This window comes from Cinclus cinclus, chromosome 7 (genome assembly GCF_963662255.1).
Source record: "Cinclus cinclus chromosome 7, bCinCin1.1, whole genome shotgun sequence".
NCBI lineage: Eukaryota > Metazoa > Chordata > Aves > Passeriformes > Cinclidae > Cinclus > Cinclus cinclus.
In genome coordinates, this window is record NC_085052.1 from 16,948,182 (window position 1) to 17,090,619 (window position 142,438).

Genomic DNA, 142,438 nt, shown 5'->3' on the forward strand with positions numbered 1-142,438 from the left:
AACAGCTATCCATGTGTGGGGATTTTGTCAGGGTGATCAAATAGCAGAAGTTGTGCTGAATTCAACGCAAATGAATCTTTGCTTTTGCAGCTGTCCGTCCAGTGTTCTCTTTTATCTCCCTCCTCCAGCCGATTTCTGAGACCAAATTTAGATAAACATTTGCTGCTCCCTGATCTCTCTGCCTGTGCCTCAGGGCTGGAAGTCTCCTCTGGAAATCCCTGTATAATCTCTAGTGCACGCAGCCCTTTGGCAGATATGGTTGAAACCTCTCACGCTTTCAGAAGGAAGCCTCTTCCCTCCCATAGCCTCGCAGCCCTTGTGGCTCCCATACCCCTCCTTACAGTTCTCATTGCTTTCGTAGAGCCCGCGTGGCTCTGCTAGCCGAGTGTGATTTTTGGTTTTGATGTAAGTCTCCCCTGCTGTTTTCATAGGACTGTCTTCTGTCTGGAAGGCCAGCAGACACTGCAGTAGAAGATGTGTGAGGAAGAGGACAGCACTGCCCTCGTTTGTGACAATGGGTCGGGGCTCTGCAAAGCCGGCTTCGCTGGAGACGATGCTCCAAGAGCAGTTTTCCCATCCATTGTGGGTCGTCCCAGGCACCAGGTGATGAACTGCCTTGGTTGTTCCCTACTGGGCTTGTAGAAGGCTTTGCTGCCCTATCCCCAGCTTTCAGCCAGGGCCATCTGTGTCTGGGGCTAGTCCAGCCTAGGGTGATCTGTATAACACAGTATTTCCAGGCAAAATGAGTCCAGCATTGCACTCACCTGAATCAAAGCAAGTCTCTTGCCTTGAGAAAGGAATAATTTTAAAAATTTTCACTCCCTTCTATGCCATCTTTTCCCTGTCCTTTAATTTTGAATCACCCGGAGAACTAGGTGAGTAAAACTAATTTTAAGAAACCCAATCCAAAGTCCAAATAAGCCCAACACAGGAACATTTGGAAATTCTGACTGCTCTTTAAGCTGATAATGAGCAGTGTGTGGAAGACTAAATGATGAAGCAGAAGTTTTCAGTTAGCTTCCTCCTAACTTTTCTGACCTTATTAATTTAGCTGTGTCAGAAATGGGCACCTGTCTATGGTTGAGTTTCTTTAGCTTCAAGGTTTACATTTGCATATATGGTGCATTCCACTACATTTGAATAGTTTACAAAATGCATTTATTGTGTGAGCTGTTAATTATAGAGAGTTTATGAGACAGATCACCATTAGCTTAGAGCAGCTTGTCTAGATCCCAACAAACTAATCCAAATAATTAACAGATCCACCTAATTGCTTCTATGTCACCCAAGGCTCTGGTGGAAAGAGGCAAGCCCTTTGTAAGAGGTAGCACTTTATATACTCAGATAATTATATTTTAAATTCTTCAGAACTGGAGAAATACCTGCCTTTCAATAAAGAAACTAGGACTGGAGGGCTAATTGAAGCCCCTGGGAATTACCATAATTTGAAAAGTGTACTCAAATGCCATCATCTGTAGCTAGTGTAAATGATATTAATTGTTCAAAACCAAGCCATATAGTTACAGTGGAAACAAATACAGATTTCTAGAACCTTTCTTTCCTGATCATTAGGATGGATCATCCCATCAAAAACTGCAAATCTGGGATGCCTAAGACATAGATTTAGAGATGCCAAGCGTTGGAATCTGTAATGACCAAGTTCTCATAGTAGTATTATGCACTTAAAGGATCCTACTAGATTTTATTTTTTTCTTTATTTCTGACTTTAATACAGTGACCAGTGTATGTCCCAAGCAGTTTCCAGCTTCTGGTCCTTTTAATAGTTTATACAGGATCCATAAAAATACCTGTAAAGAAGTCCACACAGTAGATTTAAATTGTCCACCCCTAATTACAGTATTATGGCACTCAATTAGAGGATTTAAAAATGTTGAAACTTAAGCTTTGGGAAATGTAAAGTGTGCATCACTCCATCTTGGCCCTTAGATGGCACAATATCACTTTTTGCTTTTACTCCACTTTATTACCATTTAGCATACTGTTCATCCCTAAATAACAACAAACATTGCAACAACTCAATTTTTCCACTTTATCTTGATGAATTTAATATTGTACTTGTTCTGTTTACTTAACTGTAACGGAAATATGAACTCCAGAGAGTTAATAACCAAACATTTAATACTGGCAATTTAAGAGCAACACATAATTCTCCATTTGTTAGTATTAGTAAACTATGTTGTAACTAGTATAACTGGCTACTGTATCCATTTACCAGCTAATGTTCTGTCTACTTTATGACATGCCCTGAGAGACTAACACAATTTTTATTATTTTATAGGGTGTGATGGTTGGTATGGGTCAAAAAGACAGCTATGTGGGTGATGAGGCTCAAAGCAAGAGAGGAATCCTGACCCTGAAGTACCCCATAGAGCACGGCATCATTACAAACTGGGATGACATGGAGAAGGTACTTCAGCTTTGAAGTTGATGTGTACTACTCAACAGAACTACATGAACCAAATATTTACAGAATATCCACTAAATTTTAGATGAAAGTGTTATGCTATCCAGTATGGTTCAAGGAGAAGCTTGTTAATAGCCAAGGTTAACGTGCTTCTAAAGCTGGAATATCAATAGGAGTACATCAAAAATTGTAATTAGGAGTTCTTTTACTCCAGCCTGATCTTTGCTAGTTACTGAGAAGGGAGCAGAGGGAGAGAGAAGGGAAGGAAGAAAGAAAAGGAATAGATCATTTTGCTAGTAAAAAAAAATGGAATTTAAGAAGGTATCTCATTTTGCAAAAATGCAAAGCATGTATGTGATACAGATGTGAAGGGCAATGTTTATACACATACTTTTAATGACTGGAAGATTAGCAATATTGCAATGCATCCATTTCAGAGCCAGTATTTGACCAAAAGGCTTCCAGAACCTTGTCTATATTCATAGTCTGTACAGATAATATAATTTCTAAGATTCTGAAGTGGCATCTCCATTTACTATTGTTCTGTGAAAATAGGGCTATTTGGAACAGTCTGGACATCCCAACACACTGTGTGTGAAGTCACCCAGCACATAATGAATCTCAGTATTGTAGAATTTGCTTAAAAGCAAAATCTTTTAGATGCCAAACCTATCAACCAGTCCCTAACCACCACCGCTTGAAAACAAGCTTAGCAAAAACTTCTTGGCCTTCAGACTAAGATCTCTGGTTGTTTTACTTCTTATCAGTGTATTAACCTCCTCACTGCAGTCCACTTGGCCTCAGATTTTTACAGCTTGTAGGAAGAAGTTGTGTGGAGGTGATAAACACAAGCTGACTTTCAACCTCACAAACCATTTATCTTAATTTCTTTTAATGAATCCTTGGGCTGGCCTGTACAAACCAAAAGATGAAACTGTCAAGAGACCCATTACCTACTGAACTCTGTATATGTTCTTGGAGTTCCAGAACTGTTTCCCTATCAGTCATTATTGAAATAGCATTGCTGGAACCAAGTGTGTCCTGTTCTGTCTTTTCTACTCTAAGAGCACCATATTAATTTTCCTTAGCTTATGTGTCCTTCAAGTAAGTTATATATTATTGGTAGTAAAGCCTGAGGGTAGTGCTTTTCTTTCTACAGTTATTCTGCTAGTCTCTATGGAGGCAGTAAGAACACTGCATGAGAAACATCATCAGCCTACATCTAGAGCTCTAAGCAGAGTGCTGGAGCTCAGTGCCTGTCTGGAAGTGATGGTGAGCTGCTGACTGATGACGTTTCTTTGTTTCTCTCTTTATCCTCAGATCTGGCATCACTCTTTCTATAACGAGCTCCGGGTTGCACCTGAAGAGCACCCGACTCTGCTGACTGAAGCACCGCTGAATCCCAAAGCCAACCGCGAGAAAATGACTCAGGTTCGCTCCCACTAAAGCTGTGGAATAATCCAAACTTTTCATTCAACAGGATGTGAATATCATCATTCCAGTTAGTCATGCTGTCCAGCAGTCTGTCCTCTCAGTTATGGAAGATGGAAAGTACATAGTGACCACCCGTCTTATTTATATATTATTACATATAGTTTAGAAAATCATTGTATCCACTTTGAATGTGAGCACTCCAGTCTGTCCAAACTTTATGTCATCTTAATCTGGTTTTATGCCCAGGCTTATTACAAAATTATCTTTAATATCTTTAGCATGTGGCTCTATTAATATGATAAAGATATAGGCCAAATACAGGGGGATATTTTACAGGACAAATATTTTTGGATTTAGATTTTTTTATTTTTTCTTTTTCTGTTTTTACCAACCATAGAGAAATATGAAAATCTTGTATTCTACCTCTTTTCCAGTAAATTGCTTCAACTAAGCTAAGCCCTCTAGTGTTAAAACAATTATTTTAATTGCATTTCAGATTATGTTTGAGACATTCAATGTGCCAGCCATGTATGTAGCTATTCAAGCCGTTCTGTCCCTCTATGCCTCTGGGCGTACCACAGGTAAGCCTCGGGGGAACATGGCATACGTGTCTGAAGTACTTGCATGGGTATGATGGGAATGAACCGTGTGTTACCTTCTCAAAGGGATCGTGCTCGACTCTGGGGATGGTGTCACCCACAACGTGCCAATCTATGAAGGCTACGCCCTGCCACATGCCATCATGCGTCTGGACCTGGCTGGCCGGGACCTGACAGACTACCTCATGAAAATCCTCACGGAGCGTGGGTACTCCTTCGTGACCACTGGTAAGGACACACTGCTGGCTGGAAAGGAGCGTTGTTCATGCGCAGTGCTTCTACTGGCCTCAGAAGAACTATCAGTGCTTCTGCAGTTAAATAGGCACGAGAAGGTCTCCAATGTGAAAGTCCCTTGAAAGACTAGCAGAGGATTTGTTTAAAATGTGGGGAGGGTGTTGGAAGATGAAAGGGAACAGCCAGTCAAGCATTCAGGTCCTTCCTGAATGCCATTTTAAAGATTGAATCCTCTTTACAGCGGAGCGTGAAATTGTCCGTGACATCAAGGAAAAGCTCTGTTATGTGGCCCTGGACTTTGAAAATGAGATGGCCACTGCTGCATCTTCCTCCTCTCTGGAAAAAAGCTATGAGCTTCCTGATGGTCAGGTGATCACCATTGGAAATGAACGCTTCCGGTGCCCAGAGACCCTCTTCCAGCCATCTTTCATTGGTAGGTTCAGTGACTGCTCTGTCTTGGTAAACTGCACAGAAATAACAAGTCCCCATTTCCTTTTGCTTGTGCTCCATTACTAACTCGCCCAGACCTATGCACGAGTGTGTCCTAGCACCCATTATAAAACAATCTTTTAGAACAGGACTATTAATGTGGTAGGAAGAACTTCACGTTAAGCAATTAGCCAAAACGCTTTCCCAAAATAAACCCACAATGTTTATTCCTGCCTTCTGGCATCGGGCCTGTGCCATTTTGTATGTTTGAATGTGCTTGCCAGGAGAGGGAAGAGGTGGGAGAGGCAGGCAGCAAGACCTACTTTTATTTTTCCAAAAGACTGCTCCAAATCCTGAATCCACGGTTCATTGCCTTTTTAAAGCAAAGCCAAGATGATGGCATGCTAATCAACATCCATGAAGGCAGATTTGCAACTAGGTCACACAGAAATCCAGTGTCAGTTCTGCCAATAGGCAGAATTTCAACTCTGAGATAAAGTAGTTACATACCTAGAGGTATTAGGACATATTTTGACTTTTCTGAGATGATTTATTTTAAAAGGGAAAAAAAAAAAGAAAAGAAAACAAATTATTCCAAGACCATATAAGGAATTCTTAGGACAATTGAGATTGCCTGCAAAAGCCTAGTGGAAACTACTATTCCACACCCCCAACTTTCTTTTTAAGGAGGAGTTGTGTGTAAGGGGCAGAGGAGGGCTGTACACCAAGGAACTCTTAAGCAAATAATTTAGGCAACTTCAGAATGACTTTCCAGATTTCCAAATCTCTGAGACTGATGTCTTCCAAAGAGTAACTAAACAGCATGTCAATTCTGTATTAACAATTTTAAGTCTCTGAATGGAGTTGCTTCCTCAGTGTTCTGTACCTTCCCCAGGCATGGAGTCTGCTGGCATTCATGAAACCACTTACAACAGCATCATGAAATGTGACATAGACATCAGAAAGGATCTTTATGCCAATAATGTGCTGTCTGGAGGCACCACAATGTACCCGGGTATTGCAGACAGGATGCAGAAGGAAATAACTGCTCTGGCTCCTAGCACCATGAAGATCAAGGTATGTATGGTGCAATCATCTGTAGACTACGTGAGCTGGCATTTACAAAGTCCTCAGAGATCTAGTGAAACATGCAACACTTTGTGAAGTAACTGTTTTAATGTATTTTGAATCACATCTGGATTATCTAGCAAATAATCATCAACTGGTAACTCTGGTACTGGAAGAAGAGAGCCTTCTCTCATCTCCTTGTTCATGTTGGTTTCTGTCAAGTTTCCTAACGTGGCCAAAGAACAGCATGAACGCAGAAGCATAAATTTTTCTCTGAGGCTGTGTGTGAGCTTCTTCATCCCTTCTAGTCTGATGGACATGGGAGAGAGGAAGTGCTGTTCTTGTCTTTGTCTTACAAGTTTGAAAGAGACCCAGACAAGCTAATCTTCGTTCTGTTGCTTTAAATGTTCCGTTCTTTGCCTTACAAACACTTTATCAGCATACCAAAAAGAGTACTCCATAGGCAATTGATTTTTTTCAAGCCCAACTGGACTGTCATCATGTGTTTCCAGAGCAATTATCTCCCCTGAATACATGAATGGTACATGAATGCACCAGGGATAGGGGTCACTGAGAAGGCTGAGTCAGGCAGGGAATTTGAGGGTATAGATTTATACAACAAATTTTAAACTTTCCTGCTTGCAGCAATGGATAGCACTAGCACATAGATGTAGTAGTTTTGTTAATATCTCTGCTTTACTATTTTTCTAGAAAAATGTATTTTATTCACCTCAGTGGTACCTAATGCTTTTATTTCTTAAACAGATCATTGCCCCTCCTGAACGCAAGTACTCGGTCTGGATTGGAGGTTCTATTCTTGCTTCCCTCTCTACTTTCCAGCAGATGTGGATCAGCAAACAGGAATATGATGAAGCTGGCCCATCCATTGTTCACCGCAAATGCTTTTAAATTGCTTTTTCTTTACATGTCTCCTTAGTGTGAATGTATTCAGGGAAATACATTCTTATAATTTCATTCCATAAATCCTTCATCGTAATTAATCTAATTAATTGGATACTGTGTATTTCTTAAAATAAATTTTAAATATGCTATGAAATTGCTGCTCCTATTTAAAACAAAAACCAAGTCGTGTGTGTGTGTGGAGATGCCATTACAGTTGGCTTGAAGCTCCATCTTGTGACATGAATTTATTATTACACTCTACTGGGATTAACAGAAATAGTGGTACCTTTAGCTCAGTGATACCAGTGCCAGAAGATGCTCACCTGTCAGGCTGCATGTTCTCAAAGTTTAGCCTCAGAAAACATTTTAACCTGCAGACAGAACCAGTTGTGGTTCTTACAAAGTTTTAGGCAGTACAGCATCTGTTCAATATCAGGATGAGAATGGGCACGCTGCCTCGCATCTGCTCTATCCAGAAATATTATCTATCCACATCACTTCTTACTTCACAGCCGTCATGCTGGAAAAGCTGATTTCTTACAGTGCATGGCCCAGGGGTGGATGATGTGTACCACAACATTCTGTTTTCTTTAAAGAAATAAAACCTGTTCCTTTGGGAGCATAGTTGAACACTAATAGTAGGTCAAACATATGATTTTCCTATTTTATGCCCTCAGGATGAGTGCAGCCTATAATTTTATCTTGTGATTTCTAGCAAGAGCTAAAGGGTAATTAAGCTGTCTTAATATACTTTCTCTTCATAACTTTTTTTTTTAAGGGGAGGGGAAAGTAATGTGTTCAAAATAGCTAAAATAATTTAGACAATTTTCTTTTTCTATGATTTTTCTGATTCCATTTATAATCTTAAATACATCAGCTAGAAGTATAGGCATAGAAACTGAAGCCAGTAATACTTTCTTAGAAGTATATATATATATATGTATATATATATATATATATATATATATGAATAAAGAATTCACTGAGACAGACCTGGAAAAGGTCACTTCGAAGGAACTTGCTGCAATCTGTATGCATTAGAGTTCAGGATAAAGGATGCTATTTATTTTTGTTAACCTGTTTTCCTCTCTCAACTCAATAGTTTACCTCACTTGCCTGTTACTTGTTATCTTTCAAACCGTAAGCTCTTTGCAACAGCACCTGTTATTTACCATGTCTTCATAACCCTGGGGTTCCAGATCTTGTCCAGCTTCTGACTGTTAGCACATGTTGCAACCCTCTTTGTACTAACCTTATTCTTTAAAGTATAGGTCATCTAGATTCTTGGAACAGTTACTAAATAAACTTTTGTAAAAGCAAATAACTTTGTATGGTTCTTCCTTCTATCTCTGTCTAGACCTTTTAATCTAACTCTAGATAACTAGAGTTATCTAACTAGATAATCTAACTCCAGGGTATCCTTTTCAGGATAAGCAGTGTCTTTCAATTTAAAGTCTCTACTGGCAGGTTGCTGGAGAAGACACATTTTGCCAAGAGACTCGGATGCATCCTTGGTATCCCAAAATGGTGAGGACCAGCTCTCAGGTAAAGGATTTTGGTATTTCTAAGTATTTTCGGCTTAACAGTGGAAACTTGAGCTATAGAAGTTGGACTGGAGAAAAGGATGGAGGGAAAAAATCATATAAACTGATGGATTTGCCTCTAGTACATGTAACTTAAATTTGCTGAAGCTGTAAGAGATGTATGTAGCTGGAAGTCACAAAAAGCCAACCACTGTTAAAAATATCTAATTTTCAGAAGGCAATTAATGTGAACAAGTGACAAAACAAACATTACCTATTTCAACACAGTTAATGCAGTTTGAAGTTCATTTTATTGTTGTGTTTTATGGATGAGGTTTACAGATTCAGGGTTAATGCCACTGAACTCCATCTTGACAGAGCAACAAAATAACTCCAAAACAGGCTAGAGCAATAAATATCAAACCATTCAATCTAAAATGTATAAATATAAAAGTAATTTCTGAAAATGTAGGAAAAGACAGGAATCCATTTTTCTGTTTTGGCCTTTTGTAGAGTAACATTGATGTGGTTCATCCATATCACCTCAGATCCAGCACAATTATCTTTATGTCTTTCCCAACCACATGAGTACATGGCTGCAGAAGAAGTCAACCCATTACTCTCGGAAATCTCAGTAAAATATTCAGTAACTTCATCCATTAACTACTCCTGTAAAAGACCACTGAAAAGAGCCCACCTGGAACAAAAAGCCTTAACTTTTTTCAGAGCTGGACTACCTTCTCATTATCACTAGACTCAATGATGAAAGAACAGAACAAAATAAAGAACTCTGTCTGTCCTCTCCTTCTTTTGAGGACTAATGCTGACACTCTGAGAGCCTGACAACACAGTAATTTCCAATGTCTCTCAGCATGGCTTCTCTTAATTGGATCATTTTATTTTAAGCTATAAGAGATGCTTCTGTATTTGAAGTGAACCTCATTGAAAAAACCCAAACCCTCAGTTATTCAAAGGTAAAGACTCATCAGAAATGTCAGTGTTAGCAGGAAGACAGTTCTGACTGTACTGCTCAGCCATATATACACCATTTTGCTATTAAAACATCAAAAGATACAGCAGTTACAGAGAAATGCTTAGAGAAGTCAGGGCAAACTTTTGGCAATGAAGGAAATAGGGTTTAACCTACTTATAGCTGCATTTTTAAGCAGCTGGGATGTTTTGTTGGGATACTAAAACTGGAGAGATGGACTAATTTCTTTGCTTAAAGACTGAAGAGCTCAAAAGTAACTCCCATTTGAAAATGTGGGTTTTGCTCTTTCTGAAAGCAGGTAAAATTAGTGATGGTGACTGATAGTAACTACCTCTGGTTAGCCACCATTTGAATGGCAGCTTGTAACACTCACCTCATGACTTAAGTAATGACTACTCAAGTAGTCTCCTGATGTCTACCTTAGTCAGTGAATTAAGGGTAATGAATTTGTAAAACAGAGGCAAATTTATTAAGAATTCTAATCTCAAGTTTCTGTTTGCAGCAAAACCATGGTCAAGAGTTTGAATAGTAAAAAATGTGTTGAATTATATACTTACATTAAATAACCTAGGGTCCTTTGTATGTGGATGGAATCCCTTCTTTTTACAAGCAGAAACTTCTAGCATGCCAGCATTAGTAAGTCTGAAGATGCCAGTGCTGAAAAGCAGAACATGAAACTCCTGTTACACACTGTTCCATGGTACACATCCAAGGTTTCACATACAAATTGCTTAGCTTAAAAGAGCAACAGAAAGGTGTTTGGTGACCTTCAACACACAGGAGTCGCAGATGAGTTGGATTTTTAAAGGTATTTTAAATCAAGGGGAGTTGTATTCCTGTAAAGGAAGAGTCGATGAGGGGGAAAAAAAGGATCACACTACTGGTACTGTTCCTGTTTGGCAGGTTAGGCCTCTGAGGGGTAAGGCTGGTTGACACAGGAACAGATGCAAACCAGAAACTTATATGTTCTGGATTGCATTTCACCCAGGGCAACTAAAGAGAACAGCCTTTAAACCAGCTGTGTAAATGACTACTGGAATACATCCTCCCCACTCTTGTAGGGTAATCAGGTAATTGTGTAACACAAAATATTAGAAAATGCACTGCTGCAACTCTTTAGGTATTGAATAAAATTTTACAAAGCCATCCTTCTGTAAAGAAGACTGATACCTATTAACTACAGGGCATCACCTGACAACACAAATGTTACAGGGTATCAGCATGAACTGAGAGAGAGGTTTGTGAGAGCAGAAATTTGAAAGGTAGGCAGATGTGCTCAGGGTTAGAAAGCCTAGTGCTTGTGCCCTTGCCTCTCAGCCTGTGTTCACAGCTCTGCCACCTGAAGGACCCATTTAGGAAGTTAGGCAACCAGGGCAGGATTCACATCCACTGAGGCAGATATGCACACTCTAAACAATAGAGTTAGCCCTGGAACCCTGAAAAGAACCCTGAATGGCACACTGAGGACAGTCACAAATTCCTTGAGGTTGGAAGGAACTTCTGAAGACTGCCTGGTCCAGTCCCCCTGCTCTGGCAGAATCACCTTGAGCAGGTTGCCAGGACCACGTCCAGTCAGGTTTTGTATATCTCCAAGGAAGCAGACTTCATGACATCTCTGGGAAACCTTTTCCATTAAAGAACCTTCACATTAATATTTGCACTATTCTAGTTTTTTTCCAGATACATAGCTTGTAATTTATGAAATATAAAAACAAATCTTTATTATCAAAAAAAGTGATGTTTACACTTCTGCTTTGCAAATTGCAATTTTCATATCACTCTAGGTAAATAAGCCTAACCTCCCTCCACAGCCTTAAGTAGACAGAATGATGACAGATCTGTGGTAGAGCATTGGCAATGAGTACTCCAGAAGAATAGCTCCTGTAATTATTACTTTGTTGAGCTGAATATATTAAAAAAACTAAAATTTGAAATCTGTGTCTGTGGAGGGAGGAGAGAAGCCAGAAACAATACTGTACATAAAGGCTGACTGAAATGCAAGTCTAGGCAACCTACAGAAAACAAAGTCACAATGTTCACAATGTTCATGCCCTTCATCTGAGTTGACATGTACCCTTTACATTTGATCCAATTTTATGATGAGAAGCAGGGAAAAATACTGAAATATTACTTACAAAATCAGAACTTACTCATTATGCTTTGGTGAACAAACAATTGCAATGGCCTCAGGCAACATTAGCTGATAAGAACAATGAGTATGAAGATCAACACTGGATAAGAACGCAGTTTGTGTTGGATGTGTCTACAAAAAGAAAGGGAAAACTCAACATCATGAAGTATTTCATACAGATCAAAGTCAACATACATTCAAGAAGGAAAAATAATTTTGTACAAGTGAAAGCATCAGTACTTCCCCGGGCTGGTTTCTAAAGTTCTTCTTAGCCCAGATTCTGTATTGTTCTATATTGTTCAGCCTGGAGAAAAGAAGGCTTTTCAGGATGAGATTTATGGAGGCATGTTCACAATCAGATATACAAGCAATTTTCTGATCTTGGGGGGGTGGGGGGAGGGGGCAAAAGAAGCACAAGACAAACTGAAATTACTTAATTGTCCAAAATTCCTAAGAGAAAAATTAATATAAAGTTTAAACAACACAGTACTCCCCTCCCTGACTTTTGAATATGGCATTAGAAAGTAATACAATACCCCTAAATCAACGTAAAAAAATGTTGCACCAGCACAAGCAGTCCCATTGTGCCAACAATATGCCCCAGTTGCATTAAGGAGTTCTCTGTGGAGGATGTGAGTGTATATTTACATCACTACAGTTTGAATTAAGTAATCAAATTTGTAATACTCCAGTTGTTTCTTTCATTTATTTCTTTTTTTTCCACATAGTATGTAGAGCCAATATAGGAAAACCAGAATATTTGAGTTATACATACATGGATCCAACCCAAAGTGAGGAGATCATACTGATCCTGAATACCAAATAATTCTTCCACGTTCTCCATGTCACAGTAGTCTGGTCCTGCAGTTTGCTTTGGCACTATTACATGCGTAATAGTAAATTCATTATGAGTCTGCAAAACAAACCTTGACTTAGGGTGGAACAGATTAACTAAGGAATAAATACCAAATCAAAACCTGAAAGATGTCAGCCTGTCAGCTAAAACAAAACAGTACAGCTCCACTGATTCCAGCTCCACTGACTCCAGTGAAGCCCTAACAACATACTGTACTTAAAAATATGCCGTAGCATTTTATCATGAAAACATATGGGGTAGTATTAGCCAAACACAAGATTATTGTACTGAAATGCTCTCAGAGATCAGTGTGAAAAGACTGTCCTTTAAAGTAATTAAAAACACATAAAAGACCTTTGAGAAAACTGTCATGATTTTCTGTAAAACTTGGAACAAGACTAATACTGCTATTCTTTCTCTTCACGTAATTCAAAGACACACGGGATCATCTTTTAAATTCTTTCTGTCAGCATCAGCCATGACATCTTTCCCTGTTCTCAAAGGACATTAAGTGTTATCTAGGTCAAAGGAAAAAAAAAAAAAAACCAGCCTGAAAATCAGATGTTCTACAGCTTGATGGCGGGATTTCTGTTTTGTTGTGCCATTATTAATTTGATGACTCCAGTGGATTCTGGTAGTCTTTATATTTCATTGTCCTGTAACTAAACCTGACTTACCTTAGATGAATGCCAGAGAAAGTAATCGAAAAAGCCTGTATTGTCCAGCATGCTGAAAAACTTGCTAGGCTTTACAACAATAGCAGTGTACTTAGATCAGATGTTTCCCCAATAAAGCAAGCCAACAGTGCTGAAGTGCCCACTCAGGTTATATAATATGAAGTTAATTACATGGAAACCTAACCATTTGTATCTGCTTTTGTTCTCAAATCAACATCACAGGATAATACAGCACTATCAAGTATGTCTTCCCCATACAAATGTGAGGGTTAAACTGTACCAGTTTTCCACAGAGAATTCCACATGTCTCTATTCCTCTTACTGTATTTGCCTCTGCCAGCAGCAGAAATTTGTGACAGAGATCCCTGGGCAAAATGACACCTCTGAGTGCTTCGGCCAATTGAGCTAACCAAGAAAAAAAAAAAGAAAGGGGGAGAGAGAGAAAAAGGTGTTTACAGCTAACACAACTAATGCAATGAAGATTCCAAAAATAAGGAAATATATACAGCATCTTATACTATATTACTACAAGTGGAAGAATTATATGTACCACATCACAGACTTCTAATGAGAATAAATCAACAGCACAAGCACTTTATCTAAATTGAAGTTACCAGCCCACAAGATACACTCACTAGCCTGTCCCTGAGGTGACAGTGAGCTGGGACCATCTCCCAGGTTAGGGCTTTCCAGAGGGAACCAGTGCAGGTTGTTTCTGTTCCCTTGAAGTCCATGTCTAGATTCAGACTTCATTTCCAAGAACACTGAATCTCAATCCCTATATCCACCCATTGGTACTCAACCGAAAAACGTGAAACTGTGCAACTCTCCCTCTTAAAATGAAGAAACTACAAGGAACTGCTGTGTTTGCACAAACCTTTTCATGGTTATTTCAGTATGGACATCCTCACAGCAAATAAAGACGTATGCAGGTAGATAAAATAAAATAGGGGAAAAAACATAAATGTCTGCACTTACTCTGAACAGCACTTAGAGTAGCCGCTGGCTTTAAGACCCGTTCTACTGGCGGCGAATGTCCAGCACAGCCAGAGGTGCCGCTTCTCTCTTTTTTCTCCAGCAGCGCCGCAGATAAGGAGCTGTTCTCTGGCACAGAAACACAAGACAGCATACTTCCATCTATCTGTTCAGACATAACCACACTCTCTTTGATTCTCTGATCTCGAGCTAGTTCTTGCTTCTTAAGCTGATCCTCAAAGAATTGAAACTGCTCCGATTCGAGCTGCTGCTGCCGCATGTGTGCGATTCGTCTCTTCTCTGCCTCTATTAGTTTTTGGTGCTCTAATTTCTTCAGAAATTCAGTTTTACATTTGTTCTGAAACATACACAACATAGCGACATTCTCAGAACACCAAAAATACTACCAAAAAAATAAAAAGGAAGGAAAGGAGCAATCTAGCAGTTCAATAAAACCATGAAATCCTGTCATTAAAAATGAACTCTTTTGGAACCTGGTTACTGAACTGGGAAATACAACTATATCCCCAAAGGTAGGATGGAAACCATAGCATTGATGGAGGGAACAGAAAAAGATGTTTCTCTGATGATTTTTCCAAAACACGTTTTTAAGCTATAGATCCTGTGTTCAGTAACTTCAATCTCAATTCAAATTGGAGCACATTTGTAGCCAAGGAATCTTTTCCACATACTGACATAAGTATCAATTTCATTTTCTTTATAAGGTGGAATCAGAACGTACCAAAAGCCTATTTGGATCTTTGTAGACAGTTATTAAGTAAATATGGCAGCACATGTATTTCCTAGCACACATTTGCATTACTTATTTTTAAATGGCCAGCTGATTCTAAAGAATAAATGAAAAGTCATTCATAAGCAGCTCAAGAAATTATTAGATTCCTGTAAAACTGGCATTTTACTGCTTAATTTTTTTAAGTTTTATACGGCAGAAAAATATTCATGTCAACATTTAATAATCATATAAAACTTACTTTGTGTTGCATGTATTCTTGATATTCTAAGTTATATTTTTTTAAAAGATCTCTTTTCAGTTCATCTGTCCGTGGAAATGCAACCTCCTTCAATTTCTTGAGGTGGGATGGGAGAAAAAGATAGGTAAGTTTACTTTTCACTTTTTAAAAGAACCACCTGGAAAACAAACTCATCTGTAACACAGATTTTTAACAAATACAAAACAGAACAACAACCTGCTCTTTTCACAGGAAAAAAAAAAAAGAGGAAATACACACTAAATCATCAGTTTATGAAACTTCTATAGTACATTGGTTTAAATAAAGACATATTGATTTAAATTATTGAAAGGTGTGACATGGCTACTTCTTATCTCAAGGAAAGATTAGTCCTTTTACTAGGAGTCTATTATCTCTGTCTTATTTAATAGGTGTGTAATGACTAATGTTTTAGTTGTAGGTGTACTTTTTAAAAAAATGCTAAGGCCAACTTAGACAGTTTCACGTAGGATCATTACATTTTTCTCTGGAACTTCCCAGTCAGAAATATGTCTGAATATGCCCATTTCCAAGTGGGGGAAAAAAAAAAACATAAAAAGGTTATTTTAAGAGATAGTTATACATGTAACTTTCTGTCACAGACCTGGCAAAACAACATTTCTTATAAAACAAAACCAATATCCAATGTTTTCTGCTCATATGAAGGCTACTGCAATATAATTCAGAGGCTGTAGGCAAGGGAGGGAAAGAGACTGTGTGCTTAAACCTACTGAGTGCCACAGGTGAAAGCAATGCTAGATGCCCTTTCTCAGTAGGGAGGTGGACCTACTATTGTGGACACAGTCAGAACTTTGGCATGATGTTCACAATGTTAAACATTCAGTTTAACAGTAGAGAAAGCAAACAAATAATGGGGGCATGAAGCAAGAGACACTCATGGTCCTACTAGCAATTCTCACTGGGCAATTCCAGCTGTTTCAAATTCAGTATAAGGCTATACTTAAAACTTAAAATTTATTTAGGATTTATTTCCTAGAGGGGGGAAGAAACAAGTAAAACTATTTTGTATAGAAGAGGAGGGAAAAATATGGTAAAAAATAAGTAAATACATATTTGGTAATAAAGAAAAAAATATACTTTACTTATTTAGCAGAGTAAGCAAATACTGCACAGGCATCAGTAATGCCACACATTTCTCCTTCTGTTTGCAATAGTTGGTTTGGACCATTGTCCATTCACATAATTGGGACCAGAATCAAACTAAGTGCTGTTAACATGAGCATTTTTAATATGTAAACTTTCAGAAATAGATGTACACCTGAGCTCTCAACAACCTACCAACTTACTCAGAGACCATTCTCATTCACATCTCAGATTAATAATTTGTTTTCCAAAATAAAACATGTAATGGAGAAAAGTATCAGAAACTGAAGTTGTGGTGGCTGCTATGGGTGCTCTGGGGAAAAATAAGTTATGGTCTATGTGTGCTGGGAAAACAAAGAGGTTCTGAGTAAAGTATTTCATAAGACCAGGAAACCATAACCCTACCTTAATAATATCTTGTTTTTCTGGTACTGCACATTGGTGATAGTCTCGGTGACTGGGCAGCTTTTCTACAAACAACCTAGAAAATTAAACATGTTTGTGTTTGCCTTAGTAGTCAGAGGAATATCCATAATAGCTTTCATGTTGGCAGAAAAATCAGTTTCATATAACTGTTAAACACTGAATTCCAGATTACTTGGACCCAGGTTCTACACACATGCTTAAACTAATACATTATGGTATGGACCTGTACAGGACACACAGAATAAGGACAGGAGATTATTTTCCACATCTGATATATTTTGGTTTCCATTAGTACTGGGTTAGGTTAAAAAAAGGGCTAACTAGCAGCCAGCATCTAAAAATATCCCTCAAAAACACCCTCCACTCTAGTCAGTGTTAATAAAACCTACTTCTACTGTCTTTATCTGTTCTTAGCCAAAATGCTGACTCTTCAATGGAAGACAAGAATGAAGCACTATCATTAAAGCAGGTATTTTCACCAGACCATGCTGCACAGCTAACTGCAGAATTATTAACCTACACAACAGATAAATTATGGCTGCACCCAGCTGCAAAGAGTTTGCAATGCACAGCTGCTGTCATTCTTTCAGCAGTTTGCACAATATTCACCTCCAGACCCTTGTTTTATAGAGATAGACACATTTTAAAAACAGGTGGGCTAAGAAAGGTTTGGTCTAGTTTTCAGGGTATGAGAAAGATAAGGAGGGAGGAAGGATGTCTCCTTTATAAAAATTTTAAAATATGCACATTAAAAAAAAACCCTTTCAAATTGATAAAACAAATCAATCAATCCTACAGCAAAACTAGCTAGGTTAAAAGTTTAAATCTACCAGTGATATATTTTTCAGCTGTCTATTTTGAGAGCTGTAATGAAAACTAGCCAGATTTGGTTTTTTGTGGTGGGGAGAATAATCATACATTGTAGATTTTGCATTTATTCCTGTAAGAAAGAATAAATTATACTTAATCCTTTTGGGGGAAAAAAAAGTAAAAAGGAAGCAAGGAAACCTTTTTCTCATGCTTTTAAAGTGCTGTGCAATACTACCATCCTTAATACCAGCAGATTCTCATAGGATGTAACTTCTAAAGACTCAGAAATCTTATTTAAACATTGCTTTTAAAATCAAAATTTGTATTTAACCAACATGATGACATATAAAGAATAATCTGGGGCATCAGTGCCCATGGTATGTCTTGGCAGAGTAAACTCAAACCTCTGTATGTTAGGTTAGTTCATGCCTGGCAATTCACACATGGATAGGACAACCATATGAAAAGGTAAGAGGAAGTTTTAACAAAGCCCATGTTCAGTGAAAAATATCTCCAGAGAACAAAGCTGTTCTTCAAGGACATATTAAACAAATTTCTCCTTCTCTAAAGGGGTTCTCAGTGCAGCTCTCCATTTCAATTTACTCAGAATTATAAGCTGTAATGGCTACAAGTGTTTTTCTTACGTTATGAATTTATTATAAAACACAAAGGCGTTCTCCAGGTTTCCCTCCTCCATGTACACCGACGCCATTCGCTCCATCTCTACTCCAGATCTGAAGTATCTCCGTGGAGTGATGTCCTCATTGATTGTGATATTGCTGCCAAGCTTGCTTAAAGCACGTACTCTCTCCTCTGGGCTCACAGAGATGTCTGTGTGGTCAGGAATGGCTACGAGCTTTCTCTGAAAAAAAACAGTCTGATTAGCAAAGAGAATATTCCCTTTCACTCTCAGTAAGCAGTCTCAGTCAAGAAGCTCAAGGGAAATCTTCAGCTAGTTTTTTTTCTGAAAATAGGCATTGGTTTCCCCACCTCTAGCCACAGTTGAAACATTCTAACATATTTCTCAATTGCAAGTAAATTGTGATCAAAAAGAAAGTGATCTTATTCCCTCTGAAAACAACAACAACAAAAGATAAAATTAGGAAAATAACTGCAGAGGAAACAAAAAAGTAAATTGCTGCAGAAATTAGCAAAGGCAATATACAGTGTGTCCTCTTTAAAAGCCCCCACCCATGAATTCTACAAGGTTCTTTCTTAAGTTACTGAAATAATTTGATGGATGTCCTGACTACTCAAGACTCCTACTACATGATGTATAGCATTTGACTGCTAGAAATAGTTCAGGAAACGAAGAGCAATAAGCTCCTCTGGTCAGTCAACAGTTCATTTCAAGTCTTTATTTCCAGTTTTAAATGAGGCAGTTAAAGACTAAGAAATTAGAACTAATTACTGAAGAAGAACCATAGCTGCTTATTGTGGTCATTACCTTCCTGTTAATAAATAAATAAATGGCTACTGCAAGTTACTTCCTCTCACTTTGATGGAATTTTTTTACTCTTTCTATTCAAAATGCTCATTACAACTTCTTAAAAACCTGGTTGCTGTGACCCCATAAATCACACATACAGAAATATAATAAATTCCAACACAACTGTCAGGAAGAACATGGGGGGAATGTGGCAGCATGCAGGAAGAGACCCATGGAGCTGAGAGCCACCATTGCTAAACATCTCTCTTGAAAATTTTCCTAGTGGAAAGAGAAGTTGCTCAGCCACTGAAGCATTTCTTTGTAATACATACCAATGAGCTGACAGTGAATGGTTGCTCCATGTTGTTGTCAGCCTGCAAACCAAGGAGATTGCTCTTGTCCTCCAAAGTCTCCATCAGACTGAAAAGGGCAGTATCAATCCTGAGCTCAGTATTTGCCACCAGATGTCTCAGGGTTTAATAGCCCAAGGGAAACTGGAATATAGATATGTTGATTGTGGTCATGTGCTGGAAAAAATAAGTCATTCACTTTAGAAATATATTCAAATGTCACATAACTTTGCATGCCAGCACTCACTCATTACTTAGGTGGTACAGTACTTACCCATTTCATAATAATTTAAAACTTAGCAGGTGTCTACAATTTAAAGTGGGAATGCATAAGGGCTTACAGCACAGTTGTGGACTAGTTGACCTGTACTAAGGTTATTTCTGCAGATTTGAACACAAATTATTTTTACAATTTTTATAACAACTTAACCCCCCTCAGCTCTCAAGTATTAGGTGAAAAACACAAGTTTGAGGATTAATCACAGAACCTGTGCTTCCTCGAGCATATGTTTTGACACACATATTTAAAAAAAGTATGAATCTAGTATCTATTTCCTGCTAAACCTATAATGAGAAATAGAATTTTACTCACAAATTTGTATCAGTAATATAAAGCAGAAAAAGAACTTCAAACACCATGTGTTCCACCTGCACAACTTGCTGATTTCAAGCCTCTAAATACAATGAACTCTGATGAGTCAACTGAAAAAAATTCCTCCTTGCACAGCTTTGAACAAGTAAAGAGAAAAATGTAGATATTGTGGTCATAAAAAACCCCAAAAAACCAGGAAACAACCAAAACCAGAAAACCCAGCTCTGAAAGAGGAATGAAATACTCAAATTACACAGGAAATGTGAAAATTAAGTTTCTAATGTATTTTTTTCACTTTGCTGTGCTCAATCTAAACAGATTAGATCCTACATGTTGAAGGCTCTTTTTATGTTGCAATATAAACATGCTTATGCTTTTGTAAAAGCATAGCCTAGGTTCAGCAAAGATATTTTATCAGCACACCTCTCTCTGGAGGCCAGAGGACTCCGGGTTAAAGAAAATAACACTAATGTGTTTTTAGATGGCTGTATTTCTCAAGTATTGATTTTTGTGTCTGTATCTTCCTCATTTTTCTTCCAAAAAGCAATACTATCTATTAGATTAGTCCTTAATTTTAAATATTAGTGCAATTAAATTTCAAGAATTTTTGCTAATTAAGGTATTCAAACTGCTTGCATAATTTGTAAACAAAAAAATGAGCAAGGCTTATACATCTGAGAAAACAACCTTAGTTGTGGTTGCAGTGCTAATAAAAACAGTTCTCTAAACAATTTATTTTATGTATACATGGAGCTCTGGTGTAAATGATCAGCTTGGCAGGAGAGCCTATTCATTGCCTATTCACAAACTGCAGAAAGGCCCCATGGGACAATGATAATGAAATATTTTTGCTTTAGCCTACTCCAAGAAACATTCTTCTTTAGGGTTTGTTCCACCTGAAACCCTTCTTCACTGAAGCACTGTAGATGTGGAAGGCTGTGAAAGGAGAGAGCTAAAAGCTTGGCCAGTGCAGAGTCTGCCAGACTTCTGGCCCTGCTGCCCAGATTCCAAGCAGGAATAAAATCTTCAGTGAGAGACTCTGCCTACATATGCTTTGTGAAACTCGGGAACAAAAACCGAAAACCAAACCAACCATACACACAAGGACCTAAAAAGCATGCACTTTACAAATATTTATCCATTCACTTATCCATCACTTGTGAATTTTTTAGTTTATTTCCACTGGAAGCATCTGGGATAGGTAAAATACTTGAATGGAAGCATGGATTTGGTCTAAAGTATGCATCCAAGTATAACAAACCGTAAAATGTTCTAGTCACTCGTATATAAAAAACTGTTCAAAAGTAAAGGTGCAGAAATGTATTTCTCTCCAATTTCTTATTTAATTTAGTAGCTTCTGGCAAGAAAGCTTTTCTGTAGCAGTTTTTCATTCTGCTTTTCAAGGCTTTCTCTATTAACATCCTTCTGCAATGCCTAGAGAGGAAATGGACATTTAGGACAAAGCTTGTGAGATGTTTCCCACTGAAGACATGGAGTATGGATCAAACGCTTCTTTCAATTGTTGCCACTCCTTGGAGACCTTTCCATCTGCCTGGTAGGCAGGTGCAAAAACGTTAGTGCAGCAAGTGGCAGACACAAGAGCCACTAGTTAGGGGTTTGCTTTGGTGTCTTGGGCCAAAGAGGTCTTTATTAAAGAGGCCTATGGCATTCCCAAGTCAAAATCTCTTTGGAAATGCCACAGAAAGACATCATGGAACCCTTTACTTTCAAATATTTCTCAACCTGACTTTGATTTGCTCTAAGAACATTAAAGTTATAAACGTAATTCATTGAACTTTTAACCTAAAGAAGCATTAGTTATAATATTTTTTTTTAAGTGTAATACCAAGTATTTTAAAGAGGAGACATTTGGTGATAGCAGGAACTCACACTTCCTCAAAATTGTGTCATAGCCTGGAAAGGATGAAGAAGGTTTGCAAAAAACATAAGATATGTCACAGTGAAAGAGCTTAGCAGAAGAATGCCTGCAAATAAAAGAAGAAACTGGCTTTTTAAATTTAGTTTCAGGAACACACTGAAAATGAGACACTGTAAATAAAGAAGAAATACTAAGATGAGTTTTTATCCCTTTTATAAAAATGTAATATAAGACTCAAATATATTCACTATTACAGGTGGCAGTGCAACTTAAGGGAAAAGAAATCCTATAAAGAATGTGGGCTGACTTATGACTGCACTCCCATATTTAACCTTAACACGTGGACATGCTGACAGAACTATGAATAATTAAAATGCAGAGAGTTAAGCTTTACTAAAAACACCACCAGAGGCAGGTCTGCCAGCTGCCTGGAATGTCTCTGTGCATAATGTTCCTTGGGGCACAGCTTCGCAGTCACCTTGAGCTGGTCGTAGGGCACGACACTGCCAAGGGGCTCCCCTCACCCTCACCATCCTTCCTTGTACTCTCGCTTTGTTGCCTCCACTGACTTCAAGGCAAGTTGTAGCTGATCCAAATTAAAATTTAATGGGCTTTTACTTCCTTCTCAAAATCAGAATGCGAAGGAGCAGGCAGAACCATGAAGCCAGCACAGCAGACAGGTTTGTTACGTTCTGAGGCAGTCCTGTCCTAGATTGATAGGAGCTGGCTTTGAAGGGGCACCCGAAGAGCTTGTATAGTGCCTACAGAAATTGCCCAGTTCTGGCAAGTGACTCTGTTTTCTAGGAATAAACTTATATTTCACTTTACAAGGTAAAGATAAATTCAAATACCAAATCTCTCTGTATAGACGAAACTAATTACACTCCAATATACAAAATACTTATGCTAATACGCTGAACTATACTCCAACCTCACCCACAGGGGATAAATACCAATGCTAGCTTAGAGCTGTCTTAGTCTATTAGACTCCAAAGTGCTCAAAATTCTAAGAGTAAAGATGCATTTTTTTAGTTTACTATTTCAGGCATTCCAGTTAACTTAGATGGACGTAGGTAATGTTTGTTTGAGGAGAAACGTTAGGACATTTAACATTCATATTAAGTTTTTTTCTAATTATGAGGTTTTTCTGATAGTCATTACCAGAACATAATAATCTAACATCTATTCAGCGGTAAAGAAACTTTTGCTTTCATTGGAAATAGCACTTCTCACCAAATCCCATTTCCTCCTCAACAAGCATTTGTTTTCCTGTGTGTCCCATCTTATTATTGTATGTATTAATCCTTGAAAAATCCAGATTTATTAAACCAAAGCCTTTCAGCCAAAGGAAATAGGGCAAACTGAGAAAATCAGCATTTTAATGGCATTGAAAGTTATTCTTTCTGTTCAGGCTAACAAGCATGGTATCAGGTACCAGGGAAATGAAAAGCAGAGAGAGAAATTTTAATTGGAAGTACGTGCCAAGAGTAGTACATGAAGATAGAGTAAGTATATCAAATACCTCAGGCACATGAGATAGAGGTGGTGGGAGAAGATCTGGGGAATACAAACAAACCCTTCTGAGAGCTGCAATATCGCAATTCACCACAAATTCTCCAATGCCCTTACAGTTTGCTGCATGCTGGCATTTCAAAGAGCTGCCAGGGACAAACAGGGCACCTTGGCCGTGCTCAGAGCCTGACAGGCATGGCCCTGCTGACTTTCTGTGTTTCGGAAGTGTGGTGTGCTGGTGAGAGGTGACACACACGGCTGCACAGCGAGGCTGTGTGGCTTCAGCGCTGCTGGAGTTCCTCAGCTGGTGTTTGCAATGCCTGCAGTGCAGCCAGGGCACTGTCTCTGTGTCTTGCTGGGACAGACTCTGAAATGTTCTTCCCTGCTATAACCTGCCTCTGGGTTATAAACCTGCCCCAGCAAGCCAGGGAGGCCAAGCAGGACCATGCTCTGCCCAAGGATGCACACAGGGACTCCCAGTGGGAGCTGTGCTGCTCCAGCTCTCCAGAGAGGACACAAAGAGAAGAAGCTCAGGGTGTCAGGACCTCCCAGAAACCGACTGCAGAGCACAGGCACTGAATTTCAGTGCCTTGTCATCATCTGGAGGTCGCTTTTTCCTCTTCAGGTTTTCAGAAGAGGTTTTAAAATGTTGAAGGAGCTTTTTGGATTTTTAGACAAGTAGCAGATTAACTTCAATAAATATTCGTTAAATATATAGTTTTCACTTTATAATGTTAGTTACTTTGAAACATTAGTTTCCTCCTGGTAACACGTTTTTAAATTTCAAGGGAATTAATCATAACACCGCCTTCACTGCTGTCAGCAACATTTATCAATATTTTGACTATTGGTCTTATGAAAAAAATCTTCATTAAAGAGATCACTGGCAAATTTTTCCAAAGCACTTTCTTCATTCAAAGATTATGTTAAAAATAATCGATGCAATGATTTATTCTCTGAATATTTTTAACTGCAAATTATTCCAGAAATACTCATCCTTTTGTTTGCTATTTTTGTGGAATGTAAAGCCTCGATGAGGTTTCCACCAAAATTATTCACTTCACTCCATTTGGATCAGGATTCTTAAAGTATATCTAGAAATACTTGCTAATATAGAAGCTAAAATGTGCTATAATTCTACTTTTTGAAATTACTCTTGAGAGAACCGTTCTGCAGCCATCCCATGACAAGATGTGGTGGTTTGTATAAATTTCGTGAAGTAGTTCCCTGTCAGCCTCCTTTAGACTCGAGAAGGAACAATTGGCGTCGGATTTTTAATCTGACCCAGCGAGAAAGTTCAGGCACCTTAGTGAAACACACGTGTAAAGATGAAAAACCCCAGGGAGGTCTCTTTTCCTTCAGGCCTCTCAGAGGGTAAGGGAGTCTGGCTGGGGCCAGGCTGGGCCAGGGAGCCGAGGGGAGGCCCTTGGCTCTGAGATCCTGGCTGCCTCCTGCTCCCTGCACTGTGGCACAGCACTGCCCTAACACCGTCCCTGCACTGTGGCACAGCACCGCCCTAACACCGTCCCTGCACTGTGACACAGCACTGCCCTAACACCGTCCCTGCACTGTGGCACACCGCTGCCCTAACACCGTCCCTGCACTGTGGCACACCGCTGCCCTAACACCGTCCCTGCACTGTGGCACACCGCTGCCCTAACACCGTCCCTGCACTGTGGCACACCGCCGCCCTAACACCGTCCCTGCACTGTGGCACACCGCCCTAACACCGTCCCTGCACTGTGGCACAGCACTGCCCTAACACCGTCCCTGCACTGTGGCACAGCACTGCCCTAACACCGTCCCTGCACTGTGGCACAGCACTGCCCTAACACCGTCCCTGCACTGTGACACAGCACTGCCCTAACACCGTCCCTGCACTGTGACACACCGCCGCCCTAACACCGTCCCTGCACTGTGACACAGCACTGCCCTAACACCGTCCCTGCACTGTGACACAGCACTGCCCTAACACCGTCCCTGCACTGTGGCACAGCACTGCCCTAACACCGTCCCTGCACTGTGGCACACTGCTGCCCTAACACCGTCCCTGCACTGTGGCACAGCACTGCCCTAACACCGTCCCTGCACTGTGGCACACCGCCCTAACACCGTCCCTGCACTGTGACACAGCACTGCCCTAACACCGTCCCTGCACTGTGGCACACCGCCCTAACACCGTCCCTGCACTGTGGCACAGCACTGCCCTAACACCGTCCCTGCACTGTGGCACAGCACTGCCCTAACACCGTCCCTGCACTGTGGCACAGCACTGCCCTAACACCGTCCCTGCACTGTGGCACAGCACCGCCCTAACACCGTCCCTGCACTGTGGCACAGCACTGCCCTAACACCGTCCCTGCACTGTGACACACCGCTGCCCTAACACCGTCCCTGCACTGTGGCACACCGCTGCCCTAACACCGTCCCTGCACTGTGGCACAGCACTGCCCTAACACCGTCCCTGCACTGTGGCACAGCACTGCCCTAACACCGTCCCTGCACTGTGGCACACCGCTGCCCTAACACCTCGCTAGGGCAGAGACAGCCAGGCCCTGTGTGTCAAGGATGCGCCCCTGCTATCCTGGCCTAGCCCCCAACATGGCCTCAAGTGCTCCATCCCAACTGCTCCAGCCACCCCTGGCCAAGGTGCTAACTCTTTCACTGCCCAGAATGAGACTTGCAGATACTTTGTTCTCTCTCCTGAGTGAAAGAAAAGGACAGAGATGAGGATACGCACACAAAAAGCATAAAAACACCGATATCAAACAAAGAAAAGAGTCAGGTCCCAGGTGGAAGGGACTGATGGAGATGCCTCACTCTTGGACTGAAATTTCATTTTTTTAAGCTGTAGAGAAGAGACTCTTGTTTCCCCATAGAAATGCCCATTGTGGGGTGGATGAAATGTTCTAACTGTAGATATGAACAGAGGCATTTCTGCTAAAGTAAGGAGATGTTGTAATGGCTGTGATCCTATGAGATGTTAGAATAAAGAGGAGATGAAGATACCTGCTGCCCCCCAGGGAAGAGAAGAAGAAAGATCTCCCTGAAGAGAGCTTTTGTTTGAATTGTTACAATCCTTAAAGTGTGCCCCATAAGTTGACCTGGTCCTCGATAACGATTGTGAGAAGACTGTCAGTGCAGGAAGGGATTTTTACACAGTGATCAGATTTCCATTCTCCCAGGCAGCTGATTTACTGTGACATCGAGGCCATAAGAAAATTGTTTCTTGGGGAGAAAATCTCCATAGACTGAAGAGAAGTCTCCTCTCCCAAGGAAATTGGTGAAAGACTATTTTTAGAGATGGTAAACTGATTGATTTGTTGTTTCTGTACATTGTCAGTGTGAAAGAAAAGAAGTTGTGGGCACAGGAGAAGAGTTCTGAAAGTTTTATTCTAATTCTTCTTTTTTTTTCTTATAGTTTCTAGTAATAAAGTTTTTCTTTGTACCCTTTAAAGTTTGAGCCTGCTTTGCCTTCCTGCTAATCCTATCTCACAGCAGGAAATTAGTAAATAATTCTAGTGGGTGCAGTGACGATTTAGTCAGCACTAGACCCATGACAGTAATTGGTGTGCTGGCCAGGAAATTTCAAATCGGTGAACTGAAACCACTACACAAGAAAAAGCTTACTTTAGTATTGTCATGAGAGGTTAACACTGCCATACCTCATGTTACTATACTAGGAAGTGTGATGATTACAGAATTCTAGAATAAAGATGCATCTCAAACCATAAGGAGGTCAGTCCTCATTAAAATAGCCAAATTAGCAAGTGCAAATAACACCTTTCAATTACCCATAATAGAACTAAGTTGTCTCAGCAAACTTTAAATAGGTCATACCAGTGATTGCCAGATGAAGGTAAAGGACCATTTCATGCCAATAAGTCACCCATGAAGCAGATACTTAAAATTCTGTACTTGGAAGTGGATATTCAAGTGAATTTGGTGAAAACCAGATTAGAAATATAGATACCTGCCTCATCCAGCTCTTTTTGAAATGCCAGGCCATGTACTGGCACAGCACATAATCGTTTATACACACACACTTAGGTTTGATATGTGCTAAATACCAGCCTAAATAGCAGACTGCTTTCTGTTGATTCTCTCCAAAAAGAAACAGCATGTTCATCTGTCAGTGTGCTTTTTGTAACAAGCATTCATCATCACAGCAAGTGATTCAGCTGGTATAGTAAGTAGTCTCTTCTGGAAAAAAACAAAACCAACAAAGCACTGAATGACATGGCAAGATCATTCTCTCGTGCAGAGGAAATACCCAGCCAACAAAACTCAGCTGAATGGCCTTTCAAAAAAAGGAATCACTGTGAGGAGCCAGCTCCTGAAAACCACATGCCTTTCAATGGAGAAGTTGCTCTTTACAGCTACTACTAAGCTCAGCTCTAAAAAAGCCCATTGCAGTAACAGTTCATACTTTGACACTGCTCCTTAGCTCCACAGTTCCATTTAAACAGCTATTCCAAGGCCTCCTCCCAAGCTCCACTAGCTCCCAGAAACAGCTGCTGAGCTATACAACCATCTTCTCCTAGAAGCAGGTCAGGAACATTTCACCTTTCTCACTGGTGAAGGACCAGCGCCTCCCATGTCCCAGCATACTGCCTAGAGGCCCCTCTGCAAACTGTGTCAGTGGCAGAAAGACAGCAGCACCATCACCTGCTTGGGTGCTGAGAGGGACAAACCATGGGCAGGGCAGATCCTCCAGGCACAGGTCTGCCAAACCCAAGCCTTGCTTATATGCTTAGGCCACTCAGTGCTGTACCTTGCATCACAAAGATGACCTTTATCTTAATCTAAAAAAAAAAAAAAAAAAAAAAAAAAAAAGGGTAAGTTTTCTCACTTCAAAACAATTTGAATTAATTATCTGAAGAATGTTATAGTTGTTCTGCAAATATTTCGACTACTGCAATTAATCAGCATAGTTACTTGAATATCATTGACTACCTATTTTCCAAGGACAGCATTCCTCTTGGCACAGATACAAACATTACTGCATCAAGAAGCTACATTAATAAAATTAGATTGCTACTGGGTCTGCTAAGACTCTGATAAAGCACTACAATATGCAGATAATGTCCAACATGGCACATGCAAGAATCTGACTGTTGCTCCCTACAGAGTATGTGAATGCAGAACCTACAGGCTTCTCTCTCTTACTGCTTCAAAGCACAGAGGAGAGCTCTGACTGTCAACTATTTTTTCATTCATTTTTATGCAGGCTGTTTTGAAATCAACATCTAGTATGGTTGTGCTACTATAACATAACCCTATGCATTTCAACTGTACACATAGATGATGGCTCGCTACCAGATTCATTATTATGCTCTGTCTACAAAGATATTAGTGGCTTTTAACAGAATGTCCTATAAAATGGACTGGAAATATTGAACATTTAGTATTAATTTGTTTGCATTTGTGAACTGACAGTTCCTTCTCTTGTGGATTCTTGTGTTAAAACAAAACAGAGTCCCTCCTCCCCCCTCTTTTCTTTAGTGACACCATTCAGTTTTAGCTAAAAAGCATTTTTAACATAATGGATAAATAACAACCACGGTAAAATGTCTTGGATTACAAGCAAAACCTTTCTTAGGCAGTCAGTGAAATACACTTATGCAACACTGAACAGCATCTTTCCAGCGACCCATTAAAAGGATGTTCTAGACATGGTGTAGAAAAACAGTGCCATTTCCTTCCTTTGGGAAATCCACAACAATCCCCCAAGAAAACTGCACCAGGGCACAGTAACCCAGAGCAGGATAGAAGTACAAGAAAGAGCTGTTTTTATACAATTTGTTCTTTGATGAGTCAGCTGAAATACTGAAAAAAAGAGATACTTTCAATCCATTGCATCAGTGATAAAACTAACTTCCACCATGAAGACAAGAAGCTGTGTTGCTAAGGGAAACAAATGAGAGGTTAAAATCAGCACAAAGGCCTGCAACTTCACAGACTTCTGAGAAACAAAGCAAGCATGATTCCTTGCAAAGCCTTAGATTTCATAGATTTTTTCTGTCTGTGTCCCTGTTTCTCTCAGGACCAAGGTTCCTCTAGGCTAGAGGGGTTAAGAATCTTCTGAGTCTTCCTATAAAATGCAATGATTTTTTTCTGCAAAATATATCCTATCTAATTTTAGAACGCTTTCAGACTCCATAGCATGAGGACACTTGTTAATTGACTAACTGCTTGCAACAATCAATTTCTGTTTCTATTTGATGACAAATTCTTATGCTGTCTTACTTTCCATAGCTCAAAATATGGGGGACAAAATAAAGAAGAGCCAAATTTATTTCACATTGCTGACATAGAAATTCATAGTCTATTTGAAGACTATTAAAGTGTCTAAAAAGAATGAAGCTTGTTTTTTGGCTTCGAATCTAGAGAAAATAATTTGAGGCCTTAGTTCAAAGGATTCTAACTGTTTTGTACACAAATGTTTAAATGAGGGAAGGTCAGGTAAGAAATGGATAGTGGGATTACCTACAGGAAGAAGTGTAATCAATCAGTACCAATAACTACCATTTAATCTAGCATGTTTCTGTAGTGCAATGCTTATATTAAAATAACACTGTTAGTTGATTTCATAAGGAAATGTTTGACCTCCTCCCCAATTCTAGATGATTCAGGATGTAATATACGATGAGCAAAAAAACCCCAGGAAAAACAGAAGGAATGTCTGACTCTATGAGAAGAATTCTGTGAGCTTTAGACTGCTTGTTCCACTTGGATGGTTACAATATTTAATTTCTCTTATTTAAGTTTCTAAGAGTGACAGTGGTAAGCAAGCACATGTTTTATAGCAGCACTGGCTGTAACACAGTCAGCTCACAGGGCTGCTTGACAGTCAGCTGAATTATCCAGAATATTAGAGCAGAACACGATGATTCCTGGCTAACATTTTGTACCTTTGCAGCCAACAGGCTATTCATCCCAGTGAAGCTATGCTACCTTTGAGCCTTCAAATTATTTGCTTTTCCCCTCAGGATGAGCCCACTGATCTTTGCAGCCTATACCTTCTCCTTTATAGAGCTTGTATAGATGTCTCTGAAGGCTTTTTGACAGGGGTTCAGAGATGCTAAAAGAGGAAGATACTTCCTACGTTGATTATGTGGAGAGCCCACAGCTTCCATAACGCAATTCCACAATTCCGTATGTTGTGTGCTGAGTGTGACTCATCCAGAGCTGCCAGTAGGAAGTGGTAGGCAACGGGTTGTGTCTGAGGAGCTGCCTGACTCACAGCATTACTGAGAGGCATTAGCAGCCAAACAAGACTGAAAAGGTTGGATTTTTATAATAGGAATTTCTTTGAAACAACAGTACTAACTTCACAAGAAAGTGAAGAAAGTACTGAACTGCACCAGGAAGATAATTTTCTTTCATGGACTAATATTTCTATTTATAATGGAAAACATGACTGGAAAATATGTTTCCTTGCATGACAATCTAAATGTTCTAATTTTATTAAAATTATATAGACAAAGACTTCCTTTACATGGCAGCAAACTAATTTGCAGAACACAAATTGAAAGTGTAACCTTTGGTGCAGAAATAAAATTTCAGGAATCTGACAAAACCAGAAAAAGACATTATTCATACGTGTCTAGCAAACAGAGACCAAATAGTTTTATACAGAATTTGTTTTGTGCCTTCATGCACAAGTCACCCTGCCATTCCCTCAGCAGCTGAAGATTTTACAACAACCCTCACCTTGAGCTATACTCTTCCTGATCTTGGTGATTAACTTCCAGGAAAAGCCTTAAGGCCTAACCTTGAGCATGCTTCACGCACACAAAGAAAACCACATAAGAAATGCATTCACAGTGTCTGCAGAGCAATATCAAGTAATACAAATGACTGCAGGATTGATCAAGACAATTTTTAAACATAATGTTTAAAATACCCCCCTGCATTTACAGCCATTTAAAATACTATACACACATGCACAAATACTCCCAACTATGAAATTGGTACCTAAAAATTATTGGGATGAATACTTCCTGCATTCCTATAGTATCCTGTGAACTATGAAAATCTAGACTTGTCAACCCTGGCCTTTGGTTTAGTTATCCAAACACTCAGCACTCAGACATGCAATATACCAGCTCTAATGCATTTACTACATGAGAAAACTCATCTGTTTCAGAGTATATTACCTGAGCAGCACCCACAACAACAAACCTAGGCTCCCTTCTCCTGGGAATGTTCAGTGAAGTTCTGGGTCTGTGTCCTATTTTCTAGGACTTGGCTGTCTAAGGCAAGTCATCAACATATGCTAACTACAGTTAGATAGTGGATAGATACAGTGGACAGTAATCCACTTTAGCCTGCAACGAGGAGAAAATCCATGAAGATAGAATTTTCTCAAAGCTGGTCTTCACCTGGGGAATTAACATCCTGGAAAGTACATTGTCCCCAAGACCTTATAATCTCACTACTTCTCATTCTCAGAAGAAGGTGCGGGTTTTCCTGCCCATGACTTCTCAGAGCGTTCAGAACCACGTGCATATTAAATAGAAATAATTCCAGAACAAGAGGAATTCCCCTAGAAGAGACTTTTGGGCATCGTTCTGAAACGGGGCAACACGTGCAAGAGTGAGTTACATTCCTCAGTGCCCTCCAGAAGGACACCTGAGATCCTACAGAGGTCGAAAGGAGGCATGCACAAAACCAAGTACACGAACAGATAAAGCTCATCAGAGAATTACAGCTCAGCGAACGCAATTTCTACTGCTTTAAGGTTCTTTCACTTTCTGTTCCGATGATCGTCTTTCACATACATATGGAAGTCATTTGCAAACAGAATTTGCTATCAGTTTGATTTGCCTCTGTCACACGGTGCCATTCCGGACTCCCCACCAGACTGCCACCACCTCTTTGCGTAGACGCAGAGGAGTCAGCAGGTTCAGCTGGCCGGGCTCGCTGCCCGCCGCCTCCCGCACAGCCCCGAGTCCCCGCTGCCACCGCACTGCCCACGCTGCTCCCACGCCCCGCGAGCCGCTCCCGCCCGGAGTTCCGCCCTGCCCGGAGGAGGGCTGTTTCCGAGAGGCCTCCGCGGGTCGCCGCACCTGACGCCGGGGCGAGGACGGGACGCCGGCCGGGCCGAGGGGCGGATGGAGCCGGTAGCGGCCCCCGCTGCCGGCCCCGGAAGGGGTACCAGCCCCTCTCGCTCTGCCCGCAGGGGCCGCTGGCGCAGAGCGGCGGGATGGAGGCGAGAGGCGGCGCCTCGCCGGCTCCGCGCCCCGCACTCCCCGCAGCGGGAAGGGCGATGCTGCTTACCGGGTCCCGCATCCGTGCGAGCGGCGGCTGACCGTGGACAAAGCGCGGGGCGGGGGGAGGCAGCAGCGCCGGGGCGGCCTGGGCCTCCTCCTGCTTCTCTTTCTCTTCTTCTTCCTCCTCCCGTCTCGCCTCGCCTCGCCCCGCCGGGACGCGGAGCCCCGGGCGCCCTGCGCGGGAGCGGCCCCGGGCGGGCAGGTGGCGGCGGGCACCGAGCGCCCTGCGCCGCCGCAGCGGGGCCGTGTCACGGTGCGGGGCGAAGGGAGGAGCCTGCGCCGCGCCGGGCGAGCGCCGCGGCCGCGTCCCGCTCTGCGCTGCGGGCTCCGGCCGCCGCTGCGGCCCCGCAGCTGCCGGGGGGCGAGCGGCAGAGCGTGCGGGGGCGCAGCATGCTCCGTGCGCACCTGAGACGTGTTCCCTCCGCGTTTCCCACGGTCCCGGTGTCAGCCCGGCCGTCGCTAAGTCAGCCCTTATCTCCTTGGGTACCCGAGGTTATGCGCGCCTCACCTGGGCTCTGCTGAACTTTGGGAAGGGCTAACTGAGGAGCTGGGGTAAGGGGGAAAAGGATGAAAATTAAACTGAAGGTATCGTTGTCAGTGTGGGGCTGTGGTACGTGGCAAGAGGCGTGCTGGACAGGAGGGCCTTCCTCCTCTAAAGCAGAGGAGAAGGTAGCCTGGGTTTCTGAGGAGGCAGAGCTGTGCTCTGGGCTGACCTAGATCTCTGCTGGGAATGTTCAGCCAACACAGCCGTTACTCACTCCGTGATAAGTTTGGATGATCTTTCTGTTGTCTTCCTGCTGAACTTGCTCAGAAGACCTGGATCGTATTGACGCCTTTCCTGGACCCCAAACCTGGACATGGAAGTCTAGACGTGGTCTAAGATACTTGTATTTAGCTCATTCTGCACCCCCAAACACAGTAATGTAATTTTCCTTCCCTCCTTTCATTGTGTGTGAGGCTGTTCATGTTGCTTGGCATCTCAGCCTGGAAGTACTGCTCTTGGTGCCAGTGACTGTGGAGTGAGACAACAGGTCTTGGTTCTGGCTTTAAGAACAGAAGGGATTGATTTGGGCAAGCAACAAAAATCCAGTATGTTCAAACACTTGGTATCTTTGATTTGGCTGAGAGAGTTATGAAATAGATGTTCCAGTCTATGCCATGGAGGGTTTTCAGTGGAACTGTTGAGTAAATCCTGTCCTGAAGCAGACACAGAAGGGACGCTTTCAGTGCTGCAAGGACTTTATCTGCGTAGCTAACAGTTCTCCAATGGAAATCGTAAAGAATGGTTACTACTGTTGCCCAGACCCTGTGAATTCCAGGACTGCATTTGTGATGGATGACAATAAGAAGATAAAATTTGGTTGCAGAAAACTTTGGTAAATGACAATCCTATCAGATGTGTATTTGGAAATTGTCGTTCATTAGGAAAAAAGGCAATCCCATACTCAGTAATGTCAGAGGTGAAGTTAGGCTGAACATTAGGCTGATTTATGTGTTGGTATTCAAGGCACTGTACATGGAGTGCTTTCCCAAGAACTGGTCACTGACCGGAATGTTTCCCTGTAACTCTTGCAAGGTGTGTCTGTGGCTGGTTCTTCTTGTACAGTATGAGAAGATGCTCTAGAAAGGTTTGAACTTGATGTCCTGGGGCAGCCCTTAGTGGCTCCTTCCAGAATGAGTAAACTTAATTTCAGACCTGTGTCCGCACAACCAGATTTTGAGGAACTGCTAGATCCACCTTTCTTCACCTCCCTGAAAGGGCAGTCTCCAGTGTGTGCCCACTGCTTTCTTCAGTTGGGCAGAGTCTTGTGCTGTAGTTCATGGAGAATCAGTTCTAATTCATGTAAGCCCTGATTCTGCAGCAGGGAAAATACACCACTGGTGAGTGTGGAAGGAGTTTAGTGCTGTGATTCTCTTTTCTTCCCTCCCTTCCACTGTACATTCTGTGCAAAGTCACACTGTCAGGTTCATCCTGTGCACCTTGTCTGAATGCTGCCTGGTGCTGCAGAAGTGTGAATGAGAGCAGAGGTGAAGGGCTTTGCTGGCAGGTACTTGAGAGAAGCTCTCTCTTCCTGTTCACCTAAGCTGCAATTGTGGGTGCTGCTCCCCCTCCCTTCAGACCTGAGCCCGTGTCTGTATTGGGTGCAGTGTTTGTTGTGCCAGTGCCGGGTCTGCCCTGCTGCTTTGTGGAGGTGGGCCAGGCCTGTTGTGAGTTCCCTGGGGCGGTGAGGACACTGGGATTTATAAATGATGTGGTGTGGGCAAGAGTAGCCCTCTCTGCCTTGGACTGCAGACATCTCCAGAAGTTGAGAACTTGGTCCCCAGTGGTACCACAGGTTGCTAGAGGAGGTGTGTCATTTGCATATGCTTGCATGAAGGTGTCCTTTGCATGTGTTTTCTGTACTACCAGAGACAAACATGTTTTGTTTATATTGCTCTTTATCTCCCAGATTATTATCAAATGGGTTTCACTTTCTACAAGTCTTGACTGAGGAATCTGGGCTTGTGCCCCCACCCAGAAACACCCACAGAGCCTGAGCTCTCCTGACTTGCCCCGTGGTATGAACCCTTTGGTGTGATCTTTAACCCCCGGAACAGTCTTGTAGGCAAGCACTGACATGATGAGCTGAGGACCTAGAAGAGCTTCACCTTCTTTACTGGTAGTGGCAGGAATATTTATTGAGATGGATGCAGTTGTCTTTTCTGTGCAGTTTACTGCTGTGCCTGCATCTCCTCAATCCCCAGTTGCTGGGTTATGAGCATAAGGACAGTTGTGCTCTTTGTAGTAAGAGGAATAACAGTGTGAGGGTAAGAGAGTATCTGTATCTGTCCAACACTCAAGTGTTTTTTCTCTGACATATATGTTTTGGTGCTGGATTTCTTTGCATTTGGGCCTGTATAATCAGCTCCTGTCTGCTTAGATGCCAGAGTAATTTTACAAGTGAAATCTTTTGGGTCTTCCTTCTGCTGTTGGTAATGTGAGGAGAGGAAATCGGGTGAAACACTTTCAGGATGACAGATGATCCAACTTCAGCAAAGTTCAGTAAACAGAGAAATTATCTCCCATTCTGGGTTTTCAGGGGAAATCACCTTTGTCTCAAGTGAAATATGTAGTACAGATCAACAAGGAAACAGAAAATGAAATCTTAGCAAAATCAGTCTCATAAAAACTGAAATCTTCCAAAGTAAGGGATGTCTGAAGTCTTCTACCTAAAATATTTGTATTTTCAGTGGTCATTTGCATGTACCTCAACTTCTTCAGAAAGACCGCAGTCACCAAAATAGTGTAACACCATAGGAAGCAATGTAAAAAAATTGCAAGCCACTGTAATCTCTATACCTATCGCTATTCTAATAATCAACTATTAAATGGAAATCTCCGGGGTTTATAGTGAATGAATTAAATCCTTCTGTGGCATTTTAAGCATATTTTTTTAGTAGTTCAATGATTCTCAGATACATTTTCTCAGTTGCATCAAGGCCCCAGAGGAAATCAAGATGTCCCCATGTAGGAAAATTCTCATGGTAAATGAGATTAGTAATCCGAGGAAGTAGCCTTGCCATGTCTTTTGGGTCTGCAAATTTGTCCTGTCCACCACTCCAAACAGCAGTTGGTATCTTTATCTCCTCTATCTTGTACACAGGAGGAGCAGTCTGTAAGACAGGGAGGAGACCTGAGTGAGTGCTGCTGTATCAAAGTTGTGTTTAGAGAAAGGTTTCTGTGCAAGCACCTCTCTTTGTCTTTTGCTTCTGCACAGTAAAACCTTCTACAGTAAAAGCATAGGGATGAAGGCCATCCTCTTATTGTTCCTTGCCCTAACCCCTTTCCCTGCCTTGCTTGTCATCGCAGAAGTTGAAGAAACACAGAAGATAAAAATGGAGATTATCTGAGATCTGAACCAAATTACTTAATGCAGGAAGGTTTTTTGTCAGTGTGGTAAGGGACCATGCACAAGATGTTTTTAAACTGAGCCCTAGTATCAAAGGGTGGTTCAGTTATCTTTTTTCTTGACTGCTTTCTGGGCAGTTTCCTAACCTTCCACAATATTGGGAATAAAACATTGCCCATTTCAAAATTTAAACTTCAGGTATTTAAAGACCACCGCATGTGTGTGTGAAAGGTGTCTGAGAGGGAATATGTCTTTGGAATATTGATCCACCTGTAAAATAATGTGCCACCCATAAAATAACCTGCCCTGACTCACGAAGTTCACTACAAGTCAACTGATCTGATCAAACTCCCCAAAATATCAGGTAAGTTATAAGTGTTGCAAGAGGAGCAGAGCATTTTCAAAGCTCTACAAAGCTCTACAAAGAGTCTTTCAAAGACTACAAAGCTCCTACAGACCAAATTTTCCGTTTCCTTTTTTCCATACAGAATACTTTAGATCTCCCCAGCAATCTCCACTTTGCCATACTGAACCATTCCTTAAGTTTTATTTTTACAGCAAGTAGCCTTTGAAAACCAAGATATTAATTTCCACTTTTTTTTTTCACCTCCCCCGTTTTAGTGTTTAACTGAAAGGCAGACCTTGAGAATTTTTGGGGAAGAGCTCTGCACTCATTCAGCCCTAGAACCTGGGTGTGGATCTTGGTCTTTTGGGAATGGCAAGTGAGCTGACAGGTTGTTGGACACATCCCTGTATCAGCAGGGGAGGCTGCAGGAATCTGTATATTCAGTGTTTGTGAATACCCTAATGATTATGAGTATTAGATTCAGCTGAAACTTTACCTATGACCACCCTCCCCGTTTTTGTAGCACTCCAGGTGCTAATATATGAATTTTTCTATTCTTAGTTTTGCCAGGACCCAAGGATCAGTCCTCAGAAAAATGAATTGCCTTACCTGGTTGTATTTCTTCATGTTTTCCTTACAGCCATAGTCATAAGCTTGAAGTTGGTCTGCACGTAAGATCTATTAATATTGTAATGAGGACAGATAAAATGAAAGTGTTAAAAGACAGAGCTCAGGAGTTGTTTTCTTGCATATGATTGAAGTAAAATCTCAGGCAGTAGGCAGGATTCCAGGGATACTGGGGAGGGATCATGGGATAAGTGGTTTCACCACCTTTTCCCTTGCTTACATTCTCTCCCGATCTTCAGCCACCACCCTTGTTGTGTTCAGTTACTAAAACCTTGTTGCCCTATCTTAATTGGCTCTTTAGTTGGCTAATACAGCTCTTTGTGATGCAGGGCATGTCAGGACTCTCACTGGCCTGGGATATCTCCTCACAATCCTTGACTTTGTGTGCCTGCTTGGTCTGGTCTGATCTGCTCACAGTAGTGGCAACAATATCAGAGGCTCCGTACTGCATACAAGAGTATTGGGAGCAGGGTGTGATTACCTTAACACTAAACTATTGTCTTCTGTGATTTGTCTAAAAGGCAAATCAAAATCATAAAGGATTAACCTGTCTTACTGATAATGTGTGTGCATTTATTTTTAACCAAACCTCTACGTAACTGAGGATATGACAGAAATCTGCTAGCTCATTTCTGTTTTCTGGCTCCAGGTGCTGGATTTCTGGTCTGGATACCAGGAGTTTTAGGCAGGGGGTTGCACAGCAGGACGCATGTATTTAAGGGCTGGTTTAAGTGGCACAGTTCACTTAGAATTCACTTAAGTTTGCAGTTCACGTACAGTGATGTGTTTCTGAGCCAGTGCCATCTTGCCCTGCTCTGTTTTGGAGCCTAGGCAGAACAAGATTAGGTCTGAAAGTGGCATGAGGTACCAGCAGAAGAGGCAGTTCCTCATTTTGCCATTGTGCCAGCAAAAGCATTTGTGCAGTAAACTGGCTTTCGGAAGTAATCAAGAGTGCAATTAACCTTCTGAGAGGCAAGCTTTAACCTAGATCACTTCTTTGTCTGGTTCATCCCTGACTGTATGTCCGGTAGATCCCACCTGCCAAGTGCCTATGCCATGCTTGTGTTCACTTCTGCAGCTTTCAAGGCACACATCTCCATAAATAAGGATAAAGGCTGGCAGCCATTAGAGCCTAACATGTAGAGGTGTGATGTGCCCTGGGGAAATCTCAGAGCCTGGTGCCAAAGGGGAAATTTGGGGAATGATCTGGTGAGCCATGGGAAACAGGGCTCCCTCTGTGACAGGTGAGATGTGATGGGCAGATTTCCAGATCTCTCACCTCTGGGCTTCCCTGTTGGCTGTCGGTTGCATAAAAAGCCATATTATGAGTGTTTATATGTCAGCACAGTTATACCTGATGCCAATGAATAACATCCTGTACTGATGTTCCAGCTGGGTAATGTCCTGAGTATGAATCTGTTCGACTCTGGAAACAAAGCAAAAGTGTTATGAAGGCAGAGATCCAGAGCTGTGACAGAATAAAGCTGTAAAGGCCCTGAGCAACATACTGCTGCTGATAGAAACCCATTTTTATAGCTTATTCTTCAGATATAAAAAAGGAACTTGAGGAAAGATTCACAAATACACTAGTTTACAGTAGGAAAGATTACATAGGATTTTATAGCTTTGGGATAATATTTTCAACATTAGTCCTTAGCCATAGAGAAAACATCATTTGAGAATTGTGTATAGCCTTTGTTTTCCCAGTTTCTATGTATCATGTTGTTAAATTGTGCTGTGCATAATCAGTGGAGAAAGATCGTTAATATACTGTTCTCTTGAGCATAATGAAGCTGCATATGTGAGAGCATTTTGTGGGCACACTTGTTAAATAGTCTGAGAAATGAAAGGTGATGGGAGAGCAGACATGTGAGAGGTCTGTAAGAAAAACAGGTAGCAGCCAGAGTAAAGGAATGCAATCTTTCTGCTGGGAGAAGTGTGAAGAAACAGCTTTTAGTTTTGGCTGGAAATGTTTCAATCTGTAGCAAGCAAAAAGAAACCATCTCTTCCATTCAGAGGAGTCAGATGTCTTGTTTAGGAAGGAAAATATATTAATTGTGCAAAAGAGAAAAAGATCTTTCTCTGTGCAGTTGCCCTTCAAAGCTACTTCAGATTTACTTGTATTAAGCTTTTCTTGGATGTGCTTACCGTGTTCATGTTTTGTATCCTGCCCCCGACTAGGCAGCAGAAGATACTGCCACAAACCTTTCCCAGACATGCACAGAACTGTGTTACAGGGCCTTTCAGCAGCTCATTGTAGTGAAGAATTCCTTTGCAACCAAGTAGTAACTGAGGGGAGGAAGAGCAAAACTTTTCTTAGCTGTTGCAAGATTATTTCTTGAAGAAAATTTCCTCTTCTTTCAGTCACTCTCTCTTCTTTAATGAGAAGCAAGAGGCAAGCTTGCTGAAACTGCTTGCCATCCCACTATCCTTTATAGTGTGTTCTTCCCAAGGGCAGACTACATGTTCCTCCTTCTCCTGGAGACGAGTGCTGGAGTGTGTTTAGTGTACTGATCTCAGTGAGAAAGAAAGTTGGCTGCACTGATGGCTGCAGAATTCAGGAACTCCCTCTTTGCCCTAATATTTTTTCCTGGCAGGTGCAAACTGTACTGTGAGTACTACTACTAAGTAAAGAGGGATCAGACAAATGAGAAAGGTGTAGAGCTGAATGCTCTATAGTCACATCGTGGGTGCAGCTTGGACAGAAAGAGGATGTGCCAGAATGTGCTTCTGTGGTTTGACATAAAGTGCAGCATGGATGATTTACACATTCCCAGCAAATTATATTAAGTTGACACCTTCTGGTGTATAAGTTTCATTTATCACTTTACAAGTAAATATTTTACAAGCATAACTGATCTGCATGTCTGATAAAATTAAGATGTGAAATATCTTACTTGTGGTTTTTATTAGTGCTTAAAGCTAGATTTAGTAGACTGACTACATTAGATTTCTTTTGTTCTGGTATTTGAAAGTTCTTCAGAAATGTTTTACTTAAATAAATAATGGTGGGAGTATGCCTGCTACCTTAAAGAAATTGCAAAAGAGATACCATATGGAACCTTGCAGTTTAGCTCTCTGGAAGGTCTGAAGTCTGCAGGCACTGCCAGCAGTCTGATACACTGAATTCAGTTCTAACTGATCACCCCTTAAAAGTTCAGGTTGAGTGAGTCGAGTAGAGACAAAGCAGACAATTATGCCTTTCTCTTTAGAAGGAGAAATGACTTACCCTGATCAGTGACTGGGGAAGCTGTATAAATGTTACCAGAGGACTGGTAGCGTGTGTGATGGTGGCCACTGGTGCCAAAGCAATGAATGCTTTAATCTTCTGAGACAAATCAGGATAAGTAGAAAATGCTATGAAGCCTGCAAGCTCAGAAAAAGAAGTCAACTAGATGAAGAGATCTCCACAGAACAAATGGAAAAAAGAAAAGGCAGTAGGCAGCAAAGGAGTGAGACTAGATTGGCATCGTACTGGCTGTATTCCATTTCTGTGCTGCAAATGTAAAGAGAATGTTTGATTCTTGCTTCAAACTTTTATTTGGAAGATAAAGTTCATTCAAAGGATACAAGCACATTAGAGCAAGTCCTGATACTGCTTTTATCAGAACTGAGAATTTTGTGTTAAGGCCGGTTTTGGTTGAAAAGGTCTATTAATCAGATTTTTGAAATCCAAATTCTTTCTACAGTTCCCTAAACTCAAAATAAAGAGTTGCTCAAAGACTGTACATGTGTATGCTGGCATTCAGCAATACAATAATTATCTGAAGAGTAAGAATAGAATTTTTCTTTTAAAAAGCACATACTTGCATGAAAATGAATTCGCACAGGGAAGAGTATAAGGAAGGCATTAAAGCTAAAAAGGTTTTGTCCCATCCTGTTTTCTGAATGTGTTTAAATTTCTCCACGTATGGATTTGACTGGCTGATATAATTATCTAAAGACAAAGAAGGTACTGACTTTATCTGGACTATACATTCTGCAAATTGACTCTTGGAATACGAGTATGGGAAGGAAAATAATTTTCCAATAATGCTACTTCCCTCCATTTTCCCCTCTGTTTCTGAGTTTTGTTTTGATGAAGGACAATGGTACACTTAGACATAAACCCCAGAGTCTGCTCACAGATGTTATATATAAATCATAAACACTAACACTGACTGTTTGGTACCCAGACAGTTCTAGCATTACCTGCAGTTGACCCTTCAGAGTGACCAATATAGTAAATATCCTTCTGTCCAGTTTTATTCATGATGAAGTTCAACTCTGCTGGAATATCATATTTACCCATTTCATCAAAGCTGCGGGGAGAAACACAAAGAGCTGGCAGACAATTTGTCTATCACAGTGTGAGTTACTGACTGTCAGATTTGTTGATTGCACCAAGCAGGACCCATTGAAGGAGGAGGTTGCAGATTGTGTCTGCATCCCTGCTTGAGCTGGAGAAGTGGGCAGAGGGCTGCAGCTGTGCAGCCTGGCTGCCTGATGCCTGGGCTCTGTGTGGATGAAGTGCCAGTTTCACATGACAGCTGCAGCCCTTGGGAAACTGAATTTACTCAGTGCTTTCACCTGCATGGGCTACAAGAAATATTTTTCTCTCAGATAAGTGGTAGATCTGATTTCTACTCTGAGCGGAACAGTCTTCTGTCCTTTCAGCACTTGGGACATGGTGTCTGGTGAGACACTTCAAGGTTACAGATGCCTCCCAGTTTTGGAAGCCTTTTCCCAGAGAAACCAGCCATAAATAGTGGATGGACAAAGGTGACCTGTGTACTTCAAACTTTGATTCTGTGTGTGCTGATTCCTGAAGAGCCTGTCCAGATCATGCAGCCAATTCCTTCTTGTAACCTCCCTAATATGCCCAGGAGTGGCTGCATCTGTGGAAAAGAGTGCGTCTAGTCTCCTTAAATATTGCATGTCCCACATGAAGTCAGATTATATGAAAACATGTATTGTTTTCATGTAATTTAGAAGGGATTTTTTTTTCCATATTGCCAGAAGGGGAAGGTTCTGCATTCTAGTAGCATCTGCCTAATCTTGCTAGTTGCCTGAAAGTTGCTTTTTTCAGAAATTATTTCTCCACAGAGTACCTGAACTGCCAGAACTCATTTTGGCAGGGCTTAAGGATCTTGTGTTTTAAAGACCAGGTGTCTCCTCTGCTGTTTCCCAACCAGACATCGTAGCCGGCATCTGCAAGGATGAAGCCCAAGCTGTTGTTGGGCAGGTTGGAAATCCAGTGAATAGAATCTGATAAAATACCATGATGTAGCAAGACTGCAGGCTTCTTTCCTAAAACAGAAGACATTTTCTTAGGCTGTAATAGTAATAGGTAACGTGTAGTTAAAACTGGGGTGCAGAGTTTGGTTTTGCAGGAGTGTTTTAACCAACACACAGAATTCAGGCCACATTCTGGGCTGAATGACTGCATGCCCTTGCTGAGATGGAAAGGTATGGAACTTGCCATTGAATATGCAAAGGGGAAAGATGGGGAATCCATGTAACACCTGACTCTCAGACCTTCCTTATATGTCACACCTGTATTTTGGCTGTTCCTTCCAGCAGGAATTCTGAAAACAGTAAGGATGTATCCATCCTCTGTTGTAACTTCATATTCCTCACTGGGGAATCCATGATATCGGATAATTTCACTCTGTGGAAAGCCAAAGGAGAGTTTGTTATCAGGTATTTACAGTGTAGATGCTGGTGTAGGAACTGTTTGGAGGCTGCTTCTGCCCAGGAATGTGAAGCTAACCAAGAACATGCCAGGAAGATAAATGTGATAGCATATTGCTGGCCTTTCTCTACTGTTCTGTGTTGTACTGGTAGGGAGGGACACCAAAAGGGATTCCTGCTGCAAAACAAACCCCAAGTCTCTCTTTTTTGTGGATGATCCTATAGCTGCCATGCTGTAGCCGTGGAGGCTGGAGGATGCAAACAGCAGTGAGAGGAGTTGGGATGTGTTTCTGTGAAGTGGTTTGTGTACTCAATGCTGTGTCACTCAAATTGTAGTAACTGCTGTAGCTGTGGCACTCAGGCACTACACAGACTTATAAGAGTAGCAGGATGCACTAAAGTCTTCTTCAGACCTGCTTAGATGATAGCTGTCAGGTATTTGATTCCCTTTTATGGGACAAAGTGAGTGACTAACCATTTGGGAGATAGTTTATCCTGATTTGAAAGGCTGACACAGGTCTGTAGTATGATATTCTGCCTTGGAATGTGGTCAAACCACTCAAATAATGTCCTATATTGCAAGCTATTGGTGGTGGGCTGAGAAGGAGCATCATGTTGGTGTTGAATTATGCTAAAACAGATTTAACACATCAACCCCAAATCAGCATCCTGATAATGAGGCAACGACCAGGTGGAGATAAACTGCTAAACCAGCTTGGAGACATAAGATTGGTAGTCAATCACTCTATAGTCTCAAAGTCCACTTCCATATGGTTAAGTTCTCCTAACATATCCTTTCTTGGAGTGTGTATGAAGTTTGTCCTTTGGATTGGGACACCCCTCAAAGTTACTCCTTGAATCTGGGCAAAAGAGATTTTGCCCATGGTTATTGGCATGGGTGAAGGTGAGTTGCACCAATCTCTACTTTAATAATTGTTTCTTTTTGTTAGCTTTAATACAATTGTTTTTATAAGATTGCTTTGATATAATGCACTGTCCTGTATTATCCTATACCTGTAGTTTTAGCAACTGTTCTATATAGTAAAAATTTCTGATTAGGATATTTTTGTTTAATCATTAATTATAATAAATCATTCTCTTTTTTAATATAAATAGATCTGGTTTTCCATGGTTATTCCTGCAGGACAAAGTTGTAGAATGGTTCAATTACACCTTTATAATTCCTTAGCCTTCAGCAGTGGGAGTTGGAGGCTAAAACTGCATTCAGCTGCACCCAAGCTCCTTTTTGAGAAGGAGTTCAGAAATCAAGGGGTCCTTTCAGCACCTCACGACTCGACAGAAGGGCTTCTCTCATGAACTTTGTCTGAAGCTCCCACTCTTCCCCACAAGAAGGTTGTACCTTTCTAGAGAATAAACATGCAGCAGTATCTCTGTCTGGTCCACAGTGAGCCCTTTCTTTTCAAAGTGTGGTTAAGCAAGTCATAGAGGGTGGAGCTCCTATTTCAGAGTCACTCACAGCACCACCTGCTACACTGCTGCCATGGTGAGGAAAGCTTTGGTGACTCAGAGCAAGGGGTTTTTGTGGGGATAATCTGCTGTTTGAAGAAGGGGTTCAAGCGCCCTTACCACTGTACTAGGCAAACAGGTTGTTACAGAAGGGCAGGCCTTGTGACAAAAAGCCAGCCTTTGTTTCTACTGCAAAGGAATTCTCTCCAGCTCAGACTGTTTGGATAGGAGCATCAACATTTCTTCATGATGCTGGAGGGTCCCCTTTGAAGGGAACTTGCTTTAGCCTCCTGATAGGCACTGTTAGTCAATGGTAGTGGTAGTGGGAGAGAAAAAAGGGAAAGAAGGTGACCCAACTTACAACATTCATGAAGCATTCAGGGTTGCGACTCTTCTTGCAGCGGCTCGTGTCCACAGCTGGAGCGGAGGCTGCTGTGAATCCTGCTGAAAAGGCAATTCCTTGGGAGCAGAGCAGCACGAGGAGGCACCACATCTTGGGGCTGTGTGGAAGAGCACATGCAGGGTTGTTTGTGTTAGGAAGAGAGTGGTGTGGGATTCCACAGGAAGACCCAAGAGGAGTCTCCTGAAGGTTGCCCAAGAACTGTTCCCCAAGGGCTGCCACCATAAGAACGTAGTGTAAAGGAAGGATTGTCTACAGCTTTTCCTGTTTAGTAGGGACCATGAATGAGTCAACAGTTCCAGGATGAGAAGGAACCAACCAGGTCCTGTGTTTATATGATATTGATGCCAGTTTGTGATGAGTACCTTCCTTTCTCTCTACATAAGGTCTTTTCTATTGTAAATCTGTCTTTCTTGGAGGAAAGGCTGAATCTTCCTGTGTTTCAGGCATTGTCTGGTGGTCACAGTAAAGCCTGTCTGAACAGAAATTGTAGTGCTCTCTGTGTAGTTAATGCCCTGCTTTTTGGCTGTAGCAAAATAATTAGCATGGATGTAATAATTGTAATTAGCATGGTTGAAACAGGTCATAAACCCAGAGTGTCTTATCTGAAACACCAGGGGGAAGATCATTAAGATTTCAAGAGTGTAGAAGGGATAGGTAAAATATTTGTTTATTTGTTTCCTCTGAATTTCTTCAGGAGGGAGGGAGTGAGTGAGCTGTTAATTGTTTTCATTTTGCATTAAATCTATCGTATTCCTTGAGTCACTACAGCATTTCGATTAAGCCACAACTGGAATATTATAGATAAATATAATATAAAATTATATATTATTATAGATTGTTATAATATATCCACTAAATAAGTATTATTATAATTTTATATTTTTGTTTATACTTTTTATATTTATATATTTATATCTTATAATACTTTTTTATACTTATATATTATTATACCTTAAATATTGAAATCCAAACTCACTGTAGTCTATCTACTTTGTAGGAGAGCACTCTTAAAAATTCTTCTGTCACTACAACAGAAATCCTTCTACTTGTGTGCTCTGGAAGCACAGTTTCAGAGTAAATATTCCACTGCTTTCTGCTATTTCATTTAGTTCCAACAAAAGTAAAAAACCACATTCCTCTTTTTCTGCATGTGGAGCATTGTTTGGGAAAAAACCTGAAAAGTTCAGCATAAGTCACAGTTTGCACTAAAGATGAAGCTATGGGGTAGCTAAATTATTACTTTTTTATGGTGTGCAATTTTTTTATATACTATACTGAATATGAAAGTTTGTAAATCAGACATAATGCACCAATTAACTCCAAGGCTTGGCACACAACTGTCTCATTAATTTCAGTGGCCAAGTCATGACTGTAGGAGACTTGAACATTAATCTGGTCTTTTTATGCAGTGAAGCAATGCCAAAGAGTGGCATTTACTGTAGCAAACTGGAAATATCTAAAATATTTTAAAAAGAAAAAAATGGCAGAGGAAGGTCCCTGGAAGATACATTCAAAAATGCTACTTCTGGAGGGTTTTTTTTTGATATTAATTAAAGCAAACCTTAAACGTTATAGAAATTCATCAGTGTACTCTTGAGAGAGTCATAATGGCTTTCACATACACTATAAATGGGACAGAAAGATACCAGGCCAGCAGATGTCAGAATCTCTGGGTTAACTTACAGGGAAAATTCAAATGCTTTTGGAACTATAAGAACAAGATTTATTTAATTTATGTGCATATTTTAAATGCTGTGATCTCTATGCTTCTACAGCGACATCCCTAGGGTGGGAAAAAAAAAAAAAAAAAAACAAGGACAAAATGAAACGACCAGTTACTCCTTTTTCCCATTTGCATTTTCCTCTCCACCCCTGGCAAACCTACCCTTCGATGCACAGCAGTCAGGATGGCAGGCTGGCTGCTCTGAGAACCAGCTGCACAGATCCAGGACAGCACATCTGTATAGAGACAGGCAAAGACAGGAAAACCATGGATGCACATGAACAAGCACCTTACCTCTGTTTTCACTGCCTTGCTTGCACCTCCTGCTGCAGCTCCTGATCTGCCTCCTGTGGATTCACTGCCAGAAGCTTGTGCTAATAAAAGGAGCAGCAGTAGAGTTCTGTGTGAGATGTGTGTGTATAGGAGAGCATGTTAAAGTGCTGCTTGTTTGGCAGTATTTAAGGAGTGGAGTTATTCTATGATAAATAGTGCCATTGCATGACATTCTGAAAGACCAAATTGCACCATGGATCTGGTGAAGTAAAGAGGCATCTAACCTGTCATTAGAATACTTTGGAGGAACTTCGTTATTCTTGTTCCCTGAGGCTGTGACAGATCTTTATCTGTACTGCTACCTGTCTTAATAAGTGCTGTAAGTACTATATTTTGGCATAAAAAGGAGGAAGAATCCAGCTTTTATCAAAACTTTGTAGCTGTGAATGTGATCTCTGCTGCTGTAGGTAGTACAAAAGCTGTTTTGGTCTCTGGTTCCACACCAGCTGCTTGTTTTCTGAATTGCTGATTGCTTAGGGACAATCCTTCTTTGTTACATAACCTTAGAATAAAATCAAAAGTGATATGAAAGGTGTGAGCACCACAACATACAAAAAAGGGTTTGCTCTGAATTACCCTGCTTCTGTAGGGATTCTCAGAAACTGAATTAAGTTTGAAAACATTGTTTAAACTTGGAGTCAAGAGAGGGTGCTAACACTAATTCTTATTATTTCCAAGCCCATGAACTCTGTGAACACAATATACTGGAGACCCCTGTCTAAGCAGTGAATTAATTGTAGTCAGGCTGGGCAGATCCTCACTTAAACTGGCCTGGTTTCTTGATGCAGCAAATTCTTTGAAACAGAACAGTGCTAATGATATGCTGTCTTGCCTGGGAAAATGGTTGGAGTAAGTACTTGTTAGTAAACAAAACCTGAGAGTCACCACAGAAAAAATTCTGCTTTATGAAGTAGGGCACAGTCTGTGGAAAAGCCAAAAAAAGGTGATTTCTCAATGAAAAGTATCACAGCTCAGGAGGTCTGATACCCCTGCTTAGTGAGAAATATTGAAGACTTTGCTCTATTCCCAGCTAACACCATCCTACATTTTTTGTTTTATAGAATTGCCAGCTGGCAACAGTCTGCAACATTTTACTTATATCACCTTGTGGTGGCATATGGGACTTATGATCTATTACCTGATGTTGTTGATGGGAACCAAGTGAAGAGCAAAAGATATGTTAGCCCACCTGAAAAGGGAATGAAAATAATGCACGTAAAAAGAGAACAGAAAACACAAAACCTAGAAACAGAAACTTCCCAGTATGGGCTGTCTTCACTTAGAGAACCAGGACAGCTGAGCCAGTAAGCATTCTGGTTTAAAATGCTGAAGCCCAGGTGGTCTGGCCTGGAGCTGGAACTAGCATGAACTCAGTTTAGTGTTATAAAATACAGGCTCTGGTCCATGCCATGGAGGAGCTTCTTTGTGCTTGTTGGGTCTGTTGAGTTAATGCTGTCCTGCAGCAGAGGTGCAAGGGACCCTTGAGTTGCTACAAAGATGTTGTACAAGCAGTTAAAAGTCTTCTGAAGGAAGGTGTGAGGTGTTAGTGTCCCTCTTGTCCAGACACTGGCCATTCCAGGACTGCATTTCTTGGCAACATACATTTCAGAGGACTGTTCTGCATACACGACTCCAACAAGTCACATATTGCTTTCCTGAGAATAGTGTAACTCGTGATTTGCTGCACTACAAAAACTCCAGTGCTTGGAATTTAAAGAGACAAATTATCTTCTGTGACTGTATTGAATATGCTGTTCTGCAGCTATTGATATTTACTTTAAAAAATTAGTTTACCTTACTACTGCTCTGGTGAAGGCCCTTCTGAAAAATATTAGTTCCCATCTGGCTCACATCAAACTTTTGAAGTGTTGTTGAATTTTGTCAGGAAACAAGAATCATGCTTTCTACACAGACTGGGTAGGTGACAGTTTGTCCATGCACTGAGTCTTGACACCCTTTGGAGAAAATAACCCTTATTCATTAAAAAAAAAAAAAAAAAAAAAAAAAGTTCAGGATTCTAATCTTAATTTACAAGCATGGCAAAGAGCACTGAAGCAATAGGTTAAGCAGAAGTGAACCTGTGAGTTTATACATTTGCATGAGTCTCATATCTCATCATGGCTGGGCTGCTTAACTGTTCTTCAGTTGAAGCTCTGACCAAAGTTGTCACCTCAGTGCTTTCCAAGAGGACCTGAGATGTGATGCTGGATTAAATGGTAATTTGGTAATTTACACTTTTCTTGGGAAAAGTGTTGCCTGAAGCTGTTGCTCTGCTTTGGAGAGGACGGGCTTTTTTCTTTGTTATTGTTGTTATTGTTTGTAATACTTTTTCAGATTACTATGCATTTATTTATTTTTGTTAGGAAATAATTAATTGACCTACTAAGTTGTTTTATGTAGTATCTTAATGATTCAACATTTCCTTCCACAAGCTGTAGTTTATAAATTCCAACAAGAAGGTCAGTAGGTGCAGGAGGATGGGAATACCTTAGGATGTTGATGTGAAGAAATACTGGTGAGGAAGACCTTTCCACTTTAGGGGTGTTACTCACTCTTCCATGTCCTTAGTCCACCAGTATATTCCCCACATGCTGAAAGATCAGGCTGTTGTGAGGATCCCAGTGAGTCTGTCACAGGTGGGTGTTATATCTGTGTCTGTTACATGCCAGCTTAATTTTCTTCAAATAAACAGCCACTGAAAATGTTACAACTGGTGCCAGCAAATGAACGCCACAGCCAGTGATGTTGTACTACTTTAGCTAGAGAAGGCTGGAGATAAAACAAGTAATTTCATATGGTCCTCCACCTCACTGAGAATAAATGTGAAAATTATTTGGAAATATAAGTTCTCAAATGTAAGGCAGAGGCCTTGGATTTAAGATGCATGCTTACATGCATGTGTTTTAAAACTTTTTTAAAAAAAATTTGCTTGAAATACAGGAAGCATGATTTAGCCTATAAAGGGAAAAGATATTTCTGAGGTGAATGCAGACAACTGAAATACACATGCCTTGCTCGGAAAGACTGAGTGTAGTACAGAAATGCTATCAGCATCTTGTCCTCAGGGCCATCAGCAATAATTCTCTTCCCAATTAGCATATAAAATTGTCAGGTTAGCCATGAATCATATTCATTGGTTGGGCTGGGCTAGGAAGAGAGGACTGGGCAAAAGTGATGAAAGTGGCTGGCTGTTTAATTAGAGAGTGAGAGGCTAATTATACTGGGAGCTTTCATTAAAGATGTGGGATTTAATTGCTTCCCTTCTCGTGACAGGCATTTTTGGTATTCCTGCAGAAGATTTGGAACATGTTTTAGTCAACAGTAGCTTGGGTGACAAACTAGGTACAATTCTTCATTATTTTAAATTTTAAATGTCATGCTCTTTAATCTTTTCACTCCTCCATTTCTTTACTTGTGAAACTTTCTTCCCTTCTCTCTCCCTCCTCTTCTCAACCTGTTTTGCTACTTTCCTTTTTAGGTAAGTGGAGGATGTTATTGCAAAAATGACAAAGGAAAATGCTTCTGTGTTGTAACTTGTTCTGCTGGTCTCCCATAAGCGGCTGCTCTCAGGTTTACCTCTCTGGGTTGGGCTTCTGAAGACAATTGTTTCATGCTACTAAGTAGAAAGCACTGAGAGGAAAGGTAGCTTAAGAAAAAGTGATACTTTTGAGTTAACTATCAACCAGATTCAAACAAGCTCCAGCTCATTCGAGTGAGGGTAGCTTGGGCTGTTGAACAAGAAGGAACTCCCGAGTGAAGAATAGGCATGGGGATCCTCTATTCAGAGGTACGTGACCCTTTTCTGCAGTTACTGATGCTCTTGAAGGTATGGGTGTTCACTGGGCTTGGTCTGTCCCCTTTGCACCTGCCCATACACAGACTTACAGGGGTCTGCAAGTATTTTCCCTTTGGAATTGTTTTCCTTTGTGTATTGCAAGCCATCAGTAGTATTGTTTACGGGAGCAAAGAAAATGCAATAACCACCATAATTATTGTGGCTTCACAAAGTATGCGTTCAACATTTTCTGTTGTTCTGTGTTGAGATCAGAATGATTCTGTACGTGGTGCAAGCAACAAACGACTTGGCAAAGAGCAGACAACTCCTTGGCTTACACTGAATACAGATAATAAAGCTAAGGCCTAAGAAAACCTTCTGCTCCACCCATATTGTTTTAGGAAGTTAATTTTTTTAAATCTGATCTTTATGGGTTTGTGCCCAAACTACGGTTTATTTAACATTTTCCTGCACTTCTGCATAAATTCTACCAAAACATATTCTGTTGTAATCTGTTCCCATTTGTACATGTTGGGACAAATGAGGATTTTGGTCCTTTGTGACTGTGAAAAGAGTGTGTTGCACCGTGTGTCTTCTCCTGAAAGCAGCATTACATAGCTGTTGCTTTTAGAGGTTACATTTCTATGCTGAAAGCCACCCTTTTATTTTTAAATAGCTATTAAACAAAATCAAGTATCTTCTCCTATTTCAGTATTACAAAGGTCTTGATCTGTGCATTCATAAGGTGATTGACTGAACAGACTGAAAGGATTTCTTGCCTCTCTCCAGATCTACTACTTGAGATAATATTGCAGTGGAGACCAGTGTCCTCTAGCTTAATTTTACAGGTGTTTAAAGAATGCTGTCCACATTTTTCATGCTTATTAGTTAATATTTTCATACACATTCATTTTCTCTCTTTAAACATTTTGAGATACAGTTTTCTGGGTAAATTATGGTTCATTTATCCAGGATAGAAAGCTGGGGAACTGAAAATAAAGAATTGTAAGTTTCCTTTTTTGAGAAGTATGTATTGAATATTAGTGTATTACTCAGCATCTTAAAAATAATTTAGACTTTCCTGTTAAGTTCACAGTATGCTTTTGGTATAATTGTAATGCAAAGGAAGAGGCTATGAATTGGTGCAGAACATTTTGACATTACAAAGCATCTTCCTTTTTTGTAAACAGTTGCAAAACTTGATGTAATTTAAGCAATCCCCTGGAGTTCTAAAGGAGGAAGCAATTATAAACTGAAATTGCTCTCCAAGTTGTGAGTCAGGCTTTACCTTCACCTCCTCTCTATTGGTTGAATGCTTTGTCCTTTGTACTGTGCCTTTAACCTTTACTTCATGTATGGTAGAACTTGCTAAATAGCTGGAGATTCATCAATAGCTCAGCAAAGCTAAGCAGAGAGTGATGCAAGGAACTCTGAGAACATCAGACAGCTTCAAATGTGGTGGTTCATCTGGGTCTGAGTAAACTACTAGGACCTGACGTATTCCACAATTGATTAAAAAAAAAAAGGAAAAAAAATGGTTCTGCAACAATCCTTCCTGATAGTGAAAGTGTTAACTGCTTTTCTTGCACCCCTTATTTGGTGATCTGGTACTGAGCGCTCTCAGCCATGAAAACCCTTGCATGTCCTGTGAGTACTTCTCACCTTTCCTGAAGCTTTATGTACTGAACAATTAAATCCTGGTTTGAAAGGCTTGCAGAAGAAGAAGTATTGTACAAACAGAGATTTCAATCATTGGCATATCTAATCTTCAAACTCTACTTTCCATTCTTCAGTGTCTGCCCACTGCTTTTTTTTTTTTTTTCAGCTCGGCAGACTGTGCTCTAGTTCATGATTAGCCCTGACTCTGTGGCTGGGAAAAGGCACCTCTGGTGAGGGTTAAAGGATTCTGGTTTTATCCCTCCCTTCCACTGTACATTCTGTGCAAAGTCACACTGTCAGGTTCATCCTGTGCACCTTGTCTGAATGCTGCCTGGTGCTGCAGAAGTGTGAATGAGAGCAGAGGTGAAGGGCTTTGCTGGCAGGTACTTGAGAGAAGCTCTCTCTTCCTGTTCACCTAAGCTGCAATTGTGGGTGCTGCTCCCCCTCCCTTCAGACCTGAGCCCGTGTCTGTATTGGGTGCAGTGTTTGTTGTGCCAGTGCCGGGTCTGCCCTGCTGCTTTGTGGAGGTGGGCCAGGTCTGTTGTGAGTTCCCTGGGGCGGTGAGGACACTGGGATTTATAAATGATGTGGTGTGGGCAAGAGTAGCCACTCTGTTCCTTGGACTGCAAACCACTCCTCCACAAGCTGAGAACTTGGTTCTCACTGGTGCTTTCTTCAGAATTTGTTGTTGTGAGAGTACTTTTCTTCTCACACATCCTAAAGGAGAGTCCATAGACAAATCTATGCTCCAGTTGCCAGTACATCTTTGGGAACAAGGGAAGCTGCAGGAGCTCTCCTGGCTGTCCTCCACTGCCATCAGATTTCTGCTCATGTAGTCCTGCTCCTCACCACGGCTGGGCATGAGCCCATGAACTCTGGATTCTTTGGGTATGGACTGCACCTTGCATGTGAAGCTCAGGTATTCTGAGTACTATCCCATAGGTTTATTTCTCTCTTGTGTATGATGGGTGGATAAAAGTAACATAGCAACAGTAATAGCCATAACAAAAACATGAAAGAGATTGTTAAGATGTATCACTACTGAGGCAATCTTCTAACACTGTAGAAAACTAAGTGGGATTTTCCAGTCTCTTACCCTCCAGGCTTTTCTGTAGACTTAAAGGAAATATGTTTTCATGGGTTTTGGATGAAACCTACTGTTTGTACCTAACACTGTTCTAACTCCATACTTGGCCTCCCTGCTGATACTCCAGATAGATGCTGTCTCTCTCTTTGTAAGAAATTCTATTATTTTCTTATGAGTAAACTTTGGAGAATAGTCTGAAACAGTCTTAAGCACAGTTAGTTCTCCTTTAGATAAGGTTGCCAGAGTGACAACCCAAAAAGAGTGAGAGGTGGAAAAGAGATTTGTGGCTGAGGCTTCACAACCACAGAAATCCTGGCATGCGCTCAAGCCCCAGCCTGGGGCCAGGCAGGTTTTTGTCCAATCAGTTGCTACTGGAAGCCTGTTTTGTTACTTTACTCTGCTTATGAATACAAATCTCTTTCTAATTCGCATGCTAAATTTCTTAGTCAGATGTATCACCTTTTTTACTGTGTTCCTTGAAATTAATTGGTCTTCTTTAACACTGACCCTTTAATTTATTTTGGAACACTGACAGTGCTGTCTCTCCCTAGCCCAGCTAGGCAAATCAACTTTTCTTCAGGCTCTTCATATTCCTCAGCTGTAGAGATGTTTCATGCTCCTGCCATGGTCTGATCTCATTTTAGGACCCAAATGACAAGAACTCTATACATTATCCCAGTAAAGTGTCTTCTGTAACATCTCTTTGTGTAAGAGACACTGTCTAATACAGGATTTGCCTTTCTTGGAATAGTGGCTGATTGCCAGCTATTCATAATTTTCCTTATCTTTATACTTGCCTAAAACATATTTTTATGAATCCTTATTGTTATTGATATCAGGACCATGAACTTATAGTTGTTGGTACTATTTTTTTCCTTTCTTAAATATTCTGCTAATATGTTTTCTTTTCTAGCCATGGAGTCATGTTTGCTAATTTAGGAGGTATATTACAAGTTTGGTCTGTGGGACTTTCCACCTTTCTTTGACTAAAAGGTATTTTCATGAATGCAAACCAGCAGAGTGGGCCTCAAAAAAGATCCCATACAAATGGGAAAAAAAATTGTGTTGCTTTGTTGTTTTTTCTTTAAACATGAGTAGAACATGTTAATGCAGAGAGAATAATTTCTACAAACAACAACCACTCCAGGGGAATAATGTTTCACAAGATAATTTGAATACATCAGTTACCCAGGTATTAGTTGTTGGAATGGCTAAGAACTGCTTCCTTAAATTCTCTGTGTCCTGGATGTTTTCTGAGAAGATCTGGTTTCAGTAGGTGAAAGAGTGTGACTTGTGTGTGCTGGTCTCTGTTCATTACTTCAGCCCCAAAAAATGTGGTCTCTTAGGGAGTGGTCTGTGCCATCACTGTTCATTGCTCTAGAACTGAGTTCAGCAGCAGTGTAAGGTTTGGAAAAAGATCCCATGGATCAATGATAGTATCAGTGAGAAATGCCTTGGGTTTAACCACCTAGCAAGTGAAAGTCTTGGAGGCAGTACCTAACCTATCCTTGAGCTGCTGAGTAAGCAAAACTGGCCTAGAAAGAAGTAAATTTATATGGTAAATGACTTGTTTATTTTTTTAACAGAAATTCAAGCAAGAAAGAACAAATCTCCTGCATCTTTAAATAAGCAAAGCAACACCTAAAAACAAGAGTAGTAGGGAAATCAGAGGTGCAGACAGACTCCACATGATCTTCTCTTTCCTGGACATGAAGATACAGTACTAGACACCAACATGATAGAGAGCAAGGTTCTAGAGAAAACTGATCTTTTAGATGGCACCTGTGTGCAAATCACACCAAATGGAGTTTAAAAGTGGCTTTTCTCCTCAAAGTCATCAAAACAGTTCTGGCTCTGGTGAAATGCAAAATACTAAATTGTATATGTAGGCTTCTGTAGAAATACAGACAGATGTGCAAATTTAAAAAATGACATGAGTTCTTTGTAGATTTTTGTCTGACATAATAAAAACAAAACAAGAAGTGGTACAAGGTCTGGTGAGCATGTAAATACTTTCTTTGGAAACAAATCACTTCTCTTACACAGCTGTCCAAAAAACTAAGCAGTAATTATGCTGGAGATAAACCTGTATTGTAGATCAAAGTTTGGCTGAAAAATTGTAAACAAGATGAATATTTTTAAGGCAGAAACTGAAGGAATGAGGAAAGAGCTCAGAGTTCACGACTAGATCTTTTTCATGTAGAGTATTTAGGATGTAAATAAAAAGGAGAATGGAGAGGGAAAACTACAGGTAATATTTAAAGAAAATTTCTGTTTTGGAAAATGTTGGGTAAAATCCTCAGCATCAAAGAAAATAAAGACTTACTCTGTTTTTGACTGGAGAACTCAAATACTACCAGACTAGCCCACCTCTAAATGTTAGTTTCTGCCTTAGTTTCTGTATTAGGCTTTTAGGAACTTGTAGTACTGCTCTTCTCTGCTTCTCCTTAGTCTGACTTCTTGCCACTGGAGAGAGAAGGAATTGCAGTTTAGGTCAAGGACATGTAGAAATACTGAGTGAAAAGCTGACCAGCAAGCAGTTCTCAAAAGCCAAGCAGTGACCTGTGGGCACTTTGGCATGTATATTTTCAGGTGTTTCAGGGTCTAGAAAAGAAACATTGGTGGGGGCTTGTTTTTTTTCAACTTTCACCTGAAGTGTGGTTCTCCTCTGGGAACGGATGAGTCAGGAGTGATTCCTTCTGTTCAGCAGTGCTCAGCCAAAGCAAAAGCCTGATGTAAACTCAGGCACATGGGCTTGTCCCTGCTTGCTGCTTAGTACAGTGACCAGCTCCTGTGAGAATGGAAGTTGGTTTTGTTGGTTTTTTTTTCCCCCTAATGGCTGCACATCAGCAGGGTTTATTTCCTGGATTATAGGAACAGTATCCAAAATGAACAGAAAATCCATTCCGCTGTGTAAAGCCCGTGTCTTTGGGGCTGAGGGCTGAGAGCTGCGTAGCAGCTGCCGGAGTGTCTCCTACCACCATCTCCTGGAAGGCACCAAGAACTACAGCCTCTGACAAGTATTTTAGGGTGTGTGAGTAGTAAGCCAGAAGGGGAAGTATGGATGTCTAAGTGAAAGATGTGCTGAACAATATTATCTTCTCCCTTCAGCCCATCTGTCAGGCAGCTTATAGCAACGATTTCAATAAAGTTCATCTGCTTTTGGAGCGCAACAGCAACTATCTGAATGTCCAGGACAGCTTCAGTGGAGACACCCCCTTAATCTGTGCATGTAGACAAGGAAACAACAGGATAGTTAATTATCTTCTTAGAAAACATGCTGATGTCAACCTCAGAAACAAGGTAAGTGGTCACTGACTCTTCCTTTGTGAGACTGTCCTTTCAGATTCTTGGAGTGCCAGTGGGGACACTGGCGTGCACAGACAGACCTCAAGTTTGTTTCCTACTGAGGATATGTGGAGAAACAGGTGGAACTAAAAGGCTTCTCTTCTTATTTTGGGGCCCTGTTTCCAGTTCTATTTTGACAACCTGTAACAAGCTTAACACTGTAGCACAAAACTTTACAGACCTGCCCTTTAGTTGGCTTTGGTATATTCAGTTTCAAAAAGATTCAAAGATTTTTTAAAATTCTGTTCTCAAAAGGAGTCTGTGGTGGTAATTGCTATTTTCCCGTTTTTCTCTGATGTCCCAAAAGAGATGTCCTAAGGTCTGACATGTCCTTGCTTTAGTAGCCAGCACCTCTGTAAGAAGGAGGGCTCTGGTGGTTCCTCCTGCTGATTTGCATTGCTGTGTGGCAGCAATAATCCACATGAAATACCCACGCTCTCCTTTGAATTTCTGCAACCACGTCCAAGCTTGCCAGCATACTCATGGAATCCTTTTGGATCTCACATCCTCCTTACACATGCAGCCCAATTTCCATGACCCCCTACATGTTAAATGTGCTTCTACTTGAAGGAAGAAATATGCACGTGTCTATTTCTGCTTGAAAATCACAGGAGATTTTTCTATTAGATTTTTCTAAAAGAAAGCTTGTGGAATTTGAAATGGCCTACTCTTGTCAATATCAAACAAAGTGAGATCACTGGATCTGGTACTAATCAGAGTTACTTTGTGTTTAGAAGGACCGCACTTGCCTCCACTATGCTGTGAGAAAACGCTTTACCTTCCTTGACTATGTGCTCATCATAATCCTCATGCCAGTTATGCTTATTGGATACCTGCTCATGGTGAGTCTGGATGACCCTGTATCTTTCCCTCAAACACATTTTTCATGGCAGTGCTTCAGACCAGGAACATCTGTAGAGTATAGGTTGCTTTCTTAAAGCAAGACTGAATGTGTACAACAGGAGGAGCAGGGATTTTGCTGTGACTGTAGCTGGTGAAGGAGAAGATTTGTATTACTGCATCAGTCTGACATTTCCAGAGACCATACGTCTTTTTGGAAAAATCACGGTATTTAGCACAAATACACTTAAGATATATGCTGATGAACTGTTTTACTATGTTACTCTTTCCCTTACACCAAACAGGTGTCAAAGACAAAACAGAATGAACACCTGGTCAAGATGCTGCTTAGAGCTGGAGTCGATGTGAATGCTGCAGACTCTGTAAGTGGGTTTATACAAATGCAAATGTGGCTCACATGCAGGAAACAATACTAAAAACAGACTACAAAACCTTCTAGCAACATAGCTGGAGTAGGAACATCAGGGACTGAACTGACTGATGTACCAGAAGGATTCATTTTTTTCTGCTTGACACTTAGGCAATAGATTTATAGTGTATACAGAAATAATTCCACACTGATCAACTAATTCTCCCTTTGTGAACAGTGCCCTCGCAAAAGAATCCAGACGAGCTGGGCTGAGATATTTATGTATAAAATACCCGATTCTGTAAAGATTCTAGTGATGTAAGCATCTGAGTTTATCAGCATTTGTAAGATTTTTGAACTGGAACAGATTTGTGGGTTACAGGGCAAGACCCTGTGTCTTCTCTTGCTTTTCAGAGTGTGCTGATCTGCCAAATACAGAGTTATGTATCCACTAGCCTACCTGGGTAAGGTAAAGAGCTCCTCTCCTCTAAGGCAGAGAAGCAGAAACACCAGTTTTATCAGCAATGAAATTCCAAAACACTGAAGAGCAAGCAAATAATATTGTTTAAGATGTAGTTTCTGAGATCAAGCTCATGTGATCCTCTGAAATTATTGGCTCCTTGCTAACCTATCAAACCTGTTTTAGCAGTTTCATCCCAGGGAACTAATTATTTTTTTTGTTCCTGTTTTTCTCATGGTATGTATTTGTTTTACTGTGTAGTGTATTGTGACAAGATATGGTGTGTGTATTTTTCATCCAGCTGTTAGGGGGAAACTGATAAGGCTATAGGTAGTCCTAGTTGCCTAAGATCTACCAAAGAAGTCATAGAAGTAAAATTAATCTGCTTCTGTTTCCCTTCAGTCTGGCAGCACAGCCCTTCACTATGCTTGTGAAATGAAAAACCAGGCAGTCATTCCTCTACTGCTTGAAGCTCATGCAGACACTTCTGTAAAGAATCAGGTAAGAAGGTAAAATTGGTAAATGTATTTGTTTGTCATGGTGGTCAACCAGTAAGTACATTGCAGGCCTTAGCTGGTGCACAGCAGTTTAAAGAAAAGGGTGCACAGCTTCCTGGCAGCTAATTTGTTTCCTCTTTGGTATGAAATACTTGCTCCATTGCCCTTGTTGGCAAGAGCAACTTCAGAGTATGAATCCTTCGCTGCTGGATTTCTACCAGTAAACTCTGCCTGCATGACTGGCTTAGCACATCTCTTAGCTATCTTTATGTTTTCTCTTCTTAGCTCAGAGCTACTCTATAGTTGTTCCTAAGATGTAGGCTGCAGGGCAGGGATAAAAGTCTTCCTAGGTGGTTTTTGTGCTGTTGAGCACCCTTCTTCTGAGAGGATGAGTCAGGCTACTTCTGTCACCAGAACAGCTCAAGTGTTGCCCAAATCAATATTGAGCTGGGAGTATCTGCCCTGCTGAGTTGAGGTGAGCAGTGTATTATCTATGTTGCTCTTGAAATCAAATCTTAGCTGAGCTCCATACATTTGGATATTACTCCCAGGAAACAGTGGAAAGGTCTTCCCTGCTGCAGGGGAGGTCTCTGTTCCTTTCTTCAGCCAGAGCAGTATTAGGCTCAGCATGTCCTGAAATCCTTATTTTAGAGCAGAAGTGGCAGGGGACCTTACACAAGTGGAAAACTTAGGAAATCTCTTTGTACTTGACCCATAGCTATCATATTGCAATGTGTTTCATGTGTTTCTTTCAGGATGGGGAGACTCCCTTAGATATAGCAAGAAGATTACAGTTCCACAACATTGAAAGCATGATAAGAAAAGATTCCTAGCCATCAAGGACTCTCAAAGTTGCAGAAAATTACCTCATCTGACAATCCACCTTTCGCAACAGCAGAAGTCCTGCAGAGGATGAGGGCTGATACTTGAAAAAGACTCGGTCCACATCCACCCATTCCTTGCTGCAGACTTGGACAATTTTGTGTGAGATTTGTCAGTACCCCAAAGGCCATGAGAGGGCTGAAAGAAGTTATTTTATTTTACTAAGCCATGAACTACAATAGTGTTCAAAATATTGTCCTTCCCATCTGCTTCATCAGTTTTATTACTTGACTTCTGCAGACTGTGGCTTTTGAAAGCTAGCTATAAAATATCTGGAAACCTAAACATTGCATATGATGTTTGGCAGCCAATGCAAAAATAAAATATATTTTAGAGTGTGTGTTACTTGTTCCATAGGGGAACTAAACAGTACTCGATAGCAGTTATAAAAGGTCTGGTACCCTTCTTCTTAGTATTTCTCTTCCTACAGTGGGAGGGGCTGCGAAAACAAATCTCTCAGTTGAGCCCCTCCTCCTTCCATCCTTCCTACAATTTTCATGCACCTTAATTCTCACTGTGGTGCTACAAGGGTAGGACTATCTTTTTTTTTTTTTTTTTTTTTTAATTTAAGAAACAGCAAAAAGAGATTCAATGCCTTACTGGAGACCATAAAGAAAGTAAATTCCCAGATCACTTTAATACATTAAGAAATAGTAAAGAAAATGTGTTTGGCTCAGTAAAGAAACAGGTCTCTTGGCTACCTTTCCAATATAAACAGTGTACTAAAGAAAAAAAAAAAAGTGTCAATAAATGAAATGCTGTTGATGGAAACCAGATGTATCATTCCCATGGGACTAGACAGGATAGCATGCTGTACAGAGTGGTCCATGCAGCAGGGGATAATAACAATCATAATAATAATATATCCACGAGTCTTCTCTTGCCTAGGTGAAGGCAGAAGAAAACCTGCAGTAAATAGCAATGTATTAAAGTGGCCCAGTGCTTTGTGATTTAATAATGCAGCAATAAAAGACAAACTCCTTTCATATGCTGCTGTGTTCTGCCTCCTTGCTCTAATGGATCTTTATTTTTGTTGACAATTTTGGCTTTTCATGTAAGCTGCCAGAAGTGCAGTACAGCATTGCTGATGGGTGCTACAGTAGGTGTGTGGACAAGCCAGTGTACTTTTCCTACATTGCAAAAAGAGTTACATTTTTCACTGCAACAGTTGTATTGGGTATCAACTCCAACTAAAAAGGGTCTTGGCTGGACGAGATGATCTGGAGGCTGCAGCCAGAAACACCCCATGAAACAAAGCTCCTTGTTGGAGCCTGTAATAGTGAATCTTTTGTGTGCAATCTGGGGACACACACTCCAGATCAGCTTGTAGGTGAGAAGAGAGGAGGCAATTGCTTGGATTATGAAGATACCATCTCTTGGGGCTAATGGCCACAAAGGGAAAACATCCAACTGCTTTGCCATGTTTCAGGAACTGCCTGAATCAAAATGGCCCAGACACAGAGCTGTGTAAAAGTGAATGCTGACAGCTCAGAAAGCACAGCTGCTGACAACTCTCAAAGCAACAGCTTTGCTGCCAGTGTGAAGAATAATTCATAGGGTGGAAGCTGTATTGCCTGGGGTGCACCTTGCTGGATTGGTCTACATCTACATCTCCTTATTCCACAGTTGCTATCTGTGGTCTTTGAAACTGTGGAGGGGTTCGGGGTGTGTGAACTAACATCTGGGTGATTTTTAGACATGGAGGGAAGAGGAATACTTCTATCAGTTTCTTTGAGGTTGGATTCTTTGATGTTTTGTAGACATCTATTATCTGCTCAGTTTCTTGTGCTTGAAGATTTTTTGCTTGTGTTGCCATTAAAAGGTAATTTGAGGAGGAAAAAAAGGACATTCTCTGTCAAGGGGATCAATAATTTAATTGAAATGAAATTGTTAATTTCAACAGACCAAAGATGAAATTGCACTTTTGGGTCTCCACAAGAAGACAAAAATTGGGCATGAGAATGCCTCAATTGGGTAAATAAGTTCTGAGAACAACAGAATTTAGAGTTAGGAAAATTAGTCTTGTAGAAATAAAAACTGTTGAAGTTCAGTGATCCCTGCAGTATGTACTCAAATATATTAATGTTTTCTGCTTTCATTCTTATATACCTCAGACTTCTCAGGAAGACAGCAGTCACAGTAACACCATGGAAACACTCAAATTATGAGGAAGCAAGAAATAAATAAGAAGAAATAAATACTTTTAGAAGCATCCATTATGTGTGCCTGTGTGTTTACCTCTTCCCCAGGTACCACCCTTATTGCCAAATAGAAATTTTGGAGGTTTTTACAATTAACACTCTGCTCATGGTTTCAAAAATATTTCCTCATTAATTCAGTGATTCTCAGATACATTTTCTCAGTTGCATCAAGGCCCCAGATGAAATCAAGATGTCCCCATGTAGGAAAATTCTCATGGTAAATGAGATTAGTAATCCGAGGAAGTAGCCTTGCCATGTCTTTTGGGTCTGCAAATGTGTCCTGTCCACCACTCCAAACAGCAGTTGGTATCTTTATCTCCTCTATCTTGTACACAGGAGGAGCAGTCTGTAAGACAGGGAGGAGACCTGAGTGAGTGCTGCTGTATCAAAGTTGTGTTTAGAGAAAGGTTTCTTTTATTGTTCATTGCCCTAACCCCTTTCCCTATTTGTGGAATGACCCATCCTATTCCTGTTCTTTCTATAAAGCAGGGCTAAGTCTTGCAGTTTGGCCCTGGCTTGTGCTCTTCAGAGGTGTGGGCATGGAAAGAACAGTCAGTATTCATCAGTCAAGGACTGTGGAGATTTTTCCTGTGTGTATTCAGGGAGGGGAGATCTGTAGTTTTTTTGGGGCACACAAAGTGTAAATTTTAGTCTTAGCTTTCATGCTTGGAACTGAAGTGGAAAGGAAATAATTTGGTCATTTATAATTTCACCCTATAAAATTTCTGAGTGTGTGAGATAGAAGTGACTGACTGGACAGACTGTAGCTCTGGAGCCCTTTTGTTTGTGAAAAACAGCATCTTGGTACAGCACAGGACACTGCAAGTCACATGTGCTGGTTAAAAGTGAAATGATTGCCCGTCCACTGGAGAGGTCACTGCAGCTGTGATATGCATTTCCTCTTTTAAACAAAAGGCAGTCTTTGAGGATTTTTTTGGCAAGTGAAGAGCTCTGTACTCACCTAGTGCTAGGACTTGGGTGTGGCTCTTATTAATTTTTGGAATGACATGTAAGCTGACATGTCATTGAACACATCCTGGTATCAGTAGTGGAGGCAAAATGAACTTCTGTTAATTGTCTGTTAGAGTCTATCTCTGCCTTGTTTGTCAATAGACTTTGACACTTGTGTGTGGTTCAGCTGAAACATTATCTGGGACCACTCTCTTTCTTGTTAGTACTCACAGGTACTAAAATTTGAATTTTTTCTATTACTAGTTTTACCAAGACCCAAGGATAAATTGTGAGGGAAGCTATTTTGCCTTACCTGGTTGTATTTCTTCATGTTTTCCTTAGAGCCATAGTCATAAGCTTGAAACTGGTCTGTATGTGCTAGCTGTTAAAAGAACAGACAAAATAAAAGAGATGAGAGATGAAGGAGATATGCAAGAGGCATATTCCTGCCTGTGAGTTAAGTCAAGGCTCAGGTAGTGGATTGTAGTTACTCCCACACCTTCCTCTGGTTGCAGGCATCCAGGGTGCTGAGGATCCCAGGGTAAGTGGCATCCTTGCCTTCTCTCTTGCTAACTTTCTGTTCTGATCCTTATCTTCCACCCTCAGTACGTTTTGTTACCTACAATTTTGCTTTACTACCTTAGGTAACTAAAGTTTGGGTCATGCAGAATTGGGTTCAGTTGTCATATGGAAAGAGAACCTGAACGTCTATGATGTATCAGGGCTATTACAAGTCCTGTGTAATATGCTTTGCAGGACAGGTGGGTGAATGAATACCTGGACTTACTTGTTTGTAATTACTTGTTGGTAATTTATTTTTTTTTGCACAAACATGACAAGTAATTTCACTTACGTGTGGTGTGTAATAAAGGGTGAGAGAAGCCCAGTGTCTGTCACTTTAGAAAACCTTTGCTTCCAGGATTTAAGTACATGCTAAAAATCTGCCTGGTGCATTGCCTGAGCTGTTCTATCTGTTTGCTTTGCATCCACTTGATTTTTTAAAATGGCAAAATAGAGTGTAGAATCACTAGCTGTTCATGGTTTGTGTCCATTTCCTGGCTAGTTGTATCCTGTGGGACTGACTGTTGGGAATCTTTGTCTTCAGGAGCACATCTATATTCTGGACCATATGAAATGTGCAGGTGCTCATGGCAGCAGGTGAGAAGGTATGATGGTAAGTTTCCCGAATCCAGGGCCTCAGGATTTCCCTGTAGGCTGTCAGTTGCATAAAAAGCAGTAGTAAGAGATTGTTTACATGTCAGTGCACAGTTATACCTGTCGCCAATGAAAAATGTTCTGTACTGATGTTCCAGCTGGGGAATGTCCTACGTACATATCTACTCGACTCTGGAGAGAAAGCAGAAATTTAATAAAGACAGAGATCCAGTGCTGTGACAGAATAAAACTGTGAAGAAAGTGAGTTTCTAATATTAAAGAAGTCAGCTTACAAAACATTTTTTATAGTTCTGTTAAGGAGTGTCCCAGTTCCATCTCCCTGGATTCTTCCTCAGCTATGTTATCTTGCTCTGAGAACCACATTAGTGACTTAAGCAAAGCAGGAAATATCCTTAATGGTTTAGCTCTGCAATTCAAAAGCTGAAATTGATTTTTCATTGAACCTTTGAGTCTAGCTGCTTTCCCATATGTGCTTTTAAAAAGGATTATAGATGAGAAAAATGGACCCAGTTGTTACAGACACTGCAATAATAAACATTATACAGGCCAGCTTCTGAATACTTTGGTCACTGTAAAGGGGACTGGCACCACAGCATCCATATATTGGCAAGCAGAGGGGGAAATTGTCTCTCCTGTCCCCTCTGAGTGATGTACAAGTGTTTGTGAATCTCACTGTGTGCTGCACTCCTCAGCACAGTGGAGGGGCTTTCTGTAGCCTTGTGGATTGAGCAGTTGGGCCCAGTTCTAAGGTCAACAAAACCGGGAAATGCCCCTTACAGTAGTGCTTTGGGACCAAATTTTGGTGCAAATAGTCTGAAAATCAGGAAGAAGAGGTTTTTCTCCCATCTTTTAGCTATTTCAGTGTTCAGAGGACCCCAGTGTCTATATGATAAGGAAGGAAACTGAAAACTGTATTGCCAAGAAGTCTGGCTCCATCACTCATTGACTCTTTTTAAAGAACATCTGTGTGTGACAAAAATCTGGTTGTTTTAGCCCCAAAAGAGGGTACATTCTCACATATGCAATATAGCTCCAGTTTGAGCTCAGTTCTTCCTTTCTGGCACTGGAATGTGCCTAGCTGTTGGTCCCACCCATCACCAGCCCTAGCCATGCTGCCACTGTTGACAATACACAATGTCCTGGCATTCCCTCAGTCTGCTGAGAACTACACTGTGGTTTATGCACATTTGCATGTGTGATGGTAACTAGACAAGGATATAGTGCATGAGGGCAACTGCCAAAATCCCTTTAGTTTTGCTCTGAGTAGGTGTTCTTGCATGTACTCACCGTGTTGATATTTTTTACACTGCCTCCAGCTATGTAACAGAGAACATGGGCACAGAACTTATCCAGGCTTGTACAGAGCTGTGTCACGGGTCCTTTCAGAAATTCGATCTGGTGTGCAGCTCCTTTGCAGCCAAGTACTAGCTGAGGGAAAGGAAAAGTGCAACACCTTTTGTTCTTGTTACAGAAGAATTTTACGCAGAAAATTGTGGCTAATAGCCTAGGTTTCATAACTCAGTATTCAAGGAATGCTGGAAGAGCTTACCCTCACAGTACCCATTAGAACACCCCCTTCCCCACAGCACATCATTTGCTCTTTCTCCTTCATGTCACTATCAGCAACCCTTGAGGAAGCTATCCTTCCATTTCCAGTGTGCTGATCTTAATGCCTACTCACTTTTAAACTCCTAGAGTTTGTCATGTCTGCTATTACAGTTCTGCTTTAGCTCCTCCTGCATGAGGCCAGCAAAATTTTGGTTAAACAGCAGGAATCCTAAAAGAGGAAAGTTTCACAAGTCTCCTACTTCATTGGGAGCTATTGCTACAAGCTCTATATCCCAACCCTTTTCACCACAGGGTTTGGGAACAGATTTTTTGAGAGCATTCAATTCATCCCAAGCTCAGTGTCAGCATGTCACTTGTTTGGGGACACTTGGCCTCAGGCCAAAGGAATTTTGTGAAGATCAGTCAGGCATTGAACCTCTTAGAAGAAAAAAATACATACCCTGAGCAGTGGTCCAGGAAGGTTTGTTATCTTAACCAGAGGGCTTGTAGCATGTGGGCATGTAGTTACTGGGCCCAGAGCAAAGAACACTTTCACCCGTTTAGCCAGCTCAGGGTATGTATAGAATGCAATGAAGCCTGCAAACACAGAAGAGACAGCCTGAGTTAGTGAAGATCTCTTCCACAGATAAATTAAAAACATAAACAGCAGATAGCAAACAAGACATCACAGTAGTTTTGCAGCCCATTGTCTGTTGTTCGTGTTTGTGCTGCATATTTACTTAAGTACAGTGTTGAAGTGTAGTCCTGAAACTAATTTTATTTGGGAGGCAAAGTTCATTTTAAGGTTCAAAGCATGTCTGGGCATTGTCTTTATCAGAACCATTTTTGTAGGCAACATGTCAGTGAGGTATTGATGATAACATCAATTCACTCTGAAGTTCATGAAACTATCATAAAAACCGAGTTTTTCAAATTACAGTCTCTAAAGATCTATGCATGTTTATGCTTTCATGAAACTATAAAGTAATTAGCTGAATACTGGGAGCTTTGAGTATTTTCAACTGATTGCTTGCATCACAGGCAGATGAAGAAAGCCTAGATGCTTGGTTTGTTTTGCCAGGAGGGTCCTTAAATATTCAAATGAGAGGCAAAGAAAGAAGAAGTCAGAATTTGTGACAATATATGATTTTTCCACACTTCCTTCACTTTTTTTCTGGGTTGCTTACACTAATAACTGGCAGTGGCTCCTTTCTAATCAATGTCCAGTCATAGATCTTACACGTAAACCATAACCATCAAAATCTTTAAACTGATGCTAAAAGAAAGCTGCAATTAGAGGCCATGAAATGAGTAATGACAAAGGTTGGACATAAGAGAAAATAAACTATTAATGTCTTTGCTGTCCTGATTTTTGGTCTCTAGCACTATGCTTTTAAACAGAAATGTGGACAGTTTTAGCCACTCATGAACTACAATTTAAATTCTAAGATTGACACTAAGTCACAACTTATTAATGTTGAGACTATTTTTCCTTGCCTTCAAGTAATTTAATTTAAATAAATGCATTCATTTAAATTATGTATTACATGGGCTTCTTTATCTTTTTAGTTTTTCCATCCATTTAGGTTTCCACAAAAACAGGGTCCCCAGGACAAGGGTCACAGCACCAATTCTACCAGAATTCAAGAAGTGTTTGTACAATGCTCTCAGGTACATGGTGTAATCATCAGGGCTGGCCTGGGCAGGACCAGGAGCTGGACTTCAGTGGACCTATGTCCCTTCCAGCTCAGGATATTCTAAGATTCTATGATTCTAACTGTCTTTCTTTATACAAAAGAACTTCATGTAAATTCCTGTTGCTGAGAAAAATACCCTATAACAGTACCAGAAGTAGCCAGTAAATTACCTTTATGTCTGTAATTATTTAAAAAGTTGAACTATCACTACATCTTCTATTATGTTAATTTGCTTCTTAAAGGTAACCAAAACTGGTTTCAGAAAAGTTTTGCATATTTTCCAAATCTTAACACAGAAAAATCTCTGTTTTTCTAGCTCTCTACAAACAAGAAAAACAACAGAATCAGAGTCACCTATGGATCAAATAGCAGCTACAAATGGTTATTAATAATTCTCCTGACATTACCTGCAGTTGACCCTTCAGAGTGACCAATATAGTAAATATCCTTCTGTCCAGTTTTATTCATGATGAAGTTCAACTCTGCTGGAATATCATATTTACCCATTTCATCAAAGCTGCGGGGAGAAACACAAAGAGCTGGCAGACAATTTGTCTATCACAGTGTGAGTTACTGACTGTCAGATTTGTTGACTGCACCAAGCAGGACCCATTGAAGGAGGAGGTTGCAGATTGTGTCTGCATCCCTGCTTGAGCTGGAGAAGTGGGCAGAGGGCTGCAGCTGTGCAGCCTGGCTGCCTGATGCCTGGGGCTCTGTGTGGATGAAGTGCCAGTTTCACATGACAGCTGCAGCCCTTGGGAAACTGAATTTACTCAGTGCTTTCACCTGCACAGGTTACAAAACACATTTCTCTCTTGGTTGACTTCAACGCTGAGAGATCAGATTTCTAGACAAGGCTGCTCAGCATGTTCCAGCTGAAGCTCTTGCTCTCCCTCTCACAGTACATTCTCCCTTTTCCTCAGCATCCTGTTTCATTTCCCAGTCTCTGAAATCTTTTCCCTAGCCAATGCTCTCAACTCTGAGTAGTAGTGAGCATCCATCTTTGGTTCTTTACTCTCTTGGGTTGGTGTAGATCCTGATCTGATCTGATGCTGGTTTAGGTAAAAGCCACCAGGCTGAAGCTATCTAGTCCCCTTGGAGTTTCTGTGTTGAGTCTTTCTCTCTCCACAGAGTACCTGAACTGCCAGAACTCCTTTTGGCAGGGCTTAAGGATCTTGTGTTTTAAAGACCAGGTGTTCCCTCTGCTGTTTCCCAGCCAGACATCGTAGCCGGCATCTGCAAGGATGAAGCCCAAGCTGTTGTTGGGCAGGTTGGAAATCCAGTGAGTGGCATCTCCTAGAAAAGCATGTTGTAGGAACACTGCTGGCCTTTGCCCTGAAAAAGATTAAAATGTTCTTTTATTGGAGCAGCAATTATTGTGTATTTAATACTGGAGTGCCGAGTTAATTTTGTGAGGGGTTTCCTCCTTTGAGAAACTCCCAGGAGAACTATAAATAGATATTGGTTTGAGAAACCTGGAAGATTTTTTCTTTGCAAGCAGGAACCATTTAATGACATTTCATAACCATTTTATGACAGGTCTGACAAATAATAAATTTACTGATGATGCCAGTCCTACCTCCTCTTGCACTGGGAAGCCAGCTTACAGCCCCTATGCTGAAACCATCTACTCAAAGCTGAAAACTGCTGAAGGCATAACTGTATGGAAGAGGAAGAAAAAATAAACCAAAGTAGGAAATACACTTTGGTAACCACTGAGGAGGGCTGAGAGGCCCCTGATCTTTCTGAACTGGCCTTATTTTGAGAGTCAGGCTGGTCTAAATGATCTCCAAAGGAGATCCAGTTAGGGGAAGGCATCCAAATAAATAATTTTATAATGTTAACAAGGACTAATAATCAATGTAGCAGTACCCAGGGTACCACAAATTCCAGCTAGAAACTTACATTCAATTCAAAAAAATGTGATGAAACTGATGAAATGCATTTGCTTTTCACTGAAAACCTGATTCCTTTTCTCCTTTATAAGAATATCTCTGTCCTTCAGAAGCCTGGAAATTATTCATATGCCTAAGTCCAGAGGCTTTGTTGCCAGGCTACTATTTTATATGTAAATTATTTAGGTTGTTAAGGTAAAACCTCCCCAAATCCTGTTTACCAGCCTACCTGCCAAACCATTTGAGAAAAAAAAACCTCCAAACCTTGGGGTAAAAAAATTATTAGGGAAGTCCGAAATAAGGACAGTGACACTGCATGTGTGGACTTCAGATGGATTTAGTATTCGAGTCACACTTCTGACTAGGTGCTCTTGTGGAGATGGAAAGGTATGGAACATTTGCAGGTGAAAAGGGGATAGATGGGGAATAGTGTAAGAGCTGGCTCTCAGACCTTCCTTGTGTCCTGTAACAGTGTCACACCTGTATTTCGGTCATTCCTCCCAGCGGGAATTCTGTAAACAGCAAGAATGTATCCATCCTCTGTTGTAACTTCATATTCCTCACTGGGGAATCCATGATACCTGATAATTTCACTCTGTGGAAAGCCAAAGGAGAGTTTGTTAACATGTTAACATTGTCCTGTTCTGGAGCCTAACCAAGATGAGCAGCACAGATGTGTGATGTGCTGTGATGGTAGTGTAAGGCCCCAGCCACAGACACCATAGCTGAGAATAAAAAACATTACAGATCTTGTAAAAAGATGAATCAGAGTACTCCTCAGTCCTGTTTAGATGGTGGTTGTCTGGTATTTAGCCCCCATATTGAACTGAGCTGAGTAACCAACCCTTCTGAGAGATAGTTTGTCACGTTATGCACAGTTTATACAGATTGTACTTTTCTACAGATAAAATGTGCAGCCATATCTGTGTAAGACAATGCCAATAGCTGTGGGGATGGTCCATAATGAATCTTTTCTTGCAAAAGTGTGGTTAAGCAAGCCATGCAGGCAAAGCAAACAAGGGTGGAGAGCTTGTCAAACGAACTGATGTTACCACCTATACCTAATTTTGCATGTACTCTGAGGAAATCTTTGGTGACTCAGGGTAGGGCATTTTTGATCAGTTTGCATTGTGAGAATCTGAAGAAGGGGTTCAATCTCCCATACCACTGCTGTGAGCAAACAGTTTGTTGTGGAAATGCAGGCCTTTGCTTCACTTGAGATTAGAAACCAGCCTTTGCCTCCATTGCAAAGGAATTCTTCTCTGTGGCAGCCCAGTCTGTTTGGATAAGAGAATCAAGGTTTCTTCCAGGCTAGTGCTGGAAGGTTCTTTGTTCTCTTGCCAGGTTTGCATTCCTTCGCTTATGCAGTATCCTGAGATACCAACATGTGTTGAGAAAGCTGACTGCAAACAGGTATCATGAGCCATGACCCAGCTCCACATTTATCATATAACTGTTGGGCTTCACCCTAAATGCCAGCAGCAAAGTCTGTGTTCAGTTTCGTATGGAGCACGTAGGCTGTGCTCTGTCCACAGCCCAGGGCTGAGTCTTCCCACTGGGGTCAAAATTATATAGTCTGATCTCCAGTGCCCCTCAGGAGGCTCTGGGGAGTTGCCTGTCCTTGGAAGCAAAAGTAGCAGCCAGCAGTCCCCACTGCAGTGCTACGTATCAGTCCTCATGCAATGTGCAAGGGGCACATCTGTGCCTGGCATGTTCAGAGCCAGCCCTTATTGTGGGAATGACCCTAAGGCAGTGGTTTTGGAAACAGCAGGCTGGGAAAACAGGAGATGCAGAAGGGGCTCTTGCTAGCTTTCCTCACAAGGACTGTTAGTTATGCAACTGGAAGAGAAGCTTTAGAAAAAAAAGGAAAGAAGGTGACCCAACTTACAACATTCATGAAGCATTCAGGGTTGCGACTCTTCTTGCAGCGGCTCGTGTCCACAGCTGGAGCGGAGGCTGCTGTGAATCCTGCTGAAAAGGCAATTCCTTGGGAGCAGAGCAGCACGAGGAGGCACCACATCTTGGGGCTGTGTGGAAGAGCACATGCAGGGTTGTTTGTGTTAGGAAGAGAGTGGTGTGGGATTCCACAGGAAGACCCAAGAGGAGTCTCCTGAAGGTTGCCCAAGAACTGTTCCCCAAGGGCTGCCAGAACAAGAACCTGTGTGAGGACAGGCTGTCTACAGCTCACCCCTGTTTAACAGGTAGGATTACAGAACAGGAGAGGGAAGCATCTAGGGATACCATGCAAAAATATGCCTGAGCACTCTGCAGATTGCAAGGGAACTGGGGTTGGTAGACAGGGCCAGCTCTTGGCACGAGCCTAGCAGAAGCTTGACAAAGAAGTGTGAGCACCTGAGATGACCATCACCCAGCTTGTCTGCCTTCATCTGTCTTCTCCCTTCTGCCAGCAGCAGATGTGAAGGGAGAAGAAAGCACAGTTTGTTTCCTTCTCCTCAGGAATGGGGTGAAAGAGGTTCAGGATGGGCTCTCTTTGAACCTGGCCTCTATTCCTCTGGGGCTGAATGCTGTTCTTATGTCTGTCAGCGGTGTGCTGGTGTGAGGGACCAGATAATGAGGCTCATGAAGGTGCCAGGAGCAATTAATGCACTCTGTGAGGAGATTTAATGGATATTGGGCAACACGTTTGCATGTTCAGTGCCAGTTTGTGCTTTCCTCACAGGGAGATGTGCCCCAGGACATGATCAAGTTCTGTTTGAAATCAGTTCCTCTGAGAATACAGAGCAAACAAAGTGACCATGCACGGCTCCCCAAAATCCCCATGAGTCAGCTCCTAGTCAGCCTTACCTTCTGGCCATCAGGCGAGCAGCTTTAAGTAGTGAGCAATAGATCCTGAGACTGCCTTTGTGCTGCCAGGGGCCTGGCTCCATTGCCTCTTAGAAATGGTTGTCCATAGTGTAAATCTTGTATTGGTCAGGGGGAAGTGAGACCTTGCCCTTTCCTGTGATGACTGACGGTTCCAGATTAGCATTTCTGAATGGAAATTGCAGAGTGCAGTTGATCTAGCACCAGTTTATGCCAACTCCATGTAAAATAGATATGCTTCCAGGTTTTAGTCTTTTTTTCTAGAATCCAGGCCAATGAGTGCAGGAATACTGCTCTCTCTGAGCTTCCCAGACCTTTTTTTTTTTAACAAGATAGTTTTGACACAAACATTCCTTAGAAAAGAGAACAGATTCTGTGACCCAGATAGTTTTTGAACATGGTTATAGGTTAAAACCGTGTGGAAAGCAAGAGCTCACAAGAAGCTCCTTGCTTCTTCTTTCCAAAGAACTGCACAAAATAGATTGATCCATGAAGCTCAGTACTGCACTTACATATTCAGGAAAAGCCACATCATACATCAAACATCAAATTTTTTGTTTTATGCTGTGCTTTAATGTGTGAGGAGAGAATGATACCTGTGAAGAGAAGAGTAGCAGTCATTCTGCATGTGTATAAAGACCATAAAGATCAGGCAGGATGTTCAAGAGTAGAATCCATGGGACTTAAGGCAGTGTAAGGCCTCAGCTCATCACAGCATCTTGTAAGAATGCCTCACCAGTAATGGCTGGGGACACCACTGCTTTTTCAGGCTGGGCTTCCTCAGAACAGGAGGCCATGTTTCTATGACCATGGTGTGTTTGTGTTAGTTCACCCTCCTGTCCGTGCTGTAATTGGCTTTTGATGTAATTGTTAAGTATCTGCCAAGTCCAGCACTGACACAAACCTGCACAGTGATGGGAGGTGCAGCAGTTCCTGAGGACTGTTTGTCATGGAAGGACTACTCCAGAGGGTTCAACCTTGCTGGGGGGAAGGCAGACAAAGACAGCTGGTGTTATGTTCAGCAGCAGCCAGCAAGAGTGAGATTGTCAGCAATCCAGAGTCCATGCAGCTTCACAGCAGGCATAGCATACAGGGTTTGTGGGTGAATTTCATAGGAGACCTGCCTATCTCACAGGTTTTGTTAGGAAGTTAAGCAGGCTCAGGAGAAAAGTGTTTTGGGAACCAGGTATTAGTCATGGAGAATGCAATTTTTAATGATGAACAGAGGTTCTCATGTAGCCACATGTTTCTTGAGTCTGCTTCTAGCATAAGACATCTGCTATGATGATATAAGGCACTCTGTGAAGTTTATTTGTACTCAGGAATGTTCAGTGTGAAGATCAAGAGAAAATAAGGAAATACTCTCCATCAAGTAATGGGAAATAAGACCAGAATTTGTGGGATAAGAGAGAGGTAAACAAGGAAAATATGTTTTGACTTTGTGATCTTCAATTTAAGCTTTAAGTTTGACTGAACAAATTTGAAGAAGTCAAACCTCATGAATCATGAAACAGTTGAAATAAGGCAGCATTTGTAAACACCCAAAACTTTAAATTTGGCATCAAAACACACTTCATTATATTCCCTTTATATATCAAATCTTTCTTAATTTTTTTTTTTTTTGCAAAAGCAAGAAGCCTCACAACTATATACTCAGGCAGTGCAACACTTTGTTTTTCTTTCTGCTGTTTTACTCTGTTCTAGTGGGAGTAAAATATGCCCGTCTCTCCCTGCACTGGAAATCTCAATTTGGCAAGAAAAAGTTCTGCTAATATCTCAGCTTATTTTCAAATCACTACCAAGATTAGTTGAGGCAATGCAGAGGCTTAATTTATTCCTCTTGTTAAGGTAAACTTTCCTCAATGCACTCTGTGATCACCTGGCTTAGCTGGCATGGCTTAAGGACTTCCAGCTATTGACCTTTTACTCAGATGCAGGTGGCCAAGCAGCATCAATCTTGGCAGGCCACTGCTCCCTAAAACTCTAGGAATAAAGACAGGAGACACGAACAACTGTTTTCATCTAGTGAGATGAAGTAATAAGTAATTATTGAGCATGGTAAACTGTCGTAAAAGAATATGCTTAGATGGAAAAAAGATCAGAGAGAGAAATGCCCTTGGAACTTCCTGTGTACTTTTAAGATTTAGTGAAGCTAAGATGCAAGCCATTCTGAAATTTGTCCTTCAATCCTTGTGCCTTAAGCAGTCTAAAATTTACTTCATAGAAGCTGTAAGGCATACACACACTAACCAGAAGAGCAACTGTGACTAAACATGCATGAGAATTTGCTGCCTTACTCACTAAGAAACCATACATATACATTATACAGAAGGAACAGGAGGTCCAGATTACATATTGCTACAATACTTGCTCCTTCATTCCCTTGTTCTCAGAGGGATGAAAACAAGTAGGAAAAAATTAAACAGTTGCTCTTTTTATGCCTTTTATGCAGGTCAAACTTTATCTTCTAGCTTAAGCAGAGAAGCACTTCCGTGCATAGCAACAGTCTTACAGATGAGAGAGGAAAAAATGCTTATTTTTACAACCAACTGCACAAAAGCAGGGCAGCACATCTTTATGGAGACAGGAAACAGAAAGAGACCATGAGCATGTATGTAGAAGTACCTTACCTCTGCTTTGACAGCCTTGCTTCTGCCTTGTGCCACGGTGGCTGGTCCGTCTCCACCAGCAGACTGATTCACTGGCAGAAACCTGCGCCGATAAAAGGAAGTCAAAACAAAATGAGCTCTTCAGGGAAGCAGCTGTGAGTGTCATGAGTTGGCAGCACGAATTGCAGAGCGTGTTTGAGTGCTGATTTGGCAGTATTTCAGAAGTGGGGAAATCTTTGTGATGAAAAAGATGATCTGATTAATTCATCACCCCAAAATGCACCATGGAGCAGGAGGGTGTAGAGATTACCTATAAATCAGTGGTTAGTATGTTTAGCTGGGACCTGGGTGTTGCAGTTTACTGGGGCTGTGGCAGACCTTGATCTGCACTGCTGCCCACCTGAGGGACTGCTTCAAATGTAATCTTTTAAGATGAAAAGGAGGAAGTGTACAGCTTTTCTCAACATAGTGTCTCAAGAACACCATCTATGCTCTTGCTTTTCACTTGGTTTATATTAATTTAACATTGTAGACTGACCTAAATCTGGTTTCCAGTGAGCAGCACAACTCATGAAACCCACCTTATTCTGCAGTAAGCACACTCCAGTGCCAAAGAAGGCCTGAACACTAAATGTACGCTGAACACTTTTTCCCAGTGAGGGAAGAAACAAGGGTTCTTGTTTATCCTAAGCCATTTTCATCACCTCTGAAAACACAGTATCTGGAGATCTTTGCTTAATGGCTGAATTAGCTGAAGTCAGCCTGAGGGTTCTGTCCTCTCTGAGATTGGCTTGATGGCCACGGGCAGAAGGACTTGTTCCATGTCCTTGGGCAGCTGGGCTATAAACTAAGTGGAATCCTCCTACATGAGGATCAGCCTGTTCAGCCAATTAACTCATGAGTGCATTCAGAAGAACTTGAGTTTCATCATGGACTGATGAACATTGAAAACACCAGATAAGAGGAATGTGTTCTTGGGAGCACCATTGCAAAGTTTATGATGCCTTCAACTACTGGGAGAAGGAAAGGAATGAAACATCAGGATGTTGGTGACAGCACAGCTCTGCTTTACATACAAAGAACATTGTTTGGCATAGCAAGAAATTGATAAATTCTCAGTGTAAAGCATTATAACTTGACTTCTCTTATATTTGTAAGTGACAATAACTATCATCAAACCATAAACTGATCACTCAGAAGGACTTCTGCAACATGATGTCTCTTCTCATGTCTCAAGGTGGGATCAACAGTCCCCATGATGTGTCCAATGCTGTTTGCTCAACCTGCTTTTCCTGATTTTCCAGAAAATTAAATGCCCTGCCTCCTCTATGGTGTCCCAAGTTGCAAGATGGCTGCACAATTGCAATCTTGTTTCTAGGTGACTTTATGGAATGCTCTGCCTGCTTTCAGGTATGATGCTGTTGCATTTTGCATGGGAAGCATCAAAAACTTATACAGTAGGTCTCATGTCCTCATACATTTTCTCTAGAAGAAGTGAGTTAGTTGAAAGATTGACTCTCTGAAGGGTATTTGTCTCCAAGAATTTGTATTTGATGGAAGGAATGTCCTTGTCTGGAGGGGAACTGTTTTGTTTGGACCAAACTATAGTTACAATTGGGAAACAGAAGGAAACAGGGCAGCCTTCAGCAGTGGGCTCAGGAGATAAAAATGGCTTGCTGTTTCTCTTGGAAGGGAAAGGTGCAGAAGTAGTAATAGACACGGTTAATTTGTTTGGCTAATGGACCATTACTCAGAGTGAGACACTGGTCCTTTGGTCATACAGTGTCACCAGTGAACTGTCCCAGTGCAACCGCTGCACTGTGCTGGCTAGCATCCCACACTTGGCCCACATAACATTTCATTGAAAAGGAGAATGAGGGTGTCAGGCTGAAAGGAAACCCCTAAGTGCACGGTGTTTCTATTCACAGTGAAGCTAATGGCATTTTGTTTTGGAGGAATGGTGACCTATAATGGCTGTAAGCTAATAACCACAGAGGTTACCCTTCAACTGAGTAGTTTTGTGCAGTAACTACCTATTTGAAACAAGACTGGTAGAGTCATAATTGCCTCAGGGAATTAATAGGATGAATAATTCCTTAGCATTGTCTTGAGAACAGGTCTTTCCAGTACTGGACAAAGTGCTCTAAATTCACATGGGATGAAGATAATGGGTTCCTTCTAGCAATATTTGGGTATTTTCATTTTAGTGTTTAAACTCCAAAGAGCCTTGACAAAAGTTAGATCACCTCAGCTCTGTGATAGTCAGTAGCTTTCATGTGAAACAGTAGGATGTGTGAGGTTTCTGCTGGGTTCAGGGTGCAACTTTGAAGTAAATGGTCCTGTGGAAGTGCTGCCATTGCCAAAAGGATTAATACTGAATCAAGGATTTCTCTTTCTCAGGGTGGGTCTTGAAGCCAAGTTTCCTAGCTTCCAGGTGGGTGCTTGAACCATGGTATTGGCTACTGTTTTCTGTTGGGTTTATCCTGTGTCCCTTGCTGTTCCTCATGAAAACAGGGAGCATTCTTGTTTCAAACAAAGACAAACCATCTTCTTTACAGGAGAGAGGTGTTTTTTGTATGAACTCACTTTCTTGTTTAATATCTGTTTAATAATAAAAATATACAATACCACAACTGTTAGAATAAGAGTTTGATTACATTATGCCTTTAAATAACTGCCAGGCCAATAAAATGAGCAATAATATGAAGAATGGAAAACATCTAGAGATCACAGAATGTATTCAGAGAAAGGAAGTGCTTTCATTATTGTTATAGTCTAGAGAAGAGAGTAGTCTGGAAGCAAACTCTGTCTTCTGTTAGCAGAATATAGTTATTGCAGAATTGAAGATGTATCAACTGAAAAAGTATTACAAATCCACAAGGTTGTCAGAAAACATGAACTGCATTATCATGATGCAAAAGGCATTGGAGTGACATGTAATGTGCAGGAGGAACCTTTTCCCTGACTCCAGATGCAACAGAAAGGGATTTTTGTACCCAGTGAATCTAAGTGTTGTTGAACGAGTCAGGTAAGGCTTCTGGTTGTGGGCTAAGGATACTTCTGCATCAGGTCAATAATTTCATTGTACACATGCAAAGGTGCATCCAATCCCCAGATGAAATCCAGGTGTGCCCATTCAGGAATCTTCTTTTGATAGCTAAGCTTCTTAATTTTAGACAATAAAATGGCTGCATCCTTGGGATCTGCGAGCTGGTCTCGTCCCCCAGTCCATACTGCAGTTGGTACAGTCATCTCTTCTATGTTGTAGAGAGGAGGAGTAGTCTGGAAAACAGTACAGGGATGAATGTCAGGAGAGCACAGCAACTTTAAACATCCATCTGGGGCTTTCTTCTGTCACTGCTCCAAGCAGAGGTTTGAGCAGTGGTTTAGAGGTTCCTCTAAACCAAAGAGGAAAGAAGTTTCCTTGTTTGCCTTTTCTGTCTGTGCTCACAGGGATTACTCAACTGAAAGCACAGCCAAAAGTAAAACACCTCCTGAGCTTATAAAGAGTTATTGTTGGATCTTTGCCTTCTCAAGTGGGAATCTCAGTGTGGGAGCCTGAAACTGGACAGAGATGTCAGGATGCTTCTGGATAAACCCCCATCATGGTCCTTTTGAAGTACTGGTCGGTCCCAGGAGACATGGGCTGGAGAGAAAACACCTCATGAAACAAGGATGAAAAGGATCATGGAATGGCTTCTGCAGGAGGAGAGGGAAAGCAGCTTAGGACTCCTGTGTTTGGAAAAGAGACGTCAGAGCAAGGACAGGAGACAGGTTTATACAGCCACAGATAGTATGAAGAAAGAGCACTGTAAGCAATTATCACAAACACAAAACCTAGAAGGCATCCCACGACTTTCCAGGAGCAAGCAAATTCAAGGCAAACCAAAGGAAGCTGCATTTCATACAAATCATCATTCAAACATGTAACTTGTAATGACAGGCTGCTGTGGAGACCTAAAGGGTAGGAGGGTCAAGGACGGGTTTAGAGTCTTGAATGGAAAAGATGTTCCTCAGGGTCTGCCTGAAGACAAAGTCCTTTTGTCTCTGGCTTCCAGAATCTAGGGATGGCTGTTAATTTTCCAGTTTTCCTATTCCTAATGTTGTCATCTGTTTCGGTTACACTAGTAGGCAAGATGTTTTTGTTGTTTTCTGTATACTCTTCTTTTTCAAAATTAATTTTCTATTTTTTTCTGCCCTTACTTCCTTTTATTCCTACTGATAATTTAATTGAAAAGCTTTTCTCTTCCTCTCTTCCTTTCTTTTAAAATATATTAAAGTATTATTGCCACTAGTGCTTGCATACTTTCTCTGTTGACTTCCAAACTGAAAAGCAGTACTATTTTCATTTACTTATGTCCTGAAAATGTGTCGCCTACTACATCCTTACTCTATTCCTGTTTCTGTGCTGTCCAAGGTTGTTTCACCAAAACATACCTGTTGGTATTTTTCCATGTTCTTCTTTGAACTGCCCCAGTCATAAGCTTGGAACTTCCCTGAGCGGGCCTCCTAAGAGGATGAACAAGAGAAGGGTGGTTATAAAGCCATAATTTGGGAAGTTTCTGTGCTCTTTCCCTGATGAGCTTCTGACTCCAACCTAAAGCCCCAACAGAGTTCTTCGAAGAGCTATGAAAGAGCCAATAGTAAATTAATTAAAAGTGTCAAAAAGGGAAAAGGAGTCAAATGTTTTTATTATAATGAAAGACATTTATGTCTTCTGCATACATACCCAAGGATTTTCTCACAGGCAATTAGTTCAAGTTTGTAAAACTGCTGTTAACAACTGCTGTCAGCAAGTTCATCTCTGTGTTACTGCCTTGTCCTATTCTTACAGTTGTGTTGCCAACGCTCAGCTCTGTGAATGGCTCCATTTTACGTTTTCTCTTTGCACTCTATTTTGAACACCATTTTTAGTTCTTCCCCTTCTTGGCTTTACCTTGGCATGGGTTGTTACTACTCTGAGAGACACCCTCACCAGAATCTTAGTATTGAAATTCCGTTAGCTCCTTTAGCTGTAATAACAGTAAGGACAACAAAGACTTTGGAGTATTACTTCTGCAGTGCTTGCAGTCTGTGGTTAGATGCTGAGTTCCACCTGAGTCAATTTGCAGAACTCCCCCCACTCTGCTTTTGTAACCCTTTTACTTTACAGGTCTAGGTCATGGTTACAAAAACAATTTTTCAAACCTACTGTCTAATGCAAACTCACAGCCAAAAGTATAATTTTATTTTGAGTAAGTGCCTGTGCAGATGTCACTCAAACGTATCTGTGTGTTTGCTTTACTGAACACTCCTACAAACTCCATGTGCTCGCAGCTGCTTCCTGTGCTGCTCCAGAGCCAGTGGTGCTGCCAGGAAATCTGTCTCGCTGCAGAGGCTCCTCCAAGGGAGCCCTTTGGATCCTCAGAGTAGGAGCCCAAAGACAGAAAAGCAGCTTCCACCAGCACTGCTGCTGAAGAGGTACTATGGCAGCACCTTGTAGGTAAGGGATGTACACAGTCTACTAAATAAAGTATTTATTTTTTATGGTTCTATTGCTGTCCAGACACTGACGGCCTTGTAAGCAAGAGAAGAAACTACAAGGGTTTTAATAGTAAAATGTGACAATTTATGTTGCAGCCTAAATCCTGCTCATTTCTTGACACCACATTGGAAACATGACTAATTTCTAAAGGTAAACTCCCTATTGTGGAATTTAATTATGTCCACAACTGTGGACATAATTTTTTATTAGGGGTACTGGAGACAAAATAAGAAGAATGATGTGTACACCTGCACACACAGCTTCCAGCCTACGTATTTTTACTCAAATGCAGCACTTCATTGTTGGCTTCAAATGTACCTGTATCACATAGGGCATCTCTATCCAGCATGTAAAAGAAGGAACAATGAAAAATAGTGTTCTGAACTGAAATTTCAGCTGCAATTCACAAGTTGCATGTGTTTCCAAGAAGCTGGCAATGGCTTCACAGCTGGTTATCTCTGTACCTCTCTATGCAGCTCAAGGTGAGTATCTAGTTATCTTTCTGGGGTTTGCTCATACCTGACTCCAGTGGACTATATTCTGCACAGAAGTTCCAGCAGAGGTTTGGGCAATATACACATTGATTCGGTTCTGAAAGAGAATATTCAGTGAGCATTCTCTTCTCTTCTATGAAGATGCACATCAAAACATACACTACAGCAGTGCCACATATCAATAAAACCAACAGAAATTGGAGTGGCATGATTGGAGACTCCCTCAGATCCACTTCACATGTGTCAGTGTGTCAGATTAGGACTAGCACTGAAAGAGTGATCCCTAACTAGAACATTTTCCAAGATGATTGAGAATCTAGAAGAATCTACAGGTGAGAAGGAGTGAATAGAAAGCCAGCAATTTAGACTCCAATCTGTGTGGCGTTTTTCGGAATTCTGTATCAGATTCTGTGTCAGAGAGGATCACTGTTGGACAGAACCGCAAAGGGAAATGCAATATCCTGATGAATGCATGAATATTTGAAATAAAACACTATAGCACTGCAGGGATTTCTGAACAAGCTACTGTGTGATCCTTCATCAGTGAACACTTTCTGAGACATTTTTAGAAAAATGCTGGAGCAAAATTTTGAATTTTGACTCCCAGGTGATCTGACCTACAGCTGGACATAGCATGAGATGCCTAGGTATGTCCTAGTACTCTCCTACCCTGATGGTCCAAGGCTTGGAGAATGAGGACAAGGAAGAATATCTGTGTTCCTTTCTGTGTTGAAAATAGAAAACATGAAGCAGGTAGGCTTTTTATTTCTTCTTTTTCAGTGTGCCAGCATGTGAAATATCTCTGATGAGACCTGTAGCCACAGTATGGACCACAATATGGTGCCCTGGGTGAGGTCTGTCAGAAGGCAGACTGCAGAATTTGTGGGGGCTCTGAGCAGCTGCCAGCTGTAGAACTGGTGCAAAATGCTCTTCTGAGGAGAGAGGCAATGGTTCCCTGCTAGAAACAGGGGCAATCAGCAGATACTGCTATCCAGTAGTGGGGACTGCTCCCTGCAATGTGGTACTAATAGAAATTCAGGATTCACACCAAGGATAGAAGGTGAATTTGGGGAACAAAAGCTTAAACTCTCAGTAGAACTGGTAAAAATTATACGTACCACATCAATGTTTTTCAGGTTACAGCCACCCAGATTGAAGAAGACACTTCTACAAAGCCTGGCAAAAGCTTGGTGGCTGCAGACAGGGGCTATTATCCTTGTTAGACACTCAGTCTGGGGAAGGAATTCTCTGTTGCCAAGCATACCCTGTGAAATACAAAGGTAACAATAATTTAGGAATGTACACACTTCTGCAGCAATTTCAGTGGCTGTTACTTGCCTTTTCTCCATTTGTCAGATGATGTTCCCACAAACAAGTGAGAAATTACTTGGTTTTCCATTGCATCAGCCTGCTTGGGCATTACTCAATCTGGGTTACATCACTTATAATGAAGAGATATGTTAAATGTTATCTCCAATTCATAGTTTAAGCTTTTATATTAGTTGTGGCTTTGCCTGGAGGAATCTTTGAAACCTTTGAGGATCTGCATCTTTGTACCTCTCTGGGTGACCTGTCCCCATGTTGAGCTGTTGTCTTGGATTGAAAGCTTTTCTTATTGCCCTGTCTGAACTTTTGAAGGCCCCACCACAAGATAAACCTGCCCACATGCAAATGAGTCGACTTCACAAAGCCCTATACTTTCTGTTTATCCATTTTAAGAGCTGAACAAACAAGTATAAGGTTAAACAGTGGAAAGCAAGGTATCACACACCCTGAGCATTTTTTCAGGAAGGTAGAGGAGTTTTGTTACTGGGCTTTTAGCATACTTAATAGCAGTGACAGGTGCCAATGCAAAGAAGAGTTTGATTTTTTGAGCCAGCTCTGGCATTGTTGAAAATGCAATGAAAGCTGTGAAAAAAAAAAAAGAGAAGTTAAATAACCATCATTTTTACATTACACTGTTTTCAGTATTAATATATAATATTCTGCACTTTCAATTTATAAGCAACCTTGTTAGTTGTTCAGATACTATGGTCCAGCCCAGATTTTTATGAAATCCCTCTTTTCATTAGTTACCAGCTTGTAGTTTTTCTTCCTTATTCAGAGAAATTTATCTTACTATATTTTGCAGCTTTCTTCCAGACTTGATTAAACATAGATGTATACTTCTAAAGTACATTCATGTATTTCTTATACTATTGGGAGGAAAAGTCGGTTTTCTTCTGGTCAATCCAAATTTGTATTTTCTTTTCTCATCTGTACATCTGGTGTACATCTGGTCCTAATTTGCTAGCTTCTCTTTCTGTACTCTCATCTTCCTGTTTTGTTTATTTTGGTGAACTAACCAGCTGCTGCTGGGCACGCCCTTGCATCTTGGATAGAAACAGTTTACATGGCCAACAAACAAAAATTTCCAGTATTATTCTTAGTTGACAGATTTCCAGCAGCAGTGCATTTGATCCATTATGCTCCATTATCTTTATAATAAATTTTAAATACCTACATGTTGAAAATTGCTTATACTAACACAGTGTTTCACAACTAAAGAGTTAATGAAAACTTCAGGTACATTCGTTAACTCAGTATCATAAATCTCATTTTACCTTTCTCCCAAAGAATTCCTCCTGTGTGTGTAACTTACCAATGGTAGTACCTTGTGAATAGCCAATATAGTACAACTTTTCCTGTCCTGTTTTCTCCAAAATGAAATTTATTGCTGCTGGAAGATCAAACTTTGCCATCTCATCAAAACTGCAGGCAAGATATTGAAAGAGAGGCGTGCATAAATTAAAAAAAAGAATTTAAATTCAATTCACATTCTTACTAATAGCTTGTCAGCAAAGAAACAATCTGACTGATTTAGTGAATCATTCAGTTGTTCTTTGTTTTTCTGGCACTGGATATGGAAGATACTACTCAAGATGCTTTGGGTTATTGTATTACACAGACTAGTGTTTCTAAGTAGTTGCCAAAACTGGCTCCAGGGCTGAGGAATGGCTTGGAGATGGCCAGTGCAGGTTCCTCTGAGTTGTTCTGCTGCTATGGCTCTAGTTTGAAGAACCTGTTCAAGCAGTAATTAAAGTTGTTTCCATTACTATTACAGTTCACATGCTTTTATAAGGGCACCTCAGCAAAAGTGAATGTAAAGAATGTTTATTAAAAAGTAGCATATGTAAATCCCTGATTCAGCCAGCTGAAAGAGATATTTAAGGATGGGCAATAGACATCCCCTTCAGTGGTCCTGTCTACCTGAAAGCCCAGAATTCATCTTGATCAATGGAATACTTTTGATGTTTTCTTGACCAGCGATTCCCTCTGCTATTTCCCATCCAAACATCAAATCCAGCATCAGCTAGTAGGAAGCCCAAGCTGTTGTTGGGCTGGTTTGTGACCCAGTTACTAGCGTCACCCAATAATCCATGCTGGAGAAACACAGCAGGTCTTGAAGCTGAAAAATAAAGCAAAACCAAAATGGTTTATAATTGCTTTAATCTTTTCATTTCCTGGTAGTTCAGAGACACTATTGTCTCATATTCAATACTGGGATTTTTTCCTGAATCAACAAATTATAAGAACAAAACCCCTCTTTCTGTAAGACACAACTTCTAAACTTCTGAAAGAATCCATGGGAAGATCTGCTTGACACCAGAACGAACTAACTTGGCACCCTCTGGCCATTGTTTGTACAGCTCAGACCCATCAGCTTGAGATTCTCAACACTGATACAGAGATGAAGGTGTGGGATTGTTTTCAGAGGTTTCCTTTACCTAAAATATGAATCAGACACTGATACTAACCAGGTGTAAGCAAAAGCAAAGCAAAATTAGAAGATGGAAAAGCTTTTGAAAAACAGGCTGATTAGGCAACCTTTATCCTATTTTTATTTTTAAGTTTTACTAATCAACTCTTACAAGGAACCATATGCCCCATATTATGGTGGCTTTTTATTTTAAATAGGTATGCTTGACATTAATTCTGTAGATCTTAGAGGTTGTTCAGGTCAGCCAGAACTCTGCTACAACTTCACTCATGTATACAAGCTTTGGTGGATATTTTAAAAATACAAGCTATCTCTTTTGAGAATATGCCCTATCTAGGCTGGTATTGTGTCATATTAAACAACTGTACCTGGGCTTCCTTGATTCTGAGTACCATAAGGGATTCTGTTAATGGAAATGATATAACCATCTTGTGTCACCACTTCATATTCCTCACTGGGGTACCCTTTGTAAGTAATGAGCTCATTCTAGGAGAGAAGGTACAAATGCATTTACTTGCACAAGTCCATTTCATATATTGTAAGACAGTCACAGTGAAGAAATCTTAGAAAGCAGGTACAGCTGGGGGTTTAACCTACATGCTTTAAGCATCTGAATGTATGTAACCCAAAAGTAACAACAAATTACCTTTTATCTTTATATTATATCTAGGGGTTTACTACCCAGTTAGAATATGTTGTATAAAACCTGTATTGCACTTTTGCCATACAATCATCACTAGCCCTTGTGTTCTGGTGATATAAGAATCCCTGTAAGCTCATAGCAGGACTTTGTGAGCTGAGATGAGGTGTGCGACTGAGAAGAGCTGTCTGGGTGCAATGCTTCTGATTTACTTTGACACAGCCTGGAATCAGATAATTCAAACTACCTTCAGAGATATCCAGACAGCTGCACAACTATGGTTTGGTGAGCAGCATAGATGCAGTGAACACTGCTGAAAAGCTGACTACATTATGGGGGGAAAAAATCAGTCATTTGCATAGGGAAGGGATTTGCATAGTTGCAAGGGAATTCCCTAGCACAGCCCATTTTAAGCTCTGAAGTAAATATTACTTTTGACCTGTAACGTTCCATCTGTTTTGTTACAAAAGAGGATTGGTTTTTACAACTTGTACTCAGAGAATTACTCAACGTATTTTGACATGCAGGACCTAAGTCCCAAGATTTTATCAAACAATGAAAGACCTAAGCAAGCTTGCTTAGCAAGAGGTGTTTTTCTGAAAAGCTGGCCATTTCTGGTCTCTTCTGCTCACTACTAGCTGTTCATAGACTTCACTGCTGATGCAATGCTGACATTCCAGATTTTCTTTCTTTCAGATAGACAGGTAGTGCCAGCAATAGCAAGCTGGTAACTGATATTTAAAAGGACATTAAGTCTGGAGATTTACTGTTTGCTTTATTTTCAGTCAGAGAGAATATGGGCTGTTACACATGCGGGCAGAAGAGAATAAAAGAGAAAGCAGTAGTATATACAATGACTAGAGAAGATATGTTAATTAAAGGCAGCTTATTACTCTGCTATTTCTAACACTTAGAAACCCCTCTGCTGTAAATCATGCATAACATCCATTCTCAGGTCACTCATCAAGCAACTTACAATACTCATAAAGGCTTCAGGATCCACAGCTCTCTTCATTCTTCTCAGTTCTTCTGAATATGTAACTCCCTGAAACAAATATGTCAGAGAAACAAACAGCCATATCTTCTCCCTGCAAAATCCAATATATTCATCTGTCAGTAGTCCTCCTCTGCACTTGCAATCCAGACAGGTTCTGAACTTTTTTGATCAGGAAAGTGCTGTCTAATAATGAATGGAGCCAGTCTGGTACTCCCTACTTGTTAATTAAATGGAACAAAGCTGACTTCAAACACCTGTCTGAGGGCTTTGGGCAGCAACCCGGACTCTCTGCTAAGCTTTGGACTGGGATGTTGCTCTTGATCAAGTCAGAAGTATCAATGAATCCAAGAAAAGAAGCAAAGCTTGTGGAGAAATGAATTTCACTCATTTTTCTGAGAAGTAGGTCACTTGCATTACCATACCATGCATTTGATCTGTAGGTGATTTTGGAAACATTTCTGGCTAACTCTGTGAAACACAGAGTTATTGGGTAACTCATAAGTAAATCAATCATTGTCACAAGAAGCTTTTCCACTTTTCAGAGTGGAGATAACCAAACTGATGGATAGTTAGTAGAAAAAAGTAAAAAAAAAAAAGCAAATTAAAAAAAATGTTTATAATGTAATTAAAAACTTAGGAACCTAAATAAAGCAGTTCTTTATAGTTGCAAAATTTATACAAACCTGCTTAATAACAAAATTTATCCACTCCATGGGATAAAGGAAAAGAACACTTTGCTAAATGTAATGCTAGGTAGAGACTGAGCGCAGGGACATCCAGTTTTGTTAAGCAAAACAGGAACATAAAACCCTGGGAGATAGCTGTCCTGCTTAGATATACACACAGCAGCTCCACTGTCTGTGAAAACCTACATACTCTTGGCTCAAAGGAAATGCAGTATTTGTATTAGCATCTTCTCTACACAATTTAACCCCCAGAGGCCACACCTAAACTTCTGATGTCCCAGTGATAGATCTTTCTGTCAGACTGATTCAGCCAAAAAAACCCTATTGCATTTATTGTTTTCATAATCAAGAAGACTTTTAAACTATTTCTCCCCCAAATAATAGGAATAGCTTTTTTTTTCTTCTCACAGAACAGCAATTTGTACATTAACTTCCTAGCACTACATTTTGGTACAAGCTGTGTGTTGAAAACACTTAGCTCCTTTCATAGAAAAAAGGGGCATTTAGAAACCTTTGTTTTCCTGAGCTAGCACCCTTTGTTTTGGTTAAAAGTTGCCACTTTCTGATTCTCTCGCTTGCCATCTTCCCATACCCCTTCAGCTATCCCAGAGTTACCTACATTCAGGCTAGGTGAGCCAGGCCTGAGTCTCTTTAGTCAAAAGGAATCTTGCAAGAAATAGCGATATTTTCACCTACTTAAAAGCAAAAAAAAAAAAAAACAAAAAACCACAAAAAACCCAAAAAAAAACAAAACAAAAAAAAAAAAAACCACACAACAAAATTCATTTGTTCCCAAATAGTAAAGTAATTCCTTCACGCTCAGGTTTCATACCATCTCTTGCAGCTCCCATGAAGCCTTCACCAGTTTTGGATCATAAATTAATCAAAGCGTTACTGACCTTGTGCCCAAAGTAATGTGTTTGGCTGAGCAGCTGTGGCTGCAGAAGAATGAAAACTCCATTCCTGGCTGTTTGGAAGCAGTGCTGGCAGTGAAAGGATGGTCATGCACTGTTTTTTTCCCCCAATCATGCAGCAACTTGACAATAAGCCTCTGTTTCTTTCCCACTACTCATTCCTTCTACTGTCACTTCAGCTTCTCCCTGATGCAGCACCAGAGAGGGGTGACTCCTTTTATTCTCAAACCTCGTGCTTTTCAGCTCCTTAGCCACCACAGCTACAACAAGGTTCTTCTACTATCACAGATTGCTGGATTTTTAAGGAGAATACCAGCCTCTGTAGAGTAGCAGAGCAGGAACAGGAATTTTGAAAACAAATATATTAATAGATATACCTTATCATACCTAAGGAAATTGTCAATAGACCTGCAACAATTTTCTCTTGTACTAACAACATACCCATTCCAGCTTCTCATGTTATCTGGAAAGGAAGGAAAGAACTCTGATACCTCTACAGATGTTACTGCACATATTTTTCTTTTATTTTTAATGACTTTGTTGCTGTTCCATAATTCTATATTGTTGCCTGAGTGGTTTCAGATTTTCCTCCATTTATATTTCACCTCTTAAATGGCCATAGAAGTGAATGGATAGTCCCTAAATGAATAGTTATGAAACCAGAAGGCTTTTCTGTAACCTGTATGGACTCAGAAAACACTGCTGAGATGGGCACACATGTGTCAGTGGTCTCAAGCATACTCTGGGTGGGTCAGAATTGCTCAGAACTGGAAATTAGGTGGGCCTGAAGAGAGAGTCCAGACAGGTCATTTTTAAGGCATTCAGGACAGTGACCTTTTAAAGTCTCTTCTTTTTGTGGAGGACAAGCCCAGTGCAGCCATGTTCCACCATGAGTGGTGTCCTCACTACAACAATACAAGCTTTGCAGAAGTATGAGTGAGGATTTTTTTTACCTGTGTACTCTGGTATAAAGCTAGTGGGCATTTCATTCTACATGTTCCATGTATTTTTAACTCTTGAAGCTAATTATTCTTTCTTTTTCAGTTCCCATTTTTTTTTTCCTCCAAATATTCTTTCTGTCTCAAAAATACTGTTCATCCACATACAACAGATCAGCTTGAACACTGAGATGAACATTGACCAAAGTTTTGAGCAGGATTAGATATTTCTATTTAGGTTATAGCTTGCATGCTTTCTTCTTGCAGTGCTGCCTGTGGTTAGAATCGGAAATATTCAATATATCCTCAGAAGTTATTTTCTTTAATATTTACATATCAGAGAGAAATATGAAAGAAAGTCTCAGAAGACCCGTTCCTACAAGACTTGTTATCAGGCCTTCAAAGTGAAATAGAAACATCTGAGTTCACTTTCTGGCAGCGAATTAGGAGAGGAAATGATTTTCAACGAGCTGGTTTAGAACACAGAGTGTTTTCAAATACTGATTCTACACATGGGACAGGACATTTCTGAATCTTCTCGTTATTTCTGTTATACACTCCATGTTCTTTCATCTTTCCTGTAAGAAAAGCAGGTTTCCACTTTTTTAAAGTCTCAGTGTCTTTTGAGGCTTGACAAGAATTTCACGAGTGAAATGTTTAAAAGTGTACTTGCCTTTGAGTACCTTGTGCTATTCTAAGTCATTAAGATGTGCTATTAACTCACTGTGAACACAGCCAGCTTCATTCTTTAGTGCAAAACAAAGCTCCAATAACAAAAAACTCACTAAAACATGGTATAAACATGACATAATACCATAAATAGCAAATGACTGGATGTATTTGAAGTGTTTGAGATGGGCAAAGAAGGTGAACTAGGATGAGGGTTGGGCTGACTTTTTTTAAAAACCAGACATGCACACTCTGTTGTAAATTGTCAGGTTTCAGTGGAAGTTACTCACACTGTAATCAGGTATGGAATTTGGTAGAAATGCTTAAAGGTTGAGATGTTGCTGTCAAAGTTGTGGCTACATCTTCACGAGTGCAGTCACATGTAAATGAACTTTAAACCGGTCAGGTGCCCTTATACAAGTAAGTGCCTTTATATAAATTGTTCACTACATGCTCAGTTTATGAAGCCTCAAATCTTTCCAGTGCTTTTTATGGATAAACCCCCTATCAATACACAGAATATAATCCCTAGCATTTTCATGTTTTCTGTAAAATCTTTGCTCTCCCCATTCCCTCCTGCTGAATTGGACCTGTCTCTAGAAATGACTTAGGAATGGAAGATATTTTTATACAGCTGAATATAGCAGTTCATCATGGATCAAGTATGTCCTTTTGGCTTCTTCATGCAGCTAGTGAACGTAGTTATCAAAAATGTTTGGCTATTTTAAGTATGTTAAGGAGGCCCTCTAAGGGGAGGTATGCTTTATTGAGAGACAGACTTGTTTTTGTGGAAGTTGCCATCCAGGAGTCTCCAAGGGAACACATAGCAGCAGAAACAGAAGAATCCCCTCGTGCACTCATATGGCTTTAAAAACATTTCATGTCATAATGGTGTGAACAGTTGCTTCCTGAGAGTGAGAAAAACACTGAGAACCAAGCACAGGGTCTAATAGTGTGCTCTCCACTGAATCCCTGGGATAATACCTGGTTCCCAGCAGAATGCAACCACTGCCCTCAGCCACCCACCCCATGCTGCTGCCTTGGCTGGAGTGCTGTTGGCCTCCAGCACAGGCACATTTTGGGAGTGAAGGTAGACTCTCCCTGTTCACCAATGGACCCTACACCTCCGAACAGCAAAGGAACTGCTCTCAGTGCAGTCCATACACACAGGCAGAAGTGCAGAAACATAAAGCACCAGCAAGAACAGGCACTGCTTGGGTCAGAGATTCTTCTCAGCTCTGTCAGACCTTCAAAAATATTTCTGGTGGTCATCATCAAAGTCAATGGACTTGCATGGGGATCACCAGCAACTGGGTTGAGTGGCACAGTATTTGTAAATTATGAGTGAGGTAGCTCTGCATTAGCACTTAGATAACTATGAGTCTTCCATGTGACAAAGGTGAAGTAAGAAGTGTCAGAAGGAAGGGCTCATGAGGGACAGAGAGGGCTGCATGCCTGGCTGGGCTGCTCACACTGCTGATGCCTTGTCTGGAAATGTCCCAGGCCATATTGCCTTCCTGCTCAAGTGCCAGTCACCTGTAGAAGGGGCAGCTTGCACATGAAAAGCTCAGCACCAGCATGTCTGTTAACTTATCCAAGGCAAATATAACTTGCAAAAAGAGCAATTATTTCCACAATACTTCCTGGCTGATGCTGAAGTTTGTGAAATGTATGCAAGCCAGGATTTCTTCACCTCTGAGGGTGGATGAAGTCTGTGTTGCAATTTATGAGCGTTGTATTGTTCAGATTGTTTTGCCTCACAATCTGCAGACAATTACTGTTTTATCATTCTGCTAATTTCGTAGTAATGTATAGAGCAGTATCTTTTCACCCCACAGATATCAATTATGTCAACTATAATTACAGATGAAAGGAATTTCCACATCTGCATACACATGTGGAAAGCTGAAAGTTACATATGCTTTATTTGTCTTGCATTTGTTGCTAAATGAAAGTCTTGGGAGTATGAATTGAAATCCTCTGGCAGAGGAACTGGCACCAGTATGAGCAGGGTGCAGTCTTTGCACTCCGTGTGCAGCAGTCTCCTGGTGAGCATGGGCCATTGAGCTCTGTAAGCACAGACTGAAGAAGTCTCTGGTCAGCTTTGTGCTGCCATCAGCAGGACCTACCCAGATATTCTTAGGGGTCAAAGGGACTGTGGGAAAAGGGCTTCAGTTTTTCTTAATCCTAAGAATTAAAGTAAGGGGTTTGCTCTGAGAAAGAAGGAGGGTGCTGGGGAGGTTAGAGACAGCATCACAAACCCTCTGTCCTCCATTCAAACTGGGATTTTTGCATACCTGTAACTGGGTTGAGTGGGGGCTGAGTTAGCAGCATCCCAGACTGGGCTGGGACCGCTCTCTCTCTTCCCATGAACACTTTTCTCCTTGCCTTCTTTCTGCTGGAAAATTCTCATCAAGTATGAATTCCATTACTAATCATCTCCATCATAGTTTGTTCATTCTTTTCATGCATTAAAACCAACTTTCTGCTAACTTCTGCTATGGCAGCAGGTTAGATAGTCATAGACTTGTCTTTCCAAATTGTTAAGCACTTATTTTTTCATTTGTACCTTTATATGTAGTAGGAATGTCCTTTGAACCAGCAAAGGTGTTGCAGACTCATAGATCTGATCCTTTTTCTTTAAAAAGTGAAGATACAGTTAACAGTTCAAACTACTGGTTTGTTCTGAGCATCAACATTAATTTTCCCACATGAAATAATTACTGTAATCAATGAAAAATTAAATATACAGTAATTATAAAATTAAGATTATTACTTTGTATTTAAGATGTAGAATATTGTTTTGATCTTTTGTATGGGAAAAGGAACATGATCAAAGTATTTTAACCTTAGCTATAGAAATGCACTTTAAATAGCAAAGCTACTTATCAAATATAGTCTGTGTTTTCAATGGAAGCTTTCCCTTATAAAGACAAAATTTGTCTGCTGACCCCAAAGTGATACTTTCCAAACCAAATGAAGAACCTACATGTTCTATTTTACTTATGTCAACAAAATGTTTCATACTCTTGCTACGTGAAGGAAGTTAACTTCTAAAAAGTTAGTGCCAACACATAGTTCCACAACATTGCACAGAAGACAAATGAAATTTACGGACCTCTTTCAAGCTCTGCTCCACTGAATGTTCCACTGGACACCAAAAGTTTTCATTAAACCAGGAAGTATTCTTTCACTAAGACAAACAATATCACACAAAGGCATAATTCTTACCATCCCAAAAGAAATCCATGGTTTTTTGATGATCAGGATGACCTCTTTGCTTTGGAAGCATTTTTCTGAAGGGTCTTGAGGCAGGAAGATCCCTTTGCAGAGGGGTCTCGTGGCTGTTTCTCTCCCCTGGGGCAGATGGTAGTGGCCATCTGAAAAGTAGTCAGTTCCCAAGGTCTGTGTAAGAGTACACTGTGTCCCTCCCTGCAAGTGGGACTGTCAGTCTGCAGGAGAGGGGCTCCAATATTAGAGGAGAACAGGTCTGATAAGCTGGTAATTTGTATTTTCCTTTTGAAAAAGAACAGGACAACTAGTCAGGTCTTCACTGTCCAAAAAGTAGTGGTGTGGTGATACTCAGGCTGATTCTGCTCTGAGCTGGCAGCAGTTCTGCAGAGCAGCACACGGGGGTACCAGCTAAGACCTGGCCCTGGCAGCATCACTTTTAGGGTCTGTATCCCTTGCACTGTGCCCTGTCCCTCAGCTGGCAAGGCTGGGCTGACATCTCCCTTCTGCAGCAGTGCCCAGCCAGATCAGTCAGCACTGGTTGTACCCACAGTCCTGCTCAGGTCATCCTGACATCTCGAAATAAGTGTCTGGTGTCCATGTCTAATGACTGGCACATTGGGCCACTCATTGCTGTTATTCGATCTTCTCAAGTAATTCTGATCTCCAGGGCCTTTGTTTCCTTCCTGTGTTTCAGCTGGCACCTCCAATTAGGAAGATTTTTGTGCACAGACTGTCCTGCTACTTGTCTGAACAGCGTCTAAGATGCAATCTTGTTAATCTGAATGAATATTCAAACAAGTATATGAAAATTGTGGCTGAAATCCTTCCCTTTGTGCCCTAAGGGATGCCAGATATTTTTTTTTACATAAATCATAAATCATGTTGTAATTGCAAGTTGTACTGAATGATACTTCAGAAAATGGATTACTGAATATGAAAATGTCACTCTTTTTTGCCTTGAGAAAAGGAAAGTATTTGAAAGAAACATTTAAACAAAATTTTAACAGGCAGGTAAATTCTTGCAGTTAGCAATGCTGTAAAAATTTTGATTCAATCTTATCAGAATTCTTTTTTGTTTAGGAAATTGTTTCCTGAGCACTTGATGAAGCCACCCTGGTTTCCTGTCAGTTTGTACCTTACAGTTGATTGCAGGCTCCAGTCAAATACTTAGGGTATCTCTTTTGCTCTTCCTCTTCTAATTTCCTAATCATGCTGCAGTCTTTACTGGTCAGGACACTTGCAATCTTCCTCTTCTAGTTCATCAACTTTTTGTTATCAAACAAAACGAAACAAAACCTTAATTATTTTGTGGAGGACTATGCTGAAAACCAGGGAACAGGCTGACAAACACACAGGCAGCATAATCTCCTGAACATTGCTCCCTTAGGAAGGCAGCTGAACCATCCTCCCTTAAGCCTTTGAATAAAATATTCCATATAATATATTCTATACTATATAGACTATACTATACATACTATATATATAATATTCTATACTCCTGCTAGATTGCTTACCTTCATGTTTTGAAAATTGATTCTGCCATTGCAAAACAGAATTATTTTTTCAGATTAATATAATTTTCAAATAATGAAGATATGCAGAAGTACTTTTAATAAATGAGTTCTTCTGATATTATGGACCCTCTGCAACCAGACTCACCCGTAAACTTATGGGAAATGTACAGTGCCAAGTTTGTATGTGATGCATATACTGGATACCTGTGTTTTTAATTTCATAAGAAAGCATTTGTTTCCACAGAAGGCACTGGACTGGGAGGCACCCTGAAGTTAGTGCCACTGTTTTCTGCATGGCTGTGCATGGTTCACTTTTAACAAGTGAGAAACTGAAATTAGACCAGTCCAGAGAAAATGGAATCCACCCAAAAATGTATGGGAGTTTCCAGTCTCCAAGGATCTTGGCATGTATGTGGAAAGAATCCTTACCACTCTGTGTACTGGGAATTCTTACCTGGCATGTTCAGCACCCTGGAGCTTGTTCCAGATGGTACAGAAGTGAACCACATCTCCATACCAAGTTCTAGCAAGGACATTGAGGAGGGCCATTGGGATGACCTGTGGAAGGAGGCAGCCTTGCCTTCCCCACTGCAGGATTGCTAAAATCAGCAGATCGTCCACCTGATGTCTTCCCCACACACCATGCTGCCAGTGGCGCCGGGGAGGGGGAGCAGCACCGGGGGCAGGTCAGCCCTGACATGGCTTCTGTGACCACTGGTCTATAATTTTCACTTGGGACTGCAGAGAATTACAGCCTTGGACTTAATTTATTAGAAAATTAAATCAAAGGCAGGGCTAGATAATTGCTTACAGGAAACTGACTTCTGTACGTGGTACACCAGCTGTCAGCTACCAGTGGGTAAAATCATAAATACAGGGTGTATATGCACACAGGGTGTGCTCATGAAATCCTCTGCTCACAGTGACTACTTTTTCCCTCACATGGCAATTCACCTCAAAGGGAATTTTGGGGAAGATGTTTTCTTCAGAATCACAGAATTTCAGGTACTAATCTCTCTGCTTTTTTCCTTTATCTTTAATCCTTGGTCACTGTTACCTGCAGGGCACTGGAAAGGAGTGGAGAGTAGTAAAATAAGAGGTTACTCAACACAACAGTAATAATCAGATCCTGGATCCATCAGCAAGAAATAACCAATGAGCACTAGTGCCATTTCAGATGCCCTTGAGAACCTTGCCTGCCTCTGGGATTTGACTCAGGCTCTGTATGTAGTCAATTTGGCTGAACCAGTTTCTTTCTCGATCATGTCTGGACTGTGTTTTATCTTAATCTGATAAAGATTGCTTTATTTACAAAACTATAAATAAATAATGAAGACTGGATTTTCAGGTAAAGTTCACTTGGCTTATGCAAAGCAACAGCCAGATTTTCAGGTGAAAAATTTTTTTTTCCATTTGTGATGGCTCATGGGCACAAGGTGTTTAAAATCCTAAACAGCGGTGATCTGAAAATTTACACTAGTATGTAGCAGAACATTATAAGGGGAAAAGAGGATGAAAGAAGTGGTCATTTATGAGAGGAATTGTAAACATTTTCCCTTTCGTGGGTGATGCAGACTAGTCAGTTCTGTGCATTGAAAGCCACAAACAAACTCTCCAGGATCAGCAGGTGCTCCCAGCTTTCAGGATTTTTCTTTGTGACAGAGGCATCCCTTTGAATAGGAGCTCAGTGTCTGATATCCTCACATGACTCCAGGGGTAGCAATCTTTATAGAAACGCCAACCAACCTTTCAATAAAATCTTGTAAATTCATTAATTTCTAACATCATTATAATTTGAATTGTGGTTTTTCATAGCTGTGACAAGCCTGGGAATTATTAGCATGATCATATCTGGTTTGATATTATCCTTGGACTTTAGAATACTCGATAGATAATCTCAGGTTTTTATCCAGTTCTTTGATGTTGTGCAAGGTAAAAGGCTTTGGGTTTTTTTGTTTATTTGTTTGCTTTTCCTGTTACTGATATATTTGGTTTTGATATTTAGTCTGGTGGTGAGGCTGCTTTACACCATTATGACTTTTCTAGCCATGAAATATTTTCTTACCTGCAACAGACTTTGGATTGCAGAGATCTGTCCAACAGAGAGTGTGTGTATAACCGTGCTGCAGAGGTTAGCTCTGTTAGCATGTGAACCCCAGAGGGTTTGCTGCCTTTGAAACATCAAATGCACAATGCATCAGCTACCCAGTGTGCTCACATGCAGTTCTGTCTGAGAAAGCACAGTCACAAATAGTGTCACTGCACCTAATTGGAGACAATCACCCCGATTTTTCCCACCAAAGCAGTGTGGACTTACCAAGGTGAGACAAAATGAAATAGCAGGCTCTTACTATGCAATGCACATTGTCTTGTTTATTAGTGATAGATAGGGGTGGTCATTTAAGATGAACCTGGTTTGCTAATACAATCATAGCATGGAAGGGTGTAGTATCTCCTGGATGAGCTGAGGGAAGGATGGCTAGCACCTGTCGTGGGGCTACAAGGACGAGCCATTCCTACACACACCCTGGCGTGCCACGGCTCACTGTCCCAGGCACTGCCCTCCCTCTGCACGGGGAGGTGATGCACACTGTCCTGCTGCTCCTGCCACAAAACCACACAGCGATGTGCAACAGCCCAGGATTGCACGGGGTTCAAGCCATCTCAGAATTAAAAAGCCAATGGAAAAGTTATACAGGACAACTAATCATCATGTGTCCATGTTTGCTTATGCTTGCTATGTATTTGCATATTTTTAATCTGCCTTCTGGGCTTCAAAGGGGAAAGAGACACTCCTAACATACATGGCAATTTCAGTTCCAAATTCAACTATGTGTTGCCATACTTCTGCTCAGGTAGAAAGAAAAGAAATCTCCATTTGCCCTCTCCTGCTTTTCATACACATCCATTTATGAGTGATTCATCAAGGGCAGAGTAAGTTTATAGATTTGTGAACTCAGAGGTCTGTAAAAGTTTCTCATTACTATTTTGATTAAATCAGATTTAGAAGATGATTAAATAGATCAAACGAAATATAAACCACAGTATAGTAAAACAGAAATGGCTGTTGGCTTTGGCTCTTCCTAGCAGCTGTTCTGCGCAGGTTATTGAGCCATGCACACACCTACTCAGCTTTACAAGAAAGCTTTCCATAGATGTCAAACTTTTCCTTAAAAGGATAGAAAAAAGGCAAAATGTTATCAACAAAATTATCTTTCATCTTAGTAACTACAGCATTAAAATTGTTAATGAATGTTTTCAGAAAATATGATTGAACTTGTAATTTCTAATTGCTGTTAAATGAAAATTCTAAAACTTGATTAACAATTACCATTGATGATTTTCTACTTGGGATTAGCTTTGACTGAATTCCGTTCAACTTGTAATTTTGACTGTGCTTGCCTGAAATGTAAATTTTTTTTAATAAGGAAAAAGACCCATCTGAATGGCTGATCTGAATGCCAGTAACATGTGAGTTACAGTCCTATAAAAAAAGCTTAAGACATTGCTCAAATTAATTTTTCTTACACTTTTGTTTTTAATTGTTTTACAGACTTAGCTGTTTATAGGGCAGCAATTTAAAAAATTACTTTTTCAATAAAAGTATTGAGTAACAAAGCTCAGTTTGTGTATGGCAGTTCCGTGCAGTCCAGAGTGGCTGCATGAGCATTTCACAGGTGACACAAGAGTTTTCACAGCTATAAGCAAGTAACAAGAAAGAGGGTCTGCCCAGAATGGCACAGAGGGTATTATTTTGAGGCAGAACCAGCACAGTAACTGCAATAGCAATTCCATGGCAATATAAATTCCATGTGGCATTTTTTACTTTGCCTTGTCTGGAAGTTTGTCTCACATGATCTGTCATGGTACCCTGTCTAGATACACAGAATTGAAAGAGTAATTAACACCTGTGGCATGGTGTCAGGACAAGCAGCACTGAAATCAAGGGGTTTGGGGCATTGTTAATTGTAGCTGTGGGACATAAAGCAAAAAATATTTTGCCATTTTGTGCCAGCTCTTCCATGGCTGAAAGTGCTAAGTGGAAAACAAAATGACATGGAATTTTGATTTAGAAAGAATCAGCTTGAATAAGGAAGTGTTTGTTTCTGTGATTACTAGCTGGAAGTGAAGAAAACATAAAACAATGAGCTTGATAAAATGATTATAGCAGAAATGCAGTATTTTAGTACTGGATAAGAGCCAGGAAAAGTAATGACAAAAGCAGAGCCTTCTCTATTTCCAAAACAGTCAGCAAGAATTTGTTAGCGATTTCCCTCTTAGGGCACTTCCATGAGAGATGTTGACAGTAAGATTGTCATATTTTTTGGCCTGTCACAACATGTAGTCCCAATGTGAAACACATAACATGTCTATGCTGGAGAAGACACTGAATTTCCATTTCTACTGCTGATGATTTCTTCCAAGCTTGAAGATGCTTGCATGAGAAGCAGATGCTGAGATTGAATAAGAATTATTTAACAATTAATAAGATGGAGTTCACTTTCCTGCCTGAGCCTGGGTTTTTGAGGGAAAGGTGCTGCCAAAGGGTGCAATTTCCTTCTCAAGTCCAATCCCCCGAGAACTTCTCAGATCAAGCCTCTTTGCCATGCTGCTGGAAAGTTATATATGCAGGAAAGGGATGGGGACAGTTTCCTCAGTAGGCACAAAAGTAGAAGTAATAAAGGACCCAGAGCAAGTCTCCCCACCTTGAAAGGGAGAAATGGAGCCCTACTATATCAAATTCAAAAGTGCTATCATTATACCAAACTCCCCCAGTGATTTTTACTTGAGTGTGGCTTAGAGAGTAGCCATTGTAGAAGAGTTTCTTCCCCTCAGTTTTGTGCACAATAAAACATTTTTGTGTTCTTCTGCTTTCTCATGCTATTGAAGGAAGTAATGCAGTCTAGCAAAAAAAAACATTACGGAAAGAAAACAAATTGCATTTTTTACTCCAACACAGAAGCCCACTTGTGGCTACAGGGCCCTGGACATGAAAGGCATCCCGTTTCCATGGGAAACAAAACTCACCCCCCCAGTTTCCTGATGTCAGTTTGGAGGAGGTAGGACACAGCTACCCTTACAGAGGAGTTTTGGAGAGAGAGGGACAGGAAGGAACTGTACAGTCACGTCACAATGCATATAATTTTGTTTAGTGTGACTCAATCAAGACAATATTTCCTTTTAAATAGTGCTCTGGAGGGGAAAAGTTTTGGGTGAAGAAGTGGCTGGGCAGAAGGAAGATATGAGAGTGGGATAGGGAATAATGTTAAGATGCTGTTCACAACTTCCTCCAAAGCTGTAGGAAGTTCAGGTTGTGATGAGGAGGAGCTGCCAATAAACATTTCCCTTTTTTTCCTTTTTGTTTACTTTTTTTTTCCCCTGTCTGACATCTGGTTTCCCTCTTTAGTCTGTGATCCAAAGACCTGGGTTGGTTCCTGGTGTCTGCCTAGAGCCTCAAAACAAGACTCAATAAAGTCACATGCTGAGTGAATACCTGCCTAGAATTAGAATCCAGAAGCTACCTCAAACATTCATTAGGATATAACCTATACAGTCATTTCACTAGTGGGGTGTCAGCTGATACATGGTGCCTAGAATTCACATTCCTGCTTTTGCATCATGCCAAGCAGACACGGGAGCTAACAGCTCCAAGCAATCACAGGCAGGTTTGGGATCTAGTTTTGGTTTCTGTAACTTCCCTCACAGCACAAAATGCAGGAGACCAGCCAAAACAAAAACTGCATTTCTGTCCCAGCACATGGAAGAATCTCCTGACTGGGATAGGAGAAGGTGCAGGGCTGAAGAGTGGTAGGTTTGCAGATGTGTTAATGTGCTGCATTTGGAATCAAGTGGAGACAGGTCCTCTCCTAAGTGTGGATGACTCAATACTGAATTAGAAGCCACCAATGCCACTGATGCTGATACTGGTGTCTGCTGATGCAAGTGTTGCAGTTACAGGCTCAAGCAGGGCATTTTTTATTTTAATTGCTGACACTGCAGAAATGGAACACTTTTTTCTCCAAGTATGCCTTATTTTCCTAACACTGCTGTTGTTTGGGTACAACATTGATTTCCATGTTTCAAATATGGAGAAGTGCTCAGGGAAATGGGGTGCCAGAGTCCCTGTGAGGATTTAGGGAGTTAGGAGGGTGACCATCCAAGTCCCTGGTGTGAGGTGGGAACACTATGGTGGGGCAGATAGTGTGCCTGTCTCCAGGGCTCTGCAACGACTACTTGTGCATTGGAAGAAGAGAGGAATTGTAAGTGAAGATTGCACCAAAATACAGTTTTCCTGCATATAAAACTTAAAATGGAGTAACTGGTTGCAACATAGCAGTTCACTACGTTTTGATGGGGGATGTCAAGTATTATTGTAGAGTGTTTCCATTTCACATGTAAAGCAGGCAAATTTTTCCTATGCAGGGGGATCTTTGTTGGAAATTTTGAAGGAAACAATTTCTGCCAGGATTACCTCACAGGAGTTTTACCTTACACATGTATTTCTTTTGGATGATTCATCTCATATCCTTTCAGTATGTGAATCCACAGGAGTTTATAGCTTTTTGCACTCTAACTCAGTGGATTAATCTCAGTGGAGCAGCTGACTAATGAATTTTTGCAATGCAGGCAAAAATTACATAGCAGAGTTCATGTAGTGGTGTGTGGATTTACAGTTTAGGCAGCTCATATTCAGATAGAGTGCACTGCAAAGTTAATATCATCAGGTTCTCCCTCTTTTTCTTTCCCTGCAATTACCATGCATATATGAGAGCTTTTCTCATACAGACCCCCCACAGCCCTCTACATCATCTCTGGTGCTTTCAGTAGCCTCTCAGCTAGATGTAGGGAGTGGGGCCAACAGAGAAGTGCACACTTGAGTGAATAATCTCTGAGGCCTCTGCAAAGTCATCTGACACCCCCTGAGGCTGAACATTTCCTCTGCACTGGGTTTTAAAGAAAGCCTGAGGCTTTGTTTCTTTAAGCAGTTGAGCTGCTCTAACAGCCTGCTGACTCTGAAAGAGGTTCTTTTATCCCCCATCCCCTTCATTTGTGGCTGACCCTCTCTGAACTTATTTGGCTCATTACCCAAGAAGATAGTCACCTGTTTCTTTTTCCTAATGAATTCCTCTGGGCTAACAGGTCTGTGTGTCATGGAGCTGGAAGGTGGCACCAGGGGTGGGGTGGGTGGTGAGGAGCAGAGAGGGGGATGTACCAGTGGACTCCTTGGCACAGAGAACCTGGGAAGCAGCTCAGGTGCTGTTTGAGGTGCAGCTTGTCTGCCTCTGGAGGAGCAGCCACTTCCCCAGCATGGATGCAGGCTCTTGGCAGACTCCGGGGTGAGTCAGCCACGGACCTTAACTGAACAGGCAATTTAATACCACAGAGAAGACAAGAAGCTTTTTTTCCCAGCCTTTATCTCCTGAGCCAACTAGCTGTGGGGTTGGAGAAGAACCAGGCCAACACAAGGGAACATGCAAGAAAAGCAACCAGGTCCAATGCCGGCTCCATGAAGCCTGAAAAAACACCTCACCTGTAGCTTCCTCCAGTCTTGGTTCTGAAGGGAAGCCTACAACAGACTTAAAGGATGAGGCTAAAAATGGAAAACTAATTGCAGAGACTCTAATAAATGCAAACACATTTTAAGCACTTCGCAGAACAATGACATTTGTTTCCTACACACTTCAGAGTGGCAAAGGTGCTGTCACCATGTTGCTTCACCCCTTGCCTGCTGGCCCTGCTGCCTCACAGGTACAAATAATGGGACTGGCTGATCAAGAAAGGGCTGAAGGATGAAATTTGTGGCAGAACATCTGTTCCCACCCAGGCTGCCCAGGAACTTTGTTGAGGGCTAAACAACAGTCTACAGCAATACAGTCTTTCTCTAGTCAGCAGATTACTCGATATATTGGGAGCAGTGCCCTTTCAATGAAGTTTATCTCCCTGTGTGCAATTAATTATGCAATGTTCAAAGAAGAGCCTTGGATGGTGCAGAAAGCTGACTTTGCTAATGAAAGTTAATCTAATTGCAGAGCAGATGTGTAGCCAATCTGGGGAAGCAGATCTGCCTTTTTGGGCAGAGTAGGCTAGGGTGGGTGTCCTATTAGCATGGTTGGGTTGGGACCTTTGTTGGTGCAGCTATGTTTGTCATCAGCTTTAGAGGAAAATAGCTTTAATTTTATCTCCTAATGTGACGAATACACCAGGTTGAGGGTGAACCTGTGGTTGGATCCTAGACTTGCTGCTATCAGTTGTGCAATGTTAACTGGGTGCAATTTTCTGAAGATATTTTTACAGGTGCAAATCCACCCTAAAGGCACACATGTACGTGACTTTTCCCCATCACACCATGACAGGGTGGAAGGTTAATTTCTGCAGCCAGAAACAGGAGGTCTCTAATCCATGTACCACATTTAGAGCAGATTGATACCAGCTACTATTTTAAATGCTGGTGATGCAACAAAAAGGTTTTTTTTGTCTGTGCCTCATTATAGGACCTTCATAAACTGCTCTTGTCAACAATTTCATTATTAAACTCAGGCAGTCAAATATCGTGAGTCAGTATCTTTCCTCTTCTTCCTCATCCATATCACAAATTAGAAGTCACTTAAAATGAGTTTATTAAAAAGTAGCACTGGTTTCTTATCTCAATTGCCTTCTGATTACACTTTGACCTACACTGCTTTCCTAAATGAACGTGGTGATTGCCTCTTGGAGAGATGAGATCTTAAATAGAAGAAATAATGTACTTACAAGAAAAACAGCCAGCTAACTGGCTTCTACCATATAAATAGTCTAGCAGGTCCCAGGAACCTTCTCTAATTACCATCACTTCCCCCCAGTGCCATGTGTCTGGGCTCAGAGAAGTTATAGCTTTTCATCCCAACAGCAGTGACAGTGTGGCTTCTTGTCCCACGTCCAAGGGAACCCAGCCACCTGAGCTCTTCCCACATGTCCTCAGGTGGGAACTGAATAGGAGGAAAATGCTTGATTACAACTGAATGGTCTTCAAAAGGCAGAAGTTAAACCAGGATTAAGACAGAGTTAAGTGGTTCAGGGAAGAGCTGTCATGGAAGAAACTGGTGGGACAGTATGGTAATTTTATTATTGCCTTTGCCCTCTGGGGGCCATAATTACACACACTGGAGTTACACAGTCTGCTGTGCCAGCATGGTGCTGAACCTCAGGACCTGGGCTGCCATATCATCCCAAAGTTCTTATAATTCAAGGGGGCTGTCCAAGCAGGGGACACCCAGAAGGCCTCTGCTCCTGCTTAGGTGTCCCCAAGGCCAGGGATGATTTCCCTGCTGGGCTCAGGGAGTGCCTGGGGAGGTACTAAGCAAGTGCTAATGCCAGGGGTGTGCTTGGTCTCAGCCCACCTCCAAGATATGTTCTGCATGTCTCAGGCTGCTGCAGCGGGTGCAAGTGCTACGAGGGAACCTGCAGGCTGCAGTGCCCTGTGCTGAACGCAGCCCAGCCCTGAGCTCTGCAATGTGCAGTGAGGGCCAGAGGGACACAAGTGCCCCAGCAGAGGCTGCTCCAGGGCACAGAGGTCTCCCTTCCTCCTGCCTGCTGCTGCCAGAAGGGAGGCGCACACCGTGGCTGTAGTGCCAGGCAGGAGCACTGCAGTGTGCGCAGCGCTGAATGGGGGTGACACGGGTGAGGCCGTGGGACAGAAACGTCGCTGTGCTGGCACTACCCTGGCTGAAACACCGCCTGTCCCCTGGGCCTGCCGCAACGCGAGGGACCAGGGAGTGCAGGCAGCCCCCTGGACATGGGGTGGCACCGTTGTCACCCCAAAGGTACGGAAGGCAAAAAGAGCCATCTCCTGGGGTCCTTTGGCTGCTGGAGCACCTGTTCCAGGGTAGCAGGTCTGTCCTGTCCTCATTCCTGCTGAGGGCTCAAAAGAGGCCAGCAGAGCTGAGAGGGGCGATGATTATGGGGGCATCAGGTGGGGTGAGGATGGGTGTTGTGTCCGATGTGGTCTCCTCAGTCTCACTCTCCACATCCTCCAAGTTCTCGCTGACAGAGGGGATGATCTGCACCACCTTCTCCTGAAAGTGCACTTGCTTGCGAGGGACTGGCATGGCTGCTGGTTGGACAGGAGTTTCTGGTGCTGAGCTCCTGTCCTTGCTGCCCTTCAAGATGCTCTTCATATGGCCCAGCAGTGAGCGGTGCTGCTCCCTCTGGGCCCCGTGGAAGGTGTAGGTCTGCTCAGTGTCACCAATGATGGTTGGGGCTGCCTCAGTGGCTGAAGGGTCCACGTACTGACCTGCCTGGGGATGTGTCTCTTTGTGCCCTGGGGTCTTCCTCCTCTTGCTCAGCAGGAAGTAGGCCAGGGCAGTGAGCACCAGCATGGACCCTGGGAACAAGACTATGTTGGCTGAGGGCTCTGGCAAGTGGGAAGACCTTGCCAAGCAGCACTTGGTCTTGCTAGCCCAGTGCCAATGGCCTCCAGCCAGCTCCCTGCACATCCCCACCCCTTCACAGACCATGCTACACTTCCATCTGCACTCCTCCCCACCCAAGCTTCTCACCAGGGATGGTGACATGCCAGACGAGGACGGGATGCAGGAAGCAAGCCACTGAGAGCAGCGTGTACCCCAGGAATTTCTGGAAGCTCCCTGGGCTTCTAGCTCGCTTCCAGCAGGCCTGTGCCAGGGATTCAGGCTTGTGACTGGGAAGAGAAAGAGAGATCCTTGCGGGGTGAGGCACCAACTATATGCCAAGAAGATTTGGTCCTAACTATGACCCATCTAGATGTGCAGATCCTCACTCTGGTTTGTCAGGAGATGGGTGTGGTTTCAGGGAAGGTAAGCAAAGCCTGAACATCTACTATTGGGAGAAGAGCATTTGCCAGAGGCCAGTATCTCAGTGTCTCACTAATCAAGTGCCTATTATTTGGAGTAAGGTGTTACCTCTAAGCTGTGAGGACTTTTGAGTTTATGCTAGAAGACAGCAGCAGCACTCAGCCTCTGAGAAGTACATAAGGATTGTCTACATTTTAATTTTAACTTCCATGCTGTCTCTAGAGCGAGCTGAAGCTCACCCTGGGAATCTGGTTCTTCCTTCAACCCTGGTGCCTTGTGCTTACACACTGTGTTAAGCAGATGCTGAAGATCAGGGTTTATTGTGCAGATGCTCAGGAAATTAGGGCACAAGTCTGGGTTAAAACACAGGTTTAAATGGCTGTGAGCATGGACCCATTTACCTCCCCTTTGTCTGTCCACTTGCCTTGGCATTAGGGGCAGGACCTTTGGTCTGGCACTTGCAGCTCTCCCAGACCTGGTGTAGCCTGTAAGGGGCAAGGTCCCTTTGGGACGTCCCACCATGGCTGGAGAAGAGTGGGCAGGGTCTACTCACGTGAAGCACATCTCCAGGAGCAAACTGATAAAGAAGAAGCCTTCACAGACAGTAACTGCAGCCCCTGAAAAACTGAAAGGTGGAGCTGTCAGAGGGGCAGGGCTGTGTTTGAGCATGTTCTCCAGCTGGGCAGAAAGGGCACAGGGGGCCAGACTTTACTATCCAGCTCTCAACACAGTCTGTGTGCTGGGGTCTGAACACCCTCTGCTCATCTGGTTTGTGGAGGAAAATTCACAGCCCTTCTGCTACTGGGAAGTCAACTTGCAACCAGTGTCACCCCTGGCCTGCCTGAGTCTGCAGTAGCATCTCTTTTTCTAAGAGAAATAACTTATTTTTCTGAAACCTCCATATGGAGATCTGAAATACCCAAAACCTTGGACACTGTTTAGACTGGTGCTACATATGATGGAGGGGTTGACCTTGTCACTCCTGCCAGCTCTGGTTTCAAGGGTAAAAATACTCACAGCAGATAGAAAGCCAGGCTTTTGAACTGTCCTTGCTGCAGAGTTTCTACGCCCACACCGATCAGCACTAGAAAGAGAAGTTAGGAAAGATGCTGACTGCAGGGTTCATTCCCAGTTCCCTTGGGTTAGTTCCCAGCTCCCAGGATAGATGTCCCCATTTCCCCAGGGGCTAGCCAGGCAGCTTCTCCCATGCAAGGCAGCATGTTAGGACTGCCAGCACCAGTGATTCATGCTGACACACCAGCCCAGAAGAGTCAGAGCTGAGTGCTGCCCTTGACATACAGCCCTGAAAGCCATTGCAACTGCACCCCTATTATGGCAGCCTTGTCACTGCGTAGGCTGGGGAAAGGTGCTCTGGGAATACCAGCTGAGGGAATTGAGTAGCAGTGTCCTGGGACTGTTCCACCCTCTGCCATACTGCCACCTCTCAGCTGCCACAGGGCCCACTGCCCCTTCCTTTCCTGCCCAGGTCCTCCCAGTGCCTGCCAGCCCCATTTCCTTGCCCTCCCTGCCTCCCCAGGCCTGCTGCACCCAACATATGGCTGCAGAGCAGAGGAACTGTGCTGGCTGCCTTCACGAAGGGCTGTAGCCATAGCATCAGGAACCTTTGCTGGCCAAACAGAAGAACATATAATGGGAGCAGGCAGATTAAAAACAGGGAATGAACATTCTCTCAGTGCCTCTGCCAGTGCAGAACACCAGGGAGTCAGTTTTAGGGGGATTAGGAGTATTAGCAAGGCTAAACTATTTGATGGATTGGTCAATAGATTAGGGGACGGAAAATTTCTTTCAACATCCTTCAGTTCCCTTCAAGATTATTTCTAAAATGGAACAGATATGTAATGCCTCACACTAGCTGCAGCATGTTGGTCAGTAGATGACAGTTCACAGGGCACAAGTGTCAGCAGTGTGGAGCTGAATGAAGCCCAGTTTTCATAGCCAGAGCATCGCCTTGGGCAATCTCCTGTCTGCACCTTATGTCTCCACCCCTCAACGAGCAGTCCCACCCATCCACTGGTGCTCAGGAAGTTCACCACTGGTCCTGTTCCATGCACACCTGCCAAGGTTTGAGGTGCAGATTCGACCCGTTTCTCTGAGCTGTGCTTTGCCCCATCTGGAGAAGGGTACCAGGCTCCCAAACAAGGACACAGATCGGTGTCCATCGAGACTGCAGTGTAGGTCAGTGCCAAGGGTCAGCTTTCCCATCTGGGCTGAAAGAAATCCCTTTGTGTCTTCCCTGTGTCTCCTGCAGCTGCTGGCCCCTGTCAGCCAAGGGAACACATGGGGCCCATGTGCTACCCTTCTACACTGCCTTTCCAGCCCTGAGCAGAGCACAGGAAAATCAGTCACATCAGAGAGCTGTGAAGCTGCAGGAGCTGTGTAATCCTACATGCAAAGTACTGTCTTTTACTATCTTGTGACTGATGACCATTATTTATAATCTTCCCTTAAATGTGGAGTTCATTCATTCTCATTCATTCATTCATTCATTCATTCTCTGTGGATGAATGCAGAATTCTACAGCTTGGCTGTTAGCTCAAGCCTCTGCTCTGGATGGAGAGATTTCCTCCTTTTGTACAGCTTCTGCTTTATCCACAAAGCTGTTTGGATGAAGAACCTGCAAGAAGAAAAGAGCTGTTTCGAGGTGTTTGTTTGGACTAGTCACTGCCTTGATTTGGATCCTGTCCAAACCATGTGGCTAAAGGCACATGATTAGGAATTAAATGGTTGAAAGCACGAGAATTAAGAAATAAGCAGGAACCCTTTCCTAGATGCAAAATTCACAAGGCCTAGAATCACTGAACTAGAGATGCTGCAAACTCTGCAGCAAATCACAGGGCTATTTGACCACTCTTTGCTAACTTGCCATGAGACAAGTTAGCCATTTTCTGATACAAAAGAAGCCCTGTAGCTTCACCATTGCAGAGAGCCATTACACTCCAAGATCCTGGGGGAAGGGGAGGTTTATATTATGTTGGTAACTTGTATTTACTAGCAGCATAAGGAGCTGGCCAGGCGTTCTCAGAATCAATTAGTGAGGCTGATGCACTCTCCATTTCATAGGGTTTTTTCAAGAAAACCCATGGGAATTTCTTCTGCATGGTTTCCATTTCATTCAAAAGCCTCACACACCTCATCAGGCACTAAACACTGCATCAAGCTGATTTCTTACTCCACTGAAACACACAGAGGAATAAAACACAGGCACATCCCATTCTTCACGGGCCTTTTGGGAAGGTCAGGTGATACTGGGAATGCATCAGAGCTATGGAAAAGCACAGCGAGTTGCAGTGCAGCTCTCTATGCCCTATGACACTAAGCAGACAGATAACTTCAGTGCTCATTTAAAAAAAAATTAAAGAAAGATGTGCAGATACAGCAAAATGATGAAAAGAAAACATGCAGGAGAGAAAGATGATATTCCACTAACACATTTCTACATTGTAAACTACTTTTAATTTTGTTGTTTTAGCTGTAGTTTTCTCATGGCAACAAGCTCACATTTTCTCTCAGGAAGGTCTCTATGAGTTTCCTTGGAGTTTTAAGTGAGAATATGACCAGTGTGAGGCTCATGGAGGCCCAAAGGGATGGGGATGAAGAAATGAAGATATCTGCATTTTCTGATAAAAGCTGTGTCCCATCTCCAACTGTTGCAGTATCATCGTGACATGGACTTATCTACTGGGAGTTTGTACAAACTCAGAGACTCAGATCTCTGCCTACTATCAGTATCAGCCCTTTAAGGCACATTCCAGAGCCTCCATCACCTCAGCTGTGTCCTTGGGAACCTGCGCATACTTCAGCTGACCTGTGTGCTTTCTACTTTGTCCCTGGTTGGAGCAAAGTGTCTCTTCATGACTGTCTGCAGCTGATAAAGGAAATACAAAGGTAGGAGGGCCTGCTGTGATTTACTCTTCAGTGTCTGACTGAAATCCCAGGGGCTCTGAAGCAGGAACCACAGGTACCACCTCAAGTTACCTCTCACCAGGAACTTCTGGGTCAGCTCTCCAGCCTTTAGACAAATCAGACCCTTTGATTTCTGCTTTACTCATGGGGAAGCTGAGGCAGAGAGTGCTGCTTGTCCTGTCCCATAACAGGTAGTCAGCAGCAGTGCCAGAATCAACCCCTGAGCCCTCTGCTTTAGCTGATTCCCAAGTCCCATCTGGAGATGCTCCATGTGAGATGGTTTTCCATCTTTGTCAGTGAGACACTGTATCTGACACCTGGCTCAAAATACATTCCTTTCATCTGAAACCAAGCACTTAGGTGTGTCGCCAGAACACCCTGGTCCAAAGGATCCCCTGGCAGTGGATGAGAGGATCAACTCATCAGGGAGCAGGTGGGTGACTTTTATGGAGTTTACTGCATCTATAACCTGAATTCCTCTGAGCTGCTCCCCAACAGCCTGCTAGAGAGGCAGAGCAGTGCTTTTACAGTAACTATGCCACAATGGCTGGGACAGAAGCTCTCCACCCTGCCTGGCACAGGACATCTCACTGTGCACACTTCAAGGAGCTCCTCCTTCATCTTCACATCCCAGAGTGTAGCTCAGCAGTTTTTCACAGCCATGAGTATTTTGCTTTCCAATCTCATTCACATCTTGCCTATGCCTATGTCTGCTTTAGAAGAATACAATTTAGTTTTCTTATTTTTCCTGTTTGTTTTTTTTTGTTTGTTTGTTTGTTTGTGTGTGTGTATATGTGTGCTTATCTTGCCCTCTGAATGTTGGCTATTCCTTTCTGATGTCTCACTGTGCCTCCCACAGCATTTGGAAAGAGCGTGGCCAGGCACCCAGCACTCTCCCACCCTGGGTCCCAAAGCAAAAGTGAACAAGTTTCCTTGTCCCCCTCATGGGATGGGGCCATGCTGCAGCTTGCCAAAGGCAGGGAGACAGCCTGGAGGTCCTGGCACCCACTCCATGCCTTTTGGCCCCAAAGAAAAAGAGAATTTGCTCTTACCTGCTGCGGTGGAGATGCCCAGCAATCGGCAGGTATACTCCAGGGCGCTCCAAAATGCCTTGTGCTTCATGGCGAAGAGATGGAGACTGCGGTACGGCCAGGCAGAAACTGCTCTCCAGAGCCCCCACCTCAGGCACAGCCCAGCAGCTCCAGAAACAGGCAGAGCCTCTCGTGTCCTGGACTGAGTGACCTTCCTGAAGGAAAGGGCAGTGTGTGCAGGACTGGCCACCTCCACAGGGCCTCCCAGGGCAGGGTGGTCAGGGAGTGAGCTGCCACCCCAGGGAACCGGTCAGCGCTGCTCCCTGCTGCTCCCGTGGGGGCTGTGGAGACCCGGCCTTTTCCTGCTGGCTCCTGGCTCCTTCCCGGCCCGGGTGATTAATGATTGGTAAGGCAGGGGTGCGGCTTTGGGAGCGTTTGTACCCCAAGTGCATGGGTGCACAGCCTTCCCTGCTCCTGAGGTGGAGGCTCTGGAAGCCCAAGCTGATTAAACGAATGTGAAGTCATTAGTGCTGTGCAGCTCCCGGCAGGTTAACCATTTGTGAGGATGACGATGTTTGCTCTTCGCAAGAGAGCAGCACGTTTTTGGCAGGTCACAAGGGGCAGCCCAGGCTGACTGCCCCCTGCAGCTGAGCCCCCGGCCATGGCTGCTGCTCACCACCCCGGCTCCAACCACTATGGCCTGGGAAGTGTCTGTGCTGATGAGCAACCACAGGAACAAGATCAAACGTGTTCAGAGGCGTCCCACAGACCTGGACAGCCATAGCAAGGGAGATCTGATTTTCTTTTTATGGGAACCAGTGACATGCGGTTTTGTTTTGTAGCTACCAGAGCCATTTGAAGAGCACCAGGGTCTCACAAGTGTCATAACATATGAAATGAGCTGCACAGGTACTCTGACCTCTTTGCCTTGGATGTGGTAGACAGCCTGGGGGTCCTTGACTTGTCCCTGCAGGACACACTGCCTCAGGAGAGGGGCGGCCCTGTGTATGTCTGAAACACAAGAAAGAAAACAGTGACTGTTCTGGACCTGAGCCCCACACTCCTTTGTGCTTGAACAGGGTATTTCTCTCTGGAGGTCACTGTCGATCCCCACCTGCTGCCACTCAGGGAAGAGGTGGTGTGGACAGCAGCATGGCAGTCCTGGCATGGCAGTCCTGGCATGGCAGTCCCAGAGGGAGGGTCATGCAAGCGCAGCGCAGTCCCAGTGGGCAGCACAGACGTGTGGTGCCTGCAGGGCTGTGGGTTCACAGGTCAGTCAGCTCACCTTGTGCTGCAACTGGCATCTGGAGAGTCACTGCAGCCCCTGCCCCTTGCTGTGCTGGATGGGAAGTTGCTGTGGCAAAGGACTGGGTGAATCATGCTCAACTCACACACAGACAGCCCTACAGACAGGGAGCAACCAGCTGAACCTGTCCCTCTGTGATCCCTTCTCACCTACCTGGCACCCCAAAGCTGAGCCTGTCCAGTCAGTATGTGTTGTACAGACTTGTCCTGGGAGTAGAGATTGCTTGTGCCAAAGACACAGTGACAGTGTCCCTTCTGCGGGTTCTTGGTCTGTATTTCAAACTGGTATTTTCCCAGGGCAACCAAACACCTGAGCTTATGAAATGGGTTAATGATTGCCGTAAATAACTGCTGATACTGTGGGGTTTTTCTTTTGAAAATTCACAGGGTTGTAAGTGGCAGAGATTTTTCAGCAGGACATCCTGAAAAGGTTTAGGCACAGTGCACGTTTTCCATGTGAAAAATGAAAAGGCCCACAGGAGAAGGGTTTCCAGAGCATCCTGAGGGGTAGTGCTGAATGCTGCAAACCCAACTTGTCTTTGCTTTGTGGCACTGTCACACTTTGGGTGTTCCCATTTCCTCTTGTTCTGCAGCACCACCTTGGGTGTTTGATGGAGCTACCTGCTTTTCCACAACTGGTGACTCAGTGGTGAGCCTTCCTTTTCAAGAGAGTGGAAATCAGAGGCAGCCAGCAGGGAAGGTCACACGAAGGCTGAGGGAAAACCCAGCTGGGGTACCTGCTGCCCTGCCTGCTCTGGCTGGACATTACCTGGGTGATCCCCATGCCCTCCAATGGTGCTTTGCTGCAGGCTCCAGGAGCACCCTCTGCCTCCAGTAATCACCAAAAGGGCTTAAAGGCCGTGGAGTTTACGGAACACAGATTTACAGAATATTCTAAGTTAGAAAGGATCCACAAGGGTCATTGGGTCCAACCCATAAATAAATGGCCCATATGTGGATTTAGCCCACAGTCTTGGTGTTACTAGCACCATGCTCATCTCAGAGATTCTCAGGCTGTACAGGTTGTACAAGTTCTTTCAGGTTGTGCAGTCTGGATGAGTTTTTCCTTGCTGTCATGTTCTTTTTTTAACATTGATGTATTGAATTGAAGGTGTCTCTTTTTCACAAGTGTGAAAAGTAGAAAAGTACTTTAAAAGCAAATAGAGGAACAGAACACATAAGAGTCAGAATCACTTAGATCCATGAGCTTAGGCTTGAAGAGATGCAGAAAACAGTGCAGCCCTGAACTATTGCCACCCACCCTTCAGCAGCACCCAGTGCTGCTCAAGGCAGCAAGCTGCTGCCTTGTCCTGAGATGGGAGTCCCCTTAGCCAACATGGGCAGTGCAGCATGCTGGGCTCTTAGTCAGGCACTCTTATTAAACTTCACTGAGCTCTCACCCAGAAAGTAAACGACTTTGTCTAAGTGCCCTTGACAGGAATGTTTCCTTTCTGGAAAGCAACATGCCCCAGGGTATTAAATAAATGTTAATGTATGGGTGCCAGTGGTGGTGGTGGTGATGGAGGAATAGAATCTATTTGAAAAAGGCAGATTAATACATCAACAATTTAAACCTTCCATCTCCTCCCCATGTTCCTTTGGCTACTGCCCAGTCTCCATCCTCTGAGTGGGCCTATATTAGCTTTCCTGAGGGTCCTTGTTCCCCATGTGGGGAGACCCTTAGCCTGGGACAGCACAAGGCCCTCTCTCACTCTTCCTGGATGGCCTAGGTGTTTCTCTCACTCCAGTGCCCAGCAGGGTAGCATGGAGTGAACTGGTATCCTCAGACTTCATTTTTTGTATCAACACACATTTAGCAGCTCCTTCCTTCCCTTTAGGATTTTTTTTGGCTAGTGCTCCTACAAAGCAACCTCACATGAACTTGATTTTTCTTGGTAGAAGGCTCCCTTCTCCTTCTGCGTCTGTTCAAGTGGGGAGATGATACCCTTAATGAGGGTGTGTTTTAGTGAGGTTTTAGGAATGAGTTTATGCAGTCAGAAGAGGACTGACAACTTCTGAGCTTAGAGGGGTTTAACAGCCTGTAACCAACAGTGCAAAACCTATGCACCAGCACAGGCTGTTCTGGGACACATAACAGCAGTGGTCCCCACAGCACATTAAACCACAACTCCTGCACAGAGGGTTACCACTTGCACTTTGGCTGCTAGCCAGGATTCACATTTACAGTCTGCTTCCCATGATGTATGGGTTGATTTGAGAGGATATTATCTCAGGGCTATGGCTTCATGGCCATGTTAGTCTGTCTTCATCTTTCCCTACTCACACTTTGCTCAAGCCAGTTTTGCTGGGGCACAACCACTGTGGCCATTCTTCTGTGACCAAGGCCACAGGACAGCATTTGAATTGGCTGGCCCAGTAAGGATGCAGGGGAGCAGCACACTCACTTCATGTTTGTCTTTGCAAAATGGTGATGCTGCAAGAGTGCTGCAGATAGTGGAGATCGTATCCTGGGGCATAGGGTACCACAAACCGTGCTCTGGAAGAAACCTACAGGAACATGCTTAACCTAGCTTGCCCAAAATATAAAAACAGTTCCTAAACTGCCTTGGACAATGTTCTGGAAATCTGTTTCTGATATTTCACCTCCTCTTCTCTCCTCAGCCCACAGCTATAACCACCATGTAGTCTTGCTCAGCAGCCTTGGTCCCCTCTCGGAGAAGCAGCAGCTGAGGTGCTCCCACCAGAGTGTCCAGCTAAGACAGACTGACACCAATGCTATTCCTTGTCCCCAAGAGGACTGGGAGCCAGCAAGCAGCTGCCCTGAGCCTTTGAAATGGTGCCAGGTGCCACCTCCCTGTGCTCTCCTTCCACCAGGTCACCTGCCATGGAGAGAAAATGGACTGTCACAAGGGAAGCTGATGGCAGATGGACCCCGAAGCACCAATGAACTGCAGCTGTGGGATCAGTGGGTACGAATATCTCCTTCCAGTCAGCAAGAGTTTCACTCTGCCTTGTAGCCCCAAAAGTGCACTGCTTTCCAAAGCAGTCTGAACATAATGACAGCATCCTGAGGCGAGCTTGGCAGACCTTCCTCTGCTTCTGAGCCAGGGAAAACACGGCAGAGGACTGCCTGAAGTCACAGGGCCAAAGAGAAAATCTGAAGTGTGCCTCCTCTTCATTTGCTGTAACAGGAAATTGTGCCCTCTGCAGTCTCCAAAGCAGGGGCAGCACTGCAAGCCGTGCTGGGGATGCCCGGCAGGGGACAGCAGGACCCCACCACTGCAGCCAGCCCGGCTGCTCCCTGTGCAAGGCAGGCTGCAGCCAGCCCCCTGCCAGGTGGGCATGGAAGGACATCATTAAGATTTGCTGTTTGAACAAGAAAAGCGTGATGGCCGCAACGTGGATCTGAAGGGGACCTGGGAGAGCCCAGAGCTGCAGTGAACACAAAGCAACAATTGGCCTGTTTTGCTTTATGTTCTGCCATCAGAAGGACCAACATGCTGCCGAACACCCATCTGCTCCTCCGGGAATTTCACACCGCAGCAGAAATGCCAAGGCTAAGCAGTGCAGTGCCCCGTTTGTCCCACATCAGACCTGACAGCCCCAGAAGGTTTTGGTGTGCAGCTCCAGTGCTGCAGGCTGAACCAGCACAGAGGGTGAGCTGGAGGGGCTGCTGAAGAGCTTTTGTACCCACAGCCCCTCCTGGGGACCCTCTCACTGCCGGTACAATTGGAGAGACACTGCATTTATCCTGGGGCCAGGATGTCCTGGTGTTTGCCCAGGCTGTGCCTTGTGCCTGGCAATGGCTGGGGGCTGAGCTCTCATCCAGGAATGCAGTGTTAATAAAACTCATCACACATGGGGGTGTGGGATGATCTGGGGGTGATACCAGGAAAGGGGGCTGAGGTTGATACCTCCATGGCAAAGGCAACCTTGAACAGAAAATGGATAGATAGAAACACATCTGATGCACTTGTGGGGATCTCACAGACCTCTGCAGCACCTCTATCACTCTGACTTGCTGGTGATTTCTGCTTTCCCTGTGAAACCTGCAAGGCCTCCTCACCCTAGCCCCTTGCTCAGGAAAGCGACCTCCCAGCATGTCAGCATGAACTTCCCTTCTCTTATTTGTCACCTCTTTGACATCTACCTTAGAGGCTTTCCAAAATGTGGACTAATACCAGTTCCCTGTGGCAGCATGTGTGAGGGGTTTCTGGCTGGCCATCCCCCAGGAGTGGGGCACAGCTCTGTACAGCTGGGATCAATCCCCATCTCAGTGCTGCTCTGCTCTTCAAGGGGGGTGGGCTGAGCAATGTGTGCTAAGCTTGTGACATTTCACACAGTATTTGGCAGAGAGATGTGTGATCAGGATGCATGGATACATAGGCAAGTGTATGTATGTATTGAAAACCCATGTGTTTTTCTTAAACTAAGCTGTAATAACAAGAACTATCAAAATTACATTTATTTATTATGCATTTGATCTTCAGTTCCACAGCAGGGCTCCCGGAGATTGGTGTCCAGCTCTCAGAACCACGTGATTATGTAAGACTCTCCATGAAAACACATTTCTAGCTCAGAAAACTGCGGAGAAAAAGTGCAGAAACTGACTCCAAATCCAGAGGAAAGAAAACTCCCAAGTTAAATGTTTGTTTCCTATTACTTATAATATTATGTCTAATTGTATTATGGAAATGCATGATCTTTGGGGGTTTACAGTAAAAGCTAAACAAGGAATGTCACAGGGAACTAGGGAGAGGGGACATCAGGAGAGTTGAGATTAAGGTCAAGGCAGTAATTCCAAATCTAAGACCCAAGGCAAGAAATATCTCTCATCCCAGCACTTCTAGTTTCCTGTGAAGTTTGTTTGCTGACAGCACTGTGAGTGGTTAGGAAGACTGAGGCAGGAGTGGGGCTGGGAGATGAAAAATACCACGAAGGCAGCAGAGGCCTGACAGGGATAGGGATGTTCTCCCAAATTAACAAGGGGCAGAAGATGCCAGCCAGCGAGATGTATGAGCCTTCTGTCCAGGGAGCTGCCAGGGAGCTCCTCAGGGATGTGCCTGGTGCACAGGCGGGCTGCTCCATGTTGCAGGTACAAGCCCTCTCTGGTGGGACTGTCACTGTGAGGCAGCACAGCCACGGAGCTGGTTGTCAGCTCCTCTGACAGGGACTGGGCAAGGGGGAACATCCCCCTCAGCCTGATGGGGTTGCTGCGGTGTGCCCAGGGCAAAGGGAGCACAGCTCAATGCTGGCCTTGGCAGTGGGGGCTTGGGGACTTTGTCCCTCTTCCTTAGGAATCTCTGGTCTTTGTGAGACTGATCTTGGCTCTCAACTGGCTTGTAAAGAGGGAAGGGAAACACGAAGGGAGTTACTTATGTGATTTTAAGGCATGGCTGCACCCAGCACAAGCCCCTGCATGTCCTCTGTGCCTGCTGCCCCTCAGCTGTAGATCTTTCTTACAGGCTTTGTCAGACTCGCTTGCTGTGAACTTCTCCCATGCAATAACCGTGGGAATTCCAGACATGCTCAAAGATGACATGTCACAAAGACCATGTTGCCCACACATACAGGAACCCCCTACCATGAATCAGTCAGCTGCAGAACTTGGGAGAGACTCATCATGCTGAAATTGGCATCAGTGCCTCTCAATGGACTATCACACTAAAAATAGATCCATCTCCTTTTTCCATGTCTGGGCTGAAGTCTGAATCATTCCCAGAGTCTGAGTTTGATGGAAGTCCTTTAGCAGGTGGGTATGTTGGTTAGCATTTTCTAAGAGGCAGCTATCAGTGATCAGTAAGGCACACACAGGCAGGCAGAGCAGACGAAAAAGGCTGTGCTTAGGAGCACTTACTGCAATATGCAATATGGGCATGGCTTGGGATCTGGATGTGAGGGCCACGGATTTCACCTCACATGTATCCAGTAAGCACACATCCACTTTCCTACTGACACTGAAAAATTCCTCACCCCACAGAAAGTCCCATGGGACTGGAGTAATCAATTAGGGAGGTAATTGAAGATTGAAAGACCATCCCCACATTAATAATAACATGTTGTTTGTCACAGTGGACCATAGTAAAAGAAGTCCAGCCCCACACCACAAGTCACAAAAAAGCAGAGTATAGAGGGCATCAAAGGTACCTACACAGCAGCAGTGCAGAGGCAGAAAAATGACCCATGAGATAGTCCAGGGTAGCCTCATCCTGTTTGTATGAACGTGAAAAAGAGATGAAATCAGTCACACACCTGCTGTCTGAATTTCCAATTCAGCTGCTGCTGGGACCCCTGAATAAGGACTGTAGCTTGCTCCCAAAGCCAGACAATTCCTTCCTCAGTAGCTGTCAGTAGATATGAGCTTTGGGCTGTCACAGTAGGTGTTTGAACTGCTGGCCAAGCTGCTCTAAGGTTCCATCTGCTCTCTTCTGAGTTCTCCATCCCTTCAACTTCCACTCCACAAAAAAATTTCTGTCATCTGCCATCACCCTGGGAGACAGCAACTTGCAGCAGCAGTGCAGGACCCACATCAGTTGTGAGAGGGTGTTCACAAGGGGTTGCTTTCCCTGGAGCAGTGTGACATGTTACAGTGCTCTGTATGTGCAGGCTGACTCTCCTCACTGAGACCCAACAATGAGGCCAACAGGAGTGTTGTGTCAACATGAAGTAAATATCCTCAGTTTTTCTATTGGACGGATTAATTTTCATGCTTAATGGGGAAACTGAGGTGGGGTGATGCCTCGATCCAGATAGTATCACAGTGCATTATCAACAGCACAGCTTACTCAAGGATGATGAATCTTGCCTGCCTGTCTGTAAGTCTTCACTTCCCTTGTGAAATACAATGCTTGCCCTCAGTCGAGGAACTTACTCAGCTAAACTCTAACCTAAACTCATGATTCATCCCCTGAACTAAAAGTTGTGCTATAATGATAGGGTGAGATCCACCTCTGTGTGGCGCAGGTCTCTAACAAAACAAAAATACCACCTTAACACCAAAATAAGGCTGTTGTTATTCCTGTAGAGAGAAATTGCCACCACGGGAGGAAATGCAGTAGTGTAAAAGAAGCTCACAAAGAGATCAAATATTCATGTGTAGGCTCTTGGTCTGGAGTATATTTCATAAGGAAGGCTGGTGGAGCAGTGTTTTATTAGTAAGTGGGAGGAGGGGGTGTTAGTAACTCAGTATAAACAAGCTCTGTGCATGAGCTTTATCCCACAGACATTCATCCATCCATCCATCCATCCATCCATCCATCCATCCATCCATCCATCCATCCATCCATCAAAAACATTTTACTCTTTGCCTTCTTTTCTGGCAGAGGGGACTGGTAACTTCTCCCTGCCTGGGAGCAAACAAGGTGTGCACAGGAGTGATTGATGAACCTGGGGGTTGAGACACATCAAAGAGCCTGCTTGCTGTATTTTGAGTCCCAGTGAGCAATTTATAGAAGGATTTATGTAGATAAATAACCAGGGAGATTTATGTGAAGCAATACAAAACATATGTTTTTGGCTGCAGAGAGGTAGAAATGCTCAAGGACTTGGAAGCTGTGTAGCTGAAGTTATTTGTAAAAGTGTTCCTGTTAGTAGGATTTATTCTGGGGCTTCTTTTTACTTGGCATTGCCTCCAAAAGGCTGCAGAGCAAACAAGCATAGCAGGAACCATCACCCCTTTTACTACGTAGTCTGAAAGAGTTTCAAACATATAGATTTAAAACCAGAAGTTTGGTCACATCACCCCTAGTTGGGGCTGGGAATAGGAAAAGGCTGAGAGCAAGGAGAAAGACCTCCTGGACATGGAGGTTGGGTGAGGTCAGACAAATCCCTAGAGAGACCCCAGATGCCAACTTGGTCTCCCAGCCTAGGCACTGGCCACTGGGTGCTTACCTCTGAAAAAATGGGTGCTTACCTCTGAAAACCTTGAGATCCTGCCATGACTAGTGTGATTTGAAGGGAGAAGAGGAGACAGTCCTGGCCTTAACTGGAAAGCTGGGATGTACAATTGAATTTGCCTATCACATCAGGTGAGTCTGTGGGTAATGGGAATAAGTTTCTGCCATATATTATATTGGCCTGGCTTGGACATCCCCTGCAATCTTGTGTCCCACTGGCCGTGCAGTGTTCCCTTTGCACTGAGATCCAGTCCCTGAACCTGGCATGGCCTCATTTTTGCTTGCTGAAGGTTAGGAGCAGGCTCAGTGCTGTGTTAGTGTGACAGTGAGCCAGAGCCTAGGTGTACTCTCACTGCTGTCCCACCCTGAGAACTCATAATCTGAGGAAGTTGTGTGCCCTGGACCACCCCTCTCCTGCTCCTTTGCCCTTGTGGGATGGCACAAAGGACTGTCAGAGTGGGCATCTTGACAAAAACCTCTTAAGTTAGAACAGACTCACTGGGGACCAGACAGCAAATTCACCCACTATCTATCAGAGGGTGAGCACCAGGGAGAGCTTGTAACCCTCACACCCAGTCCTCCCTCCCTCCATGCAGACCCTGACACATCCACTCGCCTGACAGAGGGGCAGATCCCCTACCACCATGGGATATTGCACAGGAAAAGGAGGCACAGCTGTCTGGCAGGCTGAACTGTCTCAGCACTTATTTTTCAAATCTGAGTCTGAGCTGATTTTGCAGGAAGGAACAAAGGAGTCACTCAAACAAATTATACCCAACCATCCCCATACGGTGTGCACAAGAGTAAGACTGGTACTCCCTTCTGGTTGCATGCCATTTATCCATAAATTTTCTCCCTACATATCTCCCTGTCCCCTGATCCTCTCTCCCCCATGTCTCTGTCTCTGGGTGATGGAGGCAGATCTTGGTGTGCCAGTGCCTGTCATTTTCTACCTTAGCAGAAAAAACTATCAGCTGTTTCAAGAAAAGTTGTGACTGCTCCTAAATCTTAGGACTGCAGGATTACAGAGCTTGGGATTTGCTTGGCAATCAGCCCTCCCATCGATGGGAAAGGCCCCCTGCCCTCATGTGTGCTCACCACATGGGCCACTTTATTTACATAGCTGGGTCCACACATTTATATTTAGTATGTTTGAGAGGCCACCATGGAATTAGAAAGCTAAAAATGAGGATGAAATAAAATGTATGGAAGTTAAGGGGGGGATATGAGTGAAAACTGAAGAAGCTGGAGGTAACTCCAGGGCTTGCTTGGCTGTGTGACCATGAATGCTGGAGTCTCCTGCTGTGAGCAAAAGGACCAGAAGTTGAGGTCACCTTTAGATATGAACCCAGATCAGATTCAGACCCTTCTTCAAATATTTTTACTTGAATACAACTTGAAATTACGAAACAAACCCAGTCTTATGGACTATCTACCTATATCTGTCTATATTTTATCCCAGTTTTGAACTTTTTAGTCACCACATAAGTCTGACCAGAGTTAGGCCTGCAGTTTCTCAATGCAATACTTTAATTCAGGTCTCTCAAGTGAACACCCAGGAGATTATTTGCTGTAATTCCCTCCCTCTGTGAAAAGCACCCCCCATCCCCCCCCCAAAAGAAAAAAGAATAAAAGCTATTTGATGACAGTTGGGAGTCGATTATGCATTCATCTTCCTCCCACACCCTACACACATGGAGGCAATAGAGTGATCTGTGATAACAAACAGCTTTGGTTCCAGCTGAAAGGTTTTTTTTTTACCTTAGATGTACTTGGTAAGAATATTGCATTCAGTGCAACTCATTTCTTACTTTAGTAACTGTAAGCAGAGTAAATTAAAGTATCATGAGCCTGAAGTCCATAACTCTCCTTCAAGCTCCAGAGTCTGTTTCCCTGGTTATCCTGCACCAACAAGGGCTTTGCTGGTGGTGTTGGGATCCTGGGCAGAGACAGTGCTGCTCACCCGAGCTGGTGATGTAACTGGTACTAAATGATTGCTCATTGCCCTTGGTAGATTTGAGTAGCTGCTGATTGAGGCTGTGAGCTGTGGTTACTGGGAGCAGGAAGGGCAGTGGGTGCTTCCCTGCCATGGCTGGGATTTCCCTCCACACAGGCAAAAAGGGCTTGAGAATCACCCACCAGCCAGCTGATTGTGTCCAGCAGCTGAGTGCCAGCAGTCCCCTCTCCTTGAGGAGATAAATTGCCTCATGTGCTCCAATGAGATGTGCTTTAATTGTGAAGAGAATGACACAGTACTTTCCCCAGCCACCGACCCTAAAAAGAAACTTGTTGACTCCCCAGTTTGTTTTGTGTTCTGCTGGAGAAAATTAAAAAGAAAAAAAAAAAAAAGAAGCTGGGGAAAATGAGCATGGCTTGGAGGTTCAAGCAGGCTCTGCACCCAACTGCCAGATTCTCTGAGTCAACATAAGCAGCAGTTCCCAGGAAGGTAATTTCAGTGTGTCCAGGTTCCTAATAATGCAGTGCTCTGTTAAGGAAAGGTGCTCAAACCCTCCCCTGTCTGCAGCCACAGCTACGGTGAGCCCCCCAGAAACCCCAGTCACTCTCCTGGGAATGGGGTTTCCCCATCCACACTGGGGTATCCTGAATCCTGAGAGGAGCTGGGGCTTAGCTTGCCTGTTTTGATGCCAAGGCTGCCTCTCAGGAATGCAAGCAGATACAAATTTCACTTACTGTCCCTAGTTCAGTGGCTTAACATCCTTATGGAATAGCTGCAGCAGCATTTTTAATTGATGAAAATTATATATCCTATGATTGGGGAACACAGTATTGTGAATCTCCCATAGCCTATGATAAAACTTGTTTCAACTCTGGCATGAAATTCAAAGGCAATTTTAGCCTTTCTCAGAAAGGCAGAAAACAGCAGTCTTGACCAGAAACAAAATTCTCTTTTAATGACTCCAAGCTCTCTTACTCTCATATTTACACTTTTAGCTGAAGTTATTCTTGGTTTAGATTTATGTCTCCTTGCAAAACTCTCAGCTTGAATCCAGCAACATTTTCTTATGAGACAATGTTGCATCATCTAGCTTCAGTCAGAAGCCACTCAGTTTTACTCCTCAGGGTGTGAAAAGTGAACAGAGGGGAGATTATATCCTATTTTTAAAAATCTTATCTGTGCTGGTGAGGGATTTCCTGGGGGATTAGCTTTCCCCTTGGCATGAGGAGAGACAGCAGTGAAGGTAAGATTTTGCCTTGGTACTCTTTGGCCTTGATAGATCAGGCACCACAAATCACTGCTGTTAGAACTTTAAAATTTCACATCCCTTAATGGGTGGGAGGCTGAAGTGTCCTATCTTTTGAGAAGATCCTCCTGTTTCTTACTTTCATGTTAATTTAGCAGCTCCCAAAATAGCAATGTATAGTACCTAGATTAATAATTCATAATTAAAACTCTTGACAGTGTTCAGGCTCCACTGTTGGTTTGACCTCTATGCCTCTCCATGAGCATGCATCTCAAGGGATTCTTGCCGTCTTCTCAGGGAGGGCCTTGTGACTTATCCCATTAAGTTAACAGAAGGTCATATAATAGTCATAAAAATATTATGGATCCCTCCCACATTCCTCACCCATGGCAAAATACTGCAACAGGGAACAATCAGTGCTTTTTAGCTGGGCATCCAATAAATCTGGAGAGGTATTAGGCAGAACTGAAGCTCTACAGCTGCTGGGGTGGAGCATGAGCACAGATGGATGGATTGGGAAATGGGGTTCTTTTTTTGCCTCTATTACCGTTTGGAAGCAAACCTGTGTTTCAGGTTGTGCTATATCTTTAAGAGGTGTAAATGTTCTATTTGTTAAAAGATCTTGTTTTCTGTTTATTTGTCATCTGTGTAATGTAGGGAAGTAAATTCAACAGAATTGAAGTAATTTTGCAGAAATGTATTCTCAGTAGTGGTTAAGAGACTTATTTTGTATGGGACCTACCCAAAAACAATCTCTCTCCAACCTCCCCGCACTGTTCCTTGCTGAAGTCTCACTGCTGCCAGACGAGCAGCTATGAGCTTTGTCCCTTGGATCCCGGGAGCAGCATGTAATTCAGGCTTTTTGTACAGAGGAATTGCAATACTTCTACAGGCTGTCCTTGTCCTCAGCTCCAGCCCACCGAGGCCTCTCCATCTGGCTGCTTTGGCTTGGGCAGTGCTTGCAGCTGGGGATTGAGTCAGGCTGGCACTGTCAGACCAGCAAGCAGCCAGGGCATTTCTTCTCCCTGTGGTGCCTGAGCTTATATCATGGAGTCATTCCTTACTCTTTCCTAAGCCCCTGGGAAAGACCCGGGGGAATGTAGTTCTTTCTATACATTTGTTATTTGATCTGCTCTGAGTCTGAGCTGCTGTGTGCTCATAACCTCCGGGTGGGGTATTTGGGGTGAGAGTTGTGCCATGTGCAGTGGGATGTACTGGTTGCTGCTACTCAGGCCGACACAGGGTCACAAAGTTTTCATGCCACTTGGGTTCCTTCAGGGAAACTTGTCTGACATACATGTTCAAACTTTCCTCCCTCACACTCCCCAGTATTTGCTGGAATCCCTTGGTTCTCTTGTGCCTTGGCATGTACAGCAACACTGTGCCTTTGCTGAGGACTCTGCCACCATCCCAACTCTACCTGGAATTTGGGTTCCACAGTCCTGCTGAGTCCTGCATGTCATACCTCAAGCCCAGCTTTAGCAGAACCTTTATTTATGAAATGCATTCCATTTTGTTAAAATGTCACAAGGGTCAGAAATGAAAGGATGCTGCTGCCATGTGACTGAAGTCCATGTTCTGAACCCTTTGCACACTCGCATCTCATTGCTGTCGAATGTTTGTTGTGTGTGTGCAAAACAAACCTTTCCTGGCCTCTCTGGAGCCAGTTGTGTGACAGTCAAGAGACTCAGACAGTAGTCAATACAGCTGTGACTAACTCCTGCAATGACACAACCTTTCAAGATTAACATTGGCCTTTATAGGCTTAAGTGCATTTCTCCCAATGAAGTGTGGTCATGGCTATATTCCCAAATGATTTCTCTATGGGTGGCAAGTAGACGGAAGAAGTGTCTACAGACATGATTAGTAATTTGAAGGAACTGATGTATGCTCCTGCTATTGACTCTATTGAAAAGTTTCTGCAAGCATTGAATGAACAAAGGAGCAGCCTGCCAGGCTGCGTGTTGTTAAAGAAAGTCCTCCTGATGCTGGAGGTCAGAAACTATTAGAATTTTATCCAGGAGTGAATTAATGTGTTGACAATGTGCTGCAGGGGTAAGTTCACATGAAGTTACTAGATTTTTCTCAGGAACTTCTTTTGCTGCTCACACAGTTTTCAGGCTGAAATGATGTATGTGAAGAGAGCAATGTGAGAGTCAGCTCCAGCTCCTTGCCCATTAGCCTTTGGAATAAACTTCAGATTTTAGCATGGGGGTGCCAGCCACACTTTCTAGGAGAGAAGTAGTCTAATTTGCTACATCTGCACTCTAGTGAGCACCCTGTGCCACAACTTTGGGCTGTGGTGTGTTAATGGGGAGTCTCAGCCTTGCAGGGAGTCTGTGTCCAGGCTGGCACCACTGGGAAGCACATGCTCACTGCCTCACAAGAATGCTCTGGGAACATCTGTCTGGGTATTCTTCTCCATAGGGCATGTTATGAGCAGCTGTAGATCAGTTGCTGTGCAGTTGCCCTTCCTTGGAGGGTGTCTGGCAGCAGGGTGCTGCCTAACGCAGAGTAAGCTGCATAAGGTCTCTGCAGGGATCCTGGCCACCCTCAGCCTTGGACCCCTCCTGAGGATCAGGTTGGGGGCCCACTGTAACCCTTGCTCAGGCAAAGGCCAGGCAGAAGGAGAAAGTAGAACTCGAGCAAATGGTTTCCCCAGGGAAGCTCCTGCAGGAACAAAAAGCCAAAGCCTCTGTAACAGAGCCAAACATCAATGAAGGAAAAATCTAATTACCCCTTCTTGTGGGGTTTGCTTTACAGGAAATGTGGCCCTCTGGGACAGATGTAAATATAGGCATAATCTAATGCCATACTTGCCTGAACTCCCTGCATTCAGGATCTTCCTATTAAGCAGTCAGTTGGTTCTAATGGGAGTTGTTGAGCTGGAGGTGGTGTCTGCTTTTTCCACTCTCTCCCCACCAGTCTGTACACAGTGCAGTAGGTGAAGGCCAGGGGCATTGAAAAATAATTGGTATGAGTTACTTCTCTTGATTCCTTTAACTTTCCACATAATGTGCTCATGTCTGTAACCTCCTGGCTCTTTCTACAGTGATTGCTGGAAAGGAGTGTAAAAAAGGAGCCCTTCAGATATGGGAAACTGCCCTGAACAACAGCCTGTGTCTGTCCATGCTCCCTCCTGGTAGTGCTGCAGCCTATCTTCAGCAGAGATCTGCCTCAGTTTAAGTGGATTTGAGAGCTGCAAGACTTGGGTCTCTTGCCAGTCCCGATTTTTGCTTGTGATTTGTCGGTGAACTCTTGAGAGCTGACAGGTCTGGGTTTGCTTTCCAATCCTGCCTTTGTGAGCAAGTGAGGTGGTCCTGGGATGGTCAGTGCAGGTCCATGATTCAGTTTCCACAGAGGTGTAAAAGGTTTGTTGTTTCAAACTGCTGAGAGGTGGTTCGGTCTAGCCATGTGAGAAAAGATGCTGGAGTGCCTCAGACTAAGGGCCAAAGAGTCTTCAGCACCTGCGATTTTCACCACTGTTGCTAGGTGCAGAACACATGCAGTAGTTTGGAAAAGGCTTGTCGGCAATGGAACCTGCCACTGAGCAGGAACTGCTTGAAAAACCCACACTGCTGCCTTGGGCTCAGTTTGGTTATCCCAGCCAGAGGACTGTGCCTTTAGGATGTAGTGTGCTGCCTGAGATGTGCCCAGAAGAGAATAGATAAGTTTCCCTTTCGTGAAGAGAATGCAAGTGGTAGAAACCAAGACTGGTTGCAGGGATGGCATTTAGCAGGGAAAGGACTACTTCAAGTGTCTTTTGTTGTGTTAATTGACTGCTATCCAAGTGTGTTTTCTCAGTGATCTGGCCAGATGCAAAACACGAAGGAGCAGCTGCGTGTGCTAGCTGGGTTTGCTTGGCTGTCAGTTCCAGCGAAAGGGCAATCTGAGTGCTCAGCTGTTCCTAAAAAAATTGCTGGTGAGGAGAACAAACTAACAGACACAGCGGGGGTTTTGTAGCATACAACTGAGGAACTGAGATCTCTTCCCCCGGCAGAGCTCAGCCCCCGTGTGCTCCCAACCCAGCCTGCAGGCAGCGGGCTCCGTGCAGGGGCTGCGTTTGAGCCCGGTCCCAAGGAGCTGCCTTCCACCTTGGGCTGAGCCTGCAGGGCAGAGGGGCTGGCACAGCCCCTCAGCCTGGGCACGGCCTGCGCTCTATGGCCAAAGAAGGGCAGAGTCCAGCCAGGACTGGCAGAGTGTGTTACTGTGGAGGTTTGTTTTACTGACCCAAACTGAACTTGGGACCAGAAATCAAGACATTACTTTTTCTGTAAGATCTGTGCAGGTTAGACGAGAACTCGTGGCATCTTGGTCCGTCCTAGAACGCTGTCTTGTTCCTGCAACAAGCAGTGGAACATCAGACTGCTGCTGATGGAAGTAGAGGGTACAAATAGTAAGTGATGGCCAGTTGTAAAGACTAATTTTATGTAGTGATGAAAAATTGCCAGCCTGCCTTCATAGCCTTGTATCCCCCGGGGACCAGTAATGCCAGTTTATGCAGTTGTGTGAGTACCCACCAGCTTCTTCAGGCTGGAGCTCAATCGCTCGGTCACGTTTAACAGATCTAGAGCAGGAGTGGGTGAGGTGATGTTACCCAGACCCCTGTTGTTTTGGGAATCACCCAGCAATGCAGGCAGCTCCCTGTGCTTAAATGAAGTTCTTGGTAGCAGACTGATAATATCAAACACTCAGTGCCCTGGCAGCACTTCTGAAAGCCAAACTCTGGAGTGAATGACAAAGTGTTTTTCCGTTCCTTGGAAAGTACAAACTGCTTTTCTTTTTGCTGCCCCACTCACTGCATGTGGGGGATTTGTTTATGTTAGGCTGTGTAAGAAGAAAAAAAATATCTACATGTTATCTCAGAGCTGGGCTGATTAATCCAGAGGAAGATTTACTTGAGTGCAAATCAAAGGCTTAGTTTTCTTGGATAGTTCTTTGGTGTCTTGAATCTAAATTCATCATGTTATTCCTGCAGCACTGAAATATTTCAAAAGAATTTGGAAAGTTTGCTGTTCACTGCAGTTTGTATCCAGACTGGAAGTACTCGGTGTATTGCTGTCTTTCCCCCCCTGTTCTTAGGGCTTCAGCTCTGCTATCTTTTTTATAATTTATTTTTGTAATGTTTAGTGTTCAAGATCTCTGAAACCCTAAGGAAGGCTTTACAAATTAAAGGTACGATCCAAATATGCACTCCTAGCTCTGTGTAAACAGATTCTAAGCTGAGCCTATGTAACTGATGTGCCCAGGACTTTGCTAATCTCACTGCCCAGAAGCAGGACAATATTTCCATGTTTGCTAGACTTGTCTAGTTTTCCCAAGTGTTCCAGGGGGCATTATAGGACACTTTGATTTAAAATGCATATGTATTCCTTGCTTTGGGTGTTAATTTATTTCCTGGATTGTATTCTCAGGTTGCTGTTGTCCCACAGCCTACCTGGGGTGCTTTGCTGCTATGCTTGCATGAGACACATTAGGAGGTTGTTGGGAGTAATGAACTCTCCTCCTGATCAATGATTTTTTCATGTGAATGATGGGAATGGCAGTGGGCTGTTGCTTGTTCTGATGCCTTCTCTGCAGGGAGGGCCTTAGAAGTCCATTCCCAGCTTTTGCCTTTAAAATATGAGCATACAGAGAATATGGATCTCAGAATACTGAAAGTCAGAGATGGGCAGTCCAAGGAATGTTGCAGAGTTCTGAGATACAGCAGAATGACATTGTGGGTCTGGGTCATTTAAAAAGTTGGGCAGGATCAGTTCTGGGTGTTGACAGGTAGTTTATGGTTTGTATATAACAGCTTGACTTCCTGGACTGATTCTTGTGTCCAGTGTGTGATCTGGAGTTATTCCTAGTGAGAAATTGAGTCCTGGCTCCTCTGTTGCATCCACAGGGCAAGTTGGAGACTGAGTGCTTTTTCCAGCAGTTGTGAGCGCTTTTCAGTTGACCACATGTATGCAAGTAAAACGATTTTTTAAAAAGGGATAACCAAATAGATGTCAACTGCTGCTGCAGCTCTTTAGTGTAAGTGAAAAAGAAAGCAGAGTGGCTCTGAGGCTGAGCTCCACATCTGGCTGTCAGACTGCAGGAACGCTGAATGCAAGGGACTGGCCTAGAGGGGATGGGGAATTCAGACTCTGAGCCAAAGGCACTGGGATCACAGGGAAGGATGGAAAACCAGGTGCAGGAGCAAGAGTGGTGTTTCCAAGTTGTGATTCCAGCAAAAGGGCAAAGAGCTTAGGAGATAAAAGGTTAATTAGCCAGAGCTTGGGGTGTTGTTTGGTATGTGTCTCGTGTTGGGAACTAGCATCTTTAATGAAGCCTCTTCCATTGGGATTTAAATGCTAGGTTCAAATAGCAGTCAGGACAAGAAGTTTTGTTTCCCATCTCACATCAAACTGGAAATGGCAAGATATCCAAACAAATTGGCAGCTCACGTTGTCAGGTGCAGAAGGCTGAGAACTGCCAGCCAAGTTTTTCCTGGGCTCTTCTCTTAATTTCTTCAAGTTGTTAGTGTGTGTAAAGATTCTGACTCAATCATTTCTGCTCTGGGCCCCTATGGACCAGCTTGTCTTCCTTTCGGCTTAGGGAGCACTGAAGCAGATCTCAAGTGAGAAACCTTTTTGTCCAGCAGCCTTGAAGCAAGGCAGTTTTCTCCTGCATGTTTTGTGCAGCTGTGGGCAGTCGTGCACACCCCCAATTTTTTTCAATGCTTTATTCTGTCCATATTTCTGGCTTAGACACCGTAACTGAGAGCTGGATAGAGTATTGCATTTGCATTGCTGCCACAGATTTCTGTCTTGGTACTGATGCTAATAAGGTTGTACTTCTGTATTGGCATGATACTCCAGTAATCAGTGCTTGTCTTTGCTTCTCCAAATATAAAATTGGTGTTCTTCCAGCTAATAAGTGTTTCCTACAAAGAGGAACTCATGAGCAGTTTTTTTATACTTTTCTCTGCTATAATGAGATTGCTCATGGATTTAATGTCTTTCAAAACATTTATCAACAACATGATGGGTTTGCTGCTGCGTTTGCTGTCAACTGCACACAAGCACATTTGGGAGACACACTGTTAGTACATTCAAAACCATGAGGAAGTCTTCCAACTGACTTTTTTTTTTTGGTCTTGCTGAAGTGGATGGCAATTTTCTCGAGTGTGAGCTAGATGAAGTAAGTTCATTTCTGCTCAGATTCCAATAGTTTTTGACAAATTTTTGGCAAGCATAGATAAATAAGAAACCTTTTAATAAGAAACCTAGATAAATGAGAATCCTCTCATATGGACCCATTGCCCACTTTTCCAAAGTTTCTTTTGAAGCAAGTTATCTGTAGACAAGAGGCATATTTGAGCTATTCAGTTTTTTTCACCAGTGTTGTTGCACAGGGTGAAAATGTTGCCTAATCCAGAAGGAGCAGATTAGTTTGATTTTACCCATAATTTGCTGTCAGGTTAGATATTGTTACTTAGATAAAAACATGCCAATTTTTTTCTTTTAATTTTTCAGGGTTTTCTCCTTTTCCATGATATCTGTGAGTGAGAAATTCAGAGCCTTGCATTCTGCTTTTCATGTTATCTTTCAGATCCATTTTATTTCTGCTCAGATCTTGTTGTCATAGTTCTCTTTGCCCAAGTGTTTAGGTTTTTTTTTCCTGGCCCAGGTAAATATTTTATTTTAGTGGACATCAGATAAAGACCAATTATTTCTATGATGTCCACTTTATTTGGAAAGGCCCTTCTATTCCAGTCTGATGTAAAATTCATTGCTCTCATGACTGACTGAGCCTTTCCTTCCTCAAGTTGTATCCTCTATTTCTAAAGCATGCTGTAGAGATTCTGCTCCCCGGACATCCTTGTACACAGTACTAGAAGGCTATTTGCACTTGAAATTGGATGACACTTCATGGTTAGCTGAAGTGAGCATGTGTCTGACATTGTATCTGTCCCAGCTTTAAAACCAAGTTCCCATTTGTAGCTGCCAAAATCTTAATAGGATATATGGTATTCCTGCTGATGGCAGAGATTATTTTCAAAGGGGGCTCAGATGGAGGGCTTGTCCTGCCTCCAGTCCTTGGGATTAGCAGCATTCATGGAGATGTGTGAACATTTGCAGACCCAATGTGATAAGCCAGACTGAGGATTTCATTAAATCTGTAATCTGTTGTCACTTGGCTGCATAACTATGGCTGCAAAAAAGCAGCCACGCAATTTTTTTTTCCAAACATCTACTTGCAGGCTAAGATCTATTTGAAGAAAATTAATTTTGCTGTGCAACATTTCTTTGAAGTCTTGTAAAGATGTGCTTTGTGTATAGCCTAAGCCATTTGTATAAGCCCCAAGAAACAGTTGTAGTGCCAGGGCTGCCCCACTACAGTACTGGTTCCAGACACCATGGGAATTTACTGACCTCTGCTTTCCTCCTTGTTTTTCAGCTGGTTTCCTATTCAACCTTTTGCTTAGTATACTTTTTCATGTCACTTTGGTCCAGCTTTTGACTTTTTTGATGTTAAACACTGTCCAACACCTTTGAGTATATTGGAATTTTGAAGGATTTTTAGAGTTTGGAGAAGTTATGCTGCCTTTACATTTCCTTTTGAATGCTCTTCTAACTTATTTGTTGTCCTAGTTAGTGCTTCATCCAAGTCCCTGCCAGATGTTTTCTCAGACTTTATCCCCTAGGAGGTGCTCTGAGACAATTTCCCACTGTTGATGATTAATTGGCAAGTCTGTCTCCTGTGTTTGCTCCTTAAATCCATATTAAAGCTACAGCAGGACAATGTGCTAGTTTTCTTTTCTGCCATGATGTAAAACTTGACAGCTGAGACACTCTCTATAAAGGAGGATCTCTTCATCTAGGTCTTTTGTAATCAAAGTTTAGGAAGGAGAGGGGTAAAAAAAAGCTTTTTGGAAAGAGAGGAATTTGCAGCCTAAACCTGCAAAAACAACGGAGTGCATAATGCATTGCTTAAACTGTAAATCCCAGCAAATATCCTTTCAGAATTTGCTCTGAGATTGATGCTTGGCAGCAAATCATGGCTGAAGAGAGGGCTATTTTTGGCCCAGTTAGGATTTCCCTTAGTTTTGTAGCCAAGTGCAAAACCACCATCCAGCTGTATTGCTAGATATAGCACTGACCTTTTTACCTTATTGGACCACAGTCTGACTCTTAATTAAAATTACACTATAATTACACCTTATGTCCCAAACTTGTCTGTCTCATGAAACCAGTAGAACATATTGGAACAATCTGTTCTCAAGTGATACAGAGCAAACTCTGAGGAACCACTGTCTCTCATCTCTGCTGGTGGTGGTGATTCCTTCGGAACACCACGGCTGAAGTTGCTATGGAAGGAGGTGTTCACTTGGGTGGAAGAGGGTGCTGAGGTTGTGGCTGGTTTCAAGGGAGTTGGGTCCCCCCCTTAACTTACCATCCAAAACACTACCATGAAGCAGAAGGAAAAGGTCGTTGGGAAAAACTACTTTGAGATCTCACGGCAAGAGGAAGATACAGCAGTAGAAATTGGAAGTTCCTTCAAATCTGCTGTGACATCTGCACAGGTCTGCAGAGCAGTGTACACTGTTTGTGTCAGAACACCTTGACCCTGGATTCAGGTCTGGAATATTCGTCCTGGCTGTATTTCAATCCTGTAATATGAAAAGTACCAGCTCCACTAACCTCTCAATCACAGAATGGGTTTGGCTGGAAGGGACCCAAGTGGGTAATCTGGTCCAACCTTCCTGCTCAAGCAGGATCATCCCAGAGCACATGTGTCCAGGTAGCTCTTGAATATCTCCAGTGAGGGAGACTCCACAACTGTTCAGGACAATCTGCTTCATTGCATGGTCACCTTCCTCCCTCTCAAAGGCATCCTAAAGGACAAAAAGAGGCTGTTACATGTTTTGCTAAATCTCTGATTTGAGCAATTAGAATGTCAGGATCATGAGGACATAAAGATACTGCTTGGTTTAGTGTGTTTACTTCTGTTTCCTGTAGTTCTGATGCTTTCCTGGTTGAAATAAAACACAATTTACACCAAAAGGCTCAGTGAACTTTGTGCTAAGGGATAAGTGATGTTTATATGAAGGATCACTTTAACATTGTACTTTATGCTCTGCCTAGGAAGAAGGTGCAGAAGAGTTTTGTGACGCCGTTGGCAGATATGCCAGGAAGTGGGACAGACCTGTCTGAATTTGAAGATCAACAGTGAGTACTGCTTTCCACCTAACAAGACTAAGTTAGTAAAACTCAGCTCCCCTGTGCAGCTGAAATATCTGCAAAACAATGATACAGAAAATAAATGCTGTAGCAGCAAGCCAGTTCTGTAGTAGTCATTTGGCATATGATGTATGTAAAAACTCAGTGTTATTATTCCTTCCCAAACTCTGTCCCAGCTACTTTTAGTGATCTTAAGTAATGGGAAATCTGTCACTTTTTCCTGGACTACTCCTTGTTCTAGGAGCCATTTCTTTCAATCAGCCTCCATTAACTTTCCTTTGGTCAGATTCATACAATTATACCTTCTCTGGCCTTTATTTCTATGATTGATCCTCTTTGCTTTATACCTGTCTATGAGAGCTGTACAAACAGTTTGTACCTCTAGGATAGCTACCTGTCCCAAGAGGAATTTGCCAGTGCTGAAGATAGGCATTTTTATCATGATGGATGACCTTATGGAGACAAAGTGAAATGTGGAGTCTTGAGAACTTGCCTGTAAAGTTGGGTAATTGGTTGCACGTGAGGCAGGTTAATCACTGTCATTGTCTTGTGTGTTGAGTGTACAAGAGGAAGGTTGCAGGATGGCTTGGGGCAGTCTAGAGGCAGTATGCAGAGCTGAGAAGGTGCTGGGAACACAAGATCAATGTGGCTAAATGGCAAATGTTGGTTAAAACTTGCAATACAGTGTAAAGACTGTTCAAATCATGTCCTCAAACATCTGCCTTCACTGAAGATGGCATGGCCCTGACAGGTAGATGTGTGTCATTAGTGCTATTCTGGGGTAATATGAAGGAGCTATGATGACCCCACTTCAGGTGGGTACCTAAAATGAGGTAGAACTTTGTATTTCATTTCTCAGCATAGCTGCTTGTGGCCTTTAGCTCTGTGTCTTGCTGTTTTGTCTGTAAACTCAGGGAAATGCTGCCCTACCTTCACAGGAGCTTGTTAAATGTGTCTTTGGTGCACTGAGACTGAGGAGTGGTGAGCAGGATACATTAAGGGAGGTGAAACTAATAGCATTGTGCAGACAGTGGGGCTTAGGGGACCGTGCTGAGCTGTCAAGGGGGAAGAAAATTGTGAGGAGCTGTTAAATGAGATTTACCTTTCCTTGTGCTGATGTTTTGTGGAGCGCTAGTCCGTGACTTGTATTTTAGTGCTGCCAACACTGGATGCTCTTCTCTGCTGTTCGGAGGGTGGTTTTGGCTCTTCTTGATCATTTTAGCTCAAGTGGGGCTGGGTGTATAATTGTTGTGCAATGAAGCTTATGAGGAGGATACTGGGGACCTGGGAGACACAGCTGATGCTCTCTGCACATTGCCTTTTCCAGGCTTTTTCCTCTTCAGCTGGGCTGCACTAAGTCAAACTATCTGAGTGAACACAGGGACAAAGTGACAAAGAGTAAATCACTTAAGAAATGGCAAGCCTAGAATTATGTATGTTATTTCTATCTAGTGAACTTGAGAAGGCTGATGGGGAGCTGTTTTGTCCTTCGATGGAAACAGTTTCACTGATAAACTATTTGCAATTACCTGTTAATTGTCTTCCTTCAGCTACTGTCCTGCCATCTGGAAATCACCAAAGCCTGGCTATTAACAACTGGCTTCTCAGCTCAGCAGGAGGACTGTGCTCCTGATTTGCTAATCAGAGTATCAGGCAGTCACTGCTGCCCCTCTTGTCTGGGCTTGAAGTGTGAAATACAGCATGATGATGGTTGAGGGCAAGATTACTGCATGGGGCACTCTACATTTACCCTCCTGTCTTGAAGAGCCAGCTGTGAACACAACTCGAGTAAGCAGGGGTTGGTTTCTCCCTTCTTCCCAGACAGGATAATTTCTACTTGGGATTGTCCAAGGTGCTTAAAGAATGCACTACTCTGCTTCTACAGCAAGTTGATACTGAACTCCCACTTCATGCACTTTGAAAGGTCTAGGTAGAGCTTTTCCACCAAGAGGATTAATTTGTCTTGGATTTTCTTGTGTCTATAGTGAAAATAAAGGAGTACAGAGTTTTCAGTAGCTAAGAAAACCTTGCAGCAAACAACTGCAAAGTCACACTGCAAACTTACTACTTTTCCTGGGAGTTCTGTATGAGGGCAAGCAAATGAAAAATGTGAACTTTTTAAGACAAGGTATTTGTAAGCTGTGCATTCCCCGGGAAAGCAAGGATGGCTTTTCCAAATGTGAGTGATTTTAAAGCCTTGTCTGATGGGCCAGAAACTTCCGCTAGGAAAGAATTTGGCAGGAGACCACACAGGATAAACTTCAGGCAGAAATCATCTACTGGAGGGAAAGGAGTCAAAACTCAGGACCTCTTGTGGGAAAAAGAGAATTGTAACAGGATAGTGACTGCTCTTCCAGTGCAACCACTCCACAACAAAAGTGACAGGAAGGAGTAATCCCCTCTGCCTTGTTCATTGCTTTGGGCAAGGACACCAAAAGCTGACCAGTGTTTAGGGCAACAGGCACACAGAAATCTCTTTCCTCTTAATTGGTATGGCATCATGTCAGACTGGTTTCCTCCAAGGAATTCAGATCATACTGATGACCATAGAAGAGGAATACATCACATTAAAAACAATTTTTTTTTTAATGAAGCCACACATTTTATTTTGTAAGAAGCAGATTTTGATCAGTGAAAAAAATACTTAGCTGCAAAGCTAGTGTGTATTGTAACTAAAAATTCATAAGGAAGATGAGGAACAACTCTGCTTTGCTCCTGACTAATATGAGCATTTGCAAAGAGAAAGGAGCATTGTTAACCTTGAACCTTTGCTAAAATGAATCAGCCATCTGGAGCTCAGTTTTTAATTCAGAAATAATCACTGGGAAATAAAAAGGCTGCAGTTGTTGCCTTATTTTTATTTCCCTTCTGAATTTTGGGAAAGTTTGTCTTTGTAAATTAACAGTGTCTGGAAACATGGAACAAAAGTTGGTTCTCTCTCATGTGACCAGCACAGAGTCTGGTGTTCAGTGCCCACAACCATGTCCACAGCAGCACCATGGTCCCAGTTTGCACTGATGCAAACCCATGACATCCTCCCCTCCTGAGTGTCCTTGTGCTGTGGCTGCCTTGTGTGGTAGGAGCTGTTTGGGTGCTTTATTAGGTTTAATTTCAGCAAATGGTGAGACTAAAATTAGAATACAGCATTCCCAATTCCTTTTCTTAGCACTTTTTCTGGATAAAATGTCTTGCATGTGGAAGAGGTAGAATAAAAATCATAAGATTTGACAATGCCAAAGTAATTTCTTCTCAAATTTGGCCTGTGCTTCAGGGTTTTGAAGAATATCTTTTATCATTCTTCCCAAGAGTGCACTGCTAAACAAATAAATATTCTTCCATCAATGTTTACAATCAGAAGGGGCAGCCAGAAAATTTGCACGCAGTGAAAAATAAATTGGTCAGTAGGTATCTTTGCCAACAGGGAAATAGAGGAAAATAAACAGCATCTATTATGGAAATATATTTTATTTGAAAGGTGTTGTCTAGTCCAGACTCTTGAAGACTAATCACCAGTGTTGAGGTGTCCTGGCTTATATTTTTGATTTATGTTTGAACTTGCTCACATTCATCCAAGTGTTGAGAAATGGCCAGTTTAACAAACAAAGCCTTTTATTTGTAGCTATGCAGGGTTCATATTGCATTTTTGTGTACAGATAATTACATTGTGTATCTTGACACTATCATTTTTCATGTTTGCTAATAGTCTCTGTTTGCCAAAAATTAGTGTCTTTCTGGGACTTAACTGCAGCAGTTGCTTTCTCTGTAATCATATCCGCTTCAGCAAAACAGTTTTATTCTGATTTTGAGCATATGAGACTACTGATTCACTCCAGGTATCTCCCTTGAATTTTTACTTTGAGTAGGTCTGTGTGGTTTACTGGATCATGGATTAATCAGGAAGAGATCTCCAGCTCAAAGAGTCCTGAATAATTAAAATATCATTGGAACTTCAAATAATTGAAATGTGAATCAGTCCAATAGGATCTTTGGGGCTGCAGCTCACCTATACTGCTGCCCTCAGCTGTCTGAGATACTCAGCTCTTGCAGGACCACTCTGCATACCAAGTTTTTCTGGTCAGACAGTCTGTCATAGGTACAGACGTGAGAATTTATCTTCAGGCTTGGTGCCTGCCCCAGGAAGATCCATGAGGACAACTGGGAGGCAGTAAACTCTGTGAATGGCCCCAGTCTGGTAAAACAAGATGAGGCTCCTGGTCAGGTATTCTGCTCACAGTTCAGCCCTGTGGCATTCAACGTGTGCAGCTGCAACTTGTAATTTGAACAGTCATTTCTGTCACTATCAGAGTGCCACTTACCTTCCAAGTGCCTTGAAAACTTTATTAGCTCACGAGATCTTTGAGGTACAAGAAGCTTGTTTTCACAGACTGAATTTGTTTTTCTTCGCATGCTTCAGGTGAGGGGACATCCCTATAGCCCTGATGCAATGAATAAGGGACCATTTTGTGTTATCTGCAATCGATTATTATTTCCTACTTCTTTTATTTGGATAAAATTTACTTTACTAGGAAATTCAGCTCTCATCACTGCCAAGTCAGGGGTCCATGTTTCATGTCCTTCATAATGTGTGAGGTAAAAATCCCTTTTTGTCAAAATACACAATGTTACATCTTTAAATCTGGTTTGGGAGATGCTGCATAGCTCATCATTGCCTATTTGTGCCCGAAGATGCCTGGGTAGATTGTGGTAAAATCAGCAAGGAAGGGTGCAGACAAACCATGATGTGCTCAAGCAAGAGGTAGAGATGTCTAGATGGAGTGGAGGAGGTAGCTGCTAAGCCAGGACAGGCTCTCTTGTGCTCAAGGGGTCTCAAGAAAAAACTGTGTAGCTCTCATCAGCCAGTACACAGGAAAGTGAATCCTTGTGACCATGGGGTCAAAATAAGATAGTAAATCTTTGAGGGGAGCTCTGGTTTAGAGGTAAATACAGGAAAAACTTCTGTATTTATCATATGCATGTCATATATCAGAGACCAACACGTTTACTTGAAAAGGAACTGACATCTGGTCAAAGAAACCCCCTTCCCTGGTCAGCTGAATTTCCATCACTTTGGTCACTGTATTCAGCTTTCCTGCCTATAGGAGAGAAAAAGGGCAGTGAAAAGGGCAAATAGCTGGAACTTCTCATCTTTCAATTTGCTTTTTGCCAATGCAACACTGGGCCTTGTCCGTGGGGAGGATAGTTCTGGGAGTAGAGCAACTCATCAGAAAATCCTGTCAATTTTTCATCAAACATGTTTCCCTCCCAGCCTGTAGGAGGTCTGGCAGACAGGTAGGAAAGATGATTGCTAGCTCAAAGATAATAACACTGGTAAATAGGGATTTAAAAGTTAATCAGAGCATCTTGGTTTATGACCAAACCGTGGACTTCAAATGCATGCAAAAATCATGGAAACCTCCCTTTGTTGCTGGCAATGATTCCAAGTCTGCTTTAGAAATGTTTTTACTCCATTTATTTATCTAATGTATCTTGGATGGGAGTTTTGGCTTATCGCCTTGCCTTACATAGAGTGCAAACAGAAGAGCTGCTTTGTCAGGAAAGAACTATTATTTCTGCCCTTCTAGGGACATGGGGGACATTTAAGTGCCTCTTTGTCTTGTGGGTGAGCACTTAAGAAAGTGTCTAGGCACTGAATTGGGATCTTAACTTCCATTGCAAAGCAATGCATGCCCGTGTTTGGTACACTGACTGGCTTAATTTATTTTGTTAACCTCAGGTCCTTGAGCCATTGTTAATTGTGTGTGGCAGTGTTAATCAAGTGTGTTATAGAGAATAATTTTGGCTGAGGTTTTGGATCTGTGCTATGTAAGGAGAAATTTGTGTGGCATTAAGTACAGTTTAAGCTCAGTTCGTGTTCACTGTGTGCCACAAATTGACCAGACATGTTCAACAGCTATTTAGCACTCCAAAGGTATAATTGTAAATGAGAAGAGTTTTGCATAACTGTGAAAAGTAGTTAATTTGGTAACAGCCTAGTCACCAAATTCACATAATTTACCCTATTTCTGCATGACTCTGTCATGCTGAATTGTGGATGGTATTGGAGAGGAGCTTCTTTAGCAGCACAGTCTGCAGGATGGCCATTACTGAAGAAGGGTAAATATGAGCTGTCCTTCCTCATAGCTAAAAGTTTGTGAATGGTCTCTTTGTCATATACATGAGTATTACAGGAATCTCTCCTACTGACCAGCAGTTGAAAATCATTCTGCAGAGACAAAAGTAGGATATTGACAGCCTTGACTAGGACAGGTTTGTTGGACTAGCCATATAACAATACTCTGGAAATTCCTTTCAACAAGAAGAATTCTGTGGTCTAGGTTATATTGCTGACAGAATATTTGGAGCTCTTGGTCAGCTGGGAAATGATTAAAATGTTATAAAGGTGTTTTTTTATATTGGTTACTCACAAATGAAATACAGATGTAAAACTGCTTGAGCTATAAATCTGGCCTCAATCATTCCTAACATTTCAACATCATACTGTGCAAAATGGCCTCCACTTAAGTAATTTCCAAATGACTGAACTTCACATTTTTCTTCTGTTATTGTCATCAACCTCACCAGATGTCATAATCAAGGAAGAGGTACTAATGAGAAGCTGCTGGTAAATTTGGCATGTCTCAGTCACTTCCATGGGAATACCTGGAGAATAGACTGAACATCTACAACAGCCAACGTGAATCAAAAACAAAGCTAAGAATGAGAGCATGGACTTGAGCTGCTCTTTTAAACCACTCTATATAATCAAACTAAATAGCCCTGTCAGTGTATACAAAGCAATAACCTGACTCATGAACAAGGTGAACCTTTCCAGTCTTGTGTTTCCACTATTACACTCACAACTAGACCTAGAAAGACAGCTATCATCTGCACCTTTGTGAGCACGATAAGCAGCGACTATTTTGTAACCAACACAAGTCTGTTATTTTTGTTCTTACAGCTCAGCTACACCACCAATAGATAAAAAGTTGCAAATACCTTAGTGCTCCACTAGATCTCCTTTAAGATTACATATATCAAGATGGCAAAGAATGATAAAATTAGACTGTTCTCCTGCTGCAATTATTGCGGTCACTGGCTGAGTCTTTCCATAGTTAACTCTTTCTTACACTAAACAGACATTTTCCAGATATTTGCATGGCTTAACACATCTGTTTACATACTTCCTCAACCAGCCAGATTTTCTCACTGATTGGATCTGAGAAAACCTATGGAGAGAGAGAATATGGAGAACAAAATGTGTGCAACATATTTCTCCTTATGAATGTTTTCATCCCAGCTGCTCTTGTAATAGAGATGTCTGAGAGCATTTTGGATGTGATGAACTGTGACCTTCAGTGAACAATGGCCCATCCCCAATACCCAGAGCTAAACTTTCTCAGACTAAGGATTGTCCTCATCCTTCCTGCAGTCTGTAAATTTCCTTTATGTGGATCTTCATGATGGAATAAGCCAAGATCCTGGTCTGAGCATTCAAATATCTTGGATAAAATCTAATTCCAAGGCCTCTGTGCCTGCACTTTATGAGTGTACAGAGAAGTGCTTGTAAAGCTGAAATGTGTTTGTAAACAGTTTGGTGAATGAGAAGGTAAGTTACCATCTGACCTCTTTGTGCAACTTTCCCTTTTTGTTGTTTTGCAAGTTCTTGCACATGGGAGAATTTGTGTTGTTGATGGAGAGTGAATTTTGAGCCCGTGGTCAATGTACATGTATCTAAAAAACAGAATTTTTTTTGCTATTTAACTTTGAAACAGAAGTAATGTATTTTAGTCAAGTAAAGTTATGTAGTCATGATCAGAAGTCATGGCACATGCCCTGAATGACCAGGCACAGAAACTAAGTAGTAAGTTGTGTACACTGAATAAACATATGTTAAGACACAGTTTGGGAAGCACCTAGTGCTCTGGTCCCTTGAGAGAAGCTATATTTGACTCTATTAAATGAAAAGAGGGATAAATCCCCACAATCTGCCTAGAGGAAATTTGTAAACAGAAGGGCTGGAGAAAAACTATATTGAAAAATTGTTCTCTAGTCCTGATGATTTAACGAATACAGTATGGATATTTCAGTAGTGGAGAGGATGATGGGATGTGTGTTAGAGAAGGCTGGATTGAATCCAGGCCTCTAGGATGATTTTCTGTGACAGTTTGGTTAATTATAAGAACCACATGAAAAAAGGCACATAAACTTCATCCTGTTCTGTTTTAAAACTTTCCCCAGAGCATAAGTCCTTCTTTAAAGGTTACCCTCTGATATGTAACACGTCCTGTGTTGTTTTGCTAAGCTATGACTCTGTAATAAGTGTTTGAAATTTACAGCTTCAGTTAGTCATAGACTTGAGAAGTGTTTATTTTTTCTCAGTTGTTCTTGCTATGTAATGAATGTAGCTCACCGAGTACTCTGACTCCAGCCCTGGACTCTGGCAGCCGCTGTCTTTCCAAGGAATAGCACATTGGCTGCAGCACACTGGTAATAGAGTGAGGCTTTCTGCCCATCACAGAGTAATAATTTGCAGACTGAGGAGAGGCTAGAACCGAAGTCACGCAAGGTCATTTCTGGCTGAACTGAAAATAAAACTCATGTTTTAAAGGTAGCTTAGGAAAATCGCAGCCACTTATCCATACTGGTTTGCAGAAAGAACCTGTCTGCCTATTTAGATGCAGTGGTTGCAAAATGGGGAGTTCCTTTCCCATAAGTAACTCATTTGTTTCGGTGAGTTAAAATTCCCTATTTGGATAAAGGTCTGTGACTGCTGGCAGTCATTGTGATTAGTACCATGTTGCAAGCAGCTCAGGGTTTCTTGCACAATGGGAGCTGCTGTGGATGAAGGATCCTGGATCTTCTTCAGGAGACTTTAGAAGCATGTGTTTGTATTTTGAGAAAAACGGAACGTGCTTTATGGGAAAAGGAAATGCCACCATTAATACTAGATGTATGTTCTGTAAATGACTAATACTGCAACTAAATCCAAATTGAAACTACACTTCTGTTCATCAAGACTGATTAGCAGCTGTTTATTGTTAAGTAGTTTATTTTTTTAGCATTTTCATAACCTCCTTAACAATAGCTGCATAGTACTTCTGTAAAGATTTCTTTCAGAGAAGGTGTTGGTAGCCTTTTGCTGTGGGGAGAAGCTCAAGCTCTGTGCCTTGGGCTGCTGTTGCCCCCAGTGAGTACCTGCTCTGTGCACGGTGGTCACAGGGTGGGTTCTCTGTGCTGCTGTCCCAGGCAAGTAGTGATTTCCCCTGATATATCTTGGTTTCCCCTGCAGTGTTTTGGTTGCCCCTGGGACATTTTGGTTGCCCCTGGGCAGGCTGGCAAAGACTGTGCCATGCTGTGGGTGGCAGTGAGGGGCCCAGCAGCACTGGTTGCAAATTGGAGCACAGCTCTAGCTCTACCAGCCATTTCTGAGCCGCTGATATGTTTGCCAACATTTTGAAGTTTGAGCTGAAGTTCTTTTGCTGGTGACTGCTTCAGACCAATGTGTGCATCTTTCTTAATTTAATAAAAGTAACATGGGGTTGATTTTATGTTGTTTAGGTAGTTAGAGGAAGTTTGCAGTTCTGCCTGTGTTCAAGGGATGTGGGTAACCAGTTCATTTGTACTGGTGTTAGTTGTGAAGTATTTTATTCTCCTTTTCATTATTTTTCCTTTGATATTCTCAGTCTGGGCTGGACTTTCTCACTGGTGAGTCAGCTTCTTTTCTGGTTGTCCCCCCATAGAATTACCTTATAGGCTTGATCTGCAGCTCCTGGAATGTCACAGGGCTGTCAGTGTGTAGGGCTGAGGTGGGG

The 142,438-nt window shown here is 42.3% G+C and overlaps 6 protein-coding genes and 1 pseudogene across 9 annotated transcripts; 2 read left to right on the forward strand and 5 right to left on the reverse strand.

Moving 5' to 3' along the window:
• The first annotated feature begins 474 nt into the window (after positions 1-474).
• On the forward strand, positions 475-7,098 carry ACTA2 (actin alpha 2, smooth muscle). Of its 4 annotated transcripts, XM_062496568.1 has the most exons (8): positions 475-603; positions 2,300-2,428; positions 3,746-3,856; positions 4,356-4,440; positions 4,525-4,686; positions 4,934-5,125; positions 6,017-6,198; positions 6,955-7,098. In XM_062496568.1, the coding sequence occupies exons 1-8, from the start codon at positions 475-477 to the stop codon at positions 7,096-7,098; spliced, it is 1,134 nt and encodes a 377-aa protein (XP_062352552.1). The 4 variants fall into 4 exon arrangements, with proteins under 4 accessions (XP_062352552.1, XP_062352555.1, XP_062352553.1 ...); XM_062496571.1 differs by lacking the exon at positions 4,934-5,125; XM_062496569.1 differs by lacking the exon at positions 3,746-3,856.
• A 2,056-nt stretch (positions 7,099-9,154) lies between these two features.
• On the reverse strand, positions 9,155-19,401 carry STAMBPL1 (STAM binding protein like 1). The gene is made up of 10 exons (XM_062496392.1): positions 19,357-19,401; positions 18,240-18,457; positions 16,765-16,840; positions 15,238-15,333; positions 14,249-14,603; positions 13,551-13,675; positions 12,513-12,650; positions 11,757-11,869; positions 10,164-10,263; positions 9,155-9,211 (listed from the first exon to the last, which is right to left on the reverse strand). Exons 1-10 carry the CDS (start codon positions 19,384-19,386, stop codon positions 9,155-9,157), a joined length of 1,308 nt encoding a protein of 435 aa, XP_062352376.1. The 5' UTR covers positions 19,387-19,401.
• A 16,769-nt stretch (positions 19,402-36,170) lies between these two features.
• On the reverse strand, positions 36,171-47,195 carry LOC134045912 (gastric triacylglycerol lipase-like; annotated as a pseudogene).
• A 3,559-nt stretch (positions 47,196-50,754) lies between these two features.
• ANKRD22 (ankyrin repeat domain 22) lies at positions 50,755-60,793 on the forward strand. The gene is made up of 6 exons (XM_062496504.1): positions 50,755-50,884; positions 56,730-56,921; positions 57,701-57,808; positions 58,112-58,189; positions 59,039-59,137; positions 59,889-60,793. Exons 1-6 carry the CDS (start codon positions 50,864-50,866, stop codon positions 59,964-59,966), a joined length of 576 nt encoding a protein of 191 aa, XP_062352488.1. The 5' UTR covers positions 50,755-50,863; the 3' UTR covers positions 59,967-60,793.
• Positions 60,794-62,328: 1,535 nt separating this feature from the next.
• Positions 62,329-72,305, reverse strand: LOC134045911 (lysosomal acid lipase/cholesteryl ester hydrolase-like). Its single transcript, XM_062496042.1, has 10 exons — positions 72,289-72,305; positions 71,372-71,510; positions 69,964-70,078; positions 68,725-68,923; positions 67,996-68,105; positions 66,352-66,488; positions 65,631-65,771; positions 64,443-64,514; positions 63,481-63,549; positions 62,329-62,562 (listed from the first exon to the last, which is right to left on the reverse strand). Exons 1-10 carry the CDS (start codon positions 72,297-72,299, stop codon positions 62,329-62,331), a joined length of 1,227 nt encoding a protein of 408 aa, XP_062352026.1. The 5' UTR covers positions 72,300-72,305.
• A 5,658-nt stretch (positions 72,306-77,963) lies between these two features.
• LOC134046429 (lipase member M-like) lies at positions 77,964-104,171 on the reverse strand. Its single transcript, XM_062496890.1, has 11 exons — positions 103,983-104,171; positions 87,916-88,052; positions 86,310-86,421; positions 85,062-85,179; positions 84,183-84,381; positions 83,575-83,684; positions 82,705-82,841; positions 82,052-82,198; positions 80,959-81,030; positions 79,353-79,424; positions 77,964-78,197 (listed from the first exon to the last, which is right to left on the reverse strand). The coding sequence occupies exons 1-11, from the start codon at positions 104,169-104,171 to the stop codon at positions 77,964-77,966; spliced, it is 1,527 nt and encodes a 508-aa protein (XP_062352874.1).
• Positions 104,172-104,184: 13 nt separating this feature from the next.
• Positions 104,185-110,139, reverse strand: TMEM72 (transmembrane protein 72). The gene is made up of 5 exons (XM_062496742.1): positions 110,070-110,139; positions 106,111-106,177; positions 105,647-105,718; positions 104,821-104,960; positions 104,185-104,645 (listed from the first exon to the last, which is right to left on the reverse strand). Exons 1-5 carry the CDS (start codon positions 110,137-110,139, stop codon positions 104,185-104,187), a joined length of 810 nt encoding a protein of 269 aa, XP_062352726.1.
• Between the last annotated feature and the right edge of the window lie 32,299 nt (positions 110,140-142,438).

Bases quoted from the DNA above. Each gene is read 5' to 3' on its own strand.
- ANKRD22 (XM_062496504.1), top strand. From the start codon at position 50,864: ATGGGGATCCTCTATTCAGAG. The intron at 50,885-56,729 runs GTACGTGACCCT...TTCTCCCTTCAG, and splicing joins TGGGGATCCTCTATTCAGAG to CCCATCTGTCAGGCAGCTTA. The intron at 59,138-59,888 runs GTAAGAAGGTAA...TGTTTCTTTCAG, and splicing joins ACACTTCTGTAAAGAATCAG to GATGGGGAGACTCCCTTAGA.
- TMEM72 (XM_062496742.1), bottom strand. From the start codon at position 110,139: ATGAAGCACAAGGCATTTTGGAGCGCCCTGGAGTATACCTGCCGATTG. The intron at 105,719-106,110 runs GTGAGTATTTTT...TCCACCTTTCAG, and splicing joins AGCCTGGCTTTCTATCTGCT to TTTTTCAGGGGCTGCAGTTA. The intron at 104,961-105,646 runs GTGAGTAGACCC...TTCTCTTCCCAG, and splicing joins CTCCTGGAGATGTGCTTCAC to TCACAAGCCTGAATCCCTGG.
- LOC134045911 (XM_062496042.1), bottom strand. The intron at 68,924-69,963 runs GTGTGACACTGT...AATCTTTTTCAG, and splicing joins GAGGAATGACCGAAATACAG to GGCAAAGGCCAGCAGTGTTC. The intron at 68,106-68,724 runs GTACTCTGTGGA...TTCTCCCCGCAG, and splicing joins AAGGAGTTCTGGCAGTTCAG to CTTTGATGAAATGGGTAAAT.
- ACTA2 (XM_062496568.1), top strand. From the start codon at position 475: ATGTGTGAGGAAGAGGACAGCACTGCCCTCGTTTGTGACAATGGGTCG. The intron at 2,429-3,745 runs GTACTTCAGCTT...CTTTATCCTCAG, and splicing joins ACTGGGATGACATGGAGAAG to ATCTGGCATCACTCTTTCTA. The intron at 4,687-4,933 runs GTAAGGACACAC...TCCTCTTTACAG, and splicing joins GTACTCCTTCGTGACCACTG to CGGAGCGTGAAATTGTCCGT.
- STAMBPL1 (XM_062496392.1), bottom strand. From the start codon at position 19,386: ATGGAGCAACCATTCACTGTCAGCTCATTG. The intron at 18,458-19,356 runs GTATGTATTACA...GTTTTTTTTCAG, and splicing joins CATTCACTGTCAGCTCATTG to AGAAAGCTCGTAGCCATTCC. The intron at 12,651-13,550 runs GTACAGTTTAAC...TTTGTTTTGCAG, and splicing joins GAATTCTCTGTGGAAAACTG to ACTCATAATGAATTTACTAT.
- LOC134046429 (XM_062496890.1), bottom strand. From the start codon at position 104,171: ATGAGGACAGGACAGACCTGCTACCCTGGAACAGGTGCTCCAGCAGCC. The intron at 82,842-83,574 runs GTAAGTTACACA...TTTTTTTCACAG, and splicing joins TTCACAAGGTACTACCATTG to CTTTCATTGCATTTTCAACA. The intron at 79,425-80,958 runs GTATGAGCAAAC...TCATCCTCTTAG, and splicing joins ATATAGTCCACTGGAGTCAG to GAGGCCCGCTCAGGGAAGTT.